Source organism: Vombatus ursinus, unplaced genomic scaffold (assembly GCF_900497805.2).
Source record: "Vombatus ursinus unplaced genomic scaffold, bare-nosed wombat genome assembly UNPS02014852.1, whole genome shotgun sequence".
Lineage (NCBI taxonomy): Eukaryota > Metazoa > Chordata > Mammalia > Diprotodontia > Vombatidae > Vombatus > Vombatus ursinus.
Window position 1 is genome coordinate 6,014,824 of NW_020954630.1, and position 144,179 is coordinate 6,159,002.

Here is a 144,179-nt window from a genome sequence, read left to right on the forward strand (position 1 = left end):
TTATTCATCAAGCAAGCATTTATCATTTACAATGTTCTGGCTTAAAACTCAGTAACAGACATACAACCAACCAAAGGCAAGGCAGCTTTTAATAGGCATCTTTCAAGAACATCCATTTGAATCTGGAATCGCTGAGAGTAGGAAAACAAGGTGTGGACCCAGGTGCACTGAGCCAAAGTCCAGTGCCTTCACTGGCCATGGGATATTGGTCAAGTCATCTTACCACTCAGGACCTCAGTGTTCTCATTTATCAAGTGAGTTAGATTTGATGACATTTAAGTTCCATATATAAACTGCAAAGACATGTGCCATCACTGCTAAAGCTGAGCAGGCCTCTTTTAGGAAGCCATATATCGTGTCTTCTCTACCCAGGCCTAGAGTTGCCATTCCCTAGAATTTCAATGGGACCTTGAGAGCAAGCTGAGAGCATGTAGCTCATTAATCTTTTATTTGCAAAGCACTTTCCTTCCAACCTTCCTGTGGGGCAGGTAGTATAAGTAAAGGAAAGTGTAGAGCCAGTTGGACTACACCTGAGGTGTCAAATAAAAGACCTGTGTGGCTGGCAGACAAGGAGGCCAGGGAGACCAGAACCAAATTAAAATGTAACTGAGAAACATTTAACAAAACTTTTTAAAATGTACGACAGAGCATAGATAATGTTAATATGTGGTTTTGTAAGTCAAAATATGACCAGCAGGGATCCTTATGAATGGTTTAGAGGCCCCATTTCTCTTTGAACTTGACACAACTGGGCTACAGGCATTTCTCAGAGGGGAAGAAATGCCCCTAATCCCACCAGATCCTACTTGAGCTATGGCCCTGGTAGTGAGGGAGAGTAAAAATTGTGACAGAGCAACACTGGAGGCAAAATCAAGAAGACCTGAGTACAAGTCCTGCAGGACTGAGCAAAGCATCTAACCTCTCTAAATCTGTTTCTTTACTTGTAAAATTAAGGAGTCCTATTTGATCATCTTTAAGATTTTTTAAAGTTTACTATGACGTGGAATGGTCAGCAGCCAGTTTCTGTTGCTGCTTACCTCTGGATGACTTCTAAGGCTGATCCACGCTGATTCTCCAGATGTGTTGGTGGTGAAATAGTCCTTGAGTCAAACTAAACAAAAGGGTTGCAGGTCACAGACTCAGGGGGAAGTAAGGGCTAGCAGTATTAAGGACACAGGACCTTGGGGCTGGCAACACAGGCCAGGTTGAAGGAGCGAAGGCTGTTGGGCTGTAAGCATTTCCTCAAATAGGAAGAAATATCTCTACCAGTGGTTCCAGCTCCAGCCCTTGGGAAGGAGATAGAAAACAGTGGGGAGTCAACCTTGGCTCTCTTCCCTCTCCCCACACTTTCTTTCAAAGATCTCTACTCTCTCGGGCCAAGTTATCACCCCAATCAAATACATCTCGAGCTCCAAAGTCACTCTTTTTTGTATATTTTTTCAATAAATTTTCACTGATGTTTTTTCTTACAATATTCTCCCTTCCTAATGACCTACAGTTCTACCCACCCCCCCACCTTCCCATACACATACACACAACCTCCTTGTGATGAAAGCTAAGCAAAACGAACCAACCATGTGGCCATGTGGGACAATGCTATGCCTCCTTCAGCACCTGTAGTCCACCACCTCTCAGCCAAGAAGAGGGAGGAAATGCTTGATTATCTCACTGCATTGATAAGAATGTTGCTTGATGCCTTTTCTACTTGTCTTCCTTTACATTGTTGGGGCTATTGTGAACTTCATTTCCCTGGTTCTACTTGTATCTGCTATAGTTCATACACTTCCAGTGTAGTCACATTCCATTCCTGTGCGTGCCACAATTTACCCACGCCTTTCTAAATAGATGGATACTCACTTTGTTTCCAATGAGTCATTCAACAAGCATCTACTACATGCCAGGTCCACACATTTCTTTGCTTCCAAAAAAAAAGGGCCGCTATAAATATCAGCTCCATTTTCCCAACTGTATACCTACTGGACATCTTCATCTGGATGCTCTGCTAACACCACAAACTGAATTCATCAGTTCCCTACTGATCACATTCTAATTTGTTCCACTGTTAACTTGCAAAATATTTTTCATCTTCCTAATAAGTAAGCTTCTTTAAGGAGGGGCCTTGCCTTATTTTATCTCTGTATCCCCAGCACCTAGTGCAGTTCCCTGTACACAGCAAGAACTCAATACAAATGCTCTGCTTAGCTACTGGATTGAACTGAATATTATAAATATGTATTATAAATAAAATCAGCCAAGTCTATAAGATAGGCAGGCATTTATTATCTTTCCATTAAAAAAAAAAGAGAAAAAGTCAAAGGGTCTGTTTGTGTTTCTGGTGGCTCTGAAATAAAGTCTGGCAATTTAAATTTATGCTCTGATATAAATATACATTAATATTCTGCTTATTGCATCAACCCAGGTATAAATTGTGTGGCACAGAACATAATTAAGAGCAATTTATTTTAATTAAGGTGTATTACTAGATGTAAAATGCAACATCCTTGGAGATGCATCATTAATTCTTTTGAGCAACATATGCAAACATCGTCCTGTTGTGCTGTAAATATGTTTGCTGCCCAACATATCCCTTTCAAAGGCAAGCAAGGCATTCACCTGCTGCCTCTGTATTTCCTAAAGGGCAGCAGAGAAACCTCTTTCTTGTCCTAGGCAATGAGGGAAAAGATCATTTGGGACAGTAGGTCCAGCTCCTCAGGTTGGATACCACTTTATCCCTTGAGCCCAGCTGGCACCATTCAGAAAGAGCAGACAAAGAGACCAGGAGTGTGCTCCTAATAGCTGTGTCTCTGGTTTTTTCTTCTGTAGAATGGGTATAACTGTATTATCTCCCTCATGAGGCTATAGTGAAGATCAAATGAGATACTTTTTGTAAATTACACTTGAAAGTGCCATAAATGTCAGTTTATCATTAGGCTCCCCCGAAAGCCTATGATGCTTCTGTACTCAGAACAGTCTACATATTGCATAACTGTGTTGTTTTGTATACCATATGAAAAATGGTTCTGTGGAAAGCATGCTGAATTTGGAATCTGAAAAATTCTGCATTTACTATACGTGTGACCTTCAGCAAAGTCAATTAACTTCTCTGGGTCTCAGGTCCTCCCTGGGGATGGACTGGAATGTAAGGTCATATACTGTGAGTAAGGGCTGTTTCTTGTCCTTGCCTCTATCCCCAGCACCTAGCAGTGTCTGGCCCATAATAGGCACTTAAAAATACTTGACTGATGGGCTGCTAAGGTTCCTTCCAGCTCTCAATCTAGGCTTATGATCCAATGTAATATATTCCGTAGCCTACCTCCATCAGCAGGCCACAGTCCCTTCCTCCTCGCTCCCACCCACAACAGACTGTGAGCCTTACAAGCTATCCTGTCTTTTCTCTTGGTACTCATCTTATTGTGGGTCGTCCTTTGTTATCGAAGAGGGCCAATGACACCAGCGGGGTGATGTCTTGACTTACAAGTGAATTGGATTTAAGAGAGTCAGGGCTGTGCAAAGTCACCAGCCTCACTTTCTCCTCCACAGTCATGGGAGTCCAGCGGCAAGACACAGGTCAGGATGACCGGCAATGGCCCCAGATGTAGTGGGAGACCCTGGACTTTTTAAGCTAAGGCCTTTTCCAGGTCTCAGTCTGTCTAAGGCAACACCATTCAGTGATTAAAGGCTTGTCTTAGTGCACCCAGGAAGGTGTCACAGCACTGAGAGTCAAAGACCACAGATTCAAACCCCTACCCCACCCCAACTCTTCTCCTGTGACCCTGGGCAGGTGATTTCATCTCTATGGATTTCAGTTTCCTCATTTGACAAAAGATGGAGATGCAAGATAAGAATGGATTGGAAAAAGATTGTATAAAATAGCGACCACGTGTCAGGCACTACGCTAATCATTTTACAATTATTATTTTATTTGATTCTCACAACAACCCTAATAGGCAGGCATTATTATTATATCCACTTGACCAGGCTCACACACCTAGTGCGTGTCTGAGGCCAGTTTGAACTCAGGTCTTCTTTATTCCAGGGCCCAAGGAGTTCTGAGATCCCTTCTTGATCTAAATCCCTCCTCCTAAGTCTAGAATCAGTTTCTCCAGACAGCAGGTCAGCAGTCTTTTCTCTTTCACTCCCCCTCTTTTTCTATCTTTTTTTTTCTGCCTGCTTTCTGGGGACAATTAGAGTCTTTCTGGCAGAGCTAGCCCTCCTCCAGTAAGAAAAGCTATCCAGTCTAAAGCCAACACAGCAGACTACTTCAGGCTGCATAGTAGCAGAGAGCTCCAAGAGTGAATGACTTCCTCCTTGGCTGACTGTTCTCCAAGTGACATGCTTTTAAGTGACTCCCTTCCCTCCAAGCCTCAGCAGATGTCTTTATCAGTAGTAAAAGCCCAGGAACTGCAGAACATCGGAGTCGAGAGAAACCTCAGAGGCATGCCTGAATGAGAATCCCCTTTCTGACAACTCTGACAGGTGCTCAGTCAGCCTTTCGTTGAATAGCTCCAGTTAAGAGATAACTCACTGCCTCACAAGGCAGCCGATGATTCCACTTTTGGACGGTTCTAACCATTAGGAGTCTTCCCTGAAATCAAGCCTCCATCGGCCTCTCTGAAGCTCACCCCTGCTGCTCCGAATTCTGCCCTCTGGGGTCAAGCAGAACAAATCCAATTCCTTTTTCACATGACAGCTACCGTTGCAGACTGCCGTCCCATGTTGGGCCCCTTTGCTTCCCTTGTCCTGGGCCCCGTTGTGATGAAACATCTGAGATTGCTGCAGATGAGGGTTAGTAGCAGGATCAACAGAGGATCAATAGCTGAAACAGGCTGCTGACCATTCCATACAATACAGCAGTAAAGTCTTACTCATTTTAAAAATAAGGATGAGTGGATCATAGATGTGGAGAAGGAAGGAATAGAAGGAAGCCTAGAACGAATTAGGTCCAATCTCTTAAATTTTACAGATGAAGAAACTGAGGTTCAGAGAGGTAAATGACTTGCTCAGGGTCATGCAGCTAATGAGTCTCGGAGGCAGGATTTGAAACTAGGTCTTCCTAATTCTGAACCCAGCTCCCTAACTGCTTTCCACACAGCCTCTAGAATTAGTCTGTCACGATTCTGCATCCCTCAACTACGCCTGTGGCTCTATCATAAACTTCCTATCTCCCAAACTGAGGAATGGGGTGTCTACTCCAAGGCAAACAGCTCTGCCTTCAGAAGCCATGGCTGATGGGAGGTTGGGGAAGAGAGAAAGGCCTATAGGCACAAAGACTCCTTCAGACTCTCCAAACAGTATGGACTGACTCCAGGGCTATTGGGGTTAGCTATTTCGAGACCTCCAAGGATGTGGCCAATTTTTGCCTGCCCGAAGCTAGGCTCCCTTTTGGATTCAATCAAGGGCAGACTTGTTTGGTCTAGTGAAGAGATAACTGATGTGGCCACATTTTCACGGTTAGTTAGTTTAACACTTTATTATCTGTCCCTGATTTTCTGTGACTACATCAAAGGGAAAGAGGGGAGAAAATCAAGTGGTCAAAGACCAACTACTTCCCTACAGTGAAACCTCTGTTGAGGGAACTGATACTGGTTAACATTCACTTTCCCTATCAGACTTTATTGAAGCCTCATATCTAGATTGCATTTCATTTTTTTTACATTTGAGACTGCAGAGGACTCTTAGAATCCCCTCCCTCAAGAGAGCTTTCCTGATCTTCCCAATTAGGCAAGTTACTAGCTAAGTGATCTTGAGCAAGTAACTTAACCTTGAACTGCCTCAGTTTCCCCAACTGTAAAATGAAGATAATAATAGCACCTCATCTCAGGGTTGTAAGGATTGATGAGATATTTGTAAAATGCTTAGCACAGTGCCTGGAACATACTGGGTACTTAATGAATGTTTATTTCCTTCCCCACTCTATACCCTCCTCTCACAAATAACTTTGTATATTTTGAATGGACTTATCTGCATACTTATTTCCTCAAAGTGAATCAGAAATTCCTTAAGGGAAGGGACCGTTTCATTTTTTGTTACTGTATCTCCAGCACAGTGCCTGAATACAGAGGTGCTTAATAAATGCTTGCTGAATAAAAGGATGGATGGATGAATGAATGAGAATGAACAAATGAATTAATTTTAAAAATTCCAACATAGAATCTACAAAGTTATAGCTGAGACCAGAATACTGTCTAACTTTAAAAGCTATGTGCACAAGAAGACTGCTATGCAAAAAGGCCACTGCCCAGAATCACTACTCATCTGGTACATGAAACTTGTTTAGTGGGATACCTGGATTGTGGGACAGCAAGAAATCATGCACATTGTCACTTGTCACCAAACCCCATCAATGGCAGCACAGCAAGGGCAGGCTGATGCAGAAGCCATGCGTAAAGCCATTTTTGATGTTACAAAGCAAATCTATATTTAATATGTAATGTGTTGTTCTCAAAACTATTTACTGCTTATTACTAGATCCAATGACTTATTTCGGGGCCTTCTACATTTAAAAGTTAAGGTACATCAATATTAGAATTTACAATCTCACAAAGAACTGGAAGATTGGCTCTTTATCAAAGCTCACTAAAACAACAAAAAGGTGAGATTCAGGAGAAAAAATTTCACTTACAGAACATGAAGCTGCCAATTTATCAACAAAGTAGGTAACAAATGGTTCCCATCAGATGGTTCATCAGAAAAGAAGAAAGATGCAGGAAGGATGCTCCAAGAGGAAGTAGTCAGGCTTAACCATCTCTGCGCACCTGAATCTTCACAATCACCCTTCCTTATTTTCCTCATAAACCTGCCACTCCCCTTCCCAAACTTAGGGATAGAGATAGGGCAATCCCACAGAAAATTCAGATGCTTTGATCCCTACGGGAAGTATGAACTGAGATTCAGTAGCCCTGGGTTCAAGTACAGGCTCTAACACTTCCCAGCTCTGTGACCTTAAGCATGTCTCTTTCCTTAGCCAGGAAAGGGACCTTTCAGCTTCAAAGGGTATAGGAGATTTGGGACTTCCTATCTTCCCCTTGGAACTCTAAGCCCACCCAAAACAGGGGTGGCTAGCAACAGTATCTGCATCAGGACTCCATAACAGACTGGCCAGGATGAAGAAAGTAGAATCAAACCTTTTTGGGCCTCAGTTTCCTTCATCTGTAAAATGGAAATAATAACTCTTGTTCTGCCTACCTCACACTGTTACTTTACAGAAAGTGCTCTGTAATCTTTTATTATTGTTGTTCTTGTTGAGTTACTATTACTATTACGGAGTAGGCAACTGAGAGGCTAGGTCTCTAAGGGTAGCATATGTGAAGTCAGCTACTTGGATTCCTAGTGAGATTCAGGGGCAGTGAGATTAGAAAGCTAAACCCCTTCTGGAGACTAAAATGGAAGGCCAGATGCTTGGGTTTCCAGCCCACAAGCAAGGAAAAAAAATAATAGAAAAAGCAACTTTTTGGATGCCCGTGGGCTCAGTCCAATCAGTCCAATCTCCTACACTTAACATGGGAGATCACATGCAATAGTAGACAAAAACTAGACCTGAAGTCAACACCTGAGTTCAAATCCTGCCTCAGATACTGAGTACTTACGCATGATCCTGAGCAAGTCATTTAATATCTCTTGGCCTCAATTTCTCATCTGTAAAATGGGGGAGGGGGGGGTGAAGAAGATGGCCACTTAGGTCTCTTCCAGCTCTAAATCTATGACCCTATAATCCCCAGTCATGGACAACAGCTATTGGTCTTCAGAATTTTAATCTCGTAACTCTCAGTATTCTTATTAAAAAAAACTTTTAACCAAATTCTGAGTACAAGGTAGGAAAGTAGATTCAGACATAGTAGATGCTCTTCGTCAATGTTAGAAATGAAGAAAGGTCTGGAGTTGAACTTAGTTACCCAGAAATTCAATTCACCGGAATCGCCTATTCTCCAAACATTTCAGTTAGAGTTTATAGTCCGTGGGGTTTTTTTTCCAAGTGTTGAATTCCTGTGCATCTGTTATAATCTAAGTCAAATGTCATCTTCTCAGTGAAACCTTTCTTTATCTCTTAATCTCCCCAGTCAGGAAGACTACCCCCTTACAACAAAATCCTTTGTTCTGTAGCAATATAACTCAGCTAATATGCCATGCATATCATAATTATCTATGTTAGTGTTTTATTCTGCAATTAGATTGTGACCTCCTTGAGGAAGGGATCATGTCTCATCTAAGTTTTTTTATGACCATCAAAGCCTAGCACAGTGTTCTACACACAGCAAGCATTATGTTTTTAGAATGAATACAGGATAACCCCTAGAATAAGCCTAAAATCCTTTCCATTTCTAAATCCTATGATCTAATGGAATGAATCAATCTAATTTACTTTGATTCTTTATGTAATGGTGTTGGGGGGTGGGGGGACGTCAGCCCAGACAATTATCCTACATGACTTAAAGTTTTAAGTGATAAGATGAACTATTCATTTATCACATACCTAGATTGTTCCTGAACACCTTTCTAGGTGTGAAAGGAAGTTTATTTGTATTGGCTGATGGGCTTGGTCACCGATCATAACTTCCAGCCTGTGGAAAACCATAATGCTAAGTGCAACTGAGAATTTCAGTATCTAGCATCAAAAAAGGAGATAATGTTCCAGTGAAACCTCTGAGACCTTGATGGTGAAGAAAAAGGTATGAAGAGAATCACAGCCCTAAACTTCAGTGGTCTAGGTCTCCTCTCAGTCTCTAATCTCTCCTTGGCCAGGGAACAGTCCTCTGAGCTTCAAAGGGTACAGAGCATTTGGGACTTCCTATCTTTCCATTGGAACCCTAGAATTATCCCCAGAACAAGAGTGGTTAGGAACAGTGTCTGCATCAGGACCTCATAACAGACTGAGGAAAGGTGAGGATAGCAGAACCAAAGCTCTACAAAGAACCTAGCTCAAAAGCAACACTATACCTAAAGGTGAGGACTTGGGCAAAAGAACTATAAGGAACTATGAGTTACTCCTCTGCCACATATGCTCTAATGTGTCACAGACATTTTAGGAAAATGGTTTTATACCAATTGTTTTTATTATACTGTCTTAGAAATACCCCTAGTCAAATGTCTGGAGTGACATTTGAACTCGGGTCTTCCTGCTCTAGGCCCAGCACCCTATCCACTGTACCACCTAGCTGCCACAACAAGGGATAAAGAAGTTCACAGAAAACAAAAATGGACAATTTCAATTACATACAAGTTTTTAAAAAATTTTGCACAAGCAAAATCACTGCAGCTAAAATTAGAAGGGAAACAGGAAATTTGGAGAAATACTTGCAGCAAGTTTTCTCTGATAAAGGTCTAACATCCAAGATATCTAAGGAATTGATCCAAATTTATAGCGCTAACAGCATTTCTCCAATAAATGATGGTTAAAGGAGAACAGGGAGTTTTTTTAAACATTTTTTTATTTTGAATTTCTATTTCTCTCCCTCCCTCTAATCCCTCAAAAGTTCTTTCTACAAGATATCTGACAAGTTGGTAAATTTAGCCATTGCTCAAACACCTCTTGTAAGGGGAACTCACTACCTTCCCATGGGACCCCATTATACTCTAAAAATGAAAGCTCTAATAATTTTAAAGTTTTTCTTTATACTGAAGACCAAATTTGACTCTTTGGAACTTTTATCAATTATTCCTAGTTCTATAGTCTGGAACCAATCCAAACAGGCCTAATCCCTTCTTTCAAAGTATCCAGTGCATCCCAATTTTTCTCAAAGAAAGTACTGGATACTTTGAAATCAGATTTGTTCTTTGAAGCTTGGATTTAGTCAAAGGGCCACACTTGAGGACCTCGAGGGCCACATGTGGCCTCGAGGTCACAGGTTCCCTACCCTTGGTAAGGGATTTGCCCAGGGTCACAGAGCCTTTATGTGTCAGAAATAGGATTTGAACCCAAGTCTTCCAAGTAGGTCTGTCCTCTCTCACTTACACCATCTTGCCTGGTCTAAAAATGATGGATCTTATTCTCTGACCCCATTACCAGAGAAATGACTAAAGAATTAATTTGTAAGTGGACAACCTTCTGGTGATAAGCTTGTCCATAATTATCTAGGTTGATCCTTGGAAAGCAGTCTATTCCTAGTAGTAGATTTGAAATCTTTCTGGTATAGTAGAACCTGGCAGAGCTCTCTGCTGGCATAGCTGGGAAGAACACAGGGTTACCTCAATGCCACAAGGAAGCATTGGAGTAAGGCTTTGTGGAGGACTATAAACCAGACAAATCTACTTGTGTTCATCAATCCCCATTAAGGAAAAATATGGCGTACCATCACTGAATATGGCTAGGTATACATAAGTACTCATGAAAATTCTGGAGCAGGCATTTGTCCCTAGCACTTTCTTACCTCCCTAGGTCTATGGTCCTCTCCCCAACTCACTCCCTGGAATGTTGATGAAAGCTCGTCCCTGCCAGGTTGCACTTGAACCTGACCTTGTATGTCGCCACACTTAGAAACATATCTAAGCCTTCTGTTTTCCCACTATGGAAACCTTTATACCATCAGTTCTTGATCTGTGTGTTATTTTCCTCAACACTTAGCCATCTGATTGAAATGAGTAAGAGTTAATGATACATTCACATTTCAAGAGACTTGAATTTCAATGGCAGGGGTATTCTCCCAATAAGTAACTTACATAAGAGTTGAAATATTTCATGCCCTGCTGCAGCCAACTTTGATGCACTGTATAAATATATTTTGGTTGTTATCTAAACTCAACATTTCTGTCACCCTCTAGATCAAAACTTCCTTCCCTGGCCAGCATTTTCCTCTATATGTTGTCATCCTCTATTACAACTAAGCTTTTTGAAGGCAGGGACTATCTCATTTATATATGTATTATTTACACAGTGCCTGCCACATAATGAGCACTTTAGAAATGTCTTTCATGCAGTCAATCAATATTCATTCAGTCAATCAACATTTATTCAACAAGGTGTTTTCCTTATGAGGATGACAAACCTTATTACAGACAGGACTCCAGAGAATATAGATAGTATCAGCATTAATAGAATCAGAATGTGAGGAATGGAAGGGGCCAGTAGAAATCATTTTAAATAGTATCTTCCATTCTATTGATAGGGAAACAAGCTACAGAGTTAAGGGGACTTCTGAGTCACATGACCAATATGGAAGACTAGACATTTTCTCCATTTCTCACAAACTCAAAACTCCCTAACATAGGAATTATGTGCAAGAAGCAAAGTGACTGCAGCTATCTCCACAGACCAAGACACCAAGAAGACTAATAAGGTTAACAACCTAATTAACAGCAAAGAACAGTAATCCCTAACTCATTTTCTCAGTATTCAGCACCCGCTTATCTGAGAGGGCAGCACAACCTAATACTTGACCTCTGGGATCCACCCAGCAATTTCCTAGCTGTTGCCATTGCTGCTCCTTCAACTCTGCTCACCTCTTTGTAGAAAGAGGGAAGGGATGATGTGAGGACTGGTATATTGGTAGGCCCCAGCTGACAGTAGTGACTCCATGTTTGCCCACTGATTGATCCACCTATACTGGAAGTTTCTATGTACCCAACAACTGGCTTGGTCAGCTACATTTAGGGTTAGGAATGCAACATTAGCAAACCACCGACTTAGCAAATGTCACCTAATCCAGATACGTAAAGTTAGGAAACTTCACTAATCATAGTATCCTTGTTTTTAATAAGACTATCTGATAACTGACTGCTCCTGAAGTCCCCATCCTATTCAATCTCTGTGAATCTGCCCAGAAACAACAATCAAATGTAAGAGTAAAGATTCAGGAGATCTGGGCTCTTGATTAGGGTACCAATCCAATTTAAGCCTGTTGACTGGGGTACCAGCTACTACCACTGTGTACTTGTGGGTCTGAAGGGTGAAGGAGCCACACACCTTTACAAGTCTGTGAGTGATAAATTGCTTACCTTGTGATCTTTTGAATGCTTGTGTTCCTTCCTGGTATCTCACCAACAAGTAGGCATTGGAAAGCAGAAGCACTTGGGCAGAGAACCAAAGAACAGAGGTAACAGGAGCAGTGCACCAGAGTGTGTGGGGAGAGGAAACTGCACCAGTCTTGAAAGAAAGAGCACCCAACTGGGGCCAATTCAGTCCCCTCAAGGCCTGAGGTTGGCTAAAAGTGAATTCCCCAATGTGGGAGGAAGCTATTTTTGAAGTCTAGCTTCCACAGAATTCACCATCAAAGAGGAAAGATTCATAAAGTGAGAGATACAGGAATATAAGGAAAAAAGACTGAACCTACCAAAGACCTCAGGAGGAAAACTCAGTTAAAAACCTAGAGCACAAGTAGACAAATCAATAGGAAAGATATTAAAACAGAAGGGAATATGGCCATTAAAACATCTAAATAAGTCCAAACATCTCTAAATAAATACTGCAAGACAGAAGTTAAGGGACTTAGCTCAGGTCACACAGCTAGATGATGCCAGAGCTGTGGCCAGCATTTAAGTTTCCTGCCTCTAGGAATCCCATCTGTCTCCAGTCCACTTTTCCAGACTCACTGCATATTGCTCCCCTTCAGACACATCATGGTCCAACCCAACTAGACTTGTTCTTCACATAGTATATTTCATCTCTATTCTCCAGACTGCACAGACTACAACCTCTGAACAGACTGTCCCCCACATTTGTAATGCACTCATTCCTCACCTCTAACTTCCTTCAAAGCTCAACTCAAGCTTCATCTATGTGAGGGATTTTCCTGATCCTTGTTCCCTGCCCCAAGTTGCTAATGCCTCTCCCAACCATCAAATAATCTTGTTATTTACTTGGTATTTATTTATACGTGTATGTAATGTGTTCCTTACATCAATAAGTCAAAGACTTATTTTGGTTTTGTCTTTGTCTCTCTAGTGCCTAGCATACTGCCTGAAACATAGTAGGCATTTAATAAATGTTTACTGATTGGCTGATTAAATATATGATCCAACAGTGATAAGCTTTTTTCCCCAAAAACTCTTCTCCAACATGTCATTATAAGAAATGAACATCCTCTGTACTCATATATATATATATATATATACACACACATACATATACATGTTTTGATTCACATGTCTGAAATTGACACTTTCACCTCATTGGCTTTCAAGTTCTATACAACTCAGGGGAGAAAATTCTGATTCTCTAAGATTAACAGCATAATTGTTGGCAAAAATATTAGTTAATCCTGCAAACATTAGATATTTTAAGATAAATCGCTGCAACCACATTAGCTACATACAGCTGTTTGTTCTTTAAATATACCAGCTGTTCATCTTATACTTTGATGAGAACAGCAAGGCTAAGTGAAAAATAACAGCATCACCTTTTTTCATAATGAACTCAATTTTTTCAAAATATACTTCTACCAGAAATCTTCAATCTTGGAATTTCATATCCAACCTTCTCCTAGTTATTTAATCAGTGCCTAACATCTGTGCAAGCCAGTTGGTTCTCGACAGCTCCTGTAGATCTTTAAGAACTGTTTCTTGGCAGCCTCTTTTTTTACTCTAATTGAAAGGTTAATCAAATCAGTCATACTAGTATGTTGGCTAAATAAACACCCTGTCTCCCGTGACGATGAAACAGATGCATTATAGTTCCATTTAGCCAAGGGGTTCATTTTTTCCATAATTATATTCACTATTCTCCAATCTCCTCTGTGGTATGATAGCACTTTAAATAGTTCACGTGAACGCAAATTATACTCCACCTTAGAAAACTCCTCCTCACTTGTAGTATTCCTCTAGTACTAATTAAGGCATTTTCAACAGCAATATGATTCTATCTATTGTACATAGAGGTAACTCAGTGTCTGAGTTATGGGAGAATAACTGTCATAAGTATTATAAGCACTTAAAATAGCATCTTAAGAGCACAACTGTCAAGCGTTCAAACTTGTAGTCTATTCAAAAGATACATCTCTAGTCAAAAGTATCTGAATAAGGGAGTGGTATTCAAGCTATACAGACAGCTAACATATATGACCAAAAGTTATTTCCCAATAGTAAAGTGGTCAAAGCATATGGAAAAACCTGCTCCCACACAGCCATATGAAAGAATGACTCACATCACTAACAACCCTGAATTTCACTTAAAACCAGCAAATTGGCCAAGATGACGAAAGATAGGAAGTCATTGGTAGACGGCGTATGGGAAGATAGGCACAAAAATGGAGCTATGAATCAATACAACCATTTTGAAAAGCAATTTGGAATTATACAAATAAAATGACTATAATATTTTTTGACCCAGAGGTTCTATTACTAGACATATGGCCCAAAGAAGATATAAGGGATGAGAATAAAGTCCCTATATGGACCAAAATATGTACAGCAGTACTTTTTGTGATAACAAAGAACTGGAAACAAAGTAGATGCCCACTGATTGGGGAATGGCTAAACAAATTGTGGTACATGAATTTAATGCAATATTAATGTCCTGTAAGAAATGATGAAAATGATAAATGCAGAGAAACATTGAAAGAATACACACAATCTGATGAAGAATAAGGTAAGCGGGGCAGCTAGGTGGCTCAGTGGATAGAACACTGGCACTGGAATCAGGAGGACCTGAGTTCAAATCTGACCTCAGACACTTGACACTAGCTGTGTGACCCCTGGGCAAGTCACTTAACCCCATTGCCTAGCCAAAAAAAAAAAAAGAATGAGGTAAGCACAACCCAGAAAACAATACACACAACTATAACAACATAAAGGAAAAACACAACCACAAAAACAATCAACAATGAATGGTGCAAAAAACAAACATGGCTCCAAAAAAGAAATATGAGAAGACATCTTCACCCTACTCTTTTACAGAGGTGGGAGGTCCATGGATGAGTTATACTGCATATATTTAGACTTTTTCCAACATATTGATTGATTTTGCTGATTTGTCTCCTTTCTCTTCTTTAAAAACATTCTTTGTTATTATTTGGGATGGAGAAGGGATGGGAAGAATATTGAAACAAATTCTGGTAATATAAAAAACAAGGTATCTATACACACATACATATAGTTTTCCCACTATATGTATGTATGTATAGATAGATATAGATAGATAGATAGATAGATAGATAGACAGACAGATAGATAGATAGATAGAAGGCTCAGGGTGAGTTGAAGATGAAGGGGTGATATCTGGAAAATAAAATTAAGGGGTGAGAGAGGATTATACTGGGAGAAGGAGAAAGGGATAAGTAGAATGAGGTAAATTATCTAACATGAAACAGACAAGAAAAGGCTTTTACAGTGGAGGGGAAATGGGGGAAGGTGAGAGGGAATGAGTGAATCCTATTCTCATAGGATTTGGCTTAAGAAGGGAATAACATACACAACGGGGTATGGAAATCTATCTTACCCTACAGGAAAATAAGGGGGGTAGGGGACAAGAGAGAAGAGGGTTGATAGAGGGGAGGGCAGATTGAGGGAGGGGATAATCAAAAGCAAACACTTCTGAGGAGGGACAGGGTCAAAAGAGAGAACAGAATAAATGGGGAATAGGATAGAATGAAGGGAAATATGCTTAATTTTTCACAACATGGAAGTGTTTTGCATGACTACACATCTACTACCTGTATCAACATGCTTGCCTTTTCAATGAGGGTGGGTGTGGAGGGAGGGAGAAAATTTGTAACCCAAAGTTTTAAAAACACATGTTAAAAATAAAAAAATAAAAAGAAAGCTATTAAATTGTGTGCAATCCTGAAAAAAACAAAAACAAAAAAACAAGGTATCAAAATTATTTTGGGGGGCAGCTAGGTGGCGCAGTAGATAGAGCCAACCCTGAAGTCAGGAGGATCTGAGTTCAAATCCAGCCTCAGACTAAACATTTGATACTTACTAGCTGTGAGACCCTGGGCAAGTCACTTAACCCCAATTGCCTAAAAAACAAATAAATAAAATTTTTTTAAATATCTATTCAAAAGTTACAATATATCTCTTTGAAAGTAACTATAACAAGACGGTGGTAGCTGCAGGATTTAGATATTTACAGTACGGTAGTTATATTGTCACATAACTCAAAGGTTGAAAGATGGAACACTTAATATTTTGGAATCAGTTGTGTGGCAATGTCACCACATTAGAATTTAAAATCTTCCCTCTCGTTGTAATACATTAAATCATACAATTTTTACAACCAGTCAAGAATCAATAAGCAATTTTAAGTGCTTACTATGTGTCAGGCACTGGGGATACAAAGACAAACATTAAAGTCTGCTCCTAAGGAGGAAGACAGCTTTGTGAGTCATAGAAGAATAAAGGATCACACATTCAGAGCAGGAAGAGTACTCAGGTCACTGAGTCCGACCACCATGTTTTAGATGAGAAAACTAAGACTTAAGCGTTTTGCCCAATGTCACGTGGTTTGTCAAGCCAACAAGAATTTATTAACTGCTTACTTTGTGCCAGGCATTGCACTGTGCGAAAACCAGGATTTGAACCTGGGTCCTCTGACTCCAGATCTAGATCCTTAAGAGATCAACTATTTAACTAATGCCCAGAGAAGTTAAGAGACTTGTCAAGTCATTTAGATCTAGGAAACCTGCATTCTAGTCCTAGCTCTGTTGAGTCCTGAGCTCTATCACACAACGTGTAGGAATGATTTCTCATGCGCCTAATCTATTGATCATCACTGAGATCACTGAATTCACAGATGGCCTAGGCATACTTTTCCTCAAACTATTACCCACCACACTCTCCAGGTTCCATCTTCACAATCTGTCTCTACCTCATTTCTAATCTTTACTCTTTTGTTGGCTTACAGAATACCTTACTAGCCATTTTAAGCAATAACTCACATCAGCCCTGTGGATTTGCATCACACATTGCTTTACTTTAATTATTAAAGGACGCCCAAACTATCTCAGTCTATACCCTGCCACCAAATGCCATGTGATTTATCCTTTCTCAAAACAAAAACCAAACCACATTTTAAGTTATGAAAAGTTAACACTGATTATATCTGTAGGATAGTAGAATGCTGTAACAGCAAAAAAAAAAAAAGGAAATCAAATTTCAAGGTGAGAAAAATGGAAACCTTCATAAAATACATACATACACATATATTTCATATACATACACCAAATGTAAATCCTCAAATAAAGTTCATAATACAACTATCTGTACTTAACTAATAAAACTAATAAAAGCTTTTCCATCTTTTATAGTGATGCTGTAAGATACAGTTGGCTGAGCTATACAGTTTAGGTTCATTATTATTTATGATACACACACACATACATATGCAGACATCTTGTTCTGAGAACATTGGGCTTAGTTTGAGTTTGACATTCTAGGACAAATGATGATCTTCCTCAGATCTCTTTCCACTCCGATCTATCCTCCATATAGCTGCTAAAGTGATTTTCCTAAAATGCAGGTCACTCTCAACTCAACAAAATCCAGTAACTGCATATTGCCTTTAGAATTATATACAAAATTTGCCTTTGGCTTTTAATACCCTTCATAACCTGGCCCCACTCCACTTTTCATTAAACACTACTCTCTTTCCTGCATTCTGTCCAGGCCTTCCTGTTATTCCTCATCACAAGTCTCTACATCTTAGCACTGGTTGTCCCCCTCTCTCTCTTCACTTCTGACTATCAGAACCCTTTGCTTTCTTCAAAACCCAGCCCAAGTACCACCTTCTGTACATGAAGCATTTCCTGATGCCATTTATTTATTAATGCCTTCTCCCAATTCACACCCTTTTCTCCTGACTGTGCCACTATCCTAGTCCAATCCTGTATAACCTCGTGGCTGAACTTTTAAAACAGCTTACTGGTCTCCCTGCCAAAAGTCTCTTCCTCCTCTAGTCTATCCTCTGTTCAGTTGACAAGGTGATGTTCCTAAAGCACAGATCATCCCTTTCCCACTACTCAAATTCCAGTGGCTCCCTAGCACCTTAGGATCAAATATAAATCCTTTGGTGTTCAAAAAACCTTCATAACTTGCCCTCCCCCCACCACTTTATACCTTACATTCCGCCACATACTCTAAAATCTAGTGACACTGGCCTCCTTGCTGTTCCTTGAACAAGACACTCCATCTCTCCACTCCAGGCATTTTTTAAAGTTGTCCCCCATGCCTACAGCTCCCTGCCTCTTACCTTCCCTCAAGTCCCATCTAAAATTCTGTATTCTACAGGAAGTCTTTCTTAATTTTTACAGATTCCCCCTTAATTCTAGTGCCTTCTTTCTGTATTATTTCCAATTTATCCTATATATAGCTTGTATGTACATAGACTGTGAATTCTTTGACAGCAGGGACTACCTTTTCCCTTTCTTTGTATTTCCAGTGCTTAGCACAGTACCTGGCATTCAGTAGGCTCTTTGTTTAGTGACTGCCTGAATAAACCCATATAAACTCCTTTCTTCTTAAACATCACTCACCTCCACACCCCATGGTTCAGCCATATCAGGTGACCTCCAGTATTCGTGCCTTTGAACAGGGCATCCTCTGTATCAGGAAAGCTTTTGCTCACCTCTGCCTCTTGGAGGCCTTGGTTTCCTTCAAGACTTAAGCATCAGCCATCTCCCAGCAGTATGTATCAGGAGGCCTTTCTCGTCCCCTCAGCTACTAGTACCTTTCCTTCTAAGGTTACCTTATAGCTACTATGAATGTAACTTTTAAGCTCCTTGAAGACAAAGGCTATTCCTCCTTTTTCTTTGTATCCCAGAGCTTAGAACAGTGCCTGACACATAGTTAAGGGCTTAAAATATGTTTGCTGATTGACTGCTTTGTATTCTGCATACTTATGTTAGTGCAATGGCCACAACACACCTGATCCTGCTGCTGACTTGCTCCATTTCCAGCCTAGGCTTTTTAGGCAACCTGATGCCCTCTGCTACCTGGGGCTCACCATCCTGATGCTGGACTCAGTGTGGATATCAAATTAGCTTCAACCTTACTATAGCTCAGAACTTGAGTGATCCACCTGCCTCAGCCTCCCCAGAAGCAGGGAACCTATGGGGATGCACTAACATGCCAGGCAAGGGATACAAATTTTAGGGAACATCTCAGTTGTATTGTAAGGTCAAGTCATAAGGAGCATGACCTATTACTTTGGATTTAAAACTATTTTGCCTGATAGTACAGGATCATATTTGGGGTTCTAGAATATTTTCCTCAATAAATGAGACCTTAGTACATTACATGTATTTTACTCAGCCTCTCTACTTAATAGTACACTGATTTTCAATGTCATAGTATTACTGCCCTGGCACATTCTTTTTTATTTACTTAGGATATCAAATACTTCAGAAAAAGTTTTAACTTTTTTAAGAAAATGTTTTCAAGAACTTATTAGACTGATTGTTCAAAATTCCTTAAATCAGGATAACATACAGTCAAACCAGAATCACATTTTAGGTAAAGTTTAAAATTACATTTATTTAAAACTTGAGCAAGATATCAATATAAAAGAAAACAGTATAAGAAATAAAAATAATCAAAGTACAAAACATTTTAATTTTTCAACATCCATAATTTAAAGAGATAGCAAGGCCCTTATTTACACCCATATTTTACTTTTGGTTGAAGTTCTATACCAGTTATATAAAACATTTTAAAAACTGGCAAAGGAATCATAAAACCTAATGTGGGCTCTTAAATTCATATAATACAAAACATAATTTATGTTTCCTCAGAATAAAATTACACATCTTAATAAGATGCAGGTATTTTGTTTTCCTGCTTTAAATGGCTTGCCACCTAAAGAAAGCAGCTGGAAAACGAGAGCATCTGCAGGAAGCACTGGTTAACTTTATCCGGTAGCTACGACAGCCAGATTTTGTGCTCCAAGGGCTCTGAAGAAAGGTCACATTTTCAGATAACATCAAGTAAATTTATATGTAGGCTTGTTGAGGAAAATAACTTAGAAAACAATGTAAAATATACACTTAAATTTACATATCTAATTTAAAGTAGTTTTAGGTGTTTTATTCAGAGGTTACTAAAGTTAAGTATATAGTATCAGGGAAGGCTGTGACACTTGGTGAGCTTTGTCTTCAGACGCTAAGCACACATACTGTTCTCTGTCTACCCTCCTACCCCGCAATGTTTGACATCACACATGCCCTACAACCAGATGCCTACCCCAACCCTTGAGAATGTTTTCTAAACTCTGATATTCTACACCACCCCTACAGGATAAACTGGATGAGACAAAGGACATCAAAGCTAACTCCTCCAGGTTACCTGATATATTGTAAATAGCATTTTTTCTTTTTGCAAGGGAAGGAATGGTCAAACAGGTTTTCATTTGGATGGTATCAGAAGAAAAGCAGAAAAAGGGAATTATATTTTTGTGAAAACAAAGTACTTGAAAGAAGATAGCACTGCAATTTTTACATTAAGATCTTACCACAATAAATTATATAAATTGTATTTTTAGGGCAGTCTCCAAAAAGAAGTGATTCAACTGTTATTACTAACAAAAAGCTGAGTACACCAATGAGTTAGCTCATTTCTAAACAGTATATCAATGTTGACAAAGCACTTTTCTTACAAGAGTGCTGTGAGATGAGTACAAGAAGTTATTTCCACCTTACAAATGAGGAAATCAATTCTCAGAAAAGTTAAGTAGTCACTTGCCTCACTCTCCCATACCTGATGCAGCTGGTATCACTTGAGTTATCACCTTATCTAAGTCCAGCTTTCTCTCCACCAAACACATTACAAAACTTTTTACTTTAAAACTTTGAAAAATACCCAATTCTAATTCTTTTTATTGCCTTATTCCCTAGTTATTCAAAGAACTCCCAAGTTATTCAAAGAACTTACATTTTTAGTAACTGTCATGTGCTACTGTAATCACAGCTTTTCAGATAAAGAAAGTAGAAGGTGGGTTAATTTAATGAAGTTAAAATGGATTATAAAGAGGAAAAAGACGGAATAGCCAGTAATTGGATCACAAAACCTTTGGACTTTGTCTCCATTAGGAAATTTACTAGTGCTAGCTTTGCCAGCACACATAAGAATGATACAGAGAAAACTAGCATGACCTCTACACAAAGATGATATGTAAATTCATGAAGTATGCCATATTTAAAAAAAAAACTATTGGCAAAATACGCCAAATTAAACAAAGGTAACTTGGTAAGCTTTTCTTACGGCTAGAGGACAAACTAACATATGCTTATGCCTTGTATTTATGTGCCTGAAAAATAGGAATAAGACTCTATCTAGATTACAAGTTTCAATCCTTTAGGTCAATTCTAGTCCTTGTGTTAATTTAATTTTAGCAAATAACAAGTGGCAATGGTTTCCCTTATACCTACACTTCCTACACTTGCTAAAATTCAACAGGGCTTAAAAATCATTACCAATATTCTTTAAAAGGGCTAAGATTAAATCATAAATTTGAAAATTACCTTGAGGCCTCAGTTTTCTTTTCTACAAAACAAGGTGGCTGGACCAGAATTCAGGTTTCCTCTAAGTCTACTGCATTTAGTTGTACCACACTGCAAGAAGTCATGGTACCATCCCTCTTACTCTATGCCTTTTTGTATGATGATCTCATTTTCCTTTTTTATTGTTTCCTTTTTTCCTTCCCACCAATTCTATTTCTTTCATTTAAGTAGCTATCACAGGAAAAGGTAATGGTCTGTAGTGGAGCATCTAGGCTCAGGAGTCAAGAAGACCCAAGTTCAAGTCCTGGATGAGGGGGAAAGGAATAAGCATTTATGTAGCACCTATTATATGCCAGGCTCTGTGCTAAGCATTTAAAAAATAATTCTCTCATTTGATGCTCACAACAACCCTCAAGAGTAAGTGCTATTATATCCACTTTATAGTTGAGGAAATTGAGGCAAACAGAGGTTAAGGGATTTGACCTGGGTCACACAGTTAGCAAGTGTCTGAGGCTGGATTTGTACTCAGGTCTTCTGACTTCAGGCCTGGCACTCTATCCCCTGCACCACTAGCTGCCAAGTCACTTAACCTCTCGTTGCCCCAAGACAACTCTTTCAAACAGCAGCCAATTTGTATTGGTAATTTTCTGTTCTTTGCAACATACTGCCTCTTGTATAAATTTGTAAATAATTTGCATTTAGGTTACTCTCAACAGAAAACGGTTCCTCACATTTGAATGAGGGGAAGAGCAGAAAACCTAATTCACAAAATAAGCTCTGTTGCTAGTGAATACTTCAACGCTTCAAGGATCTGCAATTTTGTTGACACCACCTACCAACAACTTCCATTAACACAGACTGCAACCCCTCTATGTAACAGATTTTTGAAAGTTGTTAAGGATAGAAAATTTACCATTCTATGGCCAAAATGATGAATTTCTATGAATCTGTTTGGTCTTATGATCACAGACATTGAGTCAATTCCTTGGCTCCTCCCTTGTAGGCTTAAATCTTAAAGCTTAATCTACATTGGCACAGCCTTCAAGAATTCAGTAACACTTCTCCATCACGATGAGATGTTTGAGTAGGCCACAGTTTATTCCACAGTGCCAAGCACACAATAAATACTAAATAAACCATGTGTTGCTTATTAATGAGAACAATGTAGAGCACCAGCCCTGGATTCAGGAGGACCTGAGTTCAAATCTGGCCTCAGATACATAACACTTACTAGCTGTGTGACCCTGGGCAAGTCACTTAACCGCATTGCCTAGCCAAAAAAAAAAAAAGAGAGAAAGAGAACAATGGCAACTAGGTGGTGTAGCAAGCAGACAGAGAGCAGGGCCTAGAATTAGGAAGACCTGGGTTCAAATCTAGCCTTAGACACTTACTAGCTATATGATCTTGGACAAGTTCCTTAACTGTTTGCCTCAGTTTCCTCAATTGCAAAACAAGATAATAGCACCTACCTCCCAGGGTTATTTTAAGGATTAAATGACAGAACATTTGTAAAGTGCTTAGCACAGTGCCTGACACAGAAAGCGTCACATAAATTCTGGCTATTATTGCTTATTTTTATAATTAATCCTACTACTATGTTGTGTAGTCCTAATGCCACTACTACCACTACTATTACAAAGTTGCACATGTCCATAACTATTCATTCTACACAGTAAGCAAAAAGAATACAGAGGGTGACAAAAGAGTTGGTCCTGTCTCTGTCTACAGTAGTCTAACACAAGGACACAATAAGCCAGCCCCAAGAAAATAAAGGATATAACTAATCAGTTATTTCCCAAAACTAGATTGGGCTTTGACGTTAAGAAGGGAAATTCTTGGGGCAGCTAGGTAGCACAGTAGATAGAGCCCCAGCCTTGGAGTCAGGAGGACCTGAGTTCAAATCTGGCCTCAGATACCTGACACTTACTTAGCTGTGTGATCGTGGGCAAGTCACTTAACCCCAATTTCCTCACTAAAACAAACAAACAAAACCCAAGAAGGGAAATTCTCTGGTGAGACACTAAAACATTTGTTTCCCATGGCCAAATACAAACTTCTGGGACTGACCAGGCCTTTTGGATGGAGAAGGCTAAAGAAACAGGGAGGGAATAAGGAAGGGGGAGTAAAGAGGCAGAAAGGAAATGAGGCCTATAGGAAGCTGATTACTGTGGAAAGAAAGTCTGCTGTTTAATGCTTTGTGACTATTTCTTAGTTCTTTCAGCTGCATGGCCTTTGGTTTACTTCTAGGTAAAAGGAGCTCCTGATCCAGGAGATTGATTCTATGGTATCAGGAGTACTAGGGAGACCAATGAAACAGTAAACGCTCCACAATATGAGACTGTAGAAAGAGTATGGACTAGGAACTATTAGATACAAGCTCTGGCCTCAGTCATAAGATCTTAAGAAAATTATTTAACCTCTCTGAGTCTAGGTTTCATCATCTATAAAATGGAGATAATTATAGTAATTCTAATTCTCTTACATCACACCATCTAATCCTTATAACAGTCTTTTAGTTAAAAGGCTCTCTGAAAAGTGTCAACTACTGTACAGTGTAAATAGCTTTCATTTCAACAGCACCTAATGATTCATGCTTTTCAAATATGAATTATTCTTTGCATAGCGCATTATGGTTTTCAGAATACCTTCACTTAGAGCTTCAACCTACGGCTTTTTTGGTTTGACTTCTTCAAAGTCCTACTCCAACTGACTCGCTGTCACTGGAGGTGATTCTTAGGTTTTACAGTGCAACCCAAGCTCACATATGTTCTACTGTGCCAGAAAGGCCTTCAGTGCGATCCAAGAAACACAGTATGTCTCTTCCCAAAGATAAGCTCAGGTAAGTATGGATAAACTCATCATCAGGAGAGAGGATATTTCTTATGTCACTCTTTGGCCAAGGCAATATATGAAACAAAAAAATGCAAAAGGTTTGGCCTCCTTCTACTCCTTCAGTGATAGTGGGAGAGTGGTAGAGAATGCAATGGGAGCTAAGAATCATTATTTTTAGATCATCTATAGACATTAATTTAGCTTATGTTTCTCCAAGAGATCTGTTTCCAGTGACCAGTGAGCAGACATTATTAGAGAAAATGAATCCTATAAACCATGATATTTCCACAATAAAGGAAACCAGAAAACAAAAGGAAAATTCCGAGTTGATGGGTTATTTTTGCATTGAGAACAATTCATCTCTAAGTATATTCAATTTTTAATATTTAAATTGGAGAACGATTTAAGTATTTTATAATGAAAGATCCTTAAAGAAAAGAGACAGAATAATCTAATGGAAGTAACACTGGTTATTCTTGTTGTTGTTCAATCATTCAGTCATGTCCATTTCTTCGTGACCCCATGGACCATAGCATGCCAGGCCCTTCTATCCTCCACTATCTCCCAAAATCTGTCCAAGCTCATAAAGTAACACTGGACTTGGAAGTCAAAAGATCTGCTTTCAATGCTTAACAGCTGTATAACCACAATCATATCAATCAACTAATTTAAACCTCAGTTTCTTCATCTGTAAGACTGAGAAGAAAATATCTGTACTACCAACCTCCTATGTCCACAAAGAAAACACTCTGTAAAGTATTATACAAAGCACTGTAAAACACTATATAAATGTGAGCCATTATAAAAAACAAAACAAACCCAGTTCCATTCCCTTTCCCTACATATTTTCATTTTACATAATTGTCTTTAAAAAAGCAGTATGTCAGATTGGATAAAAACCCAGCCTTAAAGTCAAGAGGACATAGGTTTAAGTCTCAGCTCTGATACAGACTGGTAGTGTGACCCTTTGCAAGTGACTTAATCACTCAATGTACCCTGAGACAATCTAAGATTATAAACTGCTGAAGAGTTGCCATTCTGTATCAGTAGAAAGAAATGATAGCATAGGTGTAGAGTCTTGACTACAAAAGAAAAAATTTCTCCTTATAAATTCTAAAGCTATGATATGTTAGTCATAAAAAAAGCCTTATCTAAAGACAATCTTTTGGGAAACTATGGACTTTTTCTTATTCTACAAAACCGCTTTAAACTCAAAGCATGAAAAAACATGAGAGGTACTGCCAGAACTGTTATAAAACCATAATAAAAGACAGAGTTTTAAAAAAGGTGGTAAAATTTGTTTTCTTATTCTTGCAAAGTCACTTTAACTATCAAATATTTCATAATAGTTTTTAAAAAGGATATGATTCATAGTCCAATGTCTGTGTAAGTACTCCAGTAAGAACAAATTCTGCATTATGAACATCTGAAAGACATTAAAAATAATCATTTAATAAAGTAAAAATAGTTATATGGTGATAAATACACAAAAGGAGTAATGACAATCTGATCATACCTATTCCTCTTGCAAAATATTCTCGACATAAGTGAAGATCGTTCTCACAGGATATTAAAATTATTTCTGACAAACTCTACGGAAGAGAAAACAATGAGTCCAAATGATGTACAACAATGGGTCTTACAAACTATAACAATTAATCTAAGAGATCACTTCACTTATATACACCTTATTTTGCTTATGTTCCATGAGTTTACGGAAAGATGGCTGTTTAGATAACACTTTTCCTCCTGCACATTCCACAATAGCTTTCATGGTGGAAAGACTAGGACAAATTCCAGGTGTAATATAAAAATATTTTGCCTAAAAAAAACAAAACAAAACAAAAAAAAAAGTAAGTTATGAAACAAGTTGAAAACTCAAAACCAAACCAAGAGGCAGCCCAATGCTGTCAGGTCAGTAAGTTTTTGTTTCAGTGTAAATCAGGTACTTTCAAATCACTAAGATATTTATCTGCTACTAAGGTGGGTCAGAAGGACGTAAGTTCAAAGCCCATATCAGACACATACTACCAGTACGATCACTGGCAAGTAATTTATTCTTCCTGTGCCTCATCTGCCTCTTCTATAAAATGTCAAGACCTACCTCCTAGGGTCTTGTGAGGATCAAAGGAGATATTTGCAAAATGCTTTGCTAACCTTAAAGCACCATATAAAGATTAGCTATAATTTAAGAACTAACTAGGCACAGAATTTCCTAAAAGAAATTAAGTATTTTTAATGATTTAAACATAAATTGTCTTGTCCGCTGTTACCAGCAGTATACAGTAGGTGCCCAACAAACACTTCAACTAAAGTGATTACTTCACAACAACTACAGCATCCTAAAACAAACTACCTACTCAAATATGACAGCTCAGTGCCAGATTACTGATAGACACACACCTGACCATATTCGTTTAACTTAGATGTACTTCTCTCCATTTGACAATAAAATACTACGTGGTCACACACAGAAATAGAAAAAGATGAATGTGGCTAATTTTTTTTGATCCTTCAACCACCACACAGCAAAGGGTGTTCTCCTGTCCTAGTCCTCCTTCCATTATAGTCCATGACATCTAGTTTATTACACTTTATTTATAATAATAACCATTTTTATATGTCTGGGGTTGGGGGGTAGGAGGAAAATGGACAACACCACATTCCATGGTTTGGAAAATCAAGCTGTTGTAAATATAATACATTTGTATCTATTATCTCAAAGTGTTCCTGATCCATAACATTCTGCTCCCTGAGACAGGTCACCTTACTTGAAACACACAAACACATATTCAGGATAAATAAAAGGCCAGAAAGTTATCACTAAATAAATCTTTTAATCTCTGAAATATATTTAAAAGTTTTTTGGTTATGAATTATTTAGATATGTTTTCCATTTATATCTTATTTCACCACTAGTCTTCCACATTAATTTTTGTAGCTATGCAATAAATAAAAGTTTTAGATGCAAAGTCTTATGGAAATTTGTTAAAAAATTTAAAAATAACTGTACAAATCTTATACCAAGTTAAATCCAAAATGAGCTCTAAATTTTCCTCAGGTGTGCACTGATCAAAAGACCTAACACTGTTATTTCTATTCATTTAAAATACCAATTCTTTCAAACTACAGCACAGCTAAGTATTACAAATGACTATATTTTACTGAAATCCACTAGGCATTTGACCTTGAAAATGAAATCATACCACTGATCTGAAGGTATGACTTACTTACTAGAATTTCTTTTAATCATCAAATTTTATAAAACGAGGATTGTTGCTTCTATCACATTTTCAATGGCAGGAGTTTCAATTAAGCTTGGTGAATGAAGCAGGTCATGAAACCATCTCTCTTTTTTAACAATTCCTTTGCCTGAAAGTCCTGCCTACCTTGAAAAGTGGTGTGACGTGTGCTCTCTTTAAGGACTCCTCTAGACTGAAACAAAAGAGCACCTCAGCTTCAGCATCTCGGAGCGTGAAGTTCTGTTCATCTAGAAACAAGACAATAAACACAATGAAATGTGCTTCATGAAACCCACCCTCCACCCTCTCTTATTCCTTGTGAAGAAGTGACTGAAGGCCCAATAAACTGTGAAATCTTTGACCCCTTCCCACCCTAATCACACTCCTCCCCGCTAACTCCCAACAGGAGCCAGAGGCAGGCACACTCACACAGTCTTAGGCACCTGAACTCATTTTCTCTGGGTTTTTCCCAAGAGAGGCACACTGACTTAAATCTCCCTAAACATTCCTGTTATCTCCTTTTGACCCAGACTAGAATTAGAACAGAAAGAAAAACAAATATACAGATACTTATTCAAGACTACATAACTAGTTAGTGGCAGTTTGAGGTCAATTTAGAAATTCTATACCCAGAATAACCAAACTAGGGGAAGATAAGCTGCCAATGAAATGAAATTATTAACAAGTGTTTCAATATCCTATTTTCATTTGTTGTGTCAAATATTTATTTGAAAATTTAACTTCAGAAAACATATATTCCTAAATAACTGACTTATGTGGTCATAGCCCTGGATCTTGAACACTTGTAAAAATCAGCAATTATTTCCCTAACTGCAAGAGTGATTTACTCCCAAGTCCAAGCAGCTCTTATCTAGAGGCTGCTAGGAAAAAAAATTAGTTATTTTTTCTATAAGTTTCCAAACTCAATATTGAGAGGGAGGGGAAAACAGGAAGAGGAAAAGGGAGGGAGAAAAGGACAATGTGTACATTTATGTGCATACATGAGTAGTACATATTGCAAGTATAACTTGACTGCATAATATTACTTTATTTATTTTTGTGGTTTTGTTTTTGTGAGGCAATTGGGGTTAAGTGACTTGCCCAGGGTCACACAGCTAGAACTTTAGATTTAAAATTCAATTTGAGATTTTTTTCTTTCAAAAGCACTGAAATCAAGGAAACGGCTCCATGACTGTAAGATTTGGAGCTGAGGCCTTCTACTCCGTAACGCCCTCATTATATAGATGAAGACTCAGCAGTGAATTTACATGCCCAAGGTTAATAGGAACTAGGTGGCACAGCTGGGATTAAAGTCCAAGTTTTCTGATTCCAAATTCAGTGCCCTGTCCACTATACTTTTCCAAATAAAATTCTCTGTGAGTTTCAGTCAGTGGTGTCACACTTAAATAAAAATGGGGGTCACTAATTTGGACATAAGGATCCCTGTGGGCTACATGACTTAGGTTTTAAAGTATGTTATCTGTGTTTTATTGTATTTATGTTTCGTTAAATATTTCCCAATTAATTTTAATCAAGTTCAGCCTGCACACAAGAGTGTCTGTTGCAGGGCCTGGTGTTTATAAGCACTCTGGCACTTACAAAGTTGAGTTGTTAAATTTTACATGTTAGGATTTTTCCTATGGTTTCCAACCCCTCTATTACTACTTTCATGCCTTATACTAGCAAAACATCTACAAATTTTGTAGAATGAAATCCTCTCCTAATTAGCCTGTTTTGAGAACATAATTTCTGAAACTATGGCCTGGACAAGGCACTTTAATAAAAACAATAATAACAATAACAGTAACTTATACAATACTATCTACCTATATACATAATATCTCATTTGATTCTGACAACAATGCTGTGAAGTAGCTGCTTTATTTATTATCCCAATTTTGCAGATGAAGAAACTAAAGCTGAGAAGCTAAGTGGCTTGCCTGTCCTCACAAAGCCAGTAAGTATCTGAGTACTGTAATAATTAAAGCTCAGATCTTCCTCACTACAAGTCCAGAATTCTATACATTTTGCTAGTTACTTCAACTCTCTGAGCTTCAGCTTAATCGTCTACAGAACAGAAGGGCTGTACTAGATAATTACTTTTTTAATATAATTTTATCCAAGTGGTGTTAAAAATTAATTATTAACAAAGAGGTCTAGGAATTTTAAAGACCTGAAACATATACACACAAATGCCTTTGTGTTTATACACATATATATGCACACATTTGTACAATAACAGCAAACATTTTTTAAGTGTCTGCTATGTGCTAAGAAAGATATATAAAGTTTTGTTAAAAAAGAAAAATCTTGCCCTCAAGGAGCTTCCAGTCTAGTGGGGAACAGATAACTATACTATGTCAATATAATTCATAATATAAAACACAAATCACTATAACATACAATAAGTACATTGGTGAATTACCCAAATTAAAAAAAAAAGTGTTATGTGAGGTCAGGGGTGAAGGTTATCACCAAACGGAAGAATTTAGGAACATTTTAATGGAAGTTGTGGTATCTGAATCAGGTTTTAAGCTATCAGCAGGAATTTAACCAATGAAGAACAAGAGAAAGGAAAGCATTCCAGGCACAGGGAATAGCAGGGAAATATAAAACAATATAAGACAAATCAATGAGCATTTATTATGCTCTTACTATATATGCCAGGTACTGTGCTGGGTGCTAGGCAAAGAATGGCAAAAACAGTTCCCACCCTCAACGGCCTCACATAATTACCATGTATATAACTAAGCTATAAGATATACACAATGTAGGTGGGAGAAGATGGCATTAGCAGCTGTAGGGACCAGGCAGCAAGTCATCCTGTAGTAGATCAGATTTTAGCCTGGTTTTGAAGGAAGCCAAGAGAACTAAGAGGTGGAGGTGAAGAGGAAGACAATTCCAGGGATAGAAGACAAGCAGTATAAAAATAAGGAGGCAGGAGGCAGAGCACCAGGTTTGAGCAATAGCAAGTAGGACAGTGTTCTGAATGTGGAGGGGAATTAAGTACAGAATACTGGAAAGTTAGGAAGAGGCCAAGTTGTGAAGAGATTTTAACATCAGGGGACTTCATCTTTGTTCGTGGGAGTGATAGGGAACCACTTTGGTAGCTGAATGAAGACAAGACACAACACAGCTATGAGGCAAGGAGACAAATTAGAAAGCAACTGCAGTAGTCCAATTAAGAAGTGACGAGGACCTGAACCAGGGTGGTGGCTATGAGTGAAAAGAGAACATATACAAAATGATGTGAAGCCAAAAATGATGAGGTTGGGCAACAAACTGGTTCTATGGAGTGAGTTCGCGTGAACCCTTAGGGTGAGGGTGACTGAGAGGATGATGGTGTCCAACAGTACTAGGGAAGTTAGGGTGAGGAGATGTCTAGGAGAAAGATAATGAGTTCTGTTTTAAGTATGAGATGCCTACCAACACTAAAATACTCAAAAGGCAGGGGCAGCTAGGTGGCGCAGTGGATACAGCACCAGCCCTGAAGTCAGGAGGACCTGAGTTCAAATGCGGCCTCAGACCAAACACCTGACACTTAACTAGCTGTGTGACCCTGGGCAGGTCACTTAACCCCAACTGCCTTAAAAAAAAAAAGAAAGAAAGAAAAGGCAGTGGATGATACAGGACTGAAACTCAGGAGAAAGACCAGGGCTGAATACATAGATTTAGGAACCATCCGTAAGAAATAATCATTTAACTCTTGGGAGTTGATGGGACAGTCAAGTAAAACAGCACAGAGGAAAAAGAGAGGGTATCACAGGACAGACATGTTTAGTGAGTATAACACAGATATAACCAACAAAAGAGACTGAAAAGGAGCACTTGAAAAAATAGAGAACCAGGAGAGTAGAGTCATGACCACCTAGAGAGAAGAGCACATCCCGAAGGAGAAGGTGATTAACACTGTCAAAAGCTGCAGCAAGGCCAAGGAGGTTCAGGACTGAGAAAAGACCACTGGATTTGGCAATCAGCAATAATGACAACAACAACAATAGCTAGCATGCTAAGTGCTTTACAGATATTATCACAGTGGATCCTCACAACAACCCTGGGAGGCCGGTGCTATTATCAGGGAGAGGTTAAGTGACTTGCCCAAACTCATAGAGCTCATAATCTGAGACTGAATCTGAATTCATATCCTCCTCACTTCAGGCCAAGTATTCTACCTATTGCACCACTCAGCTGCCTATGACACTGCTCCTAAGGAGCAAAATGAGGTTAAAAGCCAGATTGAAGAAGGTTTAGAAGAGAAGTGAAGGCACCAAGTGGAAGACGACTTTCTCAAGAGGTCTAGGCAGAATGTGGAGAAAAGATACAGGATAATAGTTTTTTAAGGATGGAGGAAATATGGACATATTTACAGGCATCAAGCAATAAGCCAATAAATAGGAAGACACTGAAGATTAGAACAAGTAGGGATGACAGTGAGGGTGGAGGGAGAAGAGGAACCTGCTGGAGAAATTGATTGGATCAAGGGTACATGCAAAGGAGGGATTGGCCTTGGCAAGGAGGACTACCTCTTCAAATGAAACCATGCAGGATAAATGCCTGAGTGATGTGAGATGAGGAGGGAAGAAGATGGAGTTCTCAGTGAATGGTGAAGTAAAGATTTTCAGGTGAAGTAAAGATCTTCAGCTAAAAGAGGGCATAGAAGCCTAGAAGAGAAACAAGGTTCAAAATAGCTATTGTGGGGTGGGACAATGTAGGGAGAAGGGAGGAGTATAAAGACGGAAGAAAAAAAAGTATGTATTAAGTACCTACTAAGTGCTTAATAAACAACCTCACAAGTTAGGTGCTATTATCCCCATTTTACAGGTGAGGAAACTGAGGCAGATAGTGGTTTAAAGGACTTGCCAAGAGTCACCTGGCTAATATCTGAGACAGGATTTGAATTCAGGTTTTCCTGATTCTAGATCTGACGCTCTATCCACCGCACCACCCAGCTGTCTCTGCAGCAATAAAGATTGCCTTCTGGCAGTAAAGGTCCAGATAATATAAATGTGTAATGGACCTAATCAACACAATTTCATTATTTTCTCAAGCTCTATTCAGGAGCACACGAATAGAAGCAGAAGCAGACATTATGGGTACTGGGGTTTGGCAAGAAATCATTGATAGAACAAAGCAGTATGGGATTTGAGAATAAAGAACCATGAAGAGTTGAAGGGTTGACAAAAAGAAGCAAGAAAAGTAGCCAGTGTAAGGGAAATGACCAACAGAATGGAGGGGTGGAGAGAATGGAGGTAAAGTTGAAGATGACAAACAGGGTTAGGGGTCTTAAGGAATATGGAAAAATGGATTGATAAAGATCACAATCAGATAAAGGAATTCTGGAATTCATGTAAAATGAAGTGGATTAAGAGTAAACAGCATGGTGCAGGTGGGGGGGGGAGGGCATAGTTTGGGATATTTTTTTTATTACTATCCAGTTTGGCTGAAATAGAGGGCATAAAGGATAATAATTTGAGATAAGGTTGGAAGGCATTATTGTGCCAGGTTGAAGAGGATTCCGAAAGTGAGGCAGGAGTCTATTATTTACTCAGGAGGTTACTTAAGATTTTTAAATAGAGGAACAACATGAACAGATCCATGTATAAGACACATCATATGGCAATTTTACATAAAGGATGGATTGTGCTATAGAAAGCACAGAAGCAGGAACACCAGTTAGAAGACTATTGTACAAGAGGGTAGTAATGAGAACAACCCTTAAGTGTTGGTCATTTAAAAGGAGAGGACAAAATGTATTTGAAAGATGCTGCATAGATGGAAATGACAGTACCTATTAATGACTGGATTATGGAGAGGGGCTATATCTTTGTTTTTGCATATGAAGACAGATAAAAGAACTGTCTCTCTACCCTCAACTCATTATAAGTTACCAGGTTCTCTCTCGTCCTGTTCTCCATACCAAAAACAGTTGGCTTTTCTTTTGATCCATTGCGCCCTTAAACTATGTGAGGGTGTTGGCTTCAAATTAAAGTATGGATAGAATAGTAAGGATTAGTCATCACTATTAGCCAAATACCGAGAATACACACAAGGATCATAAATGATCAGAGAATTTAAATGCCAAAAAAAATCTTGGAGGACATAAAGAATCCAACACCTTCATTTCACAAGGAAAAGCAGGCCCCAAGAGGCTGAATGACATGCAGTCAGCCTATTAGTGAATGACAAAAGTGAGGCCTGAATCCAGGTTTTCAGTGTTCTTTCCACTAGTTCACATTGTCCCAATTCAAGCACATATGACAAAGATGGCAGAGGATATGTTTTTTAGTGCCAAGCTAAACAGGAAAGGAAACAAAGTTTATCACCACTGGAATTCCCCTCTTTGTAAAGTACTTCAGAAGGGTTATCACCTGCTACAGTACTATTATCTTTGCTACTACTAATAGTTAATATCTTTCCTAGGTACTTTCTGTAAGGAGAAACTGATTTTTTAAAATAGCAGAGCTCTAACTATTTAAGTGAATAAATAAAAAATTTAAGTGCCTACTATGTGCAAAAGATACTGTGCTAAGTGCTGAGATACAAAGAAAAAAGTAAAATAGTCCCTGCTTTCAAAGAGTTCACATCCTGATGGGGAAGATAGCACATACGGAACATATGGAACATTAAAAGGAAAGGTCCCACTGTCCTTGGAAGCACAATGGCAAAACAGACGTTAATGCCTCTTTTTTAATAATGTCACTTCCACTAATAAAACCATGTCAGTTTCAGATGCTGAACCATCTGACACTGCCAAAGAGTGGTGACAAGAACTTTCTTTTCTGGCTCTGCAACAGCTGTGGCTGTTTTACCTGCATAAGCATCTACTAGACTGAATCTCCAAAGAGGCTGTGATGGCTGGAGGCCCCCGAACTGGAGCGCTGTCATTCCCAAGACTCTTGGGGTTCTGGGTCTTAGGCTGCCATCAGGGTCTAAGGGGAGACAACAATCAAGGCAGTGGTGGGGTTTGACTTGCCTGGCATGTGCTGCCTCCTAGCTCTCTCTCCAAGGTGCCTTGCTGCTTTAACTAGATTGTTCTGCCTGCCCTTTGGGTAGCAGTTGGTGGAGATGACTGGCCACACCTCCCCCCACTCTAATAATGGCTGCAAGGGCTGGTGTGGAAGTAAAGCCAGTGCTCTCTTGCTACTCCAAGGCTCCTATATTTACCTCCCTGTTGGTAACAGGTTGGTAAGCAGTTGTTGATGGTGATGAGGAAGGTGGGTCACTTTTCCACAATTTCACCTTATTCTTGATAGTGATTTTGGGGACTGGGCTGGAAGGAGGTCTGCTGATCTTGGAGAAACTGCTATTACCAAAGCTCCTGGACTCAGGATCCTAGACTACCTCCATCAGGGTCCAAGGGGAGATGGTAGTCAAGGAGGCAATGGCAGTTTGCCTGTTTCCTGTCTCTTTCTGAAGATGCCTTTAAATGGATTTGCAGTTACTATTATAAAGCTCTTTCCCTGCCATTACAGAGCAGTCTACAATCAACACTAGACTTGATTCTACCCTTCAAGTTAGAAAATGTGTTTCCCTCATAGTGGATCTTATTTTATCACACCTCCCAGATTTTCTCCACCAGTACCAATCTTTACTTGCAACATATGCAGTCTTCCTTGTACTTCTATTTTTCATGCCAACTAATAATCAGTAAGTACATTTCACTTCTGGTCTACCATTTATATCATACCCCCTAACTATGGTCATACTCCAAAGCTCTCTTCTGTTCTCTTTCTATACTCACTCTTCGTGATCCTGTCAGCTCCCATGGTTTACCAATATCTCAGGTGCTTAGCCTCGTGCTTGGTACATGGTACTGTAAATGCTTAATACATGCTTTTTAGTCACACATTCAAGTATGCATTCATTCTTTCATTTTTATAGAAATGACTCCCAATCCAGTTTATCTCTCTCCTGAGTTCTTTCCTTCCCATCTTTACCTTTTGGACACTTCAAGCAATATCCCAAAACATCTCCAACTCAGGATGCCCAAAACAGAATTATCTTTCCCTCAAAACTCACTTTTCTTCTAAATTTCCCTATTTCTGTTGAGAGTACCACTAACTTTCCAGTCAAGGCTTTCCTCAAGTCTTCTCTCTCTCACCACCACATATCCATTCAATTTCCAAATCTTGCTATTTCTGCACCCACATCTTTCACATCTGTCCCCTTTACTCCATTTCCAAAGCCATCACCTGCTGCTTGGGCACAAGCCTCTTCATTATTCTCCCTGCCTCAAGTCTCAACCATTCCAATCCAACCTCTACACAACTACTAACTTGATTTTCCTTAAATATAAGTCTGACCATGTTACCCCCCCCCCATTCAATAAACTCTAGGGCCTCCCTATAGTCTCTACGATAAATACAAATCCTCTAGTTGATTTTCAAAGCCCTTCACAACCTGGCCACAGCCTGCCTTTTCTAGGCTCATTATACAGTGCTCCCTTTTTCATACTCTGAAGTCCAGCCAAATTGGTCATCTTACTATTCTCCATACATGATACTATCTTGTATCTATCTGTCTTGGCAGTGGTTGTCCCCAAAGACTTAGATCCACACCCTTCTCACATCAGCCTCAGAATTCCTTACTTCCTTCATGACTCAACTCCAGCTTCTACATTGTCTTGATTCTCTTCCCCTCACTGTCCAGCTGGTGATACCATCTCTTCCTAAACTACCTTGCATTTATCGTGTATTTATTCTATATATACTTATATGTGTCACCTGTGATAAAAATGTGAGCTCATTCAGGGCTGGGACTGTTGCATTTTGGGGGGTTTGTTTTTAATCCCCAGCACCTAGTACAGTATGTGGCACACAGCAGGCCATTACTAAACATTTACTGATTAACAAGTTTTATGGCTTCACTCACAATACTCTACGATGGTAACGGCCATTCTCTCTACTGCATTTATGTAGGCCTAGCCTTCCTAATGGAGAATCTAAATCATTCCTTGGTGAAAGATTACATTCTATTGGCAATTATATTTTTTTATAGCTAGACTACAAGTGAAGAAAGAGTAATCTCAGTTTACCTTGGTCTCTCACTGAAGAATCTGTAACCAAGTATGTTATTAAGAAAAAATAAAGCTATGTTATAAAAGTAATTTTTCTTTCCTAATACTGTTCAAATTTCCTAACCCTTTATTTTTCCATCTGAAAATGTAAAGAAATGGAAGCCTGAGACACAAAATTCACGTGTTAACTGATGAATATTAAATGATTAAAGAACAAATTAGATGCTTGTTGGGATGAAAATGGAGTAAAGCTCAATTCTAGTAAAACAAAGAGGTCTGCATGTGCATATACATGTGTGTACGCGTGTGTATGTGTGTCTGTCTATCTGTCTTGTTTGTTTGAGACACTTCCCAAACTTTCATTGCTAATGTGATGCTTCTATTCAGGGCAGAAAAAGGACATCAACCAGATTGCATTTATCTTAAAATACCAGTAGGCGCCAGAGTTGCCAAAGCTTGAAATATCGTAAGATTTTAAATAATTCATACATATTATTCACAATTGTAAAAGCTTATTGCTTGTGATTATACAATAATTACATCTAGAACACTTTGGAACAAATCAACTCCCAATGGTTTAATTAAACTTTTGCATTTGGCATTTTAAAAAATGTTACTGGTGCTTTTACTTACCAACAAATTTCTGGCATTTGAAACATTCTTCTAACCATTCTGGAGTTACTATATGCTTTACTACAGAAATTGCTGTCAGGAACTTTACAGTGCGGGTCACTTTGCTGGCAATAAGATGTGTGCATTTCTGTGCAGACTCAGCTACCTCACCCCCAAGAATATAGAGTTTCTAAAAGTTGTACAAACATAGTAAGATCAGAAATTAAATAGTTAAAATCTATAAAGACGTTATCAATGGGGTGTAAAACAGATGAAGTCTAATCTCAAGACAGATTTATTTTTTAAAAGACTGTGATATAGTATTGTTTACATACCTAATAAAATTAGGTAACTTCCTTTTTTTTTTTTAAACCTTGCATTTTAGAGCAGTATTCGATTCAACTGGAGTCAAAGCATTACAAAGACATTACATTTTCATACAAATGTATGAAATAATTCACAGCCGTGGCAAAAACAATACGGCAGGCAGAAGAAAAATACCACTGGGAGGGAAAGGTAAAATAATGAAAAAGTTAACAATATATATTTCTAGTCACTTAATTCTAAGTGAAGTGGGTTTTTAAATATATATATAATTGCACTTTTACATTAAGTTATATACACAATCATATTTTCAATAATACATTTCGATGATTTTATCTGTGATTAACATTAATGATTTGAATGGCACTGTCCATTTCATGGTAAGAAAGATTTCTAGGTTGTCTGACCTGGAACTCCTCTTACACGTAAGGGAGAAATAAATAAATAAACAAAAAAAAAGGATATCTTTGATGCCATTAATGAATATTAAAACGCTATCTTCTCTTCAAGAATGATGACATGAAAATTGACTGAAAAAACATGAACATGAAATTAAAAAAAATTTGACTCATGAAGACTATAGTTATTTTCTTAAGATGGCACAAAATTAAGTTGTGCTTCAAAGTACACTATTTAAAATGTCTTTAAAATGCAGCATTAGGAAAGAAAACAGGAAAATATAGTATATGTAACATTGGTTTAATACTATTTTACTGGGGGGGGAAAGACTGATTCACTCAAAAAAATTTCAGAGAGGATATTTCTAAATATTTTATTCAAATTGTAGTTTAAAAACTGGCTAGACCTTATTGAGAAGGCTAATATGTGAGTATATCTTTAGAAGATGAAAAGATACAGTCATTCTGTTAGGTTACTAAGATATGGTAGAGAAAAGAATAGCAATTTATTAAATGGAATTCCAGTGGTCTGAAAATAGCAATATTCCTCTAAAATTCAGGAAGCAGATTACTCATCGGGCCCAAATTTTTCTAGTAACAAGAGAGCAAATATTTCAGACTTAAATAATTATGTAGAATTAAGTAGGCTACTTCAATATTACATTCCCTTTCGATAAAATATATTCAGTAAAATATGATATAGTTAACCCAAATCAGACAACAGCAAGAACACTGAGAATTGCTATGTTTCTATATATTACTGATAAAAATCAAAGCAAATTTTCACCTTTATATACTGCTGAACTTGGACAGGCTCAAATCCAGTGAAAAGCACAAAAGGTGTCAATTCTGGTGTTAACTTTTTAGTGGGAGGTGGTATGTCTTCAATTCTACAAAATGAATACATACAATACAAAAAAAAGCTTTATTTCACTTAAGACTACAAATATCTTTACAAAAGTTATCCTGTAAAACATATGCATTAAATAACCCCCAACATTACAAATAAAAGTAGTTATACCTTAATGTCTTCCTAACTTACAGCATTTAAAAAACAATCAAGCTGTATTTCCGACAAAAGTACAACTCAATTTCTTACTTCTGAATTCTTGAGAGTTTCATTACACTGAAAAGCATAAACCACTGGAGATTTTTTTTAACAATTCCACCACAACTATTATTAAAATTATAATTAATTTCTAACTTTTGGAGATTTAACACATACTTCAGTTTGTCTGAATTCATGGCATGCACCTCTCTATCCCCAATACTCTTCTGTAAGACCCTGTACATATAAGAGATGGGAAAAGTAGGAAGGAGAGGAATTAATAATGGCTCTTAAAAGCTATAACTGAAAAGACCCTAGGATTTAATAAAACTAAATATTTGGAAATCAATGACTTGGACGGTGAAGAAATTTTCTTTCCTACATGTCAAATTCTATAGACAGAGTTGGATTTTTAAATCTCATTAATTAAAAATTATAATCATGTCTCTTTTTAAGAAGCTCAAAGAACAAAATGCACATAACGCTGACAAGTTTTCTTTTTAAAACTCACACTTACCTAATACATTTTCTCACTTAACACATTAGGAACATGTGCTATTCACATTAAAATATCTATATAATATGAATGTGTATCATGCATACTAAAGTCACTGAAATCTTTACCCTTTCTCTATTATCTTGGAATTTATTTCCCAGCTCTCCTTTCATAGCCACAAAAAAACCCACAACTCTATATGAACCATGAAGTCAAGTTAATTTCTAGTTTATAACAAAATCTCTATTACTACTGTCCCAAAGAAAACTTTAAAAAGCTTCATTTTAAAAAAAAAAAGTGAGAAAGGTTAAATAATAAATTTTGTTTGTATTCATTTTACAAAGCTATACAAATAGTAATCTTGTCTCCTTTGTACACGTCCACATTTAAATTGTACTGCTTTACATCAACAGCAATAGGAAGTCAAGGAAAAAAGAAAGACTGCAGCTTCAAAAATAAATTGCTCTTATAGCTCCCAATAGCTCATACTTGACTTTTAATTTCTGATTATCTTTCACGAAATATAAGACTATTTACCCTAAAGCAAAATTTCTTATTCATAAATATTAGAGTATCCCTAAAACTTTTCTTAATCTAGGGTGCAATAATGAGATAACCCATGGACTTTTAAAAATTCAATGTTAAAAAAAAGTTTTATTTATGATACTTCAATCATTCTCTTGAAGATAGTCAATACAATTCAAATTTTACTTTAAAAATGAAAAAAAAAATACAATACAGCCTATACTGTGAAAAGGGAAGGGAAGGGAAAGGAAAAGAACCTCAAAGAAATAAAAATAGAAACAAATTTAAATAGTAATACAAATTATACTGATAAAATATATTAAACCTCTTTTAAGCTACATAATCACACTTCAAACCATTCCTTAAACTTCTAAAGGGTTTTCTAATAATTAGAAGAGTGTCACCAGAACTCTTTAAACATATTTGTAGTTTTGCCTTTTCTTAAATTATCAGTACTATGTCACTAAGGACCAATGTTTTCCAAACATTTTCAACCTATGACAAACCTGAGAACTTACCAAGCAGCACCCCCTTCTCTCCACTAAACACACACACACACACACACACACACACACACACACACACACACTCTCTCTCTCTCTCTCTCTCTCTCTCTCTCTCTTCTCCTCCTCCTCCTCTCTCCACCACTTCAAGCTTCCTGGTCAAAAATTGGGAGAGGAGAACCCAGCGAACTCAGAACAACAGGACGATGTCTCAGAACAACAAATAACTGGTTGGAAAATGGTGCCCTAGACTATTATTGCAACTTGGGTACTTTAGTTCTTTAACTATAAAATGAGATAGAGATGTTAATGCATAGGAAAGATGTAAGATAAGTGAAAATGTATTCTAAAATACTGAATGAAAATTTCTCTAAGTGTAAACTAATGATATTTTGAAATAAATATTCAGATCTTCAAGAGGTGCTGTCATTCTAAAATACATCTAAGATTATTCTACAATAAAAGTAGCAACAATAATTTAAAACTGTCCTTACCTGGCTCTTTTGGAAGAAGGCTGGATGTTAGCTACTTCATTCTGTTTCAGTTTAGGAGGTAACCTCATACTCTATAATTAAAACATCTTGTTTAAGTTTACAAAGGAATAATTTTAGAGGTTGACTTTCTTAAAAATGGTTATGCACATATTTTTCAACATGCAAACACACAAGAGCCATATGAGCAAAATATATTGCTTGGAGAAGGAAAGCAAAAATTAAGAGAAGAAACATTTTAAAGATTTTAAAAGTTAAAAATATTATAACCTTAGAGTCATCTTCAATTTTTCCCTCCTTATATTGTCTGTTACCAAGTTAAACTAATTATTGAATCCACCATACTGTTATAATGAAGAGATAGCACACTGGTGAATGGTTAGAAATAGCACCATTTTCCCCAATTAATTCTATAAGAGTGTTTGTGTACCAAAAAACAGGGGCAGTTTGGGGGTAATGGTTATCAGAGTCTTTTTCCCTATGAAAGCACTTCTTGTATACAATCATTAAACTACTATTAGGAGCTCTGTGACCCTGGTTTCCCTCTTAATATCAAATGCTATTTTCCTTTCCAATATGAGAGCCATGAACCTATGCATCATCCTCATCAATTCATATCTGACCCACTATATCAAATTTTCATTTATTCTAAATTACTTTATTTACTGATATATTGTTTGGAAATATTTTTCAGACAGTACTCACCATCCCCTCACCCTCAAATATACTTTATTAAGAGACAAGGATGTATCCTATTTTTAACAGTACAGTTTTCCCTTCCATACCGTGGGGTTTAGGGGCATGGCACCCCTCGCAATCTGGAAAATTCACATAAAATTTTTTGGCCCTCCCTTTGTACCAAAGAAGAAGTCTGAATTTTCTTTTTCTTTTATGGGGTGTTTACAGTACCTTATTGTAAAATTTGTGTTAAGTATTTGGTCATAAACTATATTATACAATACTACATATACATTTTATGCATTTCTGAATTTCTAAACTCTAAGGCCTACTGACCTTGGAGGGTCATGTACAGCTTTTGCAAAACACCCAAAAAATATCCACGTAATTTCTTGTGCCAACCTGGACGATGGAGAAAATTACAATATGGAAGGGATAACTATATAGTACACTACCACTAATCACTGTATTTGACCCAAGTTTTGTTGCCTCTCCACACTGACTTTTTTTATGCTGTTGTAGTCATGATACATAATGTTCTTGTGGCTTTATTTTCTTCCTCCCTTTCTCCCAGTTCTAGCACTATATGAGTCTATGAACCTGTGAACTGACATTTCATTAACTTACAAATGTGTTATGTTCTGTCAACAATCAACTGTTGGATATGGATTCAAGCAGAGATCTAAACCATGCTTTCTTCTTCCTTCTACCTCAGCTTAATCCTGTTCCCACATTTCATCCCTTCATATCTAGGCCCTCCTGGCCTAAAAGGTTACAATTAGCTAATCTGACATACTCATTGTATAAATCTATCTACTGGAGGTTACAGTAGATCCTAATTTTAAGGTGCATATCTGCATAACAAAGGCCAAGAAACAACTATTCAGACTTCTTATATTGTATTAATTTATATACAATGATTAACAAAAACTTGCAAACCAGTTTAAATGATGGTGGCATCACCTGAAAATGTGAAATATCTATGAATATACCTGTATATGTGTATTACACATACACACAACTACACAAATAGTATAATGACAAGCTTTAGTCCAGTCAAGAAGGGCTTTAAGTGCCAAGGCAGTGGCTTTATTAAAAAAATGGTGGTGCTATAAAGAAAGTAAAAAACATGTTCCCCGGCCAGCTCACAATCTAATGGGGAAGGCAGCATGCAACAAAGTATGAACAAGATAGACAGTGTTTAAAAAAAAAAGGTATGTATACATTGTAAATGAGAGTTAATAGCAGAGGGAAAGCACTAGCAGTGGGAGAAGGGGAAGTACAAGGTATGCTGGGAAAGGACTTTTGGAGCAGGTGGGGTATGAACTGAGTCTTGGAGGTGAGTTGGAAGGGAGAGTAAATAAATGCCTGTTAATCAAAAAAAGTTAAAAAAAAAAAAAAAGAAGCTCCCTATTCTGTAAGTTAAAATACAAATTCTTCTATTTGACATTTAAATCTGCTCACAACCTAGCTGCAACCTAGCTTTCTTGATTAATTTCACAAAACCTTCCTTCACACTGACTAGACTGCTGTTAAACTGCCCTTATCTTCTATTCCCCAAATAAAACATTCCATCTCCTGCCTCTACAGAGGCTATCCCCAGGGTCAAGAAGGCTCTCTTCAAGGATCATGATGTTAAAATGCCATCTCTTACAAGGTCTTTCCTGATCTTCCCAGCTGTTAGTGCTTCTCTTACTCCAAAATGACTTTGCATATACATATATTATATTTGCTTTACTCTGTCTATGTTATTTCCTGCCACAGTATAAACTCCTGGAGGGCACAGACTGCTTCAGTAACTTGCTCATAATAGACACTCAATGAATACTTACTACACTGAAAACGAACAGCTGATACAATGCCCTTCTCCTTATGCTAACCACAAATCATATAATGACATTTATTCCCTCCTTTTCCCTCTTAAATAAAGTACCTACTGCATGCTAGGAACTGGAGTTGAGAAGATAATTCAGTTCAATTCATAAGCATTTATTAAGTGCTTACCACATTCACAGGTTGTGCTAGGTACTAGGGAGGAGCTTACATTTTACTACACAATCCATTCAGAAACAATGCCATTTACATTTTGATATTTGATATTTTCATGATAGAAGCCTACTCTAATTTGGGGAATTTTTTGCTGAAGAAAAGACAAAGGAAAAAAAGTTTTATTATTTAACATCAAAATTTCAAGTAGTACATTCTCCAGTGGTGATTCTGAAAGGACTTTTCCCCCCATATTCTTATTAGACCTATAGTATTCTGGTCAAATACATTTATATCCCTAAATAAAGTATGTTTCATGTATATATATTTTTAATTTTCAAGATCTATCAGGTCTCCAAATTGACTACAAAGCAAAAGGAAATTAAATTTAAAGGTAATACTAATTAAACATTACCCAATTCGTCTTGTTCTAATGGCTGGGACACAGTGCAAGTATCTGTAAAAAAGTTCCAGACCAATAAAGAAAAATTATATAGCATTTTAAAATTGGAAAAGCACTTTATTACATACACCATAATAACTGTTATAATTTTAAAAATGAAAAAAATGCCAGAGAGCTTCCAAAAGCTGATAAGTACATATAAGATAAAATCTGTGCTTGTTAGGATAAAGACTCTGATGACCATAATTCACCTCATCTATCTGATTTTCAGGTTGGGAGTGAAAAGAGCAATCAACCTAACTCTCAGGAGATCTGAGTTAGAATTTTGGTTCTGATATTTATTAGTTATATGAATGTGGGTAAGTCATTTCATTTTTCTATGTCAGTTTCTTCAACTATAAAATGGGAATGATACTTGCACTACCTACACTTCACAAGGTTGTTGTAAAGTGTTCTGCAATTATAAAGCGTTATTTGTCAGAAAAATTATACTACTTCTGATGACAAATCAAATGTAATAGTCACTCATGCCCAAAACAAAAAGAGATAAACACTGTCATGTTGTTATAAATATTAATAAAATAGGACACTCACAGAGATTACTCAGAAGATGCTCAAAGATCAACAGTGGCCCCAAGATCACACTTAAAAATAATATAGGTTAGAAAGATCAGGTTCTAGGCCAATTTGTTATCTGATCATAATGACAAAGTCATTTTATGTAATTGTAAAAAATGAGAATAATCCAAGTCCCCTATATATACGACAGGGAAAATGTGAAAAAGAGTCAACGAATGTAAACTCTGAATTCGGCAATGAAAATATAAGCTGGAAGAGGGGAGAAGGAAGAGAATCTGGAACTCAAAAGTTTTAAAAACAAATGTTAAAAATTGTTTTTACACGTAACTGATGAAAAATAAAACAGTAAATAAAAGGAAAATGAAAGCTATATATGTGTGTGTATATATGTGTGTGTGTGTATGTATATATAGATAGATAGATAGATAGATATATGAGATAAGAAAGATTTATACACCATCCCATAGTACAGGCTTGAGCTGTCTAATCCAAGATCCTACAGGAAAACATGCAAAAAAAAAAAATCCATAGTGCTAATCCTAAAGTTAAATAATTATGATAGAGAAATGCAAAAGTTATTTTTAAACCCAATATTTAATTAGCAATGATTAAAACATAGTATATACTGACGCACAGAAACAGCTGCTAGAAATAACTTTTGTTCTACCTAAGCTACCATATTATGTATAATATATTTGCTATCATTTAATCTATTTTAATTTATTCCATGAATCTACAACTTAGAATATTCAATAAATTATTAAAATGATGGAAAACAAAGTGAGGTTATTAACAACATACCATTAGCAGCTCTGCTGATACCTTTAATGGAACCCTCCATGCATCTAAGAGAGAAATACAAGATTTTACAATTAGATCATTATTTTTAAAAAGCCTTCATATAAACATGTAGTACATTCATGTTCTCTCTATGGTCAGGTCACTTAGTTACAATCTAACGCGAATGAGTCTGTGATGGCCTCCATGCTAGTCAGTAAACTTTATTTTTAAAGCTACTACCTACATCTTAACCCCTGGGTCAGCTATTTCTAAATGTATGCCACTAAAAATGAGCAGGATGTTTTTCCAAATTACCACTACTCAAAACATAATTTGGGGGCAAGTCTTTTTGTACATAAAGAAAAACACATTATACTGCATTTATTTTTTACGAAACCCACTCATGCTGAATTTTAGCAACAACTGGAAATAAGCTCAGTATAAACACATCCAGGGAATGTATTTTCACCATTTACCAGAAGTAGGCAAAACACCATTTAAGTACAGGGTCAGACTATTTCTAAACAGAAAGCCTAGGCAAGTTTCCCTACTGGGAAGGTCTTCAAGGGGCTAAAAAATTATTGTTCTGAGGCTTCCAGAAACAGTACTCATTAAGGGATACAGCAAAAGAATAGTTTCTACTGTTAATCCATCCCTGTCCTTCTGGAAAACGTGAAGGTATTCTAATCATTTATAGAAAGAAGCCTGAAAGCCCTTTGTCATATCAGGCAACCTATGTGGGTCAGATCTGAACCAACAGCTAAACCAATGATCTCAGCATACAGAATTTTCCAATCTGAAAACCATTTTTTGTCACTATCTACATTAGGGGTAATATGACTGTACTAACAGAGAAGGAAGAACTTTAAAAGTGAACCTCTATACTATCTTGGAGGAGAAGATAGTACAACTTGGCAGTGGACTGTTTTCTTATACTGATTTACTTCCTCTAAAATCCTAGTAGAATGCTGCTGGCCTCTGTACTTAATCTTGTCTTATTCAATACATTTTAACAGCTTGGAAGAAGACATAAAAAGTAATTTGCAACTAAAAGGTCCTATATAAAAGTAGGCTATTACCATCACATTAAATTTACAGATTAGATAACACTGCACAACTAACAGGTTGGATGACCATCAAGAGTTAAAAAAAAGATTAAAAGGCTATAAATGAGTTGGCACTAGCAAGATTACATGCACTCCTATAAAATATCAAGTGCAATATTTACAACAAAGAGATAATATATGGGAAAGTGCTTTTGTAAACTATAAACCATTATATTAAAAAAGGTGCTATTACTAGATTCAAAGGTCAACTGCTTATGTCGATCACAGACCTGACCTAACAAAAGTAATCAACACAAAAGACCTAAGGATTCTAAATCCAATATGAGTGAATAGTGTGGGACAGATAACAAGGATCCACTTATTCATTCAACATTTAAGTGTATACTCTATGTAAGACATTGTGCTAAGCACTAAGGGAAGTTATAAAGGTGAATCAGCACAGATGAGATAGTCTGTGTCCTAAAGAAACTTATAAATAGGGAAGATAAAGTATGCAAACAAAAAATCAGTATACAAATTATAATATAATATGTACTAAGTACTATGGGAGTTATAACAAAAGTAGACATTATTTCATTTAGGCAGGCAGTTTCATGAAACAAGTGTCACCTTAGTTGGTGTGGTGGGAATGGGAATGATTTCAAAAGGAGTCAAATAATCTGAGTCCATAGGGCTAACACTTAATAGCTATGTGATCCTGAGCAAGTCACTTAACCTACGGGCCTTAGTTCCTCATTTGTAAAATAATGACGATAATACTTACACTATCTACCTCACAGAGCTGTAATAAGTAACACTGAAAATGTGAGTTAAAAACTAAGTAAAAATAGGAATAGGTTTATTCTGTGTAGTTTCAAAGGGCATAATTAGGACAAATAGTAGAAATTACAGGGAGACAGATGTTGGATCAACATAAAGAATCTACCTATTGAGCTATCTAAAAATGGAGAGCCCTCTCAAATAGCTAACTCATCACTGCTGAAAGTATTTAGGCAGAGGTTAGAAAGCAATTTTTCATGGAGGTTGGAGAAAAAATTATTGCACTAAGCGGAAAGCTGGACAAGATAACTTCTATGAGTCTTTCAAACTCAAAGAGAAAAAATAATGAAGCACAGGAACTCTGTAAGGAGAAACAAAAAGCTCAAAAAGCCAAGTTTACTGGTTAATATGAATAAGATTTCAAAGTTAAGGAGCTTTCAGCTAATTATGGGATGAAAATTAGAAAAAGCCTTAGCGATGTGAAGATGAAGAGAAGTATAATCAGTTTTCACTGCTGGGCTGTTATCCAAGTATTTGTTCTCAATAATTCTAGTTTTAATTCTTTGAATTATAATTTGAAGTATTTGAAATTTTACTTACCCAAAAGATTTAAAACTAAATGCTGAGTAGGAGCAAATGGATCCTGCAGGTTGAACACTGTGTAGCGGCTGCACTGCACCTGTCGCAAGGCCTCAAAGTTCCCAAGCAATATGTCGCAAAGCCACTGGGCATTCACGCATGGTATCCTCCACTCTTTGGCCTTTTCATATTTTAAACCACTTGGCCTTCATATATGGGGAGAAAATTAACTTATCAAATACTTTAAGTTTTTATCAAAACAATTCATAGGTCTCATATCTGTTACAAGAGAATTCTTTTCCTTTTTAACATTGATGAAAATATTAAACAAATCATGTTAAAATTAAAACAGTAATTTAGTAACAGAATAGTCAATCCACATTATAAAATTCATACTGAAATAGAACACCAATTTAATTTCCTGCAGTCCTACTTTTACTTCATTTTCTATTATGTATTTAACTGCAATCCACCTTTAATAGCTATGTCTACAACCATTACCGTGAGCATTTTTACTATTTATTTATTTTTTAAAAGAATTATTTTTGCACTTGGATTTCTGTTCAAATCAATCAATAAACAAGCATTTGTTAAGCAACTTCTATGTGTCAGGCATTACAGCTAGAAACTGGGGTTGCAAAGATAAAAATGAAATTTCACTGCTTTCAAATTCCATCAGGAAGACTTTGTGAGTGTGTGTGTATGTGTGTGACTAAGCTTACAAAACAGATATGAAAGGCAACTTTTTAGGGGGAAGGTGCTAACTACTGGGATGATCAACAAAAGGCTTAATGTAGCTATGAGCTGACTGTCTAAGAAATCTAAGAGGTGGAGATGTGGAAGTAGTAGATTCCAAACCCAGGGAACATCCTGTATAAAAGTGTGAGATGAGAAACGGAATACCTGTGAGCCTCAATCAAGACAGAATGGCTAGAATGTCAAGGGCACAAAGTAAAGTGATGTATGATGGGGCAGAAAATATAGGTTGGAGCCAGGCTGTGATGGGCTTTAAAAGGTAAACAGAGGTGTTTATATGTGATCCTAGGGGCAAGAGAAAGCCACTGGAGTTTTCTAAGGAGGAGAGTGAAATGTCTGGACCTGTAATTAAGGAAAATCATTTCAGCAGTTGTATGGATAATGGACTGGAATGAGACCAATTAGGAAGCTACTACAATAATGATGAGGACCTGATGATAGAGAGAAAGAAACTGATGTGAGGAGATGTGGATGTACAACTGCCAAGACGTCAGCTGACTGGACATGTGGGCTCAGAGTGAACAAGAATCCAGAAAGACTGAGTTTGTGAACCTGGCTAACTAGAAGCATAATGGTATCCTTAACAGAAAGAACTTCATTATAGCAGGAAAAACAGAATTGTGAAATATATACTGTATAAAGAATGTACATAGTTTTCTGGTAAGACTCAGACTGAAAATAATTCCATGAAGTCACTTACTCTTTACATATGAGTACTGTATTGCTACGGCACAAATAACCTGTATATTTGGCACCTGCCAAGTAAGCCATTAATTTTAGGTCATCTCTGTCACCATCAACAAATCCAGTCACTGAAATAATCTGTTGAAAAAAGTAAAAAGCATTACAACAAAACCCCAAAGTACTACTATATCTTTTAAGTTCCAGGGACACACAGAATGTGGGGACATATTATAAAAACATTTCAGTATTATCAATCAACCAATAAATCAGCAAACATTTGTTAAATGCTTACTGTGTACCAGGCACTATACCGGGTGCTTGGGATACAAAGAAAAAGGAATTATATTACCTGCCTTCAAGAAGCTTCCCCATTCTAACTGGACTAACAACATATATGCTAATCAGTACAAGTAAATATTATGTTTAAGAATTCTGATTTGCAGTAATGGTCAAAGTAATGTATACAGTATAAAAAGAGAAATCAATGAGTATAATGAAAATATTTTTCTAACCCTACATATTAGAAGTTGAATTTTTAAAGAGAATGAGGAAATGGCTATTTAATCATGAGATAGCAAGTATCCCTAAAAACGATGCCTTCTTTGGAGCAATCAACTGGTGTATTTGGACATCAACAATCTAAAAACCTGAAGTGAAAGCTTTCAGAGAATCAATCAAAAAGTCTTTACTAAGTATGGACAAGAGTAGATGGAATCCATGTTCTAAAGATGACACAAAGAAATCTAAAAGAAGGTGGCACAGTGGATAGAATACTAAACTTGGGAATCAGGAAGGCCTGATTTCAAATCCTGCTGTGTAACGCTAAGCAAATCATTTAACCTCCGTCTAATAAACAGCCTCACCTAAAATAGATATAGTCATAATAGTATAATGAGATAATATATATAAAGTGCTTTGCAAACCTTTACGTACTACATAAACGCCAGCTACTGTTACTATTAAAAAGAAAACTATGTATGTCAGTAATAATACAAGAGATACCAAAAGTAAATAGGAGATATAGCCAACTTTGCTGCACTTAACTCAATAATTAAAAAAAAAAATCAATCAATTTATCTATGTAAGTACTCCCTCCAAAATGTAATCAATGGTTTCATACGTTACCATGGCCCAAGAGAGTGCAGAATAGGAATAGTAAACTGGAACAGAATTTTTGTAGAGGTATAGTAGATTATTTAAAAAGACCTATATACATGTAACGTGAAATTTTCTCTTACATGTTGAGAACATGGCTTTCCTCCTGGTGGGAATGCCACTGGAAAATGAAGGGCTCGATGAGGTGGTATCATTTTCTTCTTTTTTAAGACTGTATTTAACCAATGTGCAGTGACACATCTTTTTCTTTCTCTCACCGCCTGTCAAATATAAAATTTTAGATTTTTACTGAAGGACTAACCACTATCTACATTATTTTATATGCTGTATAACTATCACCTTTATTTGGAAGGCCATAACCAAAGAAATGCAATGGGACTTGCTAAGGACCTAAAGGACTAAAACACTAGTTTTTAAATGTATCTGGTTCAACAATGTAGTTGGATAATTTAGGTGCATTTGACAAGATTTTACTTTTCAAAACTTATAAGAAGCTACAATTAAACTAAGAAAAGGTCAAGAGATTTTTTTCATTCATTTAGTAAGACAATGACTGTGACTATTTCAACTAAATTAACACTACAATATTTCACTATTCTCTAGTAAGATAAACATACTGCCACACCTGAGTTTAACCCCTCCCTCACAAAAAATCTGCTCAACAATCTTCAAAAAATTATCAAGAAAAAAACCTCGAATATTTCTACAAATTCAGACTTTCTTGGCTGTTACATGGGAAGACGCAGAATTTGCAAGGACTTTTGTTAAATAGATATACATTGGGCATGCTTCCTTTAAGACAATGAAATTACATAGCTGAAGGCTCATTAGGTAGGCAAATAAAACTAAGAAGAAACAATAACTAGTATGAATGGTACATATTCTGAACCAAAACTTAGGTCCCTATGGAACTCTAAAGTCCCTGAAAGAGCAAGGATCCACACTTACCTCTCCACACACATTCTTTCAAGCAATAAAAAGTGCCTATTCCCACCCACCATTTAGTCAATCAGCCGGAATTCTGTGATGCTTCAGCAAGTAATAGGGATTCATTCCCATCATAGCTAAAAGATTACCTGGAATTTCTCCTTCCTTTCTCCCTCACCAACAGTATACCACAGGAGCAACTTTAGGTACCTACAGAAATTCATTATTAAACAGAAGTTTTTTTCTTCTGAATGTAATTAAGATCCTTTCCCAAAAATGATGAAAATTTACCAAAACCAGATATCATGCCAATAAAACTATGGCATCAGACATTTTTCATTATCAGCTTTTATTTTATTTACTTACCTGTGCATACATACTACTGACTTGACTTTCACAAAGAAGATGTGTACATCTGCTTGTAAATGTGGGATCCACAGAGCCACCATGTGCTTGTATTATCTGGTCACCCAAGAAAACCCCAATTTACATCTTTTATTAGTCTAACCAATTATAAATATCAGTCAATTAATTTAGTGTAAGAATATCACTTCGTAGTTACATGACAAATTTCTGCAAAACATGAAAAGTTACAGGATGGTTCTAAACTACAATAAAACAAAAACTAAATTAATTATAAATTTGACTTAGATTGTGAGGAGGGGAATGATAGGGACATCAATACTTCAAGGGAAAAAAGCAAAACAAGAAAATATACAAAAACAAAACATTTATTTCATTAGACAAACAAATTATCTTACAGAGGAGATCCTGAGTTCAATACAAATTCAGCCCTATTTCTTACATCTTCTATCTATCTACAATACTGCACAGCGGGAACTGATTTTCAACAATGAGAGAGCTCTGAGGCATCCACTACTTGATCTACAATCACCACAGAAAAATCCAATCAGGTTCAGGATACTCTTATTTGCTAAAGTAGTAAAGTGAATAGATTTTGGATTTCCAAAGTTTCAAACAAAAAGCTTTCCAATTAAGCCTTAAACAATCAGAATTCAATTACCCAACTGGAATACTCGAAGTATTATGCTTAGAAATGGATATAATGCAAAAGTCATATTCCAAATCAGATTTTTTTACTTTTTGTTTTTGTTTTTGTTGTTGTTGTTGTTTTGTTTTTTTGGCTAGGCAATAGGGTTAAGTGACTTGCCCAAGGTCACACAGCTAGTAAGTGTTGAGTGTCCGAGGCTGGATTTGAACTCAGGTCTTCCTGACTACATGGCCAGTGCTCTATCTACTGTGCCACCTCGCTGCCCCCTATTTTTTTTTTTACTTCTACTAAAGTAAAATGAATAAGTATAATTTTTAACGCTCATAGCTAAATAAAAAATAGAGCACTGCACCAGAGTCCGATGGACATGAGTTCAAATCCAGCCTTGGACACTTATTAGTTGTGTAACCCAAAGCAAGTCACTTAACTCCTACTGCCTCAAAAAAATAATTTAGGGGCAACGAGGTGGCGCAGTGGATAGAGCTCTGGCCTTGGAGTCAAGAGGACCTGAGTTCAAATCAGAGCCCAGACACTTGACACTAGCTTTGAGACGCTGGACAAGTCACTTAACCCTGACTGCCTCACCAAAAAGCAAAAGAAAAAAAAAATGAAAAAAAAAAAAGAAAATAGTGTATTGTCAAAGTGATAATCACTGCTTGGTTTCTCATCATAGCTACAAAAAGTCACATAAAAATAACCATGTTTTATGAGTGAACAGTCTACTATTATGAGATTTTTCCATTAACTACAATAACAGCAAAAAGAAATTAAGGCCAATCTTAATTAATAATACTTTGCAAACTACTGTTCTATGACATTTAAATTTTTATTCTAATAATTTAAGAAAACTCTATACTTCATTTTAGTTTACTTCCCATCTTTATTCATTTATATAACCCCTATATCTTTCTCCTTTTAAAATAAACATTTATAATAAAAAAATTATAATCTTATATTGCTCTTGAAGGTGTACAAAGTGCTTTACAAATAATAATCTGATTTGAGCCTTGTTATTAAGATTTTTATTATTACCTCCATTTTACAAATGAGGAAACTCAGGTTCAGAGAGGAGAAGTGACCTACCTATAGCCAGAGAGCTAATGCTGGTATCAGGATTCCAAACCAGATCCTTCTTGCTTCCGTAGTTAGCCCTCTAACCACTAAGTCACATTGTTTAATTTACAAGTTATTTATGTAAATTACAACATACACACACAAGTTAGTCTAGATGGCATAGTGGATAAAGCACTGGACTAAGTCAAGAAGGTTTCAGCTCAAGAGCCTCAGACACGAATCCTTTCTCAGCCTCAGTTCCCTTATCTGTAAAATGGAGATAAACTTAATACCTACTTTCCACGCAGATCAAATGAAATAATTTATGTTAAGTGATTTGTAAATCTTAAAGTGCTAGCTAAAAACTACTTATTAGTTATTAAATACAGATCCACCAGAAAAAAACTTTAATAAGAAATATCTAATAAATAAATATTTAATAAGAATTATTTCTTTGGGACAAGTCTTACCCTTTTCCAGGTTGCCAACAGTTGTTTATCAGACATCTGTTCTGGATAATCAGCAATTGCAAATACACATCCCAATAAGAAACATTCTTCTGGAACTGAAAAAGAATTGCACAGAAAAACAAAATATAATACAATCCACTAACTTTTAATAAAGAGATATGGGAAATATATCTTACCAAGTAAAATCTGAAAGTTTGGAGGTTATCTTTGGGGCCAGAGAAATTTTTGTAAAAGATTTGAAAACTTTTGCAAGAAAATTTCCAGCTCAATTTACTGAGACAGCAATCTGAATTAAAGATAGCTAAATCAACATTATTTATTACTACCCACTGTAAATTAAAGCTAGTGGTCATATTATAGGATGGATTATAAAAAATGGTAACATATATGTATGTGTATAGTTTTATGAGCTTTAATAATTTAAATACTGAAGTAAAGGTCTTAAACCCTAAAGCAGTAGACAATTCCTCCAGAGATGGCAGATTCTTTATATTAAGAGATTCACATTTTCCATTTTGAATGATAATGATGATATAATCCCCACCCTCAAATAATCAAGCATTTCACACTTTTAAAAAAGCAATACTTTTAGGAGGAAAAAAAAGATTGCTAACTTTCCACTGCTGGATCATGTCCAAAGAGCGGATGATGCTGTGACAGCTGCTGCTGCTGCTGCTGCTGCTGCTGCTGCTGCTGCTGCTGCTGCTGCTGCTGCTGCTGTGTTTGCTGAGATGGAAGGGCCTGTGATGTTTGACTCAAATGTTGTGCTGTTTGATTTTGCATTTGCTGTTGCTGCTGATGTTGGTGCAGACGTTGTAACTGCTGCTGCTGTAACTGCTGCTGCTGCTGCTGCTGCTGCTGTTGCAGGTTCTGCTGTTGGAGCTGTGCTAACTGTTGCTGTTGCAGCTGCTGCTGTTGCAGCTGATGGAGCTGTTGCTGAAGAGCATGCTGTTGCTGGAACTGCTGTAGCTGTTGCTGAGGGCGATGAAGCTGCTGTTGAGGATGTAACTGCTGCTGTGGAAACGGCAGCTGTTGCTGCGGAAACTGATGCTGCTGATGGACTTGTTGCTGTGGCTGTGAAAACTGATGAGGCTGTTGCTGAGGGTAAGGCTGTTGGGAAATCTGCGGTGGTTGTTGCTGCTGCTGAAGTTGCATCAGCTGCTGAGGTTGAAGATGTAAAATCGGATGGTGCTGCTGCTGCTGCTGCTGCTGCTGCTGCTGCGTCTGATGCTGCTGTTGTAACAAATGTGCCTCTGGAGTTAGTTTCACTTGACTAAAGAACACGGCATTTGCATGTCCCTGTTGGCTATGATTTACCTGCTGTTCTAAATTTTTTGTAGGTGCTGAAAGAGACTGTAAGATCTAGAAAACAAAGATTTAATGAAATGTCATTATCCAATATACAAGATATTTCCACACTTAGCTAATAAGTTACTTGAAAGAAAACAGAATAATTTTACAAGACTTTCAGATATCAACAATACGGGAAACACGAACAATTCTAAAAAACTTCAAAACACATTACCCCTAAACTGTAATTTGTATTGTTAAGTAACTGATTTAGTAAATAGACACTGACACTCGAGGATCATCAATGTTTGAAACTATATGATTAAACAACTTAAAGATAATGGATCATAAAAAGGAAATGAAAATGAATGTTAATGAAAATGAGTTCATGATTGGTGTGTCTTGAACAACAGAAAAGATTTTGAATATAGGAGAACATGATCACTCTAAGACCTTTCCCAGAGGACTGGGAGAAGTAGGTGGTATGAATGCTACCCTGAGGCCCACTATAGGTCATCTCTCCATGAAATGTCTCCCGTCTAGTTATTTTGATGGGTGCTCCTCCCCAACAAAATTCTGAATTAAGTCCCAGGGAGTAAAGAGTCTTAAGAAGTAGTAAGCACTAGTCCAATATTTTAATGCCAACACCACAGAGAAGCCATCCTTGAAACTTACTGTATTCCTACGTTGAATCTGGACCAATCTAGCACAGAAAGGTCCAATAAAATAAAGATGACTGGAGAGAGGACAGAGCATACCACTCAGAGAGGGACAACAATGCAGCCAGCTACTGAAACTCTAGAAAGAAAGAGTCACTTCTCATTTTTTTCATGGATTGTACCTCCAGCTCACCTCTTCCTCTCTAAAGTTTCAGTAGATGACACATGCACAACAACTAGATTACAACAGAAACCAAGCCTCAATGGTCAGCTGTGGTTATAGCAGTTGGTTCTGATACAAAACCATTATTATTACCTCCTATGTGCACAAAGAAAAAAAACAGAAACGAGCTCCTGCCCTCAAGCTTACATTCTACTGAAAAGCAAAGAGATTTTGCTATCATTCAGTGACATTTTAGATCATTACAACATATTTGCTTTTTAATTGCACAGTATGATAGGCAAGATCTTTAACATATATTTTAATTTTTAATGTACATTCTTCTGAAATTTCAAACATTATTAAATATGAACAACACATTAGATGTGGTTTGACCTGGATAGAATGCAGCTGGATTATCACCTCCTTTATTCCAGATACTGTGGCTCTCAATGCAACTTAAGATCACATTACCTCTTTGGAGCAGTTATTTTCATTGTTGCTTCACACTGTACTTGTAGTACACTAAAACCTCCATCTTCTGCAGATGAACTCTCTAGCCATGCTTCCCAACTTGTACTGATGAAGTTGATATTTTGAACTTCAGTGTAAAACTCTACATTTATCCTTATTAATTTTCATCTTATAAGATTTAATCCAATTTTCTAGCCTTTCTGGACTTTTTGGATTCTATCAATTAAACTTGCTAGCTACGACATCCCCCCAGCTTTGTGTCATCCAAAAAACTGATCAATATGCCACCTACATCTTTATCCAAGTCACCATTAAAGTCGAAGATTTAGAAAGAATTAAAAAGAACTATACAGGTCACCTCGTCTGCTCAAATTATTTTACAGAAGAGGTAATTAAGGTCCAGAGAAATTAAATTCATACTCCTCCTTGCTACAGATATTACTTCAGGCCGAAATCTGCTCATTAATGACTGCACTTTTGGGTTTGGCCACTTAACCTGTTACCAAATCCAACAACTGCACAACAGGCTAATAACTAGCATTTATATAGTACTTTCAGGTTTGCAAAGCATTTTACATATATTATCCCATTTGATCCTCACAACAACCCTGTGAGGTAGGTGCTATTATTATTACCTCCATTTTACAGTTGAGGAAGCTGAGGCACGGGGTCATACAGCTATGAAGTGACATAGAGAAGCTGTCTTCTAGTCCAGTATTTTCACCACTGTGCCACTAAGCTACCCTCAACACATCTCTCCACCTCCACTACAAGAAAAGTAGGAAAAACTTCATAAAATGCTTTACTGAAATCAATGTAAACTTATCTATAAAATTCTCCTGTCTGCTAATGAGGTAAATCTGATATAACCTATTTTGGTGAAGCCATGCTGGCCCTTTGTGATCACTGATTTTTCTTCTAGATGTTCTATAATCACCCTTTTTGATTCCTAGTGGATATTTAAAATGTATTAAAATCAAGGTCACTGGTCTATATTTTACAGACTCCACTGTACCCATTTTTAAAAATTTGAGACATTTGCCCCAATTTGATCTACTGGAACTTCTCCCAATCTCTATGATCTTTCAGAAATCACATTCACCTACTCTTTTAGCACCACAGAGTTTTACTCATCTCGGCCTGATGATATGAGTTCATCAAGGCAAATAGGTACTCTCATTTTTGCTATTATTTTTATGAAACCTTGAGTTTCAGTTCCCTACTAGTCATGTTGTTCTTTTGTCTCCAGTTCAAAGATCTTTCTCCCTAGCAGATAAAACAGCAAAACAAGGACTCAGTAGTTCTTCTCCTCTATGCTGAAGCAAGGTTCCTATTTCTTCTCTGCCTCTCCCATCCCTGACCTACCTTTTAAAAACCCATCATCCGTGCCTAGTATTTCTCGACAAGCCTCACCCCATTCTGAACTTTATGGGTACTGACAATAATTTTACAGAACCACTCTTCTTTTACAATTAACATTCATCCTGTCAAATGACTTTAAATGTCATAACTTATACCTAACTTCTGTATATATTTTTTAAAAATCCAAGTTTCCTTGTCTATCCAGCTTGCCCTATTAAACAAAAAAATCTTCTTTAAACTTGGTTCCCTACTTCAGGATCTCTAGTTCTCCTCATTAGTAACCCACACTCTGTGTATAGACATATGAAGTCATGGACATTACTGGCCTCTCTTCTGTGACTTTATCTCCTATTAATTATTGGCATCTCCACTGTTAGTCTTTCTATGTTGTAACTATTCTTTACAGCAGAATTTCTTAACCTTTTTTTTTTTTTTTGCCATGGATCCCTTTGTCAATCTAGTGACGTCTTAGGACCCGTTCTCACAGTGTTTTAAATGCATGAAATATAATATATGAGATTACAAAGAAAACCAATTATATTAAAATAAAGATGTCCAAATTCATGGACTCCAGGTTAAGAACCCCTGGCTCTATATTACATAAGCTTAACAGTTTCTTCCTTTCACCTCCCTTTTCAGTCTTTTTGACTAAATTTGTAAGACTTCAGCCATTATTGCTGACTCATCACTAGGTGAACTCTATCCCTAGCCGAGAGTCTATCATTTTCATATTTTAATCTTCTGTTCAGAAATATAAATCCATTCTCAAATGCCATTTTCTAAATCAACTCCTTATATCCCAATTCTTCCTTTTAATTCCAAATAACATTTGACTTCCACTGAAAAAAGGGCCTTCCATTTCTCACTCAGGGCTTTGTAACTTTTAGTAGTGCCTTTCAGAATACTTCTGGCAATATCATATACAAAAGCAGCTGGGTGGCAGACTGGATAGACTGCTGCTGGACCTGGAGTCAGGAAGACCTGATTTCTGATCTGACCTCAAAACATTAACTAGCTGTATGACCCTGGGCAAAACACTTAACTTCTCACAGCCTCAGTTTCCTCATCTGTAAAATGGAGATTGTCAGTCAATAAACATGTATTAAGTGCCTAGTAGGTGCCAGGCACTATGCTAGTTACTAGGGATATAAGTACAAGAATGAAGCAATCCCTACTCATAATAAGGTTACATTCTAATGAGGTAAGACAATAAGTACATACGAAACATATACAGTATAAATATCAATCAAGTAGTTCCTATTACATAAGTTAATAAATACAAAATTGTTAAATACAAGGCAATTTGGGAGGAAATAAAGGCATTAATAGTTGGGGGGGATCAGAAAAGGCTTCTTACAAAAAGATGGTGCCTGAGCTTTATCTTAACGGAAAAGGACTTTTAGGGAAGAAGGAAAGAGGAGGTGCATTCCAGGGATGACAGGGAGCAGGGAGACAGTAGATGGGAGTACTCTTTGTGAGGAACAGTGTGAAGACCAGTTTGGCTAGAATGCAGAGTTTGGGACAGGGAGTATGTCCAATGACAACGGAAAGAGAGACTGGAGCTAGGTTGTGTAGGGCTTTAAAAGTTCACACACTGAATATATCTAATTCTTTTTTTCATAACTTTATCTCCTAGCCAACAATTCCACTTAAGACCATAAGATCACTGCTATTCTCAACTCCTACAGACATGAAAACTTATAATTACTTTTGACTCCATTCTCTACCAGCTGATTTTTTTTCCTTTCCTTCAATCCAATGCTAACTAATATGTATTAGATATTGTGAAGAAGGTACTGGGGAAAATAGAAAGTTTAGTGTAGTTCCCTAAAGAGTGCACAATCTGGTAAAAAATTATTTTAATACAAGTTAGACATGGTACCTACAAGAAGATAAAAAGTCAACAACTATGTGAGGTCCAAGGGAAGGAAAAGTTACTGTGGAAAGGAAATATCAGTGCAGGCTAAGGAATTTCAATTTTACTTAAGAAACAATCATTTACTTGGTTATCATGGAAGGGTTTTTTGCATAAAGGAAAGAAATGACCAGATTTGTATAATCCCACATTACCATCTGTCTGAATGACAAATGCCACTTTAATGTCTCCTTCATAGTGGTTTCACAGGTATCTCAGCTAGTTCAACCATCCCGATTTTATAGATGAGGAAACCAAGGCCAATAAAGCCTTGACCAAAGGTCAAAACAGGTAATAAGTACAAGAGAAATGATTTAAAGAGGGTCCTCTGACTTTGAATTCAGTGTTCTTTGCCCTTACTACATGCTACCATTTACCTCAAGCTAATCTATATCTCTCTTCCCTTTCACAAACCTATTGACTCCACTTCCTCTCTTTTCATTCACTTCTAAACCTTTGATAGTCTGGCTTCTGATCTCCTACCTCAAATGAAACTGGTGAAAATAGCAAGTTTAAGGTAATCTCTCATGATGTTCTCTAGTAAAAAATAATTTAAATAAAAGTAACAGAGTGCCTACAACATAGTAAGAGCCTCTGGATTTTCAAAATGATACTGTTCTCCCTTATTCTCATCTACTTCTCTGACCACTCCCTTTCTTGGTCTCCTTTACTGGTTCATTTTCCACATCCATAGGCTCTATCCTGGGCCCTCTTTTCCCATTTTGAACTTGTCCCAAAGGCAGTTCAAATGCATCATACCTAAAACAAAGTATCTTTTCTCTAAAACCATCCCTCTTCTTCCCTATTTCCCTATTTCTGTTGAGGGCACTACCAGTCTTCCAATCACCCAGGTTCACAATCTTGACATAATCCATGACTTACCACTTCCTCTTACCACATACAACTAATCAGTTGTCAAATCTTCTAATTTCCACCTTCAGAACATTTCTTTTATCTAGCCCCTTCTCTCTACTCACATGGCTACTATCCTAATTCAGGCCTTCATTATTTCTCACCAGTTGAATAGCCTAGATACCCAAGTCTCTGATTCAAGTTTCTCTCCCTCTACATAGCTGCCAAAGTGATTTTCTTAAAAGTGAAAATTTGATTGTGCCATTTCCATATTCAAACTCCAATGGCTCCCTACTGACTTTACAATGCAATATAATCCCCTCTTGTTTGGCTTTTTAAGAGCTTTACAACCTGGCCTCAACCTATCTTTCTAGGTTTGTTATACCTTATACTTTTTTCCACATTTTAATTCAGCTAAACTGATCTTCCTGATATTTGTCCCCCATGATACTCCATCTCCTATCTCCATACCTTTGCAACGGCTGCCCTGAATCCCTCGAATTCATTATCACCACTCCTCTAATTCTCAAAATCCCTTGTTTCCTTCAAAAAACTGCTCAAGCTCCATATTTTAGATGCTTTTTTTATTCCCTCTATTTGTGCCCTTCCAGCAAAAACAAAAACAAAAACTCACCTTGTATTTGCTTTGCATATCTTATACTTATATATATTTACCTGTATAAATGCATATTTGTATATTATTGTGTACATATTTTATACACTTATTTATTCACATGTGGTCTCCCCCAAAAGAATATAAGCTTTTGTCTTTATATCCCCAAAACCTAACAGAATGCCCCAAAGGCTTAATAAAATGCTTTTTAACCAATCATTTCCATTTCAAATTCCTCTGGCATTCAAGAATTAAAGGTCTTCCACAGCCCAACAACATCAGTCTATCTTTGCAACTGTGTATTATTTCCCTTCCACAAACTATGCTCCAAACAAACTAAACAACTTTTAGCCACTGAACCATCCCACCCTTATAAAGTTTTTATCCAGGCTATTCCTGAAATACCCTCCCCTCCTTTCCCCTTGCTTTTTGAATTTCTACCTGTTCTTCGAAACTTAATTCAAATGTCCCACGAAGCTTTGGATTGAACTTCCTTCACTCTTCAGTTTTGGACAGAATTTTCCTCCTCAGATCCCATATAACACTTCTGTTTTCTAACTCTATATTGCATTTATCACATAGTATTAAGTACTGTAGCTAATGATGTTGATGTTTTAAAGGTTTTATCTTTCCCAGTTCATGGTGCTGTGTACGTATTAGATATAGTTAATAAAAAGATTTGTTGTATTACACTGAATCATTCTGGACACACCACATCTACAGTACTGTATCCAGATCTAGGTGTCATTATTTTATTAAAAAAAAAATTGACAAACTGGAATACATCCAGGGAAAGGAGAACAGAAATCTAAGAAGACTGGAGATGACACAATGTAAGAACTAACTGAAAGAACTAAGAATTTTAAGTCCAGACATGAGGTGACTTAGAGAGGTTATAACAGCTGTCCAAGTATTTAAAAAGCAGCCATATGGAAGAGATTAGACTTGTTCAGATTGGCACCAAAGCGAAGAACTAAGAGTAATGGATTGATATTTCAGAAAGGCAGATTTTTGCTTAATATGAATGAGACTTTTCTAAAAATTAAAGCTGACCTATAGTGGAAATGGCTGCCTCACAAAGTAAAAAGTATTGATTCCTGGAGGACTTTGTGTACAGTCCTGAATGAACAACTATCAGGCTGTTATAAATGGTTTTCTGTTTAGGTATAGGTTTAATAAAATGAAATCTAAGAGCAAGAATTTTTTTAAAAGATAATGAACTCAATTTTGATTGAGTTGCTAGGTTTTTTTTGTTGTTTTGTTTTGTTTTGTTTTTTTTTGCAAAAAACATCTCTAGAGCTCAGAAATTCAAACCTTGAGGTCAGGTCTAGAAAAACAGATTTGGGAGTCATTTAACTAAAAGGTAATAGTTAAAGCTGTGGAAGTGAATGTTTATCAAAAGAGAGTATAGAGAAAGAAGTGGACCAAATGGTGAAAGGCAGTTTGGTGTAGTGGACAGAATGCTGGACTACTTGGAGTCAGAAAGACTTGGGTTCAAATACCGCTTTTGATACTACCAGCTGTGTGACTCTGGGCAAGTCACTTAATTTCCCTTGGCCTTAGTATTCTCATCTGTAAAATAAGAAGTTTTTTTCTCCAACTCTAAAGAGCTGGCAACTATCTAGGTGGCACTGTAACAGACTGCCAGGTCTGGAGTTAGAAGACCTGAGGTTCAATCTGGCCTCAGATACTTACTAGGTGTGTGACCCTGGGGCAGTCACTTAATGCTGTTATGGTTCCTCATCTGTAAAATCAGCTGTAGAAGTAAATAGCAAATCACTCCAGTGTTGCCAAGAAAACCCCAAATGGGGTTATGAAGAGTCAGACACGACTAAACGACTGAACAACAATACTTTAAAGTTAGCAAAGAACTTTAAAAGTGAAGAACAGAAGGAAAACTTCAGGAACCTACACCTTAAAGGAGTTGGAAAAAGCATGAAGAACCAGAAACATCTCTAAATGTTTTATATTTCTAAATATAAAAACAAGGGAAGAAAGACTATACAAAACATGAATATTCAAATAAATATCCAAAACCAGCACCAAATACTACTGAGAAGGCAGGGATGAGGAAGACTGAATTTTTTTAAAAATTGACTTGGCAATTAGATTAGTAACTGTGAAAAGAATCATTTCAGTAGAGAAAGAAACTAGATGGCAAGAGATTAAGGAGAAAGTAGACAGACAATAAGGAAATAAAAGCATTAGATATAGACAACGTTACTGAGAAGTGTGACGGTGACAAGAAGTGAGACTAAACTTCTCTTTTGGAATAGAAAGGCAAAAGAAAAACTTGTTTAGGATTACAGAATATAAGCATGTTTGTAGATACATCAGAAAGAACCAGTGGAAACAAATTAGAGAAACATGAGAAGATAGCAATGATTGACCGCAGGACCACAGTCCTTTAGGAGGTGGGACAAGATAGTATTGAGGACACAGGTATGGAGATTACATTTAGCAAAGGATAAAGATAGTGCTTCCTCTCAAGCAGGAAAATAAACGATACTGGGTTTTTCAAACACTAAATGTTATCTGTCATAAAATATCATTTTTTTCCCCCTGAAATCTCTGTCATCTTTTCTTTCCATTTCCACTATCATCACCTTAAAATCTAGGCCTTCTTTACATCATCAATAGTCTCCTACCTGGTCTCTCTGCCTCCAGTCTTTCATTATTCCATTTCAACCTTCATTACTGCTGCCAGGTTAATTTTTCCAAAACACTTTTCTTCAATGTCCTTTCCCAATTAAATAATGTATAATGGTTCCCTCTTAGCTACTGCATTAAATTCAAATTACTGTGCATAACCTGAAAGGTTCACTGTAATATGGCCCACTCAAACAATTAAATCTTATCCAGCCACTCAACACAAACCACCTACTCTGGTCAGGTTGGTCTCCTGTCTCATACATATGCCATGGTGATGTACATGCCCTTCATTTCAACCTCAATTTTCCTCATGCAGCTTTCTCAGATTACATCCATGGCACTGAGCTCTCTCTTCTTTCAACTATTACATTTATGTAATATTATTACATTTATTTATATATTACATTTATCCCTTCTTTCAATTATTAGTACTTACTGTTTGTATACAGGATGTCCCAAAAATATTAGTGTAGTTTTAAGCTAAGGCTTTTGAGATACTCTATTTTAATTTTGTCTATATAAATTTCTTGACTACATATTAAGCTATTTAAAGGCAGGATCATGTCTTAAGGGACTTCTTGCATTCCTCACAGTGCTAACACTTCACGGTCATGTTATTTTATTGGTGAAAATATTCCCTCCACTAAAACAGATCACAACAGTCTCTGGAAATTGTTATGACCAAAAACTTCATCCCCCAACATCCAACCTTCTGATAATCCTCTCTGAGGATATCTTCTCTGAATTTAGCTAGGCTGGTTCGCTGAAAAAGGACATACAATCCATTGTGGGATTCATACTTGAAGCCTTTCCTACATTAATTAGGACATCTAAGAACTTGTGTTATGTTGGCAGTCTTCAAGAACCCAGGACGACCCTATGCCATAATGAATCAATGGAGCACAGGTTGGGTTGAGATGCCAAATAACAACATATTAGTTGAAGACTGCCCTGATTTGTAGTTAATAGTTGCTCCCTGCAAGGTCTAACATTTGTCTGTCTACTGATATTTCTCAACATTAAAAAGCTAAGACACATCTAGTGAACTGCATCTTTATTATGCCTTGTTGTCTATGGTTAACAAGTTTACTTAGAAATCATTTACTTATTATTTTGTCATTCATTTCTCTGCATATGTTTAGCCAAAAGAGATGTTATTACAGTAAAAGTAGCATTTTAATGCTAGTATATTGGCTGTGTTCCAGTATCTCATTACTGCTAATCCTATCCTGCCTTTTAATGTTGAATATGACTTAGAAATAACATTGGTATCACTATCTGACATATAGGTATCAATCACGGCCATTCCAAAACTCAGAGCCATATATCAAATAAGATGTAACCAACATGTGAGAGAGAGGGAGAGATCTCATCATCGCTGATGAAATGAGATCAGCACTTGCTTGGTCTAGAGTAGAACCTGCACAACCTGTGGCCTGCAGGCAGGCCAATGGATTTTGGGTGGCCCGCAAAAAATGTAGAGGATGTTTTCCTCTACATTTGGATCTTATTGTCAGCTAGAAAAAAATATTCAATGGTGAAATCTTACTCTCTACCCTTTTTCCTGCCCCTCCAACTCCACTCTCTTCATCCTACTGAAGCCATACTGTTGAAACTCATCTTGCTCTACTAATTCTTATTTTCCTAAATTCAATCATCAAGCTTTGACAGGGGATTTTTTGCTTTCTCTTTCCTAAATCCAGATCTCACCTCACTGCCTGGTAATCTTAACATTATGTATTCTCCACTAAGGCCTTCATCTCCACCAGTAATACAGACTATCCATCTTTAATATGGAAGAACCCATTATCTTCCAAAGTAGCGTGACCCACTTTTGTACAACAGTAATCGTTAAGAATTTTTTTCCCCTTATATGAGGACAAGTTTGCCTCTCTTCAACTTCCAATGATTGTTTTGAGTTTTCAACAAGTCAAATGTCTCTTCTACCTGACAGTCCCCCAAATATGTGAATTAAGCTTCACCCTGTCTTTTCTTTTCCAGGCTAAATATTTCAAGTTGCTTCAACTGATCTTCATATGGCAAGATCTCAAGGCCTTTCACCATTCTGGTCTCCTAATTTATCAATGTACTTCCTAAAATGTGATGCCCTCAGCTAAAAATACAACTCTTAACATGACATGACCATGGAAGAGTCCAGCAGGACCATCACATTTCTACTTGGCAATTCCTTTTCTCAAGTCTTCTGAATCCCTACTACATTCCTTATAGCAGCTGTTTCAAACCTTTTCCACTCTCAATTCCAAAACTAATCTCCTTTCCCTATACTCCCCACTTTACTACTCTCCACAGCTTCACTTTACACTTTACAAAGACCAGAGACATCTGACATTTGTTAGATTCTCTTCCTTTATAGCTCCAAATTTCTCTATCTTCATCCATACTTTTGCCCTTACTCATCACCTTAATCCCAATATAAACTATTCCATTCCTGCTATTTAGTTCTAAGTAATGATGAGTTCTAAGATACAGCTATATTAATGGGTATAACTGATATGTACACAACTTTTTTTTCCTTTATAAAGTACCTTATATATATTTTCTCATTTGATCATCATAGTAACCCTGTGGAATAGATTCCAAATTTTCCTGACTTCTTGTTTTCACTTTATTCCACTAGTATACCCTTTCCTTTAAATCTTTAATATCTACTTTGTGGTATTTAAGTGTCATTGGGTTTTTTTTTTTTCCCAGAGGCAAGATGAGAAGGGGAAAAAAATAAATGCTTGAGAATGGAAAGACAATTAATGACATTTTAAAAAAATTTTAAAAAAGCAAAAAATAAATACCTACTTTGCGCCACTGGCTCTTCTTCTGCCTACAGATATGCTTAGTCTTGCTTACTCTAAAAAGCCTTTCCTTTAATACAACAATGCCTCTAAAGATACTATATCATCTCTTCCCTTATTATTAAATGTCTCACAAGTAACAGATTACTTCTGCTAGTTCTGCAGCCTTACTACCCACCAAAACATGTATCAACTTCCTGCAATGTAGCTTTCATCCCATGACTACTGAAATTATCCTTTCCAATGTTTTCAATAGCCGTGTAACAACCCAATTCAAAGACTCTTCTCAATACTCACATTCCTGGAACATTAACAGACTTTGCCACTTGAGCAACGTCCTTCTTCTTGACAGTCTCTATAGTCTCTTGGATCTTTGAACTACATTACCCCAGGCCTCTTCTTAACCTCTCCTTCTGCATTCTTGACGACAGCTGCTCTGCTCTTTTCACCTATGGTTTTTAGGGTTTTATCCTCGGCCATCAGCTCTACATTCTTCCCAATAGCCATCCCATTCATTTAGAGATGATTTTTAAATTTGTAATTCTAGCCCTGATCTCTTTCCTAAGTTTCAGAGACATGTCAACTATCTACTGAGCCTCTTCCTGTTACCCCAAAATCAATAAGTAAAAATCCTCCCCACAAAAAGCCCATTCCTCTCTCATAATTTCCCTATTTCTTTTTTGAAATTATTAACATTTTGTTTTTATGTAACATTGACTTCTGGATACATTCCTCCCCTCTACTATTCAGATAGCCTTTCCTTTTAACAATGATTTAAAAAGAGAAAATTTTAAAAGAGTTCAGCAAAAACCAATCAACACATCCAACACTATCTGACAGTATTTGAAATACTATACACTCACTTCTGCAATGAAAGGAGGGAGGTGATTTTTTTTTCAACTCTTTTGGGAGAGGGGGACAAGCTTTACCATTATAATTACACTATCTTCAATTTTATCATATTGCCTCCCCTATTTATAAATGGCACTACCATTTTCCTACCAGTCAAACCTTCTCAAAGTCTTAGTCATTTGTGCCCACACCTTCCCTGAATGCCCATGTCATGACAGTTGCCAAACCCAATGGACTAAACCTCTATCATTTCCCATCACTCCCTTTTGCTTCCACTTTCATGGTCTAGGTCCCCTAACCAGTCTCCAATGCTTCATTCATCTCCAATTTTATCCTCTTTACCACTACTAGAACAATATGCATTAGCTCACAAGTCCAGTCACATTATTCCAGTGTTCAAAAATCTTCAATGGCTTATCAATTCCTACCAAACCAAATTAGAAATTCCTTAGCGTTCAAGGTCCTCCACAATCAAACATCAACCTATCTTTCTAATTTGACCTCACATTTCATTGCCCTTTGCATAACAGTCTAGAAAACTAGACTTTCTATCCTTTCCACCTAAACACATCTCCATAATCTTTATCCCCAGAGTACCCCTTATTCCTCAAATCTCTGGCTATCAAAATCCTTCAACACTCAATAAAATTGATAGACCTATGAAATCAACAACAAAGCTTCAGCTGGAAATGGTGTCTCTAGTGTTAAAACTCTTAGAGAATTTTATTATAATATCTCTCATGCCTTTATTAAAATCTATTTTTGTATTACAGTTAAGGACTTTGTGGAGAGACCTTCTCTCTCAGTTTCCTAACACTGTTCTCTGAGCACAATGTAAGCTTAATAAATGTTTGGATCAAATTGAGGGTTCAAAGACTGGCATTATCTCCCCAACTACATCTTTTGAGAACTCAATTAACTGCATATCAACCCTAAGATATGTGCCTTAAGATGCAAAGTGATGCTCACAGCAGATGAAATAATTTCCAGTTGATCATATAAGACCAATTTGCAGATCCTTTACTGTATCCTCAAACACAACCACATAAAACAATCAGAAGAGTATTAGCCCTATTTTCCAAGGTCCTTTATTCATTCTATTCCTTGCACTTCTCTTACTTACATTTACTGCTATAGATCTATCTATCCATACTATCTACCATACCTTAACATGGCCTAAAGTCAAATGATCTTTGTAGAAACAGAGAAACATCATTAATTTAAGTAGTTACTGGTTATCTAAAGGTTAACAAGAAAATTCTTTGTTTCAATCTTTTTGTTGAGAATCTTTCTAAATGAGTACAACAAATTGAATCTTTATTTGCTGATCGGTATAAAGTATCTATCTCGGGGAACATTATGAACAAAAATTTTTATCGTACAACCTTATTACATAGGAGATATAGTAGAACTTAATCTCTAATGATAGAACAAAAGCTCCATTAGAGCAGATAGTGTTCCTGATTGACCGACCTACAATGAAGGGTGCTGTGTGTGTGTGTGTGTGTGTGTGTGTGTGTGTGTGTTCACTTTCAATTTCCTTTTTTGTTAAGGGGGAGGGGTTGTTGGAGGAAAGAGGGAAATCAAATTAGCTTTTAGGTTAACTGGTATCCACTTAATTGAAAGGTTCTATACTAAGATACGCTACCGGTAGGCAGTAGTAGCATGCTACACTGTTTCTGCAATCTATTTTCTTGCCTTTCTTCCTATAGATGGCAATGATGGTCATAGCTTTGAAATCAGTAGCATTTTCTCAGCAGCACTCCATATCCTTCGCAGAGACCATCCCACTAACTAATGAAAAGTCCTCCCTGAGGCTAAAGATTTAAGCTGGAAAAGCCACTAAATTCAAGAGCTTGACCTTTTGGCATGGCTCTGACAGTAGTACCTATTTTCTAAAAAGTTGCTATCAACTCCATCTCATGTTATGGCAGGTTCTCTACACTTTGCAGAAACTCCTTTGGTATTTCTATCCATGTTCAAAAAGTTGCATGCAAATGCTTTAGGAAAAAAAAAAACTAATATTCCTAAAATAATCTACATGTCTGTCTATGTGTATGTGTGTGCGTATCTTCACCTTTTATGACAAATGTACTTTACGTGGATTTGGGATTATAGACCTTGCAAGGTATGAAACCAGTTTATAAATTAAGTATTTGATTCAGACCCTTGACACTGGTATAAGGAACTCCCAATAAGGAAATCCCCTTTACTAATTGGTACTGAGGCTACTTGGGGCACTAAAATGTCAAATAACCTGCCCAAGGGTCACACAGTCATAAGATATTAGAGGGAGGCTTCAAACTCAGGTACTTTGGACACCAAGGTTAATGCTGTATCTACTACATAGTATTTGTCCTTCTAGGAGTGAGTCAGTAAATGTGTTAACACCTGGCTCTCAGAGGAAAAAGTATGCAAAACACAATTTTAAGTTTAATCTTAATTATTAACATCTTCAACACTTTAGGTCTAGACAATCAACAAAATGATAAATCAAGCCCTGATTTGCAGCGTTTGTCCATTTCCAAGGCAAAAAATGCTTATACTAAAAATGTTACAATCTGCTCAAAGTTCAAGTGGGCTTCAGCACACCCCTGTACTTTTCTAATATACCATAAGATATAGACAAATAGCTCCTAAAACAGTTAATCATAAAGTAATATACTTTTAAACAAACCATACTTTCCCTCAGCTATTCACTCTCTGTTTCTACTTTTCAAACCAGAAAGAAAGGGGCAGCTAAGTGGTGCAGTAGGGGCAGCTAAGTGGTGCAGTGGATAGAGCACCGGCCCTGAAGTCAGGAAGACCTGAGTTCAAATCCGGCCTCAGACCAAACACTTGACACGTACTAGCTGTGTGCACTTGGGCAAGTCACTTAGCCCCAACTGCGTTACCAAAAAAAAAACCCAAAAAAACAAAAAAAACAAAAAAAAACCAGAAGGGCTTTCCATAGACTACATTCCCCTAGCTACCTGGCTCTGCCTTGTCATATGGCAACCCACAAGAAGATGGATGTACAGTAAGAGCAGCACTGAATGCATTGGCATTAATCTATTCACTTCTAAAATACTGTACAATGCTACTATTTTCTTCCCAGGCCCTTTTCCTCAGGCCTTCAAAAAACTCTACTCTCAAAAGGACTGGTATAGAGTGAGTGAATGCTGTTAAATATCTTCATTCAGCAATTTTATTTTATGCTTATTATTTAATGATTCAGAATTCTATTAAAGCAAACTTAACATGATGTATAATAAATGTCTGTCATTTTAGTCAGTAATAATTCTTACGAATAGAATAGTAAGCTATAGTTTAAATCTTCAAAACTAAGTCCAAGATATTACTCCTCTCCAATTTTCACTCAGAATCACAGAATCTGAAAGTTGGAAAGGACCTCAGAGGCCATCTGGTTCAACTCATTCATATAACCACTAGAATATACTTAACAAGTGATCGTCTGGCCTCTGCCTGAAGACTCCCAAAGACTGGAAACTTCACAAAGCAATCTATTCCACTTTTGGACAGCTTCAACTGTGAGGAAACTTTTCCTGAAGAGAAGCCAAACTTTGCCTTTTTCTTTCTATCCATTCATTCATCCAGATTCTCTTCTTTGGGACCAAACAGAACATGTTTATTCCCTCTTCCAAATGACAGCCCTTCAAATAACACAGCTGCCATGTCCTAAGTCTTCTCTTCTCCGGCTCTTTCAACCAATCCTGCTGTTACAGACTCAAGGATCTTTACCATCCCAGCTGCCCTCCTCTGAACAACCCCCAGAATCAGAATGTCCTTAAACTGAATACAATAATCCAGAAGAGGTCTGACACAGGATCACCTCCCTGTTCTTGGAAGTCAGGACCCTGAAAATCACACTGACTTTTGGGGCTGCCACTTCACAGTGATGATTCATATTGAATTCCTAATCCACCCAAACCACCAAATCTTTTTCACAGCTCATCTACCCACCTCACCTGTCTCATGTTTGTTTTTACCCTAGCACAAGATTCTCCATTTACCCCTATTAGATTTCATCTTTATTAGATTCAAGTCAATGCTCTAGACTTTCTCGATCCTTTTGGACCCTGACTACCATCCAGTTTATGGTTCAATAATCACTCCCAGCTCTGGGGCATCTGCACAGGTGAAGAGTGTGTCCTCTATTCCTTTAGTCATGGATAAAAATGTTAAAAGGCACAAGGTCAAACACAAATCCCTGGGGGTACTTACTAGAGAACTTCCAGTACATTTACATTGAGTCATTAATTATTCTGAGTTCAGATAATCCAATCACTTCTGAATCTATTTGATTGTATTATTAACATATCTGTCTTTTGCACAAGAACAGTATGAAATATTGTGTTAAAAGCTTTGTTTAAAAACTAGATTAACTATATTTATAGCATTGCCCTCATCTACTACTTTAGTGATACTGTAAAAAATGAAATAAAGGTTAGTCTGGTATCACTTGTTCATGATGAACCCATGTCCTTTGTAATTAATGTTTCATCTTCTAGATGTTCATCAACCATCTCACTTCTTTTGCATATACACAGCTGTTTGTATTTTATAAACAAATTAATCCAGAATTAATGTAGGTATCATAAAGTGGCACAAAAGTATTATAGAGCCATAATCACGTACTTAATGATTTTTAAACCCTTATATTAGTTTGAATAAAAATGTTAATGATTTAGTATCTGTACTTCTCATTTTTAGGTTTAGAAATGTACAGGCATATTAATAAGAAGTTACAATGTTCAAAATACATAGTTCTCTATTTAGTTTACTGTTTTAGACAATTCATTTGAAAACTGTTAACTGCTGCTATATTCCTTAGACCACAGCTTCTACTATCTAAAACAATGAAAATAGGCGGGTTCAAGGAAAATACCAACTTCTCATTACTTCACTGATCTAAATAAATACTCTGAGAACTAATTAACTAATATGCAATATTACTAGAACTATGACTAATGCATATGAAACTTTTAAGTGTAAAGTCCATTACTTTGGAATTTTTTAAAGTGCGACTTACATGTGCTACATTTGATGGTCGGTTAATCTGCTGAATATCAGCACTATTAGTAATGTTTCTCAATGTCCGTACAGCTGGACTCCAAGTAGCCATCATTTCTGGTCTTTCAGAGCTTTGGATACCTTGTCCTGAAGCCATTAAATTACTTCGGACATCCGGAGGCAAAATGTTGCTTGGAACTGGTGGGACATTGGCACATAAATTTATTAAACCAGACTCCTTTCCCTGAGGAAGTCTGCGCTTTGCTGCAGCTATCTGTGGGACTTCAGCTGGGGTCCAATTCAGATTTCTCTCTTGTTTTTCAGGTGAGGAATCTGAGGAATCATCAAACATCAATTCCCCTTTAGATTTTTCAGTGTTTGATTTAGGTGAAAATGGTTGGTCACCTAATGTTGATCCTTCTTGAGAACTTGCAGGACTTGATAATTTTTCATCTGTACTGCCTTCATTTTGAGAATCCTGCTCTTCATTTTCGACTTCATCCTCTTCCTCCTCCTCCTCTTCCTCCTCCTCTTCTTCTTCATAAATAATTAGACGAGGATGATAAAAGCCTTCCTCCTTTTTAGTTTTATCAGATATTGAATCCAGGACCCAGTCTGGTGTCACAATTTTAATGCTTTCTCGCTTAAGAGCACATTCATATTTTTCCTGAGGAGAAAATAAAAAATAAATTAAAAGCCCTACAATTCAGTTTCTCTCCTTTCACTATAACTTGGTAATCAAATAATTTCCTGGAAGCCTGTATAAATAAAAAACGATTACAGCCTTCATGCCACAATATAGAAGAACCACTGTTGATCTATGTAACTAAAACTTAAAGTAAAAAATAGTTCTGAGATGATTATATTAAGCTTACCTGTAGAAAGAACCTAAATATCAATTTAGTCACAGCATATTGAACTCAAAACAACAAAAACATCATATTCCAAATGACTAGAGGATTCATCATCTTATATATCCATGAAAAGTTCAATGTAAAATGAACTTTAGTAAAAACAAATCCTATATGTAAAAAATGAAAGGCACTTTCTATTTAAGGAATGCTATGGCAATTTCCTTTTCATAAAGATAGACTTTTACATATAGGATTTTAATAAAGTATACCTCTTTTAGGAAATACTAAACATATTATAATGACATCCCTTTTAATATTGGAATGTAACAGGATTGGTGAACAAGAGCTAGAAAGAGAGTTATTTAATGGTAATGGAAAACAAGGAATAGAGAGAGAGGAGGCAAAGGTGATTTCATCAATACAAAGAATAGAACTTGCATAAGGAAACTCCGTCTCCAATGCAGATGGGCACCTTTTTCTGTAACTTATAATCTCAGAAAGTTGCCTCGAGTGTTCACAGGCTAAGTAACTTGCTTAGGGTTACACAGCCAATGTGCATCAGAGGCAGGGCATTAGGCCATGCTGCCTCTCAAGGGAAGCCAAAGAAAATTTAAATTCAATTATGGTCAAGCAGTTAGTATAACTCTTCCACTTAGGCTCTATCTTTGGTTCTCTACTGTTCTTTCTCTGTACCTCTATATGTGCCCTCTGGTGGTCTTATCCAATATGATGGCTTCAATAACCACCATGAGGACGATGACTCCTAAATCTATAGATAGATAGCCCTAATGTCTAACTCTGAACTATATTTCAAAATATCTGTTGGTCATTAACACATGAATGTCCTGTCAGCACATCGAACTTCACACACCTAAAACTGAACCATCAGCTGCCCAGTCTTTAAAAACCTCAGAATCATTTAATTCAACATTTACTAGCACACACAATATATAAAAACACACAAGCTAAGCACTGAAGATATTTCAAGAATTGGCAATTTCATAAATGTAAATACTACCTCTACGTACTGTTTTTCTACCTTCACCTAATGTAGAATCTTTGAGTATTAGAAAAATATAACAATCAACCTTCTAGTAATGAAACACTACAAACTATTAAGTCTGTTGTTTCTTGAAAAAAGAACAAATCAGTCCATCCCCAATCATGGTTAAAAACATTTCAGTCTGGTAAACTTTTCAGAATGTGCTTTCAAGTGTCATCGCCACACCATGATGAGCCATCCAATTAAGACTGTAGGACACACGAAGCAACATAATCCCTGCCCCAAAGAAGCTACTAAGCTAATAGGATAATCCAACATATATACAAATAAACCTGAAATAAAGTAAGTGATAAGGTAATTGAGAAAAGGGATCACTTGCATCAGGAAGGTTTGACAGACATGACATTTCATGGGCTGAAAAGAAAGGAGAAAGATTTCAACAGACAAAAAGGGTTTGGGGGGGAGGGGGGTATGTGAGGGTAGTCCAGGAATAGAAGAAAACCTACACAAATGCAGAGTGGGGGAAAGAAAAGATAAGAATGAAAAAAGACTAATACACCAGTATAATTTGAGTACAGTCTACAAAGGGAAAAGTATGAAATAAAGACAGAAAAGGTAGGTGTAGAAGCTGGACCGTAGAGAAACTTATGATGTTTTTAAGGGATGTGAGAGATAATTGAAGTTTTCAGTCAAGCAAATAACAAAGTCAGACCTATGCATTACCAGAATTACTCAGGCAGAGTAAAGAGTTGGATGAGCGAGGGCAGATTCAAAACAGAGAGGTCAGTTAGGAAACTCTGACAATAGTTCAAGTAAGAAGTATTGAGCATATGGCCACAAAAATATTGCTTAGTTGACAAAAAAGGAAAATGACAAATGCTGGAGGGGCTGTAGAAAATGCACTGCTGTTGGAAATATGAATTGGTCCAGCCATTATCAAAAGCAATTTGGAACTATGCCTCCAAAATTACTAAATTGTGAACATACTTTGACAAGCGATACCACTACTGAGCCTACACCACAAAGAGATCAAAGAAAAAGGACAAGGACCAATATATACAAAAATACTTAGAGCACTTCTCTTTATAGTACCAACAAACTACAAAGTAAAGGGAATATCAATCAATTGAAGAAAGGTTGAACAAATCATGGTACAGAAATGTAATGGAATACTACCATGCCATCAGAAACAATGAAGGAAAAAGTTTTAGAGAAATTTTGGAAGACTTGAATGAACTAATGTGAAGTGAATGAACAGAACCAAAACAACAATTTATACAATAATAACAACCTTCTAAAGACAAGCAACTCTGACCAAACACAATTCCAGAAGAACCACTATGGTGGATGCTTTGTTGTTCAGTCATTTCAGTCATGCCCAACTCTTCATGACCCCATTTGGGGTTTTCTCGGCAAAAATACTGAAGTAGTTTGACATTTTCTTCTCCTCCAGCTCATTTTATAGATGAGGAACTGAAGCAAAATGACTTAAGTGACCTGCTCCAGGTCACAAAGCTAGTATCTGAGGCCAGATTTGAACTCAGGAAGATGAATCTTTCTGACTCCAGGCCCAAAGTTCTATCCACTGTGCCACCTAGCTGCTCGATAGCTACCTACTTCCTAAAAGATAAAAGAAAAAAGGGAACAAGCACTTATAAAGTACCTACTATGTACCAGGCATTGTGCTGTACTTTACAGAAATTATCTCATTTGATCCTCCTAGTAAGTGTTATGATCATCATTTTACAGTTGAGGAAACTGAGGTAACCAGAAGTTAAGTGACTTGCCCCAGGTCAGAAAGCTAATAAGTGCCTGAGGCTGGATGTGAACTCAGGTCTTCCTGACTCCAGGGCCAGCACTCCATCCACTGTCATGTGCTGTCAGGGACTGATGACTAGGAACAGAATGAGAAATACATTTTTAGACATGGTCAGTGTAGGGATTTGTTTTGCTTGAGTTATGCAAGGATTTTGTTTTTCTTAATTTTTCAACCTGAGGATAGGGAAGGGAAGAGGGAAAGAAAACAGATGCTTGCAATATTTTTTTTTAAAATAAAGTTCAAAAAAATTTGAGGGTAATTTAGGGCAGATCGGTTTTTTTTTTTTTTTCCAGTTCACTCTGGGCAATATCCTCAAGAGGCAACTAGATATAATATAAATACCAAGAGGCAATAGTTTTAGTATTCCATCTACCACTTGCCTGATATATGACCTTGGGGGTGTTGTTTTTAACCTCTGTGGGACACAACTGACTCTTTTTTTTAAGATAGAGGAGGGAATGAACAGAGTACAATACATCTTTAACTGACTAAAAGACTGCTGCTGGACCAGATGTTATCTTATCATGGCTCTCAGATGTTAAATTTATGATTCTACTTAAAAACAGAGCAAATCCTTAACCTGTTTTAAAGAAAAACACACCAATGAGTTGAAAGAAGTCACGTAAGCATCTGGATTCCAAAGGGATGATTAAAGTGATAATCATGGAATTACAGGGCTGTAAGGGACATTGGAAAACATCCAGCTTTTAGCAGCAATTCTGCAAGCATATAGAAAACATGCTTTCTTTTTTCCAATTAACTCAATCAACCAACATTTAATTTAGTAAATGCCTACTATGGACCAGACACTGTAGTAAGTACTGGAGATACAAAGAAGAACAAAAAATAATTCATACCTTCAAGGAGTTCACAGTCTAACAGAGGAGATAATATGAACAGAACTATGTACAAATAAGCTAAAAATGGGATAAATTTGGGGAAGGAAGTTAGGGAGAATGTCAAAAGGAAGGCTGAGAAAGGCATATGAAAGAACCTGAGACTTGAAGAAAGCCAGGGAAACTAGGAGGCGGTGGCAATGAGGGAAACCATTCCAGGCATGAGGTATAAACAGTGAAAATATTCAAAGTCTGGAGGAGTGTTCTGTGTGAGGAACTTCTAAAATTACAATTCAGAACTGCAAAAAGAAAGCTTTTCTAGTATCCAAAGAAAGATGCAGAAAAAAAATTAAGGCTGAGGTGTATACTGCTAAATTGTTTCTTGTATTTTTCACTTGGATTGTGTCACCAAATAATAGTTAATATGACCATATTCACCCTAATCTGTTTTTGTTATGAAGAAATAATCATTATCTGCAACAAACAATTAACTCGAAGGATGAACAGTACAAAATACAATTCTGCATTCTATGGTTTACAGATATTTATAAATTGTTTAGCCTCAAAAGTTTCTATAAAATGGGGAAGAGAAACTCCTTGATAGGGAATGATGACACTTATCCTTCAAAGATCTTCCACTTTAGTACATCTACTATAGCATAGCTAACCATTTTCCTTTATTTCTTTTTAGATTCACCACTTAGGGAAATTTGGGTAAAAATTCCATCCTTCAAAAAAGATAGTGAATCATTCATAATCATCTTGTTTTGGTCTACCTGAAATTCTTAAGTAGTCAAAACTTTTCTCTCCTAAAAGGAACTTACCTGCTTTCAAAAAGATATCCAGTTCTTTGAAGAATAAGAGAAACATCACTTTGTATTCCATACAAACATACACGTAAAATAAATTGTACTTTGAAAACTTTTTTGGGAAGAAAATCTGTAGTCTGTTTCTGGTAAGCTTGAGTATAAAATGCAATTTTTCTTAATTAATTTTCTAAATGTAAGCATTTTTATTTTAAAGAGCTAAATCTCCAAACTGAGAAAACCAAATATTGATTTTTCTATTTTATATGATTCCATTCTGTAATTGATTCTATTCTCTAACTGCCTAAGCCATGTCTCTGAATTAAGTTCATAAGTTCATGAGTCCAGAAGTTCCATTTTCTCTTGAGTTAATTTAAAATTCAGCTGCCCTATAAATCACCTTAATTCAAAGAAATATATTATCTCTACCCATCTTACTGCCCATGCACAATTAAGGTAGACTTGTTATCTTACTAAAGAGCCTTGCACATCCACGTACAATTAAGGGAGATCTGTGATCTCACTACAAAGCCTGTCAAGATGCAGGCAGGCAGCAGGGAATCTCTTATCTCTGCAACATTGACTGCCCTTTAAAAAAGTCTGGTTTATTAGCAGAGTGACACTAACTAGCCATGCAGGTGGACACTACCAAAGAGCTTTCCATAGCAACAAGATGGAAGTAGAGGTTGTTGCTAACCCTGCATTCCAGACTTCTATTCAATCATATTGTTTTCCATCATGTATGCTACTTTAGACTTAGTAACTAATCATGTTGTTTTCCATCTGTGATGCTTCCTGTTGTTTTCATGTACTTCCCAAAAATACATAAAGGCCAATAAGCCCTATCTCATGGTCTTTTGGCTGATTAAGGAGGTAAGAATCACTTTATCGGTAATTGCTAGCCTAACCAACAAATTGAACAGGCTCAGAACTTTGTGCCTCAGTTTACCTTAATTTCAATCATGACAAAATTGCTGGAGTTTCTTCATGCCTAAGATATCTAACACATCATCTTATGCCACAATTCATGGGGATCTTGAACAAGGAATACTTCATAGCCAACACTGAACAAGTGTCCACATAGTTTAGGTCACAGTTAGAGTTTGTTTCATCAAGTAGGATGATCATTACTTAACTTTCAGCACACCTTCTGAGAATCATTATCCCAAAGCATTCAATCCTTTACCCACTCCCCTCTAGAAGGTTTCTTTTCTCCAGCAGGTCAAAGAAACCCAAGAAATATTTCCATTAATTGAAATAATAAAAGAGACTTCTTCCATCTGATCTTTACCTTCCAGGCACGGGTGGAGAAGAGAATAGGCCCAAAGATGGATCATTATCTTACTAGTATCTTCAAAGCAAGAGAAAAGGCAAAGTTAACTAGATGAGAGGTATTTTCCCTAGGTCTGCTTATTACTCTTAATCCATTTTCCCAGATCACAGCTTTTGTTCTTAACCTTTTATACACATACCAGAAAGAAAGATGGTAGGCCTAAAACAAAGGGGGAAAGGATTAGGGATGGCACTGTTTCTCAAAGAAGTTTTAAGCACTGACAAGGTTTCTTTCATTCAGGTAATTTGGAAAAGGACTTGAGACTTAAGAAATATTAATTTCTCAACCTTTTCAGTTGAATTTAAAATGTCACTTTAACTTGTCTCAACTTCAATTAGATAAACTTTGTGATGATAAAAAAAAAATATAACTAGACAGTATAAAATACCTGAAAGTATACCTGCCAAAACAGACACAGGAACTATGTGAACATAAACATAAAACACTTTTTATACAAATAAAGTCAAATCTAAATAATTGAAGTAATACTTATTGTTCATGGGTAGGTAAAGCCAATATAATAATAAATGACAATTTTACCTGACCTATTTATTTCATGCCATCCCAATTAAATTACTAAAAAATTATCTTGAGTTAGAAAAAATAATAACAAAGTTCATTTGGAAGAATAAAAGGTCAGGAATTTCAAAGAAACCAAGGGAAAAAACATGTAAAGAGGAAACAGACTCAACAGTATCAGACCTTACCCTATATTATAAGAGGAGAGCATTGTTGAAGTGTAAAATGGATGTTTTATTACTTAACCTTTCTTGTATAAATAAAACCTATGCCACCTAGAAGGAATGCAAAAAATTGGGGAAAAAACTTTCATAGACAACTCTCAGATAGGTTTAGAATATCTCAGATTGGGTTACAATATTGCTGTGATATAGGAATGATGAGCTGGTTGACTTAGAAAAACGTGGAAAGATTTGGACTATGAAGGAAAATGCTATCCACCTTCAGAGAAACAGATGAGAAGTGGAAATAAGCATAGTACAATCTTACATATATGTGTATGAGTACATATGGGTAATATGTGTATGCTTATAGATATCTATGTATACGTATATGTATATTTATCCACACTTAATTGTAGCCTTCTTTAAGGTGGGATGGAAGGAGAGATAGGAAAAAAAGCAGTAAGTACACAACAGAGAACAAAAGAAAACCTACAAGGAAGCAAAGAAGAGCTGGGCAGCTTTGAAAACAATATGTAGTATTTATTTATTTATTTATTTATTTAGTTGGCTAGGCAATGGGGTTAAGTGACTTGCCCTGGGTCACACAGCTAATAAGTGTGTGACTGAGGCTGCATTTGAACTCAGGTCCTCCTGAATTCAGGGCCACTGCTCTATCCACTGCGCCACCTAGCTGCCCCAATATGTAGTATTTATTACATAGGCTTTCTTGAAATGGAAATGTATTGTTTTATATTGAATCCTCTCTTACATTCTGCTGTGTACATGACAATTTTTTCTCATTTTATATTTAAATTTAAATAAATTTTAAAGTTTACAAAAAAAGTTTAAATTTACAGTTAGTCTACAGTCATATCTATTTCAACTTACAACTTTTTCTACCTGCAAAGTACGATAGAAAATGAACTAGGTTAACTCTTGAGAACAGCCTAGCTGGTTCTAGCTCTGACACTTGACAAGAATGTTATGCATGATATTGGGTAAGGCAATTAACCTTAGCCTCAGTTTCTTCATTTATAAAATGAAGACAAGTTAACTTGCTGGTCAACATGATATGTGAATATCATAGAAAAACATTTCGAAAAGGCTATTTAATTACATACAACTGCAACACGAACATATCAATAAAAGGAAGCTGAAGTATTAATTGAAAAACTAATGAAGGTCTAAGAGAAGAGATAATGAAACAACTTTTCCCTCATAGCAGAGAGGTGAGGGACTACTATGAGAGAAAACTGTATACAATGCCAGTTTCTACTGGATGCTCTTTTGCTTAATTGATTTTCTTTGTCCTAAGGAATAATTTAGGGTATTAATGGTAATGTAAACACAAAAAGAGTCAATAAAATGTGTTTTTAAGTCCTCTAGGCATTCAAGATACTATTAATTTCTATGTCTACCAAAGGAATATTATATAGCAATGGAAAAGTTATCCCTACTGACAGAAGCATTTTTAAGATTTGTCATTTCATAGTATTATTTTAATTTTATACCATTTCAATAACAATATTTTTTAAGTGCTTATTATGTGCCAGGCATTGTCCAACTGCAAAGAATGAAACAGCCCCTACCCACAAGGAGCTTACATTCTAACATGGACGGCAAAGACATAATAGTAATAGAAAGTGAATAAATAAAAATACAAAATAGTTCAGCAGAACTTAGCTTAGGAGGGAAAGAACTAGTAGCTGGGGAGATCAGCAAAGGCTTCATGCAGAATATGGTGCTTAAGTTGTGTCTCAAAGGAAGAGAAGGATTCAAGGAGGCAGAGATAAGGAAAGGGTCCATTCTAGTCAGGCAGGATGGGCCAGGGCAAAGGCAGCAAGGGGAGATGAAGTCTTAGTTTGTAGCCAGGTTATGAAGGGAGTTAAAAGCTAAATAAGAATATATACTTTATCCTAGAGGCAATAGGAAGCTATTGGAGTTGATTGCTGAAGAAAGGGAGTTATGGTCAGATATAAGCTGAAGTAAAATTATTTGTTAGCAGCATATAGGATGGACTGGTAGTGAGATACCTTGAAGCAAGGAGACCAATTAGGAGGCTATGGTAATAATCTAGATGAAAGGAGATGAGGGCCTGAACTAAGATGGTAGCTGTATGAATACAGAGAAGGGGTCTGAGAACTCGATAATCTTGAAATCTTAGAAACAATGAATTCTTATATTGGTTGCACAGTCTTAAAAGTATACATTCACAACAATAGCTAATAATTTCCTCAACTTTCCTTCTTCACTGAGCATACTTTGGAATATTAGGGCGTAGGATCAGAGAAATCAATATTATACTAATGATTTATTGGTAAGCACTAATTAGTAAATAAATATCTATGAATTTCAACTCAGAATAATCCTAAAAGGTAAAAAATATGCAAATAACAGATTCATGCTCCCAAATTAAATAATTAATCTTTTATTATTCAATTTCAACCAGTTTACAGAAGGATCCAGAAGTATCTGAAATTTTATCTATAATGATACAGGAGATGAATCTCATGTCTAAGTTGCTAGTAAAACCTAGTTAAGAGTATAATGTAACCTCTTAGGAGATATAAGCCTTATTCTCTTGAAAGGGACCTTTATCATACTGAAGACTAATTTATCGGGCTTCTGAAAGTCTTTTTATAATTGTGTTACCATTTACCATCAAGAGATCATTAAGTGCTCAGACTCCCAGATACAATCTAGTTAGAAGTCACTGACACAGAGGAATCAAGAAACAACTTTAAGTGTACCTACTCTTCCTTCTGTCATCACAGGCTTAGGAAGGTAGGGATGAGCCAATCAACTACCTTGAAACTGGATACCTACTGAGGAGGAGTCAGCAGGTCTATCTCCAGCACCACATCATGAATGAATACTATTACCACCTAAAGGTTACCAATCTATAGAATCTCAGAAAATGAACAGATCAGGGCTGCTGATACAGCATTATTCCTAGATACCACATACAGCTTCTACTTGCTCCTTCATTTATGCCTCTCCACAATAGGAAAGAATTGCTATCCAATTTCAGAACCAGACCCTCCCTGTGTACTAATAATTCAATCCTAGGTCTTCAATGCTATCACCCTGCCTAAGTCACTCTCCCAGTAGAGTAAATGGGTTTGACTACATGGTCTACAAGGTCTCTTTCCACACTAAGTACACTTATTCTATACACCTGGTAGCTAACTTTCTTTCATCCCGATTTTAAAGTTTTATTATCTCATTCCCCCAAGGGTCAAGAGGAAGCTACTAGGTTTCTACAGAGTAAGAAAAACTAAGGCAAGGTGTAGCCTGGGAAACTAGAAGGACAAGGAAAATGTGGAAGGGTCTGCCCCTAGTAATCTGAACAGAAACTCTGTCTCTGTTTAAATTCTCCTGACTGGGGGTGGGGGGGGGGGGGAGGAACCAAGATCTCAGAAAAAGGTAGAAGGCCAAAGCAGGTAGCTCACGTTTCTATTTGCTAGATATCAAAGCTGTTAAGAGCCATATGAAAAAATGCTCCAAATCACTAATAATCAGAGAAATAAAAGCAACTCCAGGGTTCCATGTCACACTCATCAGATTGGCTTAGTCGACAAAAAAGGAAAATGACAAATGTTGGAGGGGCTGCAGAAAAAGTGCATGCCAAAACACATTGCTGGTACAGGTATGAATTTGTTCAGTCATTATTGAAAGAAATGTGGGCCAAACACCTGTTACACCAGATTTGGGGGAATTAGTGAGAATATGGAGCACTTGAGCTCAGGAATGCTAAACTGCAGTAAGGCTGAAGACCATTGGTTGGGTTTCCACACTAAGTCTAGCACCAAAGAAACAGGATTGAGATACGATCTAAAGAGGGCAAAATGGCCCAGGTCTGAAATGAACGCCAAAGCCTCTGTGCCAATCAGCAGTGGAATTAGGCCCAAAAGTAGTCACTGTACTTCTACCCTGGGTGAGACAGGGAAACCTAGTCTCAAAAAAAAAAAAAAAAAAAAGGTCAATTGGAATTGAACCTCAAAAGTCACTAAACTATGACAATCCTTTGACAAAGCAATACCACTATTTGGCCTATAACCCAAAGACATCAAAAAAAATAGCACAAGGATGCATATGCACAAAAATACTTACAGCAGCTCTATTTATAATGCCAAGGAATTGGAAAGTAAACAGTATGCTCATCAATTGAGGAATGGTTGAAAAAATCATGGCACAAGAATGTAATGGAATACTAGCATGCCACAAAACACAACAAAGGGCACAACCTCAGAGAAACATGGGAAGATTTGTATGAACTGATGCAGAGTTAAGTGAATAGAGCCAGAATAATTTATGCAATAACAACCTTGTAAAGACAAACAATTTTGAAAGACTTAAGAATTATCTGATCAGCTAGGTGGCACAGTGGATAGACTGCTAGTCCAGGCTTGGAGTCAGGAAGATCTGAGTTCAAATGTGACTTTAAACACTTACTAGTTCTGTGATCCTGGGCAAGTCATTTAACTTTCCTGTGCCTCAGTTTCCTCAACTATAAAATGAGAATAGTAACAACACCTATTTCAAAGATTATTTCAAGGATCAAATGAAATATTTGTAAAATGCTCATTAGTACATTACATAAAATATATAAGCACTATATAAATGCTTATTCCTTTCCTTCATTTCTTCCTGATAAATGCCGTGACCAAACACAATTCCTGAAAATCCACGATGAAGAATGCTGTCCATCTCCTAATACAGAGGACTTAGGTTGTGCAGAATGCGACATCTTTGAGCACGGGCAATGTGGGTATTTGTTTTGTTTGACTATGTGTATTCATTACATGGATCTTGTTTTCTTTCTTTTCAATTTGGGGGTAGGGAATACAGCAAAGAGACAACATGTTTATTAACTGAAAATGTAACAAAACTTAAAATTAAAAATAACAGCTGGTTTGGAATCCAGCTATGAAGTCCATGGACAATTAAATTTCATTCAAACATTTATAAAACATCCATTTTGTACAAAGGCTCTAGGTGCTGGGACACAAAAATAAAAACAGCATAGACCTTGCTCTCATGAGCAGGTTCAAGTAACATTTCTTTCTCTGGGCTTCAGTTTCCTTCAGTAAAATGAGAGTTAGGCTAGATTCATTCCAGTTCAAAATCTGTGACTGCTCTTTTCTCAGGTTTAATACTGTCTCAGTTCTGCTCTTTATAACTATATATCCTTGACCTCCCAGTTTACTGACTTCCTTACCTCCCATGACCACCATTCCATCCTACCTTAGCATCCCCCACAAAAATGTGAATACCTTAAACCTTACCACCATCCCAAATTATTCCATGCCCTTGAACTCTAAAATTATCCTCTTTGATAAAATCATTCCCAATGCTTCCATCTCTCCCTGGGGCTTACAGCACCAAAATAATTATTTGAGACCTCTTTTCTTTATTACAACTTATTCTCTCTACCTTTCCCCCAATCCCTGATCCCCTGTGCACCACTCCTGCTCTATTCTCACTTTTTTCTCAGACTTGATTGTATTATTAAATCAGTACAGGATACAGTATATATAGGGAGCCTCAAAAATCTTAATGCAGTTTTAAGTTTTAATAGTTTGATAATTATTATAACAGCTAGTAATAAAGCTTTTAATCTTTAACAGCTTAAAATTGCACCAAGATTTTTGGGTCACCCTGTATTTGTCCTCCACCCTTTATTACTTTGCTCCCTTCTCCTTATGCTGTCAGCCTGACCACCTGCCTTTTTAAGTGCTGAAAGGTATTAGAGGAATCCTACAACTGTACAGACTAGATCAACTTCAAATAGATGGTTTTTAAAATGCAAAATCAGCACTCACTGCTTCTTGGTAGTTTAGTCTAAAAACTTGCCAAGGGGCTTCTCTATAATGATCCCAAAGTAGTTATTACAAATCTCTTAAGTTTCCAGTGCTCCTTCCCACTCCTTTCCCTCTGCAAATGAATTTGCCTCCCAATTTGAGAAAAACCAAGGTCATTCACAATAAACTCCCTCTTTTCTACTACTCCAAACCTTAAAATTCTACATCATCTTTACTCATCCTCTCATTCTTTGCTCCAGTCTCTGAGAAAAAGTGATCTTCCTCCCTGCCAAAGCTAACTTTCTGCCTTCTACTTGTGCCCTTGATTCCATGTTCTTCCATCAATCATTCCTACCTTCTCTCAACCTGACTCTCTTCCAATCTCTTGGCCTACAAATGTCCTACTATAAAGAAATCTTCATATGAGCCTATTCTGTATTGTAAGGCATCTTGTAAATCTTAAAAAGTACTCTATAACCTTTTTTACAAACAAAGTGTTATCTTAGGGTCAGGAGACCAAGACATGAATTCCACCTGACATCTATCAGATAAGTGAACATGAGCAAATCTTAATCTGTCTGAGCCTCAATTATCCTCATCTATAAGAAATTATAATACTTGTAATACCTATCTCAGAGGACTGTTGTCAGGAGTGTGTTTTGCAAACCCATAAAGTGCTATATAAATAGGCTGATGACACTCACTGTCATTTCCATCTCTTAAACCTTTGTAGAAGAGTGGGCTCTGACTCACTATACTGAACCTGCTCCCTAAGGTTATCAATGATCTAGTAATTGTTAAAAATTGATAATCTTTTCTCAGTTTTCATCTTCAGTGACTTCTTTGCTGCTTTTGACACAATTAATCACCACATTCCTCCTAGATATCTTCTCTTTTTTCTCTTCTGTGATACTGCTATCTCCTAGATTTTTTTTTAATCTGTTCTTTCTCCATATCCTTTATTAGATCATCTCCAGTCCCCTAAGTATGGGCATCTCCTGAAGCTCTGGTCCTGGGGCTACTTGTCTTCTCTCAAAATATACTCTGTAAATGGAAGAGGAACAGGTGAGAACATTTTAAAAAATATTTTGGTAATTGTACTTCAATACAGTTGGCTTCTTTTGTAAGTCTACAAATTTTATTTTATTGATTTAAAGATACTATTCTGAGAAGGGATCTATAGTATTCACCATACTACCAAAGGGTTCCCTATGCAAGATAATCTCATCAGTCCCCAAGAATTAAATTAGCTCTGTGCAAACGACTCAACAATTGATATATGCAGCCCTTTACCACAGTTGAAGAAGAAGGGTCCAACTTGCCTCTCACCAGCTGTGTGACCTTGGGCCCAACACTCAACCTGCTGGGGCACTGTTTCCTTATCTATAAAGTGAAGGCACTGGACAAGATGATGTCATGCATTTGCAAGGAGCCTATGATCCTAAACTCCAATGTTCCTTTCCTTCGAAGATTCAGCACTACTTCCTCTGTGTAGCCTTCCCTGCTCTCCCCGTTGCTCTCTTCCTCCTCAGATTACCTTGTTTTATCTATTTGTGTACAAGCTGTGCTAGCACCAGCACCTTTTACACAGAAGGCACTTAACAAATCATGTGTTGAAATTAAAGCAGATGCTTATTAATAACTTCATTACCACTAGTTAGGGCAGTAACCACTAATATTTAGTGATTCCAGGGACCACTTCAAATAGCTCAAAATAAAATTAATTCTACTTCAATCAATTCTTAAATGAATTTGTGTCCTACAGTGCATAGCAAACACTACTGGGAGTTGGGGTGAGAGAAGGAGTGTTGCAGAATCAAAAAACAACAGTGTTATTATTCCTTAGGTGATGAATCAGTTAGAAATACCAAAACCAAAAAGATCTGATAATAATAGGATTGAACTCAAGTCAAATTTCAAACTCAAGTTCAGTGCATTCATTTACCACTATTCAATTCCTCTCCTGAAGAGTTCACTACTTTTGATGTGAAAATATATACATTTGGATTTGATTCAAAAGAAGTTAAGAAAAATAATCATACTGAGTTAAGGTAAAATGAATAAAAACCAAGTTCAAAGCCTAAGGTAAATATTTGTAAAATTAATTGAAAGGGGCCTCCCGGATCATCATGTTCACCCATCTCACTTTACATGAGGAAGCAGACCATGAAGAATAAAGTGATTTGCCAAAAGTCACCTAGCTCAGAAACAATCAAGCTAGAGGAATTCAAACCAGGGCCTTCCAGCCATCTGATATAGTATGATGCCTTTTCTGAAACCACAGGCAGTGGAATAAGTCACACCAGTTTGAGAGACAGCAATACCCTTATTAGAGTACAGTGCTCTGCACATATTAAGTGCTAAGTAAATGTTTTTTTTTCATTCAATCCATTCATTAAATCCTATATATTCTCCTACATTTTTTTTGTCATCATTGGAGAATAAGCAATATAACAAAAAGAACATGCTAAAAAGTCACAATTCTCTAGGATACAGAATCAAGGAAAAGGAAAAGGAAAAGACAATATAATTCATTCCAAGAATACATACAAATCAGTTTCAACTTCATCACAGCAAAATATCTTTTGTGAAAATCACCAAAAAGTCATTAACTGAAATTTTTTAAAAGATTGTTTTATTAAAGATGAACTTTAAAATATAAAAACTCTGAAAAACAAGCTTTTCTTAAATACTCTCAATATTTATGAGTTACCTATTATAGATCATTAATAAGAAAATATGAAAACTCCATTTAATAATCATGTTAGGACCTTTTTAAATGATTCAACAGACAGAATAATTTTTGTTCATGTGTTGCTAAAAATTGTGTCTCTCACCCCCAGAAGACAATGCATGTGTACAATAATTATTTTGAACCAGAGATTTGTAAAGCAAAGATTCACACTGACTAAATAATGAAATACTATAATACATAACTCAAACTACTTAAATTAAAAATGTAAAGATGCAAAAGTAATAAAAGCTAAAATGTTTTTGGAAATGTTCAAAAGCTCAAAAGTATCAGTAACAATTTAAAAAATATGAAAGATGTAAATGCAATCATCAGCTGAGTCTAATGAACAATCGAAGACAACCTTCAAAGAGGAAAAAAAGTATTTAGGAATACTCAGTGCTATATAAAAAAGGATTGTACATGGAAGACTCTTACCCCCTTTGGTTCTGGTACAATCAAATGAGTACACTTCTTATTGAGGCTCAGCTGGCAATCCCCCCCATAAAACGTAATCAAAGCCCACAGCGCACTTCGGTCTTCAGATGAAATCTAATAGAAAGTTAAAAACAAAACTTTTAGAGCTATGTAATGTACTTTTTTTCTTTAGATATCATGCTTTTTTTTTTACGTATGTGTTAAAACACTATGAAACACTATCTCTTTCAAAATACACACTTTCCTTCCTTGCTAACCTAAAAGGTAAATAGGAAAATGTTTTCCTGACATTAATAATGAAAATATTCTAAAAGGGTTTATTTCAATTGGAAGATTCTTTAAATTATATAATCATTCTCAAATTAACTTAACTGAAGTATATATTTACAGTTAAATATTAAGTGACCAAAAAATATCTGTAACCAGAAAATATCTGTAAGCTGCAGCAACAGGCTCTGACAAAAGTATTAATCCAATCTTGTTTGAGAAATTGACAGTAGGAAATAAGCAATGAGACTACCCTCTCCTACCATATTTACACAACTACCATTGTCTTCACAAAATTAATAAAAATAAATTGAAGCATGAAATGAGTCCTTCAAATGTTTATAAAAAGTATGAGAGTTGATGGGAGAAAATATTTAGACCACTAGTGAACAAAATGTCAATGAAGGAATAGAAATTAACTGATGGTATATATTTTTCATAAATCTGAATTCAACTTCCACACTTCTAAAACTTATGTGTAAAATACATACGCTCCACTTTCAAAATGAATATAACCACAAACAAATCCACTTGCATGAACATCTTAAAATCTAAATATACCTACCTTAACAGTTAAATCATCCACTGAATTTCTCCACATTCTTAAAAACTTGATTTGCTCTTTCTGCTTTTCCAATAATAGTTGCCTTTAAATCTCATTTCTTAATCAAGAAAGCTCATTTTACAACTCCTGGTACTCATAGTAGAATTGTTACCATGCAGCAGGAAAATCCTTCTGCCTTATCCTTTTGTTCATATTATTTCATTTAAATGTTAAATAATTACAAAGAAAAGTACTAATAACAAAATTTAGAAAAAACATACTTAACGTAACTACCTTGCTCAAAAATCAAGGAATGTCTAATATTGTTTTTTTAATGATTTTCGAAGATAACCTTAATTTAAAATGGTACATTATGCTACCATTTTGCACATCTTATTATACCAACAAAAATAATATATAAATTATGTAATAAAATAATCCTTATTGAACTGAATGTTGTCTTTATTAATTTGCCTTTTGAAAGTGTTATAGATACTACAGAATGTTATATTATGAAAACCTGGACTAAATGACTGGCTAGCTCTGAAAATTTTAACATCCTCATTTTACAGGTGGGAAAACTGAGGTCAAGAAAAGGAAGCAATTAGCTCAAGTTCATATCACAAGTTATGAGTGGAGCCAGGACACACAAACATATGCCAAATCAAGACTGCATACAGAAAGTTTGAAAATAAAGTAACTACTATCCTGCAATTCGGATGTCACTTTTGCAACCAAAACACACTTTAAAGGAATTTCTTCATATCATACATGGTACAATGGAAAGAGTGCTGGAAACCTGAATTCTAGTGTAGCTCTGAACTAGGATATTACCATTAGCTAGCTACTTAATTCTAGCTCTACTACTGATGAGGAGTTCAATTAAATATACACTTATTAAGCTCCTATTCTGTATTGCAAAGCACTATGCTACATGCTGGGGATTCAAAGTCAAAGCTAAAACAGTTGATGTCCATACAGAGCTTATATTCTCCTGGTGATACATAACACATACTCAAATAACTAAATACATAGTAATGTCAGAAGGAATTCAGCACTAAATGGTAGAGTAGGGTGAGGTACAGCAGAGCCTTAAAATATTTTTGAACTATATATAACATAAAAGCTGGGCCTTAAAGGGAACTAGGGATCTTAACAGGAAGAGATGAGGGAATGTATTCCAAGCATAGGAGGGACACCGTGCAAAAGCACTGAGAAGGGGCCTGGAGACAGCTCAGTTTGACTCAAGTGTAAAATGTGTAAAAGGAATAACATTAAATGCGTAAAAGTAGGTGGATTTCAGACTGAGCAAGGCTTTAAATGGAAAGTTAAATTTTTACTTTATTCTAGCATCAATAGTCACTAAAGTTTTCTTAGCATAAGGATGAAATGATCAGACCTGTACCTCAGTAATTATTTTGTCAGAATTGTGTGTTGAAGAGGGAAGAGAGTAAATATTGGGAGGTCAATTAGGGTATTGAAAATAGTCCAAGAGAGATAAAGAAGGCTCTAACTAACGCAGTGGCCATGAGAAATGCTCTAAGGGTAGAATTAATATGAGTTGGTTACTGATTTAATTGGGGTGGGATACATGGTGTTCCAAAAATCTTAGTGCAGTTTTTAGATTTAACTGTTTAAAATGGCACTAAGTCTTTGGAGACACCATGTAGTAAAGGATAACTCTAAGGTTACAAACCTAGGTAAATGGAAGAATGGTGATATCCTCGATGGGAGGGTTAGAAAAAACAACGAGATTTATTTTTGTCATGTTGAGTTTGAAATTTCCTGTTGGAGATGCTCAAAAATATTATCAATGTGGGACTGAAGTTCAAGATAGAAGTCAGGGTTGGATATATGGATTTGGGAATCATCTACAAGGAGATAAATCATTTAAGTTCATTTAAGAGTATCAGAAGAGAAGAGAGTCCTTGAGAGAATCTTAGGGAATATCCACACAGTGAGGAAAAGAATAATGATCCAGCAAAAGAGACTGAAAAGAGGTCAGATAGGTAGGAAGAAAACCAGGAGAGAGAAGTGCAAAAGCAAAAAGAGGTCAAGCAGGCTTATGACGGAAAAGGGCCATCAGATTGAACAGTTAAGAAATCACTAGGGAGTACTCAGTAGCAACATGGTAAGATCAGAAGCCATACTGCAAGAGGCTGAGAAGAGAGAGAACAGCACAGATGACAAGAGTATTTGAGTTAACATGAGATTCTTTCTAAGGGTTTAGCTGCGAAAGAGAGAAGAAACACAGAATGCTAACTTGAGGAGATGGCACGGTCAAGTCAACGTTTTTTTAAGGATGGGGAAACCATATGTTTTAAGCAGCAAGGAAAGAGGCAGTGAGTAAGAAGAACTGACAAGAGGGGGCATATACTGACAATCGACATCCCAAAGTAGCCAAGACAGGATCAAAAGCACAAGGAGAGGGTCTGTTCTTAACAAAAAGAAGGGCAACTGCTTTTCCAAGGTCTGGAATAAAGAGAATGGGGGACAATGTGAAGAAGTTATGAAGTATAGGGTAGGGGAAAGGACAGGTAGTCTTTTCTTTTCAGTGAAATAAGAGGTGAAGTAGTCTGCTGTCAGGGAATGGGCAGGAGGTTGTTTCAGTTTTTCCCTTCAAATTCATCATTTTTTCCTTTATCTCCCCTATGTTCTACCCTTGTCCAAGCCTTCAACTTCTCACATGAATTATCTTAGCCTGTCTAAAGCTAATGTCCTCCTCCCTTCAGTTCACCATAAACACCACTACCAAATTAACCTTCATAAAAACAGCACTTGTCACTCCTCTACTCAGAAACCTACAATGCCTCTCCCTAAAGTTTATCAGATCAAATTCAGATTCCTCAATCTAATTTTTAAGGTCCTCTATAATCTGCCACTACCTGACCCGACTACTATCTCCTTTTTTCCACTGTACTCCCCACATACTAGTTTCACGATACTCTCTGCCTGGAACATCTTGGTCCTTCTAGCTCCCAATATTTCCTTTCTCTGGCCTTTTGTCATACACATTGTATGTACCACACACTCTTCATTGTACATTAGGTTATTCTTTCTAAATCATTTATCCCACAAGAATACGAAAGATTTTTTAAAAAAATACTTCCCAAAGTGCCTAACTAGCACAGTCCAGGACACTGGTAGGAAGTCAAGAAACACTTGAGATACACAAAGACATGGAAGGCAGAATTGCTTTTAATCTTCTATAGCTTATTTAAGGTCCTAATCTAGCTTGTTACTCAACTCAGCACATTTTAGAACATCAACACCAGAACAGAGAAGGCAAAATCATCTTCAAACTTTCACTGGGGAGCAAAAAACTGTTCCTTTGGGACCTCCTCCTCTTCCTCTTTTCCATTCTCCACTTCCCTGGAAAATGTCAAAAATTTCACACAATGACCATCCTCGTGGGGGGAAGAGAAAAGAGGAAACAGGAACAAACGAAAAAACAATTTCTAAGTACTGCCAAACAAACATTCCATTTGTTAGTTGGGGTATGGCCTGATGGACTTGTGGTGTGTCTAAGTATCCGTGTGCTTAAATATTTTCCTCCAATTATCCTTAGTGACCCTGGTTCCCCCAACTCCTTGCTGCTTCACTTTTCTCCTGAACTTCTAACACCAAAAAGCTTCCTTTATTTCTGCTCTCCGTAAGCTTCATTCAGAACTTACTTCTTACACATACTTCCCTCCACATCCACCCTATCCCATAACATGTCTTATTTACCCCTTCAGCTTTCCCCAGGTTTCTTGCTCTCTTCCTGTATATCTTGGTGAAATCCTAATTCACTGAAGACAAACTGTCTTTTATCCTAGACAAATTTTTATCTATTCTTATTCTTTTAATACTCAAAATTCACTGAAAGGAAGATGACATTTCTCACTCCCCTGGGCCATATCCAAGCCACTGACAACAGTTTTACTGTTTTTTGAGAAAGCCCATTTTATTGTAGGACAACTTAATTACTAGAAAGTTCTTCCTTAAAGCTGATAAGAAACCTGTTTCCCTATTACCTCTATTCAAATGGTCCTAGATCTAACCCCTGGAACAACATATAATTATAATCAGTTTATTACTTCTTCTACAAGATACCCTTCAAATATTAAGAGACAACTAATAAATTTCTCCTGAACATTCTCTTCAAGCTAAAATCCCTACTTCCCTCAATGAATCTTTATCTGACATGGTTTCTAGACTTTTCACCATCTTGCTCACCTTCTAAAAGCACAACCATTTGTCAATTTCTCTTAAAATGCAGTGTCTAGAGTGGAATACACTACTCCAGGTGAGAGCACAAACTGTATGTAACATGACCATTATTTTTCTGGATCTTGACTGTCTATTTCTAGAAATATAGCTTATAATTACAAAAACTTTTTCTTAACACTTATTACATAATACACTAGCCCAGAACCTAGAGCATACTAAACTTCCCAGATCTTCATATGACTATTAAACCATGTCTGGCATATTTTATAATCTTATAAATGATTTTTAAAACAAATGCAAGACTGAAATTTATCAGGAGTAAATGTATAAAATAAATTATTGTTGGTACAGCCCATTCTCACCTACAAAGGCCCTTGTAAATCCTGACTCTTAGGATTTGGTATACATCCTTCCCCCTCAGAGCCTAACACATTAAGAAAACACAAAGTAGATGTTCAAGAAATATTTCTTGATTGATATACCTTCAGTTTCTCCATGACAATATTAGACTTTTCATCCTGATCATATTGACCTAACTCCCTGACCCAGACTCCACTAAGTATATTCAATCTCAATCTCTCTTCTCTGGACTGATGAACTTCTGAATCTAGAATTTAGATATCTAATTTACTGCATTAGAAATAACTCAATAAATGCAAAGACTACATATCAGTAAAAATACACATTTTATCTATTTTTAATACCATATTCTAAAGTTTTCAAAATGGCCACTTTTAAATAATTTCATCACCTATACAAATGAAAATCATATCAACTTTGACACTTAAACAAAATTTTCATATATTAGACAGTCTTTTATTCTTAAATGCCCAGGGACAGCTATGTGGTGCAGTGGATAGAGCTCGGGCCTTGGAGTCAGGAGGACCTGAGATCAAATCCAGCCTCAGACACTTGACACCTACTAGCTGTGTGACCCTGGGCAAGTCACTTAATCCTGACTGCCTCACCAAAAAAGCCAAAAACAAAAACAAACACAAAACCCCCCAAAAAAACCCACAATTTAATATTGTTTAGGCTAGGAAAAAAAAAAACCAAAACACTAGCATATACCAGCAAAACTGCAAATTGGTGAGATTTTTTCCAAAAACAAACTGAAAACACAACGGATTTAAAAAAAATAATCATACCAGATTCTAAGAGCATAAACAGAAACAAAACAATATATACAGAGATTACAATATAAAAGGGGAAATGCATACACAAATATAGACAAATGGACAAAGGAAAACAAAGAGGGAACAACTAATAAGGTGTTACAGACATTTTAAGAGTTGATATAATCCTATACCCATCTATTTAGTACTGGAAAAGGCTTTAGAAATCATCTTGTTCAACTTCTTCATTTAAAAGATAAGGAAACCAAAGGTCAGACAGGTTAAGTGGCTGCCAGGCTCCAAAGAGAATACAGACAGGATTTAAACTCAATTGTAAAATGAAAATAGCTCACATATTTTGTTGTTTAAAAGGCAGACTAATTATTCTTAAAAGAAAATGAAATTGTCCCATGGATCAAAGACTCTCCTCCCCTCCCCCCAAGTAACTCATTATGTGTGGATCAGGGCTATTATCTGTATTTTCAAAATTAATGTTCTCAGGAGCTACTTGAAGGGGGGGGGGAAGGATTCCATCTTTTAAAAGAACTTTGGGTTTTTAGAACAAAATTATCAAATCACACTAATAGTAACTAAATTTATTCCTGCCTGGATTTAAGAATTTCTTTTTATTCTTTTATTCATTTCTTTTAACAAAAGCTAAGCAAATACAAGGAGCTGAATATAATCAGTAACCAAACCTACTTTTTATACACCCCTAATCTCATTACAAAATAAAGATGAAAAGTCCAAATTCTATTCCCAGCTCTTCTATATTTATTAAACACTATTATAAAAATATTTTCAGAATAACAAGGTGAGAGTTTAGAACTAGGACTAAAAAGTTCCCCTAAATTCCAAATGGCTGGCTTTGTAGCCTGAATTATGCATCACTTTCAAATAATCAATAATAAATTTATCTATTCAGTTATTCAACCTAGAATAATAATCCCCGTCTAAAAAAACCTTCCACCCAGCAAAAAATATATTTGATGCTAAAAATAACCATTTATTCATGACTTAAAATGTTTAGCAAATCTATATTAAATATTCAATTTAATACCTTCCCTAAAATTTTTTGGATTTTTATAATCCCAAACATGTAAAAAAAAATCCTTGGAAATGTGTGAAATTAGGATTATAAGTTATCATAACCATTCAAAATGATGCTTACCTGAGAAAGGCAGGCAGTGACTCCAAAAAAGATCTGACAAGATTCTGGAGAAAAACCATTCACTCTGGATAACAGCTATTAAGATTAACAATGCAACAAAACCATTGTATGTTTAGAATCTCAAGCATCCAATGTTTGAATATTTTCTCCTTCCCCTTTCAAGAAAAAATCATCCCTAAAATGTCTTTATGGAAGAAACAGGTTGAGGGTGAGCAAAAAGGAGTATTTAGATACAGTGGACTCGAGTACTAGAGTAAATAAACATGAGAAAGAGCAGAAGTGTGTACACTAAAGAGAAAGCAGAAGGTGGAGGTAGGTGGGAGAGGGGGCAGACCTAAGATTCCCTCATTTTATGAGCTAATTAAATTAGCTGTAACACAAATTACAAAAACTGAACCACTTTCCTATCTGCTATAAAAATTGAATTATACAGCCATGGGAATAAATTTAATCCCAACAATATACACACATAAATAAGTACATACTTACTTTTTCAAACCTGAGACTATGGCAGTTTTTTAAAGGACATGTTAAATGGAACAGATTTTGACAGGGGAACAAAAATATTCCTATTCATATAGTTTAGTAAAAAGGGTATTGGACTACATACCAAGAGACCAGGGTTCTATTCTGAAATCTACTATTAAATAGCCGTGTGACTTTTAGTGTCACATGACTCATTTCCTAATATATAAATTGAAGGGGGTGAACTAAACCTCTAAAGATACCTTCCTAAAATTATACTCAAGAAAAATTAATTGCTTTTCATAATAATGTTGCATCTCTAATTTTAAAAGGACAATTTTTGAAATGTATTCTCTTTCACCAGGGAGAAAAGTAACTAATCTTTATTTTGATATAGACAGACAAGAAACAAGATTGAGATTTTAGGCTCTTTTGTTTCAATTTCTAGACCTCTTGTGAAAAATAGTAGGTGACCCAAAGGCAAGACATACAGCTTTGAACAATTCCATTCCTGGCTGAAGTGACTTTGGTAGACCTGAAATTGATACATTCTAGTTCCATATACCAAAGATCTGACCCCTACAATATAGCAGTTCAAGAGATTTTGTTTCCTTCCACAGATTCAGAAATCAAAGGAGTCTAAATACTATCAGAAGCAAATCCTTGGCACAGCAAATAGTCTGGAGATCTCTTATTTCGTCAACAGTCTCCATGAGAAATATAGCCATTACTGAAATTGGTTCGAGGGAAATAACTTATTAGTCCAAGTGATTTCTGGATAACTTAAAAAAAAAAAGCAGCAGCACAGGGCACTACAACACTTCCAAACAAACACTCTCTCATGTGATTCTTTAAGCCACATAATTATAAAATCCTTCTACAGAAAGAATCTTAAAAAGAGGACCATACCAATTGCTTCACTTCATAGACGTGAAGTCTAATCCACACGGATATGGTCCAATCACAACTACATACTTGCTGTCCCTCAAACACAATACTCAATCTCATCTTAGTACTGACATGGTTAAACCATGCCTGGAATGTTGTCTTACCTTGCCTCTGCCCCTCAGAATCCCTACTTTCCTTCAAGCGCCACCCATTTACCAAATCTATATTTACCAAAATGCTAGTATCTCCACTGCCTGAATTCTTGAGGGCAGAGACAGTCTGACTGTTCTCTTTGTACTCCCAGCTCTGAACACCGTAAGCACCTGTTAATTGCCCACTGCCACATAGTTAACCAGTGGCAAATCAAGGGTTAGGACCCTCATTCCTGGACTGGAGCTCTCCCACTATGCTTCCTATTCGGGCACAATGACATTAAGAAGTGCTGCTTTCAAGGATGCGTTTGCTTTGTCGATCTTAAATCATCGGATCATGGACTTGGAGCTAGAATGGACCTCTAAGACTGTCAAGTCCAATCCCTTCACTTACCAGATGATGAAACTGAGACGTGTAAAGGGCTTGCCCAGAGTCACAAAGCTACTAAGTATCTGAGGCCAGATTTGAACTCAGGCTTTCCTGATTGCAAGTCCAGTGGCGTATACAGTACATGTAACTAGGACATAAAGCTGCCTCTCAAATGTTCTATAAGAATTATTTACACATGAAAGCTAACTCTATGATACTGCAGTGAACTACAGAATGCATTTAAATGAGCAGTCTGGCACATTTCTAAAATGACAGAGTTAGACCCCAAGATCACTTAAGCTTCCTTTAAGCTCTAAAAGTCTATGATCTATAATTTGAGGAAGGCACAATCTTTCTCAGACTCATTTCCCTCATCTATATCACGGAGAGGATACTCAAGTCTTTAAAATGGTGGGAGATGGTAGATCAGATGATCTCTTTAAACATCTTCTAGTTAAGCATCTTTGACTTTATGTCTTCTATACAGTATAAGACACTTCTTTCAAATAATCTTTTCTATACCTTATTTTGCTTTGTGGAAATTTTCATATAGTAGATTTTCTTTTAAGGATATTCATGTACTAAAAAAGGAAGCATCAAGAACAGATTTACAATCAGATCTGGGGGAGATACAAGGAAGGAGTAGGATAAGGATCACAAGAAAGATTAGGAACAGAACAGGAGAGAGAAGTAGGAGCTAACTGAATTAAGAAACATGATGCTAAAGGAAGTTAAATCTGGACAGAGTCATGTAAGGAGAGGAGGCAACGGACTGAAGATTTGGTTCCCTTTTAGGCAATGAAGATGTATGTTGAAAATGACATAGCAAGAACTAGAAATATCATTGGGAATTCTGTAGGAAATATTAACAAAATCCATTTTTACTATAAAAAAGACACCACCAATACCAGCTTCCATGTTATAAGACAAGAGAAAAGTTAGTTGAAATTCTTTCAAAATTATGGAAGAAATGAAAGACAAAATTTTAGCATTTAAATCACTATTGTAAATCTTTTGGCTAATATAACTAAAAGGTGGCATATAACAAAATTGAACATATCCCCCAAATCCAGCTTCAACTATTTTTCATCTTCTCTACCACAACCTAATCTTCCATAAAAGCTGTAAATAATCAGTGATCTAGTTTCATTTTGTTTTCCTTTGTCTCCTACTTAAGTTAGTAGTGACCACTAAGCAACGACTATTTTCACATGGGATGGGTAATATAGGAGATGGAGTGGAAAAGTGGAAGTTAATTCCAAACTAAACAGTCTACCTGCGGCTATTAATCAAGAATTTATTATAATCTCGATTTTAATATGTTTACTCCATTGTCCCCTAAAAGGATACGGCAGAAGAGCTCCACATCGAACGGATAAAATCACCCAGGAAGGCTAAAAGATAAAAAAGACAAAAGAAAAATTAATACAATTAAAATCTTTTTGTAATTTATAACAAAAATAAAATCTTACATGTCATTAATATCTTTCTTTGAAGAAACACTTTATAATAATTATACAATATCCAGTTTATGTTGTATGTGCACAAGTAGCAGAAAGGTTAGATTCAAAAAGCAGTTTTTAATGTCACAGTGTTGACCAGGGAGCATATTTAAGTCAGATTTCAAAAAGGTTTTTTCAAAGATTTTCCATTTGTTTCTTGATAACTGGTCAATTCTCTTTGGTCTCTTTCAGGCCTGACTAGGCCCTCAACTGGGCCTTCACTGCTGCTCAACAATCCTTTGCCAATTGATAACCTACCACATTCCACTTGTTCTAAACTATCTCCCCTACTACCTCCCTTTCCCTTTAAGTAGAGGGCCTTATCTCACAGTTAAACACCAACAACAACAACAAAATTCTCTGAATTTTAACCCTTTCTTTCTTCTCTGGAGCCTTCTCCTTTAATCATACGTTCCTTCTCTGTGGGACAACGAGGTGTCACAACAGAAAGTGTTGGCCCTAGAGTCAGGAGGACTTGAGTTCAAATCTGGCCTCAGACATTTACTAGCAGTGTGGTCCTTGGCAAGTCACTTAACCCTGGTTTGCCTCAGTTTCCTCATCTATAAAATGAGCTGGAGAAGGAAATGACAAATCACTCCAGAATCTTTGGCAAGAAAACTCCAAATGGGGTCACGAAGAGTCAGACACAACTAACTGACTAAAGAACAAAGAACTATCTCTCTCATCTTCAATCTCTCTTATCCACCGCCAAAGTGATATTCAGAAAGTACACAACCAACCACATCACACCTCTGTTCAATAAACCACATTGGTTCCTTATTACTTCTAATATCAAATATAAATTCTTCTATTTAGCATTCAAAATTCTTCACTATCTGGCTGCAATCTACCTTTCTTTATGCCCTCCAGGTCTGGAATGCCCTCCCTCCTCACTTCCACCCCTTAGAATCCCCAATCTCTTTTGAAGCTCAGTTCAAGAGTCACTCTACGTGAGGCCTTTCCCGATCCCCACCCACCCCTAGCAGTGGGTGCTTCCCCTCTAAAAGTTCTCCAGTACTGGTTTTATATGCACTTTTTTATGTAAGTGGTGTCTCTCAATAGAAGATAAGCTATCAAAAGAAGAAAAGAAATAAGCATTTAGATAGCACCTGGTAGACACAGTGTTAAGTGCTTTACAAAAGGCAGGGAATTTTCATTTTTGTCTTTCTATTCCCCAGTGCCTGACACAGTAGGAACTTTGTAAAAGTTGGTTAATTGATTGGACTAAAAATAATTAAGGGCCTACTAGCTGAAAGGAACAGAGGATACAAAGACAAAACAGGAAATTATACCTCTCCTCAAGGAGCTTTTAGAGTAATAAGCCTGTCACCAGAAACTATGATGTATATGGAAGATAAAATTTGATGTCCAACTACATGCTATTGTAGTTTTCACCATCACTTTATAAGCACAGTACAATTTCCCCATAATGCAGCTATCCTTCATAGGTTAAAAACAAATAGCTTTAGCAAAAAAGAAAGTTGTACTTTATGTACTTAAGATGATTTAGACAAAGACGAATATGGAAGGGGAAAAAAAATTACGGCAAGTAGCATGAAAGGCTAAGTTACAGCAGGATAAAAAGAAGGAGGGATAAAAGCTAGCTGGTAGAAATCTTGGAAGACAAAGTTCAAAGTTTTAAGTTTGTAGAATCAAATATAAATTATACAAATGATTATTAAGTAAAAAATACTTCTTCGTTGACTTAACTTTAAAACACTGTTTACTAAGTTTTTATAAAAAGTAGTGCCTTCAACTTAGAACTTTTCATTAACTTAAGCACAAAGCAAAAATTAATGTCATAAATTTTACTATTTTTCAAGTAGTTTCATACCCTCACATTTTAACTTCATGACCTGTTATCATAATTCCTACTCTACAGAGAAAATTACGTTTGTTGTCCAATGACATAGAATTGGTAGATGAACTACGACTAGAACACAGAGCTTAGAAATCTTTCCATTAAATTTTGACGGGAGTGATATGTCAATCAACATTTACTAACCATTTACTCAGCATGATACTGCGCTAAGTGCTGGAGATCCAAAAAAAGGCAAAAACAGTCCCTGCCCTCAAGGGGCTCACATTCTTAGAGAGAAAGCATACCAACAACTATGTACATACAAGTTTATTCACAGTATAAATAGAAGATAACAAAAAATACCAGGTATGGTCCGAGAAAGATAGTCAGTGTAAATCAAATGAAGATAGAAAGAAAGCTATTAGCCTAAAACAATTTAAAAATAGCTATCCTATAATTGTTATTCAAAGAACCCTGCAAAATAACAAAGGTAAGAAGAACATTTATGAAACCATCAGGATAAACACTGTAGGTCCTTAATAAATGCTTATTAGCTGACTTAATATACCACAAACAGACAAAAAAAAAGCTAGTCAATTCTCAGTTATTTGTGTCAATGAGCCACACAGACTACAGATAACGAAAAACCATAAGCTACTTCTACCTGCTTAAAGCATGGGCAATGTCTCTAAACCAAATTCTCAATATTACAACTCATTCCCAAGGAACTCTTATCATAAGCTAAGTCACAATGCAAATCATGTCCTATGTTAAGCGTATCTCACCAATCTCAAGGTCAAACCTGTGATGCCCCAAACCGGATGGGGCACAAAGTGCTCTTCTGCCCATCCTTCAAATTAGGATTATTTCCCTCTTATCCCATTATCCTGATTCAGTCAAAAAGAAGGCAGGCTAAAAATAGGCTAAAAGATTCCTTTCCTTCCACCTAAAAGTCTAGGAGATAGCCTCCCTTCTAACAGTAAAGCACTATGCCCATGAAAACAAAGATAGGTTTTATGACATAATTCCAAAATATCCAAACTGGTTCTGGATTGTAGGTTCACTTTGCATAACAAATTTCCTAGCCAGGGGGAAAGAAAAGGTGAACCAAACGAAATTTTCAGCTTGGTTCAGCTGCAAACAATAAGAGTTATTTTTATTTTCTCATCTAAAAGTGATTTAGAAAGTAGGTTTCTTTGCAGTTCACCAAGAGTTTCATGAAAAGACTGGTGAACTCCATGAGGCCAGGGACAGTATCCTACTTAACTTGTGCATCTCTCCTATTGCAGAGCATAATGTCCTGCACAAAGCAGGAAGATTGCTTTGCATGGAGTGTGCCAAGATGGCTAAATAGGGCTCTAGAATTGAAATTCAATAGTTGGGTTGTTTTTTTTTTTATTAGCCACAGGCTTGAATCCCACTCCAACATGTTAAAGAGGCAGCATATCATAATGAAAGGTGCCCTTCTGGAAGGTCAGGCCACCCAAGTTTAAACCCTGTTTCTAATACTTACTAGCTGCGTTGTTTCTCTTCTCCAAGGCTATTTTCCTTATCTGTAAAATGTGAATATCCACAACCACATGATTCATGATGTTGTTTAAAAAAAAACTACACAAATTTAAGTTATTATTATCAAACATCTATTAAAGTGAATAAAACTATGACATGGCAACTTCAGAGCTCCCAAAGCTTATATATAATCTACAACGAAAGTAACCTGTAGTTGACTGTAGCCAAGTTAGTGATCTTGCCTCCATCTAGCAGAATTTGGTATACTGTGTCATTCATTATCCACCAAAGTTTAATTACCGAAAAGGTGTCACATATAAGGTTGGTCCTACTGCAAGGATGCTGAAAAGAATAATATATTTGTCTAAATTATTCATCAGTAAAATAAATATAAAAAATTGAATTTACTACTCACCTTTACTACAGGGAGATCAAAGACCTCTCGAGCTTCTCCAACCTCTGGATTGTCCCCATCTTCGGAAATTATATGTGAAGCTAGTGCATTATAGGAAACTTCCTTAGCTTTTCCAGCTTTCAAAAACTGGATAACCTAGAAAAAGAATATATGCACTGAAATAAAGTAGCACATTTCATTCTTCACTTGAATAAATCATGACAGTAGTCTCAACTCTAACTTTATAATAAATATATATCCTGAATATTTTCCATTGTACTAATAAAATTTTATTCTTAAGTCCTATTGCCAATAAAACCCTTTTTCTAAATAAGAATCAGCCAATTTGGGAGTCATACAAAACATGAAAGTAGGCCCCATTTTACAATAGAGCTAATTTTACTAGCTAACAAGATGAACCTGTTAGGTATTAGATTTTATAACCCACAAATCATTAGATATCAATTATGCTAAATAAATGATTAAAGAAGGAAAGGAGAGAAATAATTAAAGTTCTCTGAAGATCTGTTTTTATATCCATCCCCCTCAGCACCTAGCACAGTGCCTAGCACCCTGTAGGTATTTCATGAATGCCTGTTTGATTGATGGAGTAGTCACTTCTATAGGACCCCAACTTCAATATTCTATATTAGAATATCTGCTTAGTAGCTTCCAATCTCAAGTCCAAACTCCTGTGATCATAGAGTTAGAGCTGGAAGAAGTATTTAAAGTCATGTAGTCCAACTCTCTCATTTTACAAATGAGAAAACTGATGTCAAGATTGGCTGGCCCCACTTCACAATAGCAGCAGTAGAATCAGAATTTGAATCCAGGTCTAGCATGTTTTTCATTGCTCCATGCTATCTCCTGATTATTCACCTCTAAATTTCTATAGCACACTGGGACCTCAATGACAGAATTCTGTAATAAGTGTTTCTTCTTGAGTCTCATTCAAGGGAATTCAGTGATTTTATTGTCAAATTAAAAACCTTTAAGGAGAACAAAGTATACACATACACACACACACACATACACACACACTTACATTTGTACAGTTTCTGAAAATATTAAGGTAGTTTAGGCTGAAAAAACCATTTCCTATAAATCATTTTAATACTTTGCTATGAATTTTAGTCTCAATCTTTGAATGCCATGCTTAACTATTACCTCTTCCATGAAGCCTTTCCCTGATCATTCTAGTCCCATACTACCTCTTCTAAATCCAAAATCATAAATGTGGCACTCAAAGAAAACAAATGTTACAAGCCAGTATGTAACTATTATTCAACTCTTGCACTGTCAATTTTTCACATCATCACATTACCTCTCCAACTAGATTTCCAATGTCTTAATGGTATGATCTGTGTGATATACTTCCCCTACGTAAGTACTCCATACATTTGTTGAATGAAAACTACAATATCTGGGATTCTTTAGCACCTTATTTCATTTGTACAAAACATTCCCCTCTACCCCATAGGTAAAAAATATACCACATATGTAGAATATTCTTTTGAAGTAATTACAATTTCTAGGAACTCCAAATAATTACCATTTATAATTAACTATAAACAGTTTTCATAATCACCATTTATAATTAAGAAAAGATGATTTTATAACTTGCTAAGATTTATAGATGTAATTTTTATTAAGCTATGGCATATAAACTTTAGTAATTATTAGGCTAACATTTAGATGACCTCCAGTGGTAGGACTTTAACTAATGCTGGAGTAGCTCCTTCCAGTTTCGGACAGCTCTAATCATTAGAAAATTCTTCATAATGAGCTGAAATTTGCCTTCCACAGCTCTGCTGAATAAACATCACCTTCTACAAGTCAACCCTTCAAATATCTGAAGACAAGCAATTACAGCCCAAGTTCTTCTCTGGGTCATCTTTAACTCTAATTGATCTATGACAATTTTTAGTGCTCTCATCTTTGTTACCCTTATATGTCCAGTATGTCAACATCCTTCCTAAAATGCAGTATTAAGATCAAAACAAAGCACTTTACTGTGGTCAGACAGTACTGTGGGTTTATTACCTTCTTCAATTCAATTCAAAATTGTATTTATCCCTATTATATACAAGGTACAGTGTCCAGATGAGGAACAATTTATTATTTCTAAGTTCCACCTCTCAAATCTCATGAGCACCAACTTTCAAATCAGAAGTTATCACATATTTTCTCCACACTTCCAATGTGGAAATTTGTTTTGTTTGACTGTTTAGTTGTTTTTGTTTCCCTTTGAGATGGGGGAGAAGGAATGTAAGAGGAAAAAAAATGAAAACCTGACAATTGAAAAAAAATTTTAATATAAAAAATCTAAGTTAGCAACCTCACTGAAACCAAGAAACCAAAAGAACTTCTAAAAATTAAAGTTACATAAGGTCATATGAAATCTTCCAAAGTTTCAACCAGACTTTAGGATCACAGATTTAGAGCTAGATTATCTAATCTAACCTCCTCATTTTATGGATGAAGACTGAGGCCAAAGAGAAGTAATTTGCCCATGAACTCTAACTCCAAATACAGTATTCTTTTCCACTGTACCATGCTTCCTTAATGTGCCTTTAAAATAAATGTGAAAGTTCTAATAAAAGTAACAAGATGAAAACACTCACTATACTTGTAATGACAAAGAAAGTTACATGATAAAAGTTTTCTCTACCCTTTCTGAAAGATTCCTATCAAAGGTAACTACTAAATTTCCCTTACGTTTTATTTTTAAAATATTCTATTTTTTCCTCTTTCCTGTGGCATTCTATGTGGTACTTTTCACCCCCACATTTATTTTTGAATGAGATAAAGTGATACATGGTTGTATTTACAGGCATCATATAAATGCAACTTTAGTAATTTTTATAATTCTATCCAATCTTTAAACTTGAAGTATTAATCTGTAATTTTAAGAAGTTAATGATACAAGGAAACTACAAAACACAAAACACAAGCATACTGAATCTACTTCATAAGATAAAGTCAAATTAATTGCGGCACTCTTCACCCAAGGGTAAATTGTTACAAGAAGTTATGATAGAAACATAATTCTCATTAAAATATAACCATCAGTCATTCCAACAACTCCTCCTTTTTCTTCCTTTCCAATTCTCTTTCAGTAACTATGCACCCTGCATCTAAATGGTTTTAACTGTCAAGTCCTTGAAGTTAAGAGTCTTGTCTTTCTCTTTACACCAAAGAAATCTATACAAAATAAATTGCAAAAAAAATTTATTTCAAGAAATAAGGGAACAAAATTGGAAGAGATCACATGAAATCATCTGGTAACAGCCTTATCATGACCTTTTAACAATGAGGATAAATTATTTAGAAAACTGGATAATAATTCAATTTCTCTATGTATGGAATAAAACTCCAATAATCATCTATTTAGTAATAAGCTGGTGGTGTTAAATTTCGAGTATTTTCTTAAAACTTCTTAACTGGACCATAACATTTATTTCTAAAAAAAAAACAAAACATTTGTTTATAAAGGAATCTATAATACTAAAATTCAGTGAAAGTAGCTTTTTTCTTTTTGCCATCTGACAGCCACTAATTATCTGTAAAATCTGGTTCATAGCTTTTAAGCAAGAAAATACATCCAAATTCATTTTAGCTAGCTAAATTATGGCTACAAGGGCATACATATAAATATATATATATATATAATATATCTACATGGACAAAACACATACATCCTATCCTTATAAAGGCACCTATAGATTTGACATTAGCTTGTGAGCTCCTTGAGAGCAGGGACTGTTTTCTCCCTTTCTTTGTACACCTTAGCAGGGTGCCCCCACCACTGTAGGAGCTTGATAAAAGATAGCTGACAAGACTGACAGCAGTCCCTAGGGAAGGGGTCCTTCACCTTTCTTTGTCATGCACCTCTCTGACAGTCAGGTAAAGCGACTATTTTTAGACGCATAAAATACACAGGGTTACCAAAGAGGCCGATTGCACTGAAATAGTTACCATTAAAGTCAAAAAGTTCCCGGCCCTCGGGTTAACAACCCCTACCCCGGAGAAAGCTCCCGGCCTAGCGCAAACCCGTGCTCCCACTTGTAGACTGTGCCCGAGTCAGGGCCATAGCTAGGCCGGTGACCCCCGTCCCTCCCTCAGTCCCGTCCCGCCCCCGAGGCCGTCTAGGCAGCCGCAAGAGCCGCACGGCCCGTTTGGGAAGGACGAGGCTCCTCCGATCGGGATCCCCGGGCATCCCCACACAGGTTTCACTGGAAGTCCGAGGCAGATGCGCACGGAGACAGGAGAGCTACTCACTATCGAGCAGAGCGCCGGGTTCCCCCGCCAAAGCGCGACGTCAGGCGGCAGCGGGGGACAGCTAGGCCCGAGCTGCCCTGCCCGCTCCGAGAGGCGCGGCAGCCCCGCCAAGCAACCCCCGGGCCCGAGGCGGCTGCTGCGCAGAAGCCGCCGCCGCCGCCTCCACCAGTCAGGGACAGCCGGCTCGCCCCCAAACGCTCCCGTTCCCTTCCCCGAGTTGGGCAGTCCACGGCGCCAGCGTGACCCCGTCCGCTCCCCTCCTCCTCCAGCGCCTCCTCCTCCTCCGAGCCCCCGAGCCGGCGGCGAGAGGAGAGAACCTCGCCTCGCCTCGCCTCGCCCGCAGCCCGCTCCCCCCCGCCCGGCCGCCGGCGAGCGCGGAGCAGGCGCGAGCCCGGCCCTCGCGCTCACCCTCCTCCTTCAACCACCCAGGGGCCCCTTGCGCCGGCGCGAGGCCGGCGCGAGACCAGCCTCCTTTTCCCCAGCCCGGGCAGGCCGGCGCGAGACCACCTCGACAATGGTACGGCCGCAGACGGGGGGAGGAGGAGGGGGGAGGGGGAGCAAGAGGGGGTGGAAGGTGTTAAGGAAGGTACACATCCACCCGGAGTGGGTCGCGGGTGGGAGGGGGGAGTGGAGGAGGTAACGGAAGAGGAGCCGAGCAGAGTAAGCGGATGCGGTACCTTGGGATCGATGTCTCCCACCGCGTAAAATTTGACCTCTTTGAACATTTCCTCGGGAACTTTCAACTCCTCGTCCGACATGATCCCGGCGGCTCGGCTGGCTTCCCTGGATCCGGAAGAATCAACGATGGCACCCACCCCAACCCCACCCACCCCCCACCCCCCCAGCGAGGCCCACTTCGGCCCGCGCGCACCCCGACTTCACTCCCGGCTTATACGGCCCGGGTAGTCCGGTCCCGGCGGAGTCTTTACGAATCGGGGTCCGGTTCCCCCCTCCTCCCTCCCTCCTCCTCCTCCTCCTCCTTCTTTCCCCCCTCCCTCTCAGAACGGCCAAAGCGCGGGAGCAGCGCGCGCCCTGCGGGGCACACCATTCCCCTCAGGAGAGCAAGGGGGACACGGGAAAGGGGAGCAGGGCGGCCGGCGGCTCCCACCGCCCCCTCCCTGGAGTAAGGGGTGCGGAGGCGGCTTCCTCGCCTACCCCGCTTCTAAAGGAAAGCCAGCAGGCCCAGGGCCAGGCCTCTCACCGGCGGGACCTGAGGGCTAGAGTAGCCTCAACACCCCCACGTTGGGGCAAGAGTGAGCGGATCCCGGGGAAAGGGGGTAGGGCAGCCCCTCCCATCAACACACGTTCCCTCACACACTCACCCTGGGCAGCGCAGGCGCGGGGCGGAAGGGGCGGAGCGCCGGCGGGGGCCCGCGGGGGTCAGGACCAGCCCCGCTGTCAAGCCCAGGCTGGGGTGGAGGTGGAGGTGAAGGAGGATGAGGAGGAGGAGGTAGTGGGGTAGGAGCTGGGGGTCGGGGACCTCGGGCCATTGTATTGGGTTTTCGAGCCCAGGACTTGGAGCCTTCGTGCGCTTCTGGCCAGCCCCAGTCGCTAACCGAAGCTCCTGAGTCGCCGAGACCCCCAGAAAGGGTTAGGAGAATGGGGCTCGTAAAGTTCAGGACTCCGCCACGCCACACTCCCGCGTGAAGGAGGGGCCCAAACTGAAGGAGGCCGGGGTGGAGACGGAGCGAGGAGGGGGAACGTTGTCTCCCAGGGACACGCGTGTGTGTGACCTTGAGGGATTCCTCTCCCTTCTTCCCGGGGGTCAGACGGGGAGCAACAGTTGTCCCGCCTCTTTCCCGCAGGAAGTGACCAGGACCGGCGCCTCAACCGCCCAGCGGGGGGGACCCGAGCCCAAAGGCGCCCCATGTGGCCTGCTTTGCTGCTCACGTGCACCCCAGGGGCCTGCGGTGGGGGTTGAGCCGCCGGCCACCATTGCTGACCCGGCGACCACTGCGCGGGGTGGGGAGGGGAGGGAGCGGAGCCGCAGGTCCTCAGCCTCGGCTTGCTGCCCGCCCCCGCCCGGGGTTCTTTTTGCGGTCGGGGGGGGGGGGTGGAGAGACACTTGAGGTTTTGTATAAAATACCAAGAATTCGCGAGGACCTAATTGTTTACCGCCGCGTCCGAGAGCCCCCAGCCCCTCGGGCCTTCACGTGCCTGCTCCCTCCCTCGTTCCCCAGCCAGTGGGTGGTTGTGCTCCACCCCGCATCCCCGAACCTCCTGTCTGCGCTCCGCGGTTCCCAAGACCTACTTCATTCAAAGACCAGAAGCTCCGCTGCTTTCCTTCCCGCAGCCCTGTTTCTGGCGGTGATCTCTATTTACCGAACTCTGAAATCTAGGTAACCCAGAATAGGAGCACAACCAAACCGAAGCAAAGTTTAGAACTTTGAGATGACAGCATCTCCAAGGGTGGGTTGTGACGTGTGAACCGTTGTACACGAGGACACCAAAGAAGTCTGTAACTGCTTTGAAACACTCATATACAACTAATAAAGTGTCACCAGCAATAAAGAAGTTTACACCCCCAGAAGACAAGAAAGGGTGCTTGTCTAACTTCAGTGAAGTGAGCAACATTGATTCAGGATACCTCTGGATGCTTAAATCTCTGGTGATTAAATTTCCATTTCTTTTTTTTAGTTGAAGTATGAATAACTGGAGGGAACATGAGATCATAGATACTTCAAGTACATTTTACTTTTTTTTTTTTGCCCTTTCCACAGCAAGTCACATACAACATGTACTCCCCAATAGAACATAATTTCTTGTGAGCAAGAACTGTTTAATTGTTTTGTCTCTATGACTTCTATAGTAGGTATAATAAATATGTGCTTTATGGAAGTAATAACAACATAGTCTCGAATCTTTTGTGACAAAGTCTGAAAACCCCAGCCAATAATACAAACGTTGCACTTCACTTTACTTTCAGTCTAACCACAGATCATAGGCTAGTTATTTCTTAAGGTAATTTCTTGAGATGTTTAGTTATCAGATTTTTTTCACAAAGATTTTTCCTTCCTGTTGACTCACTGAACCACCATTATTCTATGCAAGTACAAACAATTCCTTCGAGAACTTTTCATATGGCAAACAAAACTAACTTGAGGCATATGCGTTTGGTGAAAGCAAAAGAAAAATAATTTGAAATCCTTTAATCAAGGTTTTTTTTTTTAGTTACTCTGTAGCACCTAATATAACAGATTAATTCATTCAGCCTTTTTAAAAATGGCCATTATTACTATCATTCCTCTCTGTTAAAGGGGAGGGAGGGGGAGATGGGTACACTAGTTCCAAAAATAAAAGCAAATGTAGATCTGCAAATTATGGATTCTTAACATTTTTTTGGTATCATGGACCCCTTTGTCAGCCTATTGAAACTTATGGACCTCTTCTCAGAATAATTTTAAAATGCATAAAAACACAAAGGAAACCAATTAAATTGAAATACAGTCATATTATTTTTTTAATAAATTCAGAAACTCCAAGTTAAGAACCTCTCTCTTGGGTGCATAGAACACCAAGGGGTTAAGTGTCTTGCCCAGAGTCACAGCCAATAGGTGACAACAGTGAGAATTGAGCTCAGGTTTTTCTGATTCCAGGGCTGGCTCTGTATCCCCACGTGACATGCTGTCTCTCAGATGATAGCTGACAAAAAGAAATATGTTGCATATACCAAAATATCTAAAGCAATACCTTTTGTAGTAGCAAAGAAAAAATTGATACTCCAAGTACTGATTGGGGAATAGCTGAACAAATTATGGCAAATGAATGTGATAAAATATAATCAATGGCACCATAAGAAATGACAAGTATAAAAGTACAGAGATGCATAGGAAAACATGAGCTGATGTAAAAGGAAGAAAGAACAAGGAGAACATATACATACGATATACATACATAATGTGTATGGAAATGACACTAAAAGATATCTATATTCAGATTAAAAGCAGTGGTCTGTATCCATATTTATCATATAAACATCCTTCCTCTTGGTAAAAGGAGGGAAGATTTTTAGATATGAAGTATCTCACATTGTCAGGGTTGCTGTGTGTGTCAGGGCAGCTAGGTGGCACAGTGGATAGAACACGGAGTCAGGGAGACTCATCTTCTTGACTTCAAAACTGACCTCAGAACACTTGTAGCTGTGTGACCCTGGGCAGGTCATTTAACCCTGTTTGCCTCAGTTTCCTCATCTGAAAAATGAGCTGGAGAAGGAAATGGCAAACTCCATCAGTACCCTTGCCAAGAAACCCCAAAAGGGGTCATGGAGACTGAACAATGTAGATTGGTTTTGCTTAACTATTAAAGTTCTGTTCCACTTCGTACATCAGACTGGCAATGATAACAAAAGCAAAAAATGTTAAGTTGGAGAAATTGTGCTTAGCATAGTTCATAGTAAATGCTTAATAAATGTTTATTGACTGACTTGCTGTGTAAAAACAGACCCACTAATGCATTATTTGTGGAGCTGTACTTATCCAGCAACTGGGCTTTTACACCAGAGATCAAAGAAAGAGGAAAGGGACCTATATGTACAAAAGTATAACAACTCTTTCTATAGTAGCCAAAAATGGGAAACTAAGGAACTATCCTGCAATTAGGGAATGGCTTTTTTAAAAATGGCATATTAGTGTAATGGAATATATGCCGTAAGACTAGAACTTTACACTTTAGAACAAAGCAATGCTAAATTACGAGTCCAGAAGACTGAAGCTGAAGCGCACCACTTCCCTATCTCCTGCTGGAGAAGTGATAAACTTAAAATGAAGAGACATTCATTTTCAGGTGTGCTAGTGGGGGAATTTGTTTTGTTGGATTATGCATGTTTATTATGAGAGTTTTAATTTTCATTGGGTTTTTTTGTATGTTTAATGGGAGCAGTGGGAGAGAGATTATAAATGCATGTAAAAATTTATTGTTAAAAATAAGGGTAGATTCTTTGGAGGATAACAAGGATATTGGGAAATAATTGGTGAAAAAAAAGCAAAAGGTATCAAAATCTTTTTTAAAAAGATAATTGCCTGGCTTTCTGCTTTGCTTGGTTGGACACAGCCTAGATCTATAAGATTTTAAACTGAAAGACTTAAAATACAACTCAAACAAGTATTTGACTGGATTTTTTAAAGGAAGAACCTTTGTAGCTTTTTCTATAGCAGAACAAGGCTACCTCCTCTTTGGCTTTCAGTATTTATTCAGTAAGGTAAATTGTAGGACTAAGGTTTCCATCTGATATTTAAAATCCCATCAACCTGTCAGACTTTGTAAAATATCAGATGCTAACTATGCAAGGTCAGTGTGCTGCACACGTTTAAATCATAGGGAGCCATCACCACAAAGGACCAGAGTCAAACCAGTTTCAAGCAAAGAAAGTGTTCATTAAGAGTGTGTCAATCATGACCAAGACTGTTCCTCTTGGCCAGTTATGATAAATAAAAATCTTAAGACAAAATCTAATTTCATTCGGAGAGTAGATGTGCTAGACAAGTAGGAAAAATAAAGTTCACAGAACTGACATCCTGAAGTCATGAAGAATAACTCTGCCTAAAAGCATCGAAAAAAAGGACTGGAAACAAAATTCTATTGAAAAAATTTAAGCAATAAAGCTAACAAAATTGTCTCCACAGAGAATCTTTAAAATAAAACAGCTATATTCCAAGACCTCAAAATAGGTAGAGATTATTATCCTCTAAACATAAATTAGCACATAGCTTTACCTGAGGGTATTCTGCCCAAAGGAAGCTAAATTTTGATGGCTAAAACCTACCTAATTAACTTGGGGTTTACTGGCTATATTTCGTTCTCAAAGACCATGCCTTAAACCCTCGATCTGGATCTTATTGATTGGACAGCAATAGGTCCTTGCCTAACGATCATTTAATGATTATTTTTTAGGCCCTCCTGGATCAGAGTGAATATAAATAGTAACTGTTTCTCTTTTGGCCAGCAACCCTGAGGGTCTTCCCTCCCAGTTTGATTTTTTTTTTTTTTTAATTAAAGGCGCTATCCCTTTACTTACTTCCTAAAGAGGCTTATTCACTGAATGGATGTTGCCTCACTCAGAGTAAAAACCTGAAAAGACAGCTTAAAAAAGCCAACGTCTCCCACTGCATCCTGGGCCATCACCAGTCATCCTCATCTATATGTGGCCATTGAACCCAGATGGCTCTGGAGAAAAAAGTAAGGCTGGGACTTTGCACAGCCCTCCCTCACTCAAATCCAATTCAGTTGCAAGTCATGTCATCATCTCCCTGAAGCCACGGTCCTCTTCCAGAAGGAAGGACAACCCACACAACCACAACCAAAGCACATAGCTATTTAATCAGAGTATGTCTCATATAATATGAACAACTGTGGAAGTAGACATCACTTTTAGTTTATTGGAGTATTTTGTATTTCTTATGATTTTTTTTAACATATTTGCTGGGCTACCCTAAACTTTAAAATCACCAGGTTTCACCAACTATGATTTTCTAGGCCTGGTCATTTAGTGGACACAGATCAGCATGGTATGAGCAGCTTTCCAATCTTCTGAATCAGTTCAAATGAAATAACGTCTGTAAAGCTTTTAGCATAGGGCCTGACACATAGTAAGGGCTTAATAAAAGCTTGTTCCTTTTCCTTTTCCCCTTTTCCAGTTCATTAGATACTGTAAGTAAATAGTCTCCCCCTTTTCCCTCAATTTTCTAATCTACAAAATGAGCTTCAGGTCAAATAACTAACAGCTAAACTTTCTGAGAAAGTCAGTGAGAACTTAGAAGTCAAGAGGTTTTTGTTGTTGTTGTTATTGGTTTTTTTTACTAAAGGCTAAATCTACACAGGGAAAGAGAAATGGAGATTTGAGGCTATTATCTGAATAATTCAAAATAAACTTTTGCCTGAATTATGTACAACAGGTATAAGTAGGGGGTTTTCAAGAACTCTCACACTAGCTGCCTCATTGATTTACTTTCCATGCAGACATAGACTTGAACTAGTATTATTGACGGTACAAGATATGATATAAACACAACCAGGTTTATAGGAGGTTGGACACTACCAACCAAGACTATCTTACCTTGCTCAGAAAAGCTTCCTTTTGGTCAAAGTGAACAAGCCACATTAGAGGCACATGTGGTGCCTGCCATATTAGCACCACAGCATTTCACCTCCACAAAAAACTCGGTATTCCCTTGATTCCATTTTCTGTTTGCTTTTCAGTTATATCTTGGACTGGATAGCTATTTTCAGATTCAGGTTCTTAGGTAACTAACTCGTTAGTATTGCATGCAAGACATTTAATACAAAAGCCTTAGAATATAGCTATTAATCTAACAGCATTGCAGCAATTTTTGTCTTTTTATTAATCCCAGCACCTGATATGTAAAAACTTGGTACTTAATGAATGCTTGTTGATTTATTCCAACACAAGGACTCTGAGCCGACCATATGTAAGGAATGGATGACAGTAGGCTACTTAGGCCACTATTCTGCATAAAGATCATTAGTAAAAACCTGACTCACAGGCAGATAAAAATTAAACACTAGCAAACAATGTCAAATGAGACCCGTGGAGAAACTAGGAAACCACAGCTGAAGAGACACTAGCTTTGCACACAGGGACCATCGGTGAAGTAGCTGTCTTTGAAAAAGACATTGGACCAACTCAGAGAAAATCACAAGTAGAGTTAAGCTTGATGAATAACAACTAGAACCATGAACCCAGAGAACATTGTTTTTGAATGGAAAAGAATTCTGGTTATTTATCAGTCTCTGCAACAGGTACAAAAAAAATTGAAATTAATAGTTATCTTAAAGTATGATGTACTAGTTCTGTGTGCCTACACACATTTATATGCTGTTATTGTTATTGTTGTTTAGTCATTTCAGTTGTGTCAGACTCTTTGTGACCCCATTTGGGGGTCACATTTTCTTGGCAAAGATACTAGAGTTGTTTGCCAGCTACAGCTTATTTTACAGATGAGGAATTGAGACGAACAGGGTTAAGTGACTTCCCCAGGGTCCCAGAGTTAATGAGCATCTGAGGTTAGACTTGAACTCAGGAAGATGAGTCTTTCTGACTCCAGGCCAAGAGCTCTATCCACTGCACCACCTAGCTTCCCCTTCATTTGTATATATACCATTATATTCTCCATAGTACCTAACACAATAGAAATTACTTATTATTTATAAAATGATTAGATACAGATACATATCGCAATTTAATATATCAAGATCTAGACTTTGAAATTCTAGGGAAATTATTTGCTTTACAAAAGAATCATAATAGAATTTTAAAACAGCAAACTCCTAATACATTTCAACAATCAAGAAGCATTTGTTGAACACATATGGAAACGAGTGCTGTACTAGGCATACTAAGGAACAGAAAATAAATAGAATATATGTCCTGTCCACATCTTACAATGTAAGATGGGAAATATAGCCACATAAACATACAAAACAATATTAAGCATTCTATAATTAAATGCTAAAATGTGAAGTATGTTATGAATGCAGTTCAATAAAGAGAACTGTGGGCTACAGTAGTCGTGGAAGGTTTATTGGAGGTAAGATTTGTGAACTTTGAAAAATGCATAGGTAGAAAGGAAACAGGGGGTCAGGGAGGGGAATATCACAAAAGCACAGAGACTAGAATATCATGACACGTACAGGAGTTAGGGAGGAGACTGTCATATACAAGGTATATCCTCCACTTCTGGCCAATCGGTATTTGTTGTTTTGGTTTCATAGGATCTTAACACAGAATAAGCTTAGACCTTGAGGGGACTTTAAAGGCCAGTGAATCAAACCCCCTCATTTTACAAATGAGGAAAATAAGGCACAGAACAATTAAATGATTTGCCCAGTGTCCCCTAGTAAGCGTCTGAGGTGGGACTTGAACCTGTCTTTCTGTCTCCAAATCCAGAGCTACACAACTTGCTTCACCAGTTGTTTTGATTTGTTGTTGCTTTGTAGAGTTAAAAGTTTTCGTTCTATTGTATCCAGGTTTTGTCTGTGGCAAATTCGTTTCTTTGTGGGTATCTTACCTTGCAAAACCCAGCACATCAACTTCATGGGCAGTATCACTAGACTGCTGGAAGCTACGTGTCTAATTCCTGCTGAACCAGTAGGGGGAAAAAGAAAACACACTCCACATAGTACTATGAAATGTGTACCCTCAATGTCATACTACTATGGAAATGTTGCTTTTAAATGTAGGTTATTTTAGGTGAAATGCCCTGATTAGTAAGAATCTGTAGACTGAGAACTCCATTTTGATCTTCTCACATTGAGAAAGACACAAAATCCAAATTCTAAGGATGAAACCTCTGCCTTCAGAAAGTCGTAAATGTGGCATATATCATGCTTCAGAGCTTTGCCCTGTGGCCTCTCAAACAAGGGTTAAGAAAGAAATGTCATTGTGAGTTGTACTACTTGCCAAAAGCATTTGTACAGTATCCATGTGAATATGGAAGCATCTGTTATTTCTATTCATTATTGTAAGTGAACTGCATATTAACATTTTGAAGGAAAATTCATTTGTCTATTTGCAGATGACTTAGACTCCTGGCTGTTACCCTTGGATCAGGCTCACTGTCCTTGATCCGTATCAGTGCTCCTCCTGGCCCTTTTCTTGACTTTATGCACGACAAAAACACATCTCTTCTGGAACTTCCTTTAGCACCTGGGGCCACCTTGCCCTGAAATATCTTACCATGCCTGTGGCCTGTTTACCTTGAAATGTCCCTCCACAAGCCACCCCTCCAATCTTCCATTGGTGAGTTCTTCCTTAAGGCTCCATTTTGAAAGCCTTGCCTTCTTTCCTCTCCCAGTCAGTTTCTAATTTTCTAGACTTCAAAATCATACCCCTACTGTGGATATCTTCATGCAACTACACACACATACACACACACACATACTCTTTAGGCCTTTTTTGTGTGTTATCTTATGTCATTACAGTATAAATTCCCTGAAGGCAGGGACTGTCTTTCTCTTTTCGTGTATTTGATCTTCAGAGCTCAGCACAGTAAACACTTAATAAATACTTGTTTCCTTTTTCCTTCTTTCTTATAGGTGATGCTTCCCTTAAATAGTGCCCAAGTACAAGAACTAGAACTCTGTGGCACGAAAGCATTTGAAACTTCAGTGGGTCCTATCAAGTCAACAAGCATTTGGTAAATGTCTGCTCTGTGTACAGGAATCGTGCTAAGCCCTGGGAACATAAAGAAAGGCAAAAAGTACTCTCAAAGTACTCACAATCTAATGGGACATTAACGTGGAAACAACTATGTACAAACAAGCTATATACAAGATAAACTGGAGAAAATAGAGGAAAGACACTCTCATTAAGGGGAATCAGAAAAGACACCTCATAGGAGGTAGATTTTACCTGACTTCAAGCATCAGGAGACAGAGTCACAAGGAGAGAAAGAATTCTAGGTGTGGAAGCTAGCCAGTGAAAATGCCTGTGGCTGATACATGGAATGTCTTATTTAGCACGGACGCCAGTGTCATTATATCACAGAGTATGTGAAAGGGAGTAAGTATGAGTAGACTGGAAAAATAAGAAAGGGCCAGGTTATGAAAGACTTTAAAAGTCACACTTTGTTCTATTAATACTGTTGGAAGTGGAGCTATGTTGCTGCCACCCCCACCGACCCCCCCCCCCCAAGCCTCCATTTGTTGATAGCACAGCTATGAGTATTCCCTTATGGGAATCCACATAAATTTCCCTCCAGTGAGAATATTCCCAAGATCAGTCACAAAAGAAACACTTGGCCCCAAAACACACACACACACACACACACACACACACACATATACACATCAATTGCATTACCAGAATCAAAGCAGTGAAAAATAATTTGAACCCTGGGGTCATTTCTCCATAAACTCTTCAGCTCTATTTTCCTATGTGTTTTCCTATGCGACCCTAATACTGACCACTACAATTATGTGCCCTTCTTTCTTGTGGTACATCAGTTCTTTTGCAAATCATGGCATCACTTTCCTAATTTCATGGTCCTCTTCCAGAACAAAGGACAAACAACAAGCAACAACAACAAAAACAACTTCATTGCCCTTCAAATGAGAGCCAAGCTCATTGATTGGCCAACAATAGGTCCCAGGCCAAGCCCTGTGAGGTCATAATTTGGGCCTTGATTGACTCAGAGTGAATATAAATAGCAATTGTTTATATTTTGGCCAGAAACCCTGAGAGTCTTTCCCTCCCAGATTGATTTTATTTTTTTGGACTAGGTGAAAGAAGCCATTCTCTGCCTCATTTCTTACCTAGCCTTATTCACTGAATGGGTGTTGCCTCAGTCAAACTGACACCTGTTAAAGGCCTTAGCTTAAAAAGGCCAAGATCTCCCACCATCCAGGGCCCTCAGCAGTCTTCCTGATCTATATCTTGCCACTGGACCCATAAGACTCCAGAAAAGAAAATGAGGCTGGTAACTTTGCACCACCCTCCTTCACTTAAATCCAACTCACCTCCCTGATGTCATGGTCCTCCTCAAGAATGAACGACAAACAACAAGCTCCATGAGGGAGGGTACTATTTTCATTTTTGAGAGAAGCTTTGAAAGTGACCAGAAATTGGGGAATGACTGAATACACTGTAATTTGAATATTTTTGCACCACAGGAAATGACAAAAATGCTGGATTCAGAGAAATAAAGACTTGTTCAAACCAATTCAAAGTACTATGAGCAGAATCAGGAGAATGATTTATGCAGTCATAATAATAATATGAAGGAAAATGACTTTGAAAGACTTCAGGGCTCCGATCAAAGTAACAAATAATAATGACTTCAAAGTACTGATGATAAGAGAAATAATGGTTCCAAGAGGCAGAATGAGGTATGGATTCTTTGATATGACCAATGTGTTGCTTTGTTTTGCTATACTACATATATTTGTTACAAGGGAGGACTTAAGGGGAGAGGAAGAGGTAAGAAGACAAGTTAGTGGGTAAGAGAAAGGTTAAAAAAAAAGCATTAATAAAACATTTCAGAAGAAAAAAAATGCAGGAGGCACAAATAGAGCAGTTTTGTTATTACCATGGCAAATTTAATATATCTGCCTCTTTAAAAATAAACTTACTAAGAGAAGTTTACAGTTACACAATTGGATTTGGAGTATTGAATACTTATTTTTATTAATGATTAAGTTCATAATAAAAACTTTTAATTAAAAAAAAAGTTACCATAATGTCTTTTTACCAAAAGTCATTTGTGAAAAAAATTTGTTTTTCATATTAGCCAACTTTTAAATGTGTAATAAGCCAGGCAAGCTGGGTCACATTTGTAAATTATTAAGATTAAGAAAAAATAAATTTTAAATTACTTTTTACAATCTAGTTTCACATATAATAGGATCAAGGAAAAACAGTTAAACTCTAAAATACTATTTAATATGAAAATTTTATTCTTATCTCCTCTGTAACTTGTTTGAAAATACTCTACTGATTATACTGTTGTAGCTAAAATAAATAATAGTTGTCTACCTGGAGTTGGTAAAGACAGAAAAGACAATTGGTACACCTAAATGCTCTAATTCATACTGATTTTAATGTCTTTTTTCAGTTTTAATTTTCTGATTTAATTAGTTCCCTAATTAGAAAGGGTTAAATTAATTAACCTCATTATTTACTATATATTTAATGATTCATCCTCTACTGGGATTTATTTAATTTTCAATAATTAGATAGTTTATGACAAGAGGGAGCATTGTCAAATTCTACATTTATTGCTTTATGATCAGTAAAATAGTAGGATAGATTAAAGGGTCTTTTAGGTGAGGTGTCAGATATACTAGAAGGGTTATTTCCCAGTTGTTTTAAGTTAAGTACATGTACCATGTAAAAATATGTTAGGATTCAACAATTTATTTCTGTCAATTAGAATTCAAAGGATGAGACCTTTTATTAAATCGTAAAGGTTAAAAGATATTCTAGAAGAAAATGGAGACTTCACACTAAAAACTAACATTACCATTATTTGATTATAGTGAAAGAATATAAAAATAATTTTGAAATATTTTGCATACATACAATGCCATAAGTCTGACTCCAATCCCTCATTATGATCTGGAGGTAACTTGCATTGAATGAATGAATCAATTAAAAGCATTTGTTAAGTGTTTATGTGCCAAGCACTGTGCTTAGTGCTGGGGATAAAAATACAGAAACTCAGGCAATCCCTACTCTTAAGGAACCTAAATTCCAAATAGGGAAAACACCTATAGGATAGAGGTAACCAGGGAAGGGAGCTGTCCACTGGGAAGCAATTAGATGAGTGGAACAATAGAGTTCATCCATTAGTGCACCCTTTTCAGAGACTTGGTGAGTGTTGATGTGATTAAATTTCTCTGAGCAAGAGATGGAAATGAAGAGCGATGCAGGGAATAAAGGAGAACATGCTTGCAGACAAGGTGGAAAAATGTCAAAGGCTCTGCCATCATAGACCTAACCTAATTCAAGGGTAACCTATTACTAGAAAAACAGTCATTGGATGCTGAGATTTTTTTCAGCCATGGCCATTCACAAAGACTGTTAACTAAGGCTTCCAGGGTTTGAGCTATGTGCTGGGGAGATAGTATGCCATGAATCAATGAAATATGGATACTTGAGGTATTGAAGTAAAATCCCTTACATGTATTAAATAATATGGGACAGTGGATAGAGTGTTGAACCTGGAGTCAGGAAAATCTGAGTTCAAATCTAGCTTCAGACAGTTTCTAATTATGTGAACCTAGGCAAGTCACTTAACCTCTGTTTGCCCACTTTATCTATAAAATGGGGATAATAACAGCATCTACCTCTCAGGGGTGTTGTAAGGGTCAAATTAGATAATATTTGTAAATGTTTTGTAAACCTTAAAGCAATAGATAAATGCTAGTATTATTTGCCAAAACTATCTTCCAGGATAAATAACATACTAGTATTTACTTTTCCCTATATTCTGTTATGAGTTAAATAAGTGATTTTACATATTCTATAAACATGCTACATGACTATAAAATAATGATACTATATTTTCATGTAACTTAAAGAAATCTATCATTACTTTATGGGCACACATTATATATACATTGCTCATTATAAGGCAAAATTCATGGAAATATCTAAATTCAGACCCTTTCCCTACCACTGTTATTGATAATAACATTTTTTTTTTTAAAAACCCTTACTCTATGTACTTTATATCATTTGAAACAATAGCCCTGTCACAAAGGGATTACAGGTGGTCATATCTCCATTCTACAGATGAGGGAACTTGGGCTCAGAGGTTAAGTTTATGATTTCCCACGGTCTCATGATTTGCAACTATTGAAGAGTAGGTTTGAACCTAGGTTTCTCTTCACCGAAGATCTAGTGCTCTTCCATTAGAGCATGAGTTGAACCTATCTGTCCCCTCAAACACAAGACTAAAAAGAACATAGCTCCCTTCTCCCTTATAGTACCTGGTCGTGGCATGTCAGCAACTAGGAAATCCAAATCATTTCCCACTCAAATGACTTACAGGATTTCCTTTCTCCAGAAACTCATCGTTCTGCAAAATTAACTCTGATACTTACACCTCTTCAGATAATTTCCCACTCTGCCTGCAGGACATCTTTTTTGGTGTTGTCTTCTATTAGATGAAGCTCCTTAAGGGCATGGCCTGTCTCAAACCTTTCTTTGTATCCCTAGTGCAGTGCCTGAATTATATAGAGGCTTTAATATTTATTGACTATTGAATATTGACTATTAATGACTGGATCAGGTGTCTTTAATTTTGTGCTAAAATTGCCTCCCAAATGAGTAAGAATTAAGTGAGCTAAGTAAAATATGTTCAAGTGAACTGATTAAGTATTTATGGGGTCCCTTTGCTTTTTGCTAGCACAGTGACTGCCACATAGTAGGTGATTAATAAAGCACCTGTTAATAAAGCTTTAATAAAGGCTTGTTGACAGGCCTGGAAATTATAGGGAACTTAAAAGTGAAAGAAAAAAGATGCCCTCAAGGAGCTTAAAATCTTATTGAAAAGTCAAATGACCAAATAAAATAAGTCATTAAAAAACTAGCTATGTGACCAAGTCACTTAAACTCTCAATTTCATTTTCCTTATTTGTAGAACATCAATATAACAATCTGCAAAATGGGAGTAATAACAGCACCAGCCTCACATGGATTTTGTGAGGATCAAATGAAATAACATATGTAAAGCGCTTTGAAAACCTTAAAGTGTTTATGTAAATGTTGTTGTTGTTCAGTCTTGTTTGATTCCTGGAGATCCTGTGGACCACAGTAAGCCGCAAGTAAGCCAAGACAATAGTCCATGGGATTTTCTTGGGAAAGATACTGGAGTGGTTTGCCATTTCCTTCTTCAGTGGATTAAGGCAAATGGAGGTTAAGTGACTTGTCCAGGGTCACATAGCTAGTAACTAACTGTCTAAGGCCAAATTTGAACTCGGATCTTCCTAACTCTAGGCCCAACGATCTATCCACTGAGCTATCTAGCCGCTCTATATAAATGTTGGCCATTACTAATATTATCATTAAAGACCGAATGAACATGTTTTAGATAACAAATATTATAGGAGTTAAAAGGAGGGATAATCATGTAAGTCACATTATCAGAGAAGATTTTATAGATGAAGTGAGCTGATAAAAAGGGGTGAAATCTGGAAAGGAGAGGGAGAGCATTCCAAGCAAGAGATCCTGCATGAGTAAAGCAATTAAGGTAGAAATTAATGTGATTTGGTGGGGCTACAGGGAGAGAATACTTGGCTATGGTAGATGAATCATGATGGAGTATAATAGGTGAAGCTTAGGTGGCAATAGTGAAGAAGATGAAGGAAGAGATAGGAATTGTGTGATAATGTATTAAACATTCTTATTTCAAAACAAAACAAAACCTAAAATGACTGATTATACCAATAGAAATGTTTAGTTTAATTTATTTAGAAAATGTAGGGGAAAGGTAACTCAGTAAGTGCTTTGTTTAAATCATTCTGAAGTGGGCTGGTGGTCAAAAACTCAAACCAAACAAATTTGTTCTGTGAAGTTTGAGTTCAGTCAAAGGGCCACACTTGAGGACCTAGAGGACCGTATGTGACCTCAAGGTCGCAGATTTCCCACCCCTGGAATAGGCCAACAAATTGGGGTACATGAATACAATCAAATATTACTGTGCTCTAAGAAATAATGAATCTGAAGAATTCAGAGAAGCATGTGAAGAGAGGAGTGAGGTAAGTAGAACTAGGAGAACAGTACAAACGATGATTATAACCACGAAAACAGAATAACAACAACAAAAGAAAAGTGTGACCTAACAATGTATAAAGACCAAACTTGGCCCTGGGGAAGAATTGATAAAAGGCACTTTCATCCATTCTTTGCAGACTTGGAGAAAGATGAGTGAAATATTATTTATACTGTCAGATATGATTGATGTCTTTTTCTGAACACTTTTCTCTCTTTTTTAACATTGTTACAATAGATGGCTCTCGGAATAAGGAGGGATGAGGGATATATATGGAAATGAAGGTGATATAAAAACAAAAGATAGTGATAAAAATAAAGCAAAATAAAATAAGTGCTCTATTTAGCCATAGCAATAACACAACACAGTGTCTAGCAGAGTTGTTGAATATACTTTTTTTTTTAACCCATCCTGTGATTTTATTAGTATAGGGAACTCCCAACGAGGAACACCTACCACCTAACAACTTACAGAGAATTACCTTGGGACACCGAGAGGTTGAGTGATTTGCTCAGTCATCATAGCCAGTATGTTTGGGAGGCCTGACATGAACCCAGTTCTTCAAACTCAAGACTGGCTATCTACTCTGCAATCCTCCTCTCTGAGAGTATATTATATACTCAAATACTTGTAAAAGTAAGTACATGGCAATGTGCTTTTGCTGTTTTGACTGAAAGAGCCACTTACAGATACAAATGAGATGTAATGTTCATTAGTGAAGTTGCCAATTACTGCCCACAAAGTTTGAGAGCAGTAGGGGACCTTAGAAATCATTTAGTCCAGCTCTTTTGTATTACAAAGGAGGAAAAGAAGACCCTTAGAGGGTTAGAAACTTGCATAAGATCACACAGTGAGTTAATAGCAAAGTTGAGAACTGGAACCCAAGATTTCCAACTCCCAGTCATGTTTTTTGATTTAGCCTCCAAGAGACTCAAGAGATCAATCTGAATGCTTGACCGATAAGAAAACAGGGGAATTGGGGCTAATTAATACTAATCAAATCTTTGAGATCCGTGGAGGACAGGGCCTCACAGTAAGCACAAACTATCATTCTAAGTAATATTTTCCAGGATTTTTGAGGAGAAATTTAATGAAAGTGTCATAAATATGTGTATCTCCTGGCCACTAGGATTTTCATCTTAGTCGTGTAATTACGTAGCTTCCCCAAATAATCATAAGATTTCAGTTTGTGATACTCAGTGGAACACAGTGCCAACTGCTGAGATTTGATGGAGCTGTTTAATTTAATACCTTCTTAATAAACCCAGCACAGGTAAAAAGGAATAAAGTAGTAGTGAAATGTGTTCATAATATTCAGATACAAATGCCTGTGAGTTTTAGAGTGACCCCTCAGAAAACAAAATAGAGTTAAAATGAAAAGGCTATGTAATTTAGCGTCCACAAAAAGAAATGGAGATATTTTATATAAGACCATTTTCTAATAGTATTAACAGATCTGATGCCTTATTATAGCAGGGAAGCAACTCTAGCTTCTCAAACACTATGCAAGAGGAGTTCAAACTCTGGCAGATTCTATCAAGGATATACATATATATATATATATATATATATATACACACACATATATATATACACATATATTATATTATATACATACACACATACATACACACATGTGTATCTAAACATATGCATATAGGTACACACATATGTGTGTATATTATATATATATATTTTTTTTCCAGTTCCAGCCTAGTTAAGTACAGAGAGGCTCATAACCAATAGGTTGACCATTCAACGATGAATTCTTTGACAATCCATGAGACAAAGAATAATACAAAATAGCCTTCAGTCCTTCATAGTAGTCCTTTACACTTTTTAATTGACAATGGCTGAGTGTCAGAAAGGGGAAAGAGAATTCTAAGAATCACACCTTTTTTTGATCACCTATGAGTGCCAACCTGGCTTAACTGGTTTTCTAATTATTTGTCCAGTGACCAACAAGTAGACATATTCTTGGGAAAATGTAATCATGTCAGTCTTATATGACATTCTTGCTGGAGCTGTGACTGAGAAGTAAGGTGCCCGAGTATGTAGGGATGAGGACAACACAAAGTCAACACGCACTGTGATCACTGCTGATCCTGGTTGTCCCATATAATGTAGTTCCCAAGGTAGGTAGCTCAAGGGTGCTCCAATACTCTATGTTGGGTGAAGTTGTCCCAGCACAGCATTGGAAGAAACTGGACTTAAGAAAGAAGCATAACAATGATGGGACCTTGGAAATTGGGAGCCTTGGAAAGAGGGTGAGATCTTCTTCTCCCCTGTTAGTGCTGAAATCCTAGGGGTATATGCTTCCTCTTTAAGACAGTCCTCTATACCTTGTAGTCCTCTGCAGCATCAGCCTGGCATGACTGCAAAAGGGAGAAAATATGGCCACTCTATCCTTCAGCACTCTAGAACAAAGTAGTTGGTGCAGTGAATAGAGTGTCTGTCCTGGAGTCAGGAAGACCTGAGTTCAAATCTGGCTTCAGATTCTTACTAGCTGTATGACCCTGGGCAAATCACTTAACCCTGTTGGCCATAGCTTCTCCTCAATAAAATGAGCTGGAGAAGGAAATAGCAAACCACGTCAGTATCTTTGCCAAGAAAACCCCAAATGGGGTCACAAAAAGTCAGACATGACTGAATAACAACAAAAACAACAGGTTTGTGCTAGCTACAGCTCTGATTCAGGCTATAAATAAAACCTTAAGAGAAAAGCGTGACTCAGAAGTCCTCGTTGGAGAGGCAGATAAAGAAGTTGGCAGAGTTAGTTTTATCATTCATCCAAAAATAATAAGGAACATCATTTTATAAGACATCTGATCACCTAAATTTGCAATTCTTATAATGAGCTTTGTAAAGGCATCCATGAAGATAAATACAGCTTATGTGCCAACATCTTTTGTAGAGGACAAGGAGGTAGAGATATGCTATGAAGGACTTGACAAGGCCTTTCTAAATTAAATCCGCATACATTTTAATACTCAGTCACTTCAATTTAAAGCTGAACCTAATGGTGATTAGTGAAAACTGCTAGAAAATAGGAGGCAGGATTAAAAAAATAAAAACAAAAAACAGAAAGTCTATGAACACAAAGAAACTTCATGACTGTACATCACTAATATTTTCTTCAAGAAGAGATTTGGGAGGTGCTAGACATAGTCAACACCAAATATTGTAAAAAACAAAATTTTAATGGGCAGGAAATGATTAGTTATAGGTATGCAAATCACTTCTAAATTAGCTGTCTATGTAGGCTCAAACCATTTACTCATTACAGCCAACATCAAAAATCAACTTTAAACTTCCATGTGAAATGTTATAATAATCTCATTGTCCTATCCATGTCTCATTTTCATTTTCAGTAACTTCTTACAAGTAGTTTTAATTGCATACTATGCCTTTTGTCTTATTTCTTCCAGTGTGTTAATTTTGATCTTTGCTCTAAGAAGTTGGTAGTTTGATTACATACAGATATCTGATTCCAGCATAACTCTCTCGTTAGTAACCAGTAATTTCCCATTAAATTGCCGGAAAGGACTTCTTGTCCATAGCCTCGCTTTTAAAACAAACCAAAACTTGCCCCACTTAGGTGGGCAAATCCTGAAATTCCATAATTGAAGCTTTTGTATATGGCTTTGTTTTCTCTTAATCTGCAAAATGCAGATTTTGCTTCCCTCTGTTAATCAAGAAGGGGCAGTCCCATGGAGGGAAAAAATATGCAGAAAAAAGGTCTTCTACTACACAGTTTTGTCTAGGACTAGCCTTACCTCTGATTTTCTTCTTTGGTCTCCCAATAACAGTAAGACAGAAGCCTACAAACAAGTATTAGAAACTAATGAACATTTCAAAGTATGAAACTCGTGATCCAAATTGGAAATATGGTAAGTATGATACGTCAGAATATTCCTCTCTAGACTAATCTCTGGTATGGCTCACTCACCCCAACCTGCAGGCTCTCAGGTCAGAAAGGTCCAGAGGGTTGGCTGCACTGCCCTAAATCACTCTTAGGGTCCTAGGAGTAATCCTATCTACTTCTCAACTATAGCGGCTGAGCCCCCACACAGGTGTTTTCCATTTTCATGAGTTCCCAAAGTGGGTGATACCACCCCCTGGAGGCACTGGAATGATCTAAGAGGGCAGTATTAGCCTTGGGTGCAATTGTGAGCATTGAAGAAAAATAAGGGAGTAGTGGAAGCATAAGGAAAGAAGAGAAGATGAGAAAATTTGGAAAAACCATTCATACATGTTCTGTAGTGTAACAGAGTTAAAGTCACAGTGATCACATTATTTTCCAAATAAACACACAAAATGCAAATTAAAACCGATCAGTGATCGAGTCCACCAACAGGTCTTAACAAGCAAGTGTTGGCAGGCAAGTGTGTCATGCATTGTCGGGAGATCCAGCATGCATCAGCGGGAATATGTGCATGTAATGACTTGTTTGCAGTGTGATACTACACTATACAGTTACATGTTGCAATATTACATCATCAAAATTTCAATGCAGGAAAAAACACCACAAATTTACAATAAACTATTATATTTAAGACGTGTCGTTTTTTTTAAAAAAATTACATTTCTTGAAATGATACAAATTTCAAAAAAAAAATCATTAAAGGGTTAAACAAAGTACATTTACAGGGAGGCACTGAGAAATTTTTTTTTTTTTAAACAGGCCATATAAGTTTGGGAACCTCTGATTTAAATAAATCAGCTAAAATGATAACATTAATTCAATGATAAAACATTTAGTGGGCAGCTAGGTGGTGCAGTAGATAGAGTGCCAGGTCTGGAATTAGGAAGACTCATCCTCCTGAGTTCGTATCTGGCCTCAGACACTTACTAGCTATGTGACCTTGGGCAAGTCACTCAACCCTGTTTGCCTCAGTTCCTCATCTGTCAAATAAGCTGGAGAAGGAAATGGCAAACCATTCCAGTATCTCTGCCCAGAAAGAACCCCAAAACTCAAATGGGGTCACAAAGAGTCAGACAAGAAGGAAACGACTGAACAACAAAACATTTACTAAAAAAGAAAGCAAAAGCAAGAATAATTATAATAATCCACCATAAATCTAGGTCACACTCTCCTACTAAGGCATTGAAGGCACAAACTTATGGTAACCCAGCATGGAGGCTTATCAGTAGGGAAACCCATGTAATTGGGGCATTTCCCAATTCTGGACTATAGGACTTAATGTCTTTGATTTCCTTACGGTATGCATCATATGTCACCTACTGGAATAGCCTGAAGTTGTGTGCAATGACTTCTTCCCCTTTTCCTTTCTTCTTATTGGGTTTTAATTTTGCCGTTTGCTATTTGAAGTGCAAAGTGGTCTGACTGCACACAGACAGCTGATTCAACAGTTGACTCCTACCTAGATCATCAGTCACAATATAACCGTTTCTTTTTTTGATGCAACATCAACATGCTTATCACTTTCTGGTTTGTGAAGCAGCATGATATAGTGATTGGGGCACTGGAATTAGGAAGAACAAGACTGGTTTTGAACTGGAAAAGAGAGAACAAAATTGACCAACAGTGACTTGAACTCACTGAAGGAGTTATGCATTTTCTTATGATTTCCCTTCTTATCTAATGGCTAATATGGTTTCACATCAATAGGTCCAGAAAAACTGCTACTAGAGACATTCACAATGATGCCTGAAATCATGTGGACTGGAAGAGGTACTTCAGGACTGAAGAACCAATGAAATAGACAATTTACTGAGTCATTCCGTTTGGAACTAGGATAGTGGAGGGTTGAAACTAAACTGATTTTCTCATTGTGTGAGGCCATTTCTGACTTTTTTTTTTTTTTTTTGCCTTTTGGTAAGGCAATTGGGGTTAAGTGACTTGCCCTGGGTCACACAGTTAGTAAGTGTCAAGTATCTGAGGCCAGATTTGAACTCAGGTCCTCCTGACTCCAGGGCCAGAGCTCTATCCACTGCACCACCTAGCTGCCCCAAAATGTCATTAATCAAGTATTTTTCTTTTATTTTATTTTTTATATGAGGCTATTGGGGTTAAATGACTTGCCCAGAGTCACACAGCTAGTGAGTGTTATGTGTCTGGGGCTGGATTTGAACTCAGGTCCTCCTGACTCCAGGGTCTGTGCTCTATCCACTGTGCCACCTACTTGCCCCATCATTTCTGTTTTTCCTACACATTTTACTGGGTCTATTGGCCAGTTTTGTTTCTGTGGAACAAGAAATGAGATCTTGTGACTTAGTAGGCAGGGTGGCCATATAAAAGATTTACTTTCTGTTCCCAAATGGGAATATAAGTGCTCAAGATCTATGGTGTTTTCATTGAGAAATTCTATCTTCTATTCAAATATTTCTTTACCTATCTGGATGAGACTGAGAGTCAAAAAGTAAAGGAATAAAATGGATTTTCTGAAGGAATTTCTTGCTTTATATTATGAAGTAATTTTACATTAGTAAGTGATGAAATTAAGAATAGGATAAAAATTTTGGTGAGTAGAAGCATGTTTTATAATTTGATTATACTCAGGGCCTAATACACTATAGGCTATGATTAATCTTGGTTAAATGATAGGACTGTTACTCCAGGAATTCTTAATGTGGAGAAAATATTCTTCACTTAGAAATCATTGTAGACAAGGAATAACCATAGGCACTATGTGTCTTGGGCAAGTTATTTAGCCTCCTTGAGTCTCAATTTTCTTGACTGTGCAATAACAGGGTTGGACTAGGTAACCTCTGAGGCCCCTTCCAATGCTATGTCTATGATCCTATGATATATATTTTTTTCATAAACCTACCTGTAGTTCAGATCTCCAAAAAGTAGATGTTTTTACTGCTGCCTCAGTGCTCTTTTTCTTAGAAATCACAGTTGACCCATACTGAGAAGGCAGCCTTCCTTCTTCAGGAAGAGGCACTGATTTCATCAGCTCAGAGCCTTCCAATCAAATCAAAAGTGAGAAGCAAGGGTGATACTTTAGAAGTAGCTTACACTCTGGGATATTCTGACATTTTTTTCAGTCTTTTTTTATTAATTTATTTTGATTTATCAACAATCACTTCCATAAGCTTTTGAGTTTTAAATTTTTCTTCCCCTCCTTCCCTGCTTCTCTCCCTAAGACGGCACACAATCTGATATAGACTACATATATATACATTTTTATTAAACATATTTTCACATTAGTGATGTTGTAAGGAAGAATTAGAACCAATAGAAGGAACCACAAGAAAGAGACAACAAAACACAACAGAAGAAAAAAAGAGCAAATAGTATGCTTCAATATCCATTCAAACTCCATAGTTCTTTCTCTGGATGTGGATAGCATTTTCCATCATGAAGCCTTTGGAGATGTATTAGATCCTTGCATTGCTGAGAAGGGCCAAGTCTATCACTATTAGACATCATACAACGTGGCTGTTACTGTGTTCTCCTGGATATTCTGACATTTTGCGGGAATGAATGGTGCATATCTCAGGTAATGGTGCCACTGAGTATCTCTCTGTTCTAATGGGCCTTCTGGCTGGGACACCATAAATTCTGATATGAGATAGCAAAATGGTTCTCTTCTCAGATCATCAGCCCCAGGATCCATTGCTGCATCTACTTATTCCCTTACAAAATTCAGTGTCATCAAGATCAAAAATTCTGTGGTCATCAATGGTAACAACTTATATACCAACCATTACAAGCAATCTGTATACCAGTACACACACTAAGCAACTCCTTCTAACACCTTTGCACTAGGAGCCAATATTCCTTTCCAGTGGGCTTCATAAACTCAGTGTTAAAGACCTTGGCCTGAAGTAGTTTCTTTGTGATCATTTAGCATTCTACTTTAGCAGTAGGCTGCCACTTTGGTATAGACCTTCATCACCTCATGTCTAGTCTAGGCAAGAATCTACTGTGAAAATCCTAAAAATTTAAGGTGAGATTAATGAAATTAAATGTAAGAAAACCATTGAATTAATAAATAAAACTAGAAATTGGTTTTATGAAAAAAAATAGATAAACCATTGGCTGATATGATCAAAAAGAAAGAAAAAAAACAAATTAGTAGCAACAAAAATGAAAAGGGTGGGGGCAGCTAGGTGGCACAGTGGATAGAGCACCGGCCCTGAAGTCAAGAGGACCTGAGTTCAAATCTGACCTCAGACCAAACACTTGACATTTACTGTGTGACCTTGGGCAAGTCACTTAACCCCAATTGCCTAAAAAGAAAAAAAAATGAAAAGAGTAACTATATCACTAATGAAGATTAAATCAAAGCAATTGTTAGGAGTTATTTTGTCCAATTATGTGTCAATAAATGTAAAAATGTAAGTGAAATGGAAGAATATTTACAAAAATATAAACTGCCTAGGTTAAACAGAAGAGTAAGTAGAATATCTAAATGAACCTATTTTTGAAAAAGAAATTGAACAGGCCATAAATGAGCTTCTAGGACCATATGGATTTACAAGTGAATTCTATCAAACATGTAAAACTCAACTAATTCCAATATTAAGTAAATTATTTGGAATAATAGTCAAAAAAGGAGTCCTTGAAACAATATGGTATTGATATCCAAACCAGGAAGAGCAAAAACAGAGAAAGAAAATTAGACCAATTCCATTAGTGAACATGGATGCAAAAATTCTAAATAAAATACTAATCAGGAGATTACGACAATATGTCACAAAGATTATGTGTGGTGCCAAGTGATATTTATACCAAGAATATAGAGATGCTTTAACATAAAGAAAACTATTAACATAAGTGATTATATAAATAGCAAAAAGTAACAAAAATCATATATCAATAGATGCAGAAAAAGCTGTTGACAAAATACAACACTCATTCCTGCTAAAAACTCTAGAAAGCATAGGTATAAATGTCTTTTTCCTTAAAATGATAAGAAGCATCTACCTAAAGTCATCAGCAAGCATTATTTGTAATGAAGATAAACTAGTAGCCTTCCTAATAATTAGATCAGCAGTGAAGAAATGATGCCCATCATCACTAATATTATTCAATATTGTATTAGAAATGTTAGCAATAGCAATAAGAGAAGAAAGAGAAATTGAAGGAATCAGAATGGGCAATGAGATAATAAAAGTATTTCTCTTTGCAGATGATATGATGATATACTTGGAAAATCCTAGAGATTCAACTAAAAAGTTATTTGAAACAATTAATAATTTTAGCAAGTAGCAGGATATAAAATAAATCCACATAAATTATCAGCATTTCTATATATCTCCAACAAAACTCTTCAAGAAGAGATAGTGAGAGACACCCCATTTAAATAAGTGTAGACTGTATAAAATACCTGGGAATATATCTGCCAAGACAAACCCAGGAACTACATAAACATAATTATAAAATGCTTTTTATACAGATAAAGTCAGATTTAAATAATCAGAGAATTATTAATCATTCATGAGTGAGCAGAGCCAATATACTAAAAATGACAACTCTTCCTAAACTAAATACTTATCCAATGCCATCTCAAACTACCAAAAATTATTTTATTGAGCTAGAAAAAATAATACAATTCATTTGGAAAAACAAAAGGTTATGGGTATCAAAGAAATTAATGAAATAATGAAATGAATTAATGAAAAATATAAAGGAAGGAGGTTTAGCAGTACCAGATCTTAAACTTTGTTATAAGGCAGTAATTATCAAAATTATTTGATAAGAAATAGAAAGGTGGATCAGTGGAACAGAGTAGACATAAAATATACGGCAGTAAATCATTTTGGTAACCTTGAGTTTGACAAAAGTAAAGATTTTTCAGATAAAAATACACTATTTGGTAAAAAAGAAAAATATTTTGGGAAAACTGGAAAGCAGTCTTGCAGAAATTGGATATAGACCAATATCTTACAACATTTATCAAGATAAGGTCAAAATGGATACATGACCTAGATATAAAGGGATATATCACAAGTAATTTAGAAGAACATGGAACATCATACCTATCAGACTTATAAATAGGAAAAGAATTTGTGAATAAATAAGAGGTAAAGAGCATTGTAAGATGCAAAATGGACAATTTTGATTACATTAAATTACAAATGTTTTGTACACATAAAACCAATGTAGCCAATATTAGAAGGAAAGCATAAAATTGGAGGAAAATATTTTATAGACAGTGTCTCAAATAATATATCTCAAACATATAGAGAACTTTCTCAAATTTATAAGAATATGAATCATTCCTGAATTGATAAATGGTCACGGGATATGAACAGGCAGTTTTTTTTAAATTTACACATTAGTCATAGAAAACATAGACAAAAAAAAAACCTCAAGAAAAATAAAGAAAGGAAAAAAAGTACGCATCAGTCTGTATTCCAACACCATTAGTTTTTTCTCTGAAGATGGATAGCATTTTTCATCGTAAGTCCTTCAGAGTTGTCTTGAATCATTGTATTGCTGAGAATAGTTAAGTAATTCATAGCTGATTATCTTACAATATTGCTATTGTTTTGTACGCAGTAGATGTCACTTTGTATCAGTTTCTGTAAGTTTTTCTTTTCAGGTTTTTCTTTTTTCTTTCTTTCTTTCTTTCTTATTTTTTTTTTTTTTTTTTTGGTGAGGCAATTGGAGTTGTGACTTGTCCAATGACTGTTATGTGTCTGAGTCTGGATTTGAACTCAGGTCCTCCTGACTCCAGAGCTGGTACTCTATCCACTACACCAGCTAGCTGCCCCTTTTCCAGGTTTTTCTGAGAACATCCTGCTAATCATTTCTTATGGCACAATAATATTCCATTGCAATTACATACCACAATTTGTTCAGTCATTCCCCAATTTCCAATTCTTTGCTACCAGAAAAGAGCTGCTGTAAATATTTTTGTACGTATGGATTCTTTTCCTTTTTGTTTTCTTATCTGGGCATAATTGCAAATTGCTCTATAGAATGATTGAATCAGGTCACAACTCCACCAACATGCATTAATGTCTCATTTTTCCCACATCCCCTCCAATATTTGTCATTTTCCTTTTCTGTCCTATTAGCCAATCTTATAGATATGAGGCAGTACCTCAGAATTGTTTTAACTTGACTTTCTACAGTCAATAGTGATTTAGAGCATTTTTACATGGCTATAGATATCTTTGATTACTTCATCTGAAAACTGTTCATATCTTTTGATCATTTATCAATTAGGGAATGGCTCTTATTTTTATAAATATGACTCAGTTCTCTATATATTTGAGAAATGAGGCCTTTAAACAGAGAAACTTGCTTTAATCTTTTTTCACAGTTAAAATTGTTAACTGTATTTCCCTCCATCCTATTTCCTCTTCTGCTTATTCTTTTCTCTCTCTCTTTTCATTCTATCCCTCCTCAAAAGTGTTTTGCTTTTGACTACTGCCTCCCTCAATCTGCCCTCCTTTCTTTTTTTTATTAATTGATTTTGATTTATCAACAATCACTTCCATAAGCTTTTGAGTTTTAAATTTTTGTCCCCCTTTCACCATACCATCTTCCCCAAGACAGTGAGCAATCTGATATAGGCTATACACACACATTCCTATTAAACATATTTTCACATTAGTCATGTTGCAAGAAAGAATTGGAACCAATATAAGGAACCACAAGAAGTAGGAAACAAAACAAAACAGAAGAAAAAAAAAGAGCAAATAGTATGCTTTGCTCTGCATTCAAACTCCGTAGTTCTTTCTCTGGATGTGGATAGCATTTTCCATCATGAAATTTGGGAAGATGTCTTAGATCCTTGCATTGCGGAGAAGAGCTAAGTCTATCAAAGTTAGTCATTGTACAACGTGGCTGTTATTGTGTACAACATTCTTCTGGTTTTGCTCACTTCACTCAGCATCAGTCCATACAAGTCTTTCCAGGTTTTTCTGAAGTCTGCCTGCTCATCATTTCTTATAGCACAATAGTATCCCATTACATTCATATACCACAACTTGTTCAGCCATTCCCCTATTGATGGGCATCCTCTCAATTTCCAATTCTTTGCCACCATAGAAAGAGCTGCTATAAATAATTTTGTACATGTGGGTCCTTTTCCCATTTGTATGATCTCTTTGGGATACAACCCTAGAAGTGCTATTACTGGGTCAAAGGGTATGAACATTTTTATAGCCCTTTGGGCATAGTTCCAAATTGCTCTCCAAAATGGTTGAATTCCCTTCTTTCTTTCACCCCTTTCTTTTATTCTCTTCCCCTCCTACTTTTGAATAGGCAGTTTTTCAATGAAGAAATTAAAACTATATATAGTTACATAAAAATGCTCTAAATCATTATTGATTAGAGAAATACAAATTAAAACAACTTTGAGATATAATCGCACACCTATCAGATTGTCTAAAATGATGACAAATGTTGGAGGGGATATGGAAAAACTGGGACATTAATACACTGTTGGTGGAACTGTGAATTGATCCAACCATTTTGAAGAGCAATCTGGAATTATGCCCTTAGATAAATTGCGTAAACCCTTTGACTCAGCAATACCACTATTAGGTCTGTTTCCCAAGGTTATCAGAAGGGAAAAGTAAAAGAACCTATATATTCTAAAATATTTGTAAGAGATTTCTTTGTGGTGGCAAAGAACCGGAAATTGAGGAGATACTCCTCAGCTGGGGAATGGGTGAACAAGTTGTGGCATAAGATTGTGATGGAATACTACTGTGTTATAAGAAATGATGAGTTGATTGAATTTAGAAAAATGTGGGAAGACTTGCATGAAATAATGAAAAGTGAAGGGGGCAGAACCAAGAGAACATTGTATACAGTAATAGCAATATTGTTCGAAGAATAATTGTGAACAACCAAGTTATTCTGAATCCTATAAATACTCAAATCAACTATAAAGGACCTATGAAAGAAGATGCTATACAGCTCTAGAGAAAGGACTGATCAATAGAATTACACATAGTATAGTTTTACATATATTTATAAATCTGTGTCAAATGGTGGCCTTCTCTATTGTAGGGTAGGGAGGGGGAGAAAGAGACAGTTCTGAACTTAAAATGTAACCAAAAATAAATAAACAAACAAATACATAGGGGAAAAGAAAGATACTTGTTGGTCTCCCTGCCTTGAGTTTCTTCCCGATCTGATCCACCCCCTACACAGCTGCCAATGTGATTTTTTTTTTCACATTTTATTGGAATTATGCCCCAAAAGTTACTAAACTGCCTATCTGCTTTGACCCAGCAATGCCACTACTAGGTCTATTTCCCAAGATGGAAAAATAAAAAGAACTTATATGTTCTAAAATATTTATAGCAGCTCTATTTGTGGTAGCAAAGAACTAGAAATTGTGGAGACGCCTGTCAGTTGGGGAATGGCTGAACAAGTTCCGGTATATCATTGTGATAGAATACTACTGTGCTGTAAAAAACAATGTTTTATTCCCAAGCACATATCTAACCATATCATCTCCCCTCTTTGCCTCTCTGCCCCACTTCCCCATAAGCTCCTGTGGTTCTTTATTACTTGTAAGATGAGGTATAAAATATTCTGTTTTAAAGCTTAGAGTCTTCATACCTTTCCACTTTTCTTACATTTTAATCCCACCAAGTATTCTACAATCCAGTGACACTGATATCCTTGATGTTCCTTGCACAAGACTCCATTTTCCTACGCCATTGTCTTTTTACTGGCTGTCTACTACAAGAACAATGCTCTCCCTCCTCACTTTCACCTTCTGATTTTCTTGACTTCATTCAAGACTCAGAACTAATCTCAGCTTCTGCAAGAGACCTTTTTAGTGCCTTCATCTCCCTCCTTTTGCTCTATTTCAGGGCTGGGGAACCTGCAGCCTCGAGGCCACATGTGGCCCTCTAGGTTCTCAAGTGTGGCCCTTTGGCTTCCACATGTGACCCTGAATCCACTTGGATTCAGTTGAAGGGCCACACTTGAGGACGTAGAGGGCCACATGTAGCTTCAAGGGCACATCCCCAGCCCTGCCCTAGTTAGTGATTCTATGATTACTTCCCATTTTCTGTCCATATTTTGTATGTACATGCTTGTTTGCATGTCATCCCCTCCACTAGGCTGTGAATGCCTTGAGGGCAAGGAAGGTGTCTTTGCCTTTCTTTGAATCCCTAACATTTAATTCAATGCCTGGCACATAAGCCCTGAATTAATTCTCTCTTGACTGATTACTGACTGAATGGATAATTGATTGTTTAACATTTAAAGGCATTTGAGGAAACCATTATGTTTAGTTCTCTCTTCAAAATATGTTTGAAAGTTTCAGTATATGAAATACGTTCTCATGTATCCTGAGAGGATGGTTTTTCCATCCATAAACTCTTATCTCTATACTTCTCCCAAAGGCCTTCTTTTCTTCAACAGCTGTAACCATGTTTATCTCCAAATGTCTCTAAGCTTTGTTTTGGGTTATTCTGGTTTACCTTGGAATACCATTGCTTCCACTATAATGAATTCTGTTTTCTTGTGAAATAGCTCTTTGTTTATTCCTTAGTAGTTTTAACCCATCTGTATCATGCCATCACATGTATATCTATTCACATGTATCAGTTAACATGTCTCTAACAGATTCACCCCATTGAATACTAGCAAATGCTCTCCAACCTGATAGTTAATTCAGCTGGAGCAAAGGGCCCTATTTCCCAGGGAGTAAGTTACAGAGCCTGATACTACTGGGACATAAGTACTGGCATTATTGCCAGGGAATGGGCCTGAGAAAATCTACGTATTGATGAATAATGGAGAATTGACTGTGTTTAGTTACTGAGAAACTCTGATTTCTCATTTGTTGTTACATGTTGGAGTGAAGACAGAAGGATCTGAAATGTATTGCTGGCTTTCAACAATAGGGGATATGTTTACAATGGAAAAAATAGACATTCATTAAAAGACAAGGGAAAAGAATGTCTTACTAGGTCAGTTCCATTTGTGGAATTACAACAAAGAAAACATTAATATAATTAAACCAGTACAAATTAAAATTGCTTCTTTTTTGCTAATTGCCAGCTTGGTCAATCTTCTGTTTTACAGAAGAGAAGCAAACCCCACAAACCTCAAAGCTCAGAATGAACTTAGGTGGCTGCCTAGATTTCTGGGCCAACCCCTTCTTATAATAGACCATTTTTGCTCTAGAGATGTTGCCCCATTCTGCCCAGTACCCCTACTCTACTAATTCTCTAAAATGACTCTTATTTGGAATTTCCCATCCTGGAAACTTCCTGCTTTCTAAGTAATTTACACATAACTCCTTTTGATATCGAAGGTGGGAAACCAATCAGATACAAAGGAGAGAGAGTCCACTCTTTACACACCTAGCTGTAAAATGCCTGGCCTTCATCTACATTGCTAAGTTACTCTGTTAATGTGGTACTAACTCAGGTGTTTTTTGTTTTTGTTTTTGTTTTTTGTTTGTTTTGGCTAGGCAATGGGGTTAAGTGACTTGCCCAGGGTCACACAGCTAGTAAGTGTTATGTATCTGAGGCCAGATTTGAGCTCAGGTCCTCCTGAATCCAGGGCTCTATCCACTGTGCCACCTAGCTGTCCCCTTAGGTATTTTTGTATGAAATTGTAGAGGAATAGTAAGGTCTTGGCATAACCTGGGCATCAGGTCCGAAAAGCACCTCCCAACATGATTGATTCCCACTTCTCTTCCTGCAATCACTCACTCAAAGAAAGGACTTCCCCACTAGTGAAGTATAGATATACCTTGGCCCTCTGGAGAGTTGGCTCTTCTTGTCTCTTTAGTCCTAATATATCATTGCCTCTTTTGCCCCTACTCTTGGGTATTTTAAGTTAAGCACTTTCTCTTGTGCAAGATAAAATGCACCAGCAACAAAAGCCTATTTCTTTTTAGCATTATTGGCCAACTTGCATTCTTCTAAGAGGTGGATGCAAAGAATAAATTTCCTAGTCTTTAATGCCAACCTCAGTAATATCTTATAGATATTTAGTAATATCTTTAATTACTTAGTAATATCTTTGATGTTTTGATCCAGAAGGATACCCTTATGGGGATACTCTTTCCAAGTTGAACCAAAAGCTCCTAGTCAGGAGTGGGTGATTTTCTTCATTCAGAGATACACTAAGTTTCCTGTGAGCTGAATGCAGCCATAACACCAAAACTACCCTACTGTATTGCCCTTTATCATTCCCTCTAGACTCCCCTGACCCTTTTCTCTTTTTCAGAGATTCTGAGACTTGAATCATGGTGACTGACTAGGAAATGTCAAGTTTCAATTAGTGATCTCTTCCCTTATATCTTTCATTTTGATTCCTAGTCATCAGAAAACAGTCTTGATCATCACAAAAGCAGCTGCAATGGACTGGTGGGGCAGCTGGTTACAAATAAAAAGGCAGAAATGGTTATGAAAGATCGAGCAGATTCTGAAAAAGGGATAGTCCATTTTTGTTCTTTACATTTTCTTCCAACTGAATTTGGGATTAAAGATGGCTGAACTTACATGAAGAGTAAGGTCAGTTTCAAGGTAGAACTTAAAGGATAATGAGCTTTTTCCTTTGACAGTTTTATAAAAATTATTCCTTTAACCACCAGGTGGCATTGATAGCCATTAACTGGGGAGATGCACACTCACCTTGGAGATTGGAGCATCTGTTCTCCCTCAGGGTAAAAGTGCTGAGCATAGATCCTTGACCTATCAAAGAAGAAAAGGACCCCAGAAGTCATCTATTCCAACCCAAATTGGAAGAAGGAATCCGCCGTAGTCATCTGGCCTCTGCTAAAAGACCTCCTGAGAGGCAGACCTCATTACTTTATCCAGGGAACCCTTTCCATTTTGAACTTTCCAATTGTTACAGAGTTTTCCTTTTATGTCAAACTGAATTATGCCTCTCTAACTTCTATCTGTTTCTCCTATTTCTGTCCTTTTGGGATCAGCAAAGCAGATATTTGGAAGATTGTCATTTGGAAAAAGGAGCAAATTTGAAGACACCTATGTCTCATCCTCTCAATCAGCCAAGTCTGTTTTTATTCAGGCTACCTGTCTCAGTTCCTTCAAACTAGTCTGTTATGTAATGGTTTTGAGTCCCCACATCTTTCAATTCAACAATCGTTTTTAAATGCCTACTATATTTCAGACATTGGAACAGGGCAACTAACTGTTATAGTGAAGAGAGTGCTAGGCCTGGAGTCAGAAAGACCTGAGTTCAAATCCAGCCTTAGATACTTACTAGCTCTGTGACCCTGGGGAAGTCACTTAACCTCTGTTTGCCTCAGTTTCCTCAGCTGTAAAATGGGAATATTAATAGCAACTACCCCCACAAGGTTATAAAGATCAAATGAGATAATATTTGTAAAGCACTTAGCACAGTACCTGGCACATAGTAGGCACTGTAAAAATGTTAGCTGTTATTATTTTTACAAGGTTCTGAGAATACTAAGAAAAAATGAAACAACGCCTGACCTTATAAACAAAGCAAATACAAAATAATTTTGGGGAGAAAGAAGAATATTGGCAATGGGGGAACTAGAAGGGCTTCATTCAGATGGAAGAACTTGAGTTGAGTTTAGGCCTTGAAGAAATTTAGGTTTTCTAAGAAAATGTTTCAGGATCTTTAGATCATCCTTGTTGCTTTTTTGTAGGCATACTTCAGCTTGCCAAAGTTCTTCCTAAAATGCAGCATAAATACTGTTCTCATGCTAAGATCTCTGAATTTGAATTTTGACAGCCTCTTTCTACTTCATCACCTCTTGCCTAGACCATTGCAATAACTTTAAATTTTTTTTAAATTTATTTCATTTTTAATTTATAGAATAAAACAAGCATCTCCATAAAATAGTATTTAATAATAATAGAAAAGATGATTGCACACGAAACTACAAATCTATTATGTACAACTTGCTATTCCTTTTAGATATATAATAAAATTATCATGTAAATTTTTTCCTTTTTTTTCTTCCTCCCTTCCCCATAAGTTTCTCATTTCTAAAGTCTCTCCCTTCTCCATCCATCCTCTGCATAGCTCCCAAGGTGATTTTACAAAGGTACAGGTCTGACTATGTCAGTACCCTATTCAGTATATTACAATGGCTCCCTATTACCTCTACAGTCAAATCCAAATTTCTCTATTTGGCATTTAAAGCCCTTCATACCTGAGTTCCAATCTACCCTTCCAACCTTCTTATGCATTACTTCTTTTCACTCTGTACAATCCAACCAAACTGGCCTTCTTGGTATTCCTCAAACATGACATACCCCCTTCCTTTCTCTGTGCTTTTTCACTGGCTAGCCCACATTCCTGAAATGTACTTCATCTTGACCTCTACCTCTAAGAATATCTAATTTCCTTCAAAGTTCAATTTAAGCATCACATTCTATATGAACCCACACTCTAAAGGCCTTCCCTACTTTATTCTGACGTTGTGGAGGTAGTTACTAAAACCTGTATGATCCCAACTGCAGTTCCTTGATATTTTTTTTTCTTTCTGGCTGCTTGCAGTATTTTTCTTCTATATGAAAGCTTTAGATTTTGTCAATGACATTCCTGGGAGTTTTCATTTTGAAGTTTATTTCAGGAATTGATTGGTGGATTCTTTCTATTTTTACATTACTCTGTTGTTCTAATATGACTGACAGTTTTCTTCAATAATTTTTTTAACTATGATATCCAGTTTCTTCCCTTTTGGGGAGGGAGGGGTCATGGATTTTAAGTAGTCCAAAGATTTTTAAGTTACCTCTCCTTGATTTGTTTTCCAGGTCAGTTATTTTTGATATGAGATACCTCACATTTTCTTCTATTTTTCCAATCTTTTGACTTTGTTTTAATAATTCTTATTGTCTTCTGGAGTCATTAACTTTTTTTTGGCCCATTCTAATTCTTAGGCAGTTTGTTACTAGGGTAAGATTTTGTACCTCTTGTATTAAACTAATGATTCTTTTTTCAAGTCTCTCCTCTGTAGTTTTCATTTCTTGTATAATATCACTTTTAATCTTAAAAAGACCTTTTGCATCATTTTTCCTAGAAATTCTAATGGTTCCTATTGACAGCCTTTTTTTAAGCAAATTCTTTGACTGTAGGTAGTTTTGAGTTCCGGTCATCCCTAGCAACATAAAAGTCTTTGTAATTTTTTTTATTTGCTAATTTTTGATGTTGAGGCCTCAGGAGTTGAATCTATAAAGGAGTTGAAAACATGGAATAAGATATTCCAAAATATATAGGTCTACAACAAGGAATAATTTACCCAGGAAAACTGAACATAATCCTACAAGGGAAAAAATAGATCTTCAATGAAATAGACATTCAACTGTTCCTGATGTAAAAACTGGAGCTGAAAAGGAACTCTGAGATACGAATATAGGAATTAAGAGAAAAATAAGAAAGTAAGTACAAGTGAAAAATTGGAAAGGACTTTATAAGAATGAAATGTTTACATTCTAATGGAGGGGGGGATGATAGAAGGGTCCTTTCAGAATCCTAATGTCATCCAAGGCCATAAAGATAATCAAACAATAAAGAAAACTTAGAGGTGGCCATGTTATGTTTTTGTGATGCTGAAAGAAGAAAGAAAAGAGGGGAAGATGCAAAAGGTGAAATGAGGGAATTTATGTAATTGGATTATGCAAGTAGACATACACACGAAAGTAGATTGAATGAAGGGAGCAGCTTCACTTGAACTTCACTTTCATCTAAATTGGACAAGAGAAGAACATATGCACTCTCGAGCGTGCGCACACACACACACACACACAGTTTGGCACAGGAATAAATTCAACTCAACAGGGATACAGAAAGGAAAAGGAAAATGGGAAAAGGAATTATAAGAATGTAGATTGAGGAAGGGATTAGTCCTATGCAAAAAACCCTAAGTTTGGAGAAGGGATCGTTAAGAGGAAAGTAAGAGAAAGAACTTATAATAAAGGGTATGTGCATAGTAAAGAGGGGGAAAAAAGCATAAGAGAATAGGACGGAGGAAGTATGATGAAATTAGCTATCATAACTGAATGTGAATGGGATGGATTCATCCAAAAAATGGAAGAGGAAACAGTATGAATTAGAAAGCAAAATCCAACATATGTGAAACATATATGAAATATAAAGATGCACAGAGAGTTCAGGTTGGAGCAAAATCTATTATGCCTCAGCTGAACACAAAAAAGCAGGGGGTAGCAATTATGATTTCAAACAAGGCAACAACAGAAATAAACTTAATCAGAGGTAGGGAAACTACATTTTGCTCAAAGGCGCTAGCTATAGACAATGAATTGATTTCAATACTTAACATATATGCACTGAACTATAGAGCATCTAAATATTTAAAAGAAAAGCTAAATTAATTACAAAGAGAGATATACAATAAACTATTAATATGAGGACCTAAATGTAGCCCTTTTGGCCCTAGATAAATGTAATGAAAAATAACAAGAAGTTAAGAACTTGTATAGAATTTTAGAAAAGTTTGTTATGATAGACCTCTTGTGATTATTGAATAGAAATTTTTTAAAAGTATACATATTTTCAGCTGTTCATAGTAATTTTACACAAATTGACCAGGTAGTCAGACTTTAAAACCTCATAAAACAATGGAGAAAAGTAGAAATATTAAGCATAATATTAGCTGACCATAATGCAATAAAAATATATTAAATGGCCACTGGGAAAATTTTAAAAAACAGCTGGAAGCAAAATAATTTAATCCTAAAGAACTGTTAGCAAAAAAG

The 144,179-nt window shown here is 37.0% G+C and overlaps 1 protein-coding gene and 1 pseudogene across 3 annotated transcripts; one reads left to right on the plus strand and one right to left on the minus strand.

The window, feature by feature from the left end:
• Positions 1–19,426: 19,426 nt before the first annotated feature.
• Positions 19,427–108,132, minus strand: PAXIP1 (PAX interacting protein 1). Of its 3 annotated transcripts, XM_027840994.1 has the most exons (21): positions 108,000–108,132; positions 103,063–103,197; positions 99,186–99,229; positions 95,961–96,024; positions 88,652–88,765; positions 72,364–73,011; positions 54,310–55,057; positions 53,696–53,790; positions 51,527–51,622; positions 50,356–50,493; positions 49,134–49,255; positions 47,699–47,883; positions 45,294–45,337; positions 40,850–40,920; positions 38,571–38,673; positions 37,083–37,251; positions 27,581–27,681; positions 25,879–26,013; positions 25,708–25,783; positions 25,557–25,617; positions 19,427–19,859 (listed from the first exon to the last, which is right to left on the minus strand). In XM_027840994.1, exons 1-21 carry the CDS (start codon positions 108,078–108,080, stop codon positions 19,844–19,846), a joined length of 3,246 nt encoding a protein of 1,081 aa, XP_027696795.1. In that variant the 5' UTR covers positions 108,081–108,132; the 3' UTR covers positions 19,427–19,843. The 3 variants fall into 3 exon arrangements, 2 of the variants coding, with proteins under 2 accessions (XP_027696795.1, XP_027696796.1); XM_027840995.1 differs by lacking the exon at positions 72,364–73,011 and having other exon boundaries at positions 19,429–19,859; XR_003567211.1 differs by lacking the exons at positions 19,427–19,859; positions 25,557–25,617; positions 25,708–25,783; positions 25,879–26,013; positions 27,581–27,681 and adding an exon at positions 37,397–37,915 and having other exon boundaries at positions 37,161–37,251.
• Positions 20,962–21,058, plus strand: LOC114027189 (annotated as a pseudogene).
• Positions 108,133–144,179: the final 36,047 nt, after the last annotated feature.

Bases quoted from the DNA above. Each gene is read 5' to 3' on its own strand.
- PAXIP1 (XM_027840994.1), bottom strand. From the start codon at position 108,080: ATGTCGGACGAGGAGTTGAAAGTTCCCGAGGAAATGTTCAAAGAGGTC. The intron at 55,058-72,363 runs GTAAGTCGCACT...TTTGTTTTCTAG, and splicing joins GACCATCAAATGTAGCACAT to ATCTTACAGTCTCTTTCAGC. The intron at 53,791-54,309 runs GTTAGCAATCTT...ATTCTTTTTCAG, and splicing joins ACATGATCCAGCAGTGGAAA to TTCCAGAAGAATGTTTCTTA.